We start from the raw sequence: 144,179 nt of genomic DNA on the forward strand, positions 1-144,179 counted from the left end.
ACTTTAATTCTTTCCTATACCATACCTTAGCCTTTAATCTATGTGCTCATGGCACCATATCTCATCAGGGGGATACTCCATGCAACATGTCAGAGAAACCAGTGCGCGTGGCCATGTTGAGGGAGATGAGTGGTAGCGATCTATTTGTGCATGCAGACTGCGATTGTGTATGGAATAATCAAGCTGCCTGAAGGAGAAAACACCATTGTGCTTGTGTAGTAACAAGGAAGAGGAGGGGAGCTGCACAGTTATGGTAGCGAACTACTTATCAAACTAGATGGGCTATGTGGCCTTTACGTAAAAACATGATTTTGCATGCTCAAATCATGGCATTTTCTGCTTCTACCCCCCCTATGCATAAAACATACACACAATCTTGCATGCTCAAAAGCATGTAAGCTAATTTTGTAGCAGCATTTGTGAGGCCATAGTTGAGTTTAGATTTCTTCTTAAGTTAATCTTTATGAGTAAGTTTCCTGTTCGGGCCTCTTGGAAATCTTTATTCTATTCTTGTGGCGTCTGCAAATTCTTGCCATTTTTTCCCCGTTCTTACTTGCTACGTCAAAGTGCTTTTACCCTTTCTTGGAGATATTATTCTGTGAATACTGTTTTGTTAGAAAACTCTTGAGCATCACAAATCTATCGTGTTGATTTAGAGCTATCATGCTGTGTCTCAATCAAGAATGCACATTTCTTTTAAAATGCAGGATCTTTGTGGTTAGACCAGCTAATATTTAAGAACGATAGGTTTAGAAAGTCGTGAATATTGGGACTTATCAGATTTGTTTAAAGTTTGCCACTCAGAAGAGAGTCATTAAATGCCATCATTGCTTCAGAAAATATTGCAGTGTTCACTATGTAGGTGTAAGTTTGAGTTGTGAAGGTGATTGGTTTGAGGGTATCATACTAGTATAAACTTTTTCACTAAGTAGCTTGTTTCTCGTCATCAAGTTTTTTCCTAAACTACTTATATTGTTATGTGCTAATATTTGAGCAATTGCTTCTCAGCGCGGCAATTCCAACTAGAGCATCAATACACTAAGAATTGTGCCTCCCCTCACAAATGTATTTGTGTATAAACTCATTTGGTAACCAGGTTAACATATTTTTGCTAACAAGCAATGTAATAGTATTGAAATGCCCATGCATCTTGGTACCTCAGTTCCTAACGATGTTAATTCCTTGGACTCTCACTTCTTTTTACAATCATTAGGTTTGGGTTGCTATGTCATAAGAGCAAGACCATGAGCAATGTCAACAAATATTGAGTGCCTTATTAAAAAGAAGTGTACCAGTACAAGGTTGCCAGGTACACAAGGTTGGCAAGTTCCACTAGTGAAAATAAGATGATTACTTTCAATACTCTCTACAACCTTTGACACTTTTGACAAAAAAAGGCCTCCCAATACATCAACCTTGCATAGTTGGCTCTTGAGCATTTCTAGGAACTACACAATAATGTAACCAATTCATGGGAGTGCTAAAAGGGCATGGATTTATGTGGTGCTGGTGCACCTTGGAGTAGTTGAGCATGTCCAATAGTAAGCTCATCAAGCTGATCAAGAGGCCACGTGTGAGTGAGCTACCAACCATTGCATGATTGAGGTTTGAGCACCCTATGGGTCAAGGTCCGTGGGCATTGTAAAATGGAATCAATAATCATTCAACTAGTGATTCTAAGTGAAAATGTATTTTTTCTGCAAGGAACATAGTTGAGTGGTAGAGGAATATAGCTACCCATGGCCTTGACGTAACTTATACCATTATCAAGCATGTATATGAAAAATGGCGCCAAGAAAGCATTGATCAACCACTTTTGGACATCATATATTTACCTTTATTGCCACACCCTTGGATGACAATTGTATTGATTTACCTATGGTTTGTTTTGCAATTCTTCACCTAAAAAGTCCTAACCACATCCTGAAATGAACATAGCAGAATTTATATGATTTATTTAGATAGATCATCGTTCTACTTTTGTAAAAAAGTTATCTTTTGTAAGAGATTTATTTGATTCCTATGGTAGGTCTTGCCCCTTGCTTGTTTTTTTCATACTGTTATAGAACCTATCAAGGCACCGTCTTGCCCTAGAGATTGAAAGTGTGATATAGGGATGTAAGCAAGCCAGATTTTTAGGTCCCACTATTTTCATTGTGCCTTGCTAAGGGAAGAAAATTATAATCAAATATCATAACTTAATACATGCCTCCATAAGGTCATAAAAAAATTCGATTAGCTTTTGTAGTTTGATCACAAGGTAGTTAATACATGTATATAAAGTTTAGAGGATGATCCTCCCAAGAGAAACATGGACATTGTACGTACCTATTCCAATATCTAGAGGATGCAAATCCCAAAAGCATGGGCATGGTTGGCATCATATCTATGTCCTATCAGTACTCTACAATTTCCCCCCCATAACTCAAGATTTCTTTAGTTGTCCCAACCTCCTCTTCTCCTAGTCAAGCATCAAAGTACCTAGTTTTGGTACAAGATGCATTAAATCGAGATGCCATGGGCCACTTCATTCCAATGAGTGACATGTTTGCATGAGATCTATGATGCCTCATTGGAAACCCACCCTAAATATTGGAATTTCAAATGATAAAAACATGCTTAATTGGGCATAAGGCTTCCATATAAACATGCGCATCACGAAAGCTATCCCATGAGCATCAAAATCTAGCTTAAGTTTTTTTGGATCTCCAAGCCATCAGCACATAATAGATTGGCCTCATGCTAGTCATGGTGTTGGGCTGAGATCAAAAGAGAAAGTGATACATTTATCCTCTCCAGCAATTGTAATCTCATTGTTTTCATCTATCTTTCAATCTTTTTCTCAAAATGTTGCAATTAGTTTCACATTTTGACTGTCTAATCCTAAATGATCCGTAACATCTTTGCAGCTTGGAGATTACTGATGCCTTATACACACTATAGGGTAGTTCACATGCAAAGTGTCGCTGACAAGAAAACAATCTAATATTCTAACGACTTCTTTATTCCTATCTATCCAGATAGAGTCTCCACCCTGGCTCTAATCTCATCTACTAACTCAAGTCCTATTGAAACATGATTCTCCTACTGAGAGACCATGCTCAACATCATGTGATTACATGTGCATAGCACTAACACATATAGAGTGCTATAAAGGAAAGGATTAGATTCCCTAACCTTGAGGATCCTTTTAAATCCATAGTTGGTGGAGTGGGTCTATCTGCATCCACAAGTCATGAAGTAGATGATATAAATCTGTACATAGAGCCAGAAGGACATGTTGTAGACCTAGACCTAGAGCAAGCCGAGAGTCAAATTCATCCTATTGGCATATCTTGATTGTGAAAACCCTTCATCTACCTATGATCCAAATGAGGCGACAACCAAGCCACACCTTGCATCCATCGATCCAGTAACTATTGAAGGTGAGGAATACCTCCCCCATAATGATGTGTTGGGAAGAGATTGGGCTTTGAGAGGATGAAGCAATATGCCATCTCTCAAACAATGCATGTGAGGATGTCATTGAATTTGGCACTCCCATCGATCCAACAATCAATGAGATTGCATGATTTGATGACTTGAGCCTCACCAATTTATAGGCCAGTGCTGTCACATAGAAGGCAATCAAGGATGATGAGCTAGAATACGAGATGTTTGAGGATGAATTCTAGGATTTGTAGAGGTCATTTTTTAGGGACAATGATGAAGTTGGCACCTATAGTTCTCATAAATCTCACAACACACCACCATAAAAGGTGGTCTAGTTCGACACTGCCACAGATATCTTCGTGATGAGGTAGAGTAGGTATGAGCTTGCTAGGGTTTAGGATTAATTATCATATTGCTTTCAGTGTTTGTTTCAATTTACAATCAGTATTAGCTACATTTATGTAAGTTCTTTTCTTGAATAGAAAATCCCGGTCTGTTTTTCAGGAGCCAGTGAGTCAAAATTAGGGTTTCATGATAGCAACCCTAAACTTAATAATTGCTCTTGATTTTTCACACACATGCCCCCATGGGCATCTATATGCCAAATATAAAATATCAGGTGCAAATAGGCCCTTGAAGCACCAAATCCTTTATGGTGCAGCTAGGGCTTACTTTTACCTATTTGCTTCCAGGGCCTATTTGCACTTGATATTTTATATTTGGCATATAGATGCTTGTGGGGGATGGTGGTTTCAATTAAAATGAAACATATTAAAACCATTAAGGTTTAGGGTTTTGAGAAAAATTTCATTGATGGTCGATTCCAGGATATTTTGTGGCTCGACAAATACACTATGCATAAGGATGGAAGTAGAGGATCTTTTAGGGGAGCTGTGGCTTCAATCGGTCACTACATCAGCAAAGTGACTCCACACATTTTGGTCTTCCATCTGTATTTTTCCCTGGATGGAAAGTTGAATATAATGAATCTTAGGGTACTTAGTTGGATGCTAAAGATGAAGGCCATCCATCACAATGTGGATCGTGTGGGTTCGGTTAAGCTCAACATTGCTTTATTTTGGTTCCCAGACACACAATTTGGACCCCTCCATAGTGTCATAACCACTATAGGGCTAGCTGGTGTTGTTGATTCCCAAGCCATTGAGAATAAATTGATGAATCCATCATCCGATGACAAGCTAAAGAGGGGGTAGAACCTAGCAAGAAAAAGCATAAGGGTTGAATGATGTAATCTCTCTTTGGACCAATAAAGACTTTATTTTTAAATTGATTTGATAAAATTTTCCCCCAAATTGCATGTAAGTGAATTGAAAAATTTTAAGACAAAGTCAGATACGACAAATGATGTGGGAAAAAAGCAAATTTTTTATAATGAAGGGAGCCAGATACAAGATTGAGATCACCAAAGGTGTAATAGATACATCAAGCCTAACTATTTCCCAAGGCATGGTGTAGAATAAAACCTAGGTATCTTTGCCTCGCCTAAGGCGTACAATGAACTCCATGTACTTTGTAGTCACAACGAACTTGGTCCTATGTATGGCAGCCCTTTGGATGTCATCCATGAGGTCTACCAACTAGGCCTCATCTATGTGCTATAGAGCAAGCAAGGCATTTGCTGATATAGACCAAAGGGAATGCTTTGTGACCAAGTTTTCTAATACCACCTAGACATGTGGCCAAGGTTGATGTTTTACATGACCTCACACACCACTTTTGCAAAGCTCACCTTTGGGATAAGAAGATCAATAGATTTCTGATACTTACGGATCTCCCAAAGTGCCATTGTCCTTGGTATGAATCTGTAATTCCTCACTAGTAGAGGACCATGAGTAGTAGGTCTTTGGCTTGGGCGTAATGGTGGCTGTTGTGCTTATGGTAGGTGTGGATGAGGTGCCTACTGCTATGGCCCCCCTCGTGTGGAGGATGGATAAACTTTTTGTAAATCAATTTCCAATGATATATAGCATGATAGGAAACTTTTCGTTGTTGACCATCTTTGAATCTAGTTCATACATCCAAAAAATGTGTTAATTAGCACTATCCTTTAGTTTGATTCTTGAAAAAAATACTAAAGGTACTAACACTCATCACAAGGCCCTTCCCAAGCCCTTCCCTATGTAGTTCAATGGTTCCATATCTATGTGTCTCATTAGGAGCGCTTTAGCTAAAGCATGCTTGTGTGTGAACAAAGAAAGAAGACTGTTGGGATTGCAAAGACTAAAGCATGCTTGCATGCACTACTACACATGGGCCTTATTCGGATGGTTAAGCGCTGATGTTTAGTGCATGCAAGGTGTTAATCATCAGTAAGCAAAGCGGATTTAAAAAAGTATCGCTATATAGTGACATTTTGTAAAGGTCACTGTATAGCAACTTTTATAAAACATCATTATATAGCGACATTTGCTAGACTTGTAAAAGGTCATTATATAGCGACTCTGAGACACTTTCCTATAGCAACATTTTACAAAGAGTGATTTTCCCCATACCGACCTTTAAAGATAGTTTTTCCCAATGACAAAAGAATTTTCTTTTCATACTTATTTGAACCTTTGAAAGAATAAAAGTACAAGAGCATTTATTTTCCAAGTTTGAGATGAAAAAAATCAATGAAGAGCATTTACATCAATGACTTCATCTTGAGCCAAGTCTAGCATGCCAAACAAGTCTATCTCCAACTCTATACCAGTTGATCTCCTATATCATCATCGTACTCTGGCATCGTACGTTCACCTAAGACTTGATCATCTTCTTCAATAAAGTTAGGTCATTATATAGCGACTCTGAGACACTTTCCTATAGCAACATTTTACAAAGAGTGATTTTCCCCATACCGACCTTTAAAGATAGTTTTTCCCAATGACAAAAGAATTTTCTTTTCATACTTATTTGAACCTTTGAAAGAATAAAAGTACAAGAGCATTTATTTTCCAAGTTTGAGATGAAAAAAATCAATGAAGAGCATTTACATCAATGACTTCATCTTGAGCCAAGTCTAGCATGCCAAACAAGTCTATCTCCAACTCTATACCAGTTGATCTCCTATATCATCATCGTACTCTGGCATCGTACGTTGGGAAAAATCTTTGGTGAGCTTTTTAATGTGAGCTTTTCTACCATTTCCTTTGTTTTTGCGAGCTTTTCTTAGAAATCCATACGTGTTTTTGTTATAAGAAAGATGGGGAGGTTAGAAAGACGGGGAGAGGATATAGGATATGTTCATTTTCATAGCATGTGGGAGGGGTGGAAGAGTGTATACTATGCACAAGGGGGGGCGAATATGAGTGGCAGTAGGAGGCAAAAAATTATGGAAGATATGTCCATATTCAAAGTAGAAGGGAGGAACTATGGGAGATATGTTCATTTTAAAAGTGTATAATTTGAAACTTTTGACCTCAGATTTGGATTACTCGTTGAATTCCGGTCATTTTGAGTACCAACATGACCATATTCCGATAAAAATTGAAAAAATGGTGTTTTTGTCATTTTGGCCTGTTTTGGGCCTATTTTGAGTCTGCGCTAGCGCAGACTCAAAGTAGGCCCAAAACAAGCCAAAACTGAATTCATGACAAAAACATCATTTTTTTAATTTTTACCGGAATATGGTCATGTTGGTACTCAAAATGACCGGAATTCGACGAGGAATCCAAATATGAGGTCAAACTTGTCAAATTATACACTTTTAAAATGAACATATCTCCCATAGTTCCTCCCTTCCCCTTTGCATTTAGTAGATGAACATAACTTTCACATTCCTCATTCTCTCTCTCCTTTTACACTCCTCTTTGCATACCTTATAAGTTCCCCCTCTACGTTCTCCACTATGATAACAAATATATGTTCCAACTCCCCTCCCCTCCCTTCTCCATGCCACCTTACCCATGTGCCCATCCCTCCCCCTTTCCTTTATCTCCCCTCCCCCCCTCTCTCGTCTTAACTGCAACCACAACCCGAATTTTCAACCCACCTTACTCCATGAACCCCCCCCCCCTCTCTCTCTCTCTCTCTCTCTCTCTCAAGTGAATGAAAAGCTCGCAATATTCATGAAAATTGAAAAAAAGCTCATGACAAAAAGCTCACCAAAAAATCACACCCTCGTACGTTCACCTAAGACTTGATCATCTTCTTCAATAAAGTTAGGTGATTCTTGATGATTGTCATCTTCTTCCTCAATATCATGATCTCCATCTTCCTCTCGTACGATGTCATTATGCACATCTTTCTCTTGGCTCATATTGTGATCTTCATCTTCTTTGCTAGATCCATCTGGATCAATTGGATTTGGCATTGGTAGTGGCATCTCCATATCCACATCTCTATCTTTAAAAATTTGCTTACTTCGTGGTGCAACTTGGATCACGTACCACCATCTTGGATCAGAACGATTCGGATGAAAAACCATCTATAAATGCCATCAATTATATGAAATTATGCTTGAGTACATGTACCAATTGATCTTTAAAAACAACAGCTTTGATTAATTAAATCATTAGTATGCACCTACTCACAATGTTCGGGAAGAACAAAAGTATCACTTTCATCGGTCAAAAGTTTGGTGGAGTCTATTGCAAAGAAACCACTACTGTCTTTCCTCATGCATGAGCACATGCATATGGCATGAGCACATGCTCATATGCTCATATGCTCATATGCTCATAAGCATACGCAAATGCATATGCTTATGAAAAGAGAGAAAAGAGGATGAAAGAGAGGGGAAAAGAAGAAAAAGAGAGAAAGCATATGCTTATGCTTATGCATGAGCATATGAGCATGTGCTCATGGCATATGCATGTGCTCATGCATGAGCATGAGCACATGCTCATATGCTCATGCATAAGCATAAGCATATGCTTTCTCTCTTTTTCTTCTTTCCTCCTCTCTCTTTTCCTTCTCTTTTCCCCGCTTCCTTCTCTTCTTTTTCCCTCTCTTTTCCCCTCTCTCACTTCCTCTTTTCTCTCTTTCCATATGCATATGCACTTGCGTATGCTCATGCATGAGCATATGCTCATATGCTCATTCATAAGCATGTGCATATGCTCTCTCTCTCTTTTTCCCCTCTTTTTTTTCCTCTCTTTTCTTCTTTTCCCTCTCTCTTCTCCTTCTCTTTTCCCCTCTTCCTTTTTTTCTTTTCCCCTCTCTTTTATCCTATTTTCTCTCTTTCATAAGCATATGCATTTGCGTATGCTTATGCTCATATGCTTATGCTTATGCATGAGCATATGCCCATATGCTTATGCTCATGCACGAGCATATGTTCATATGATCATGCATAAGCATAAGCATATGCTTTCTCTCTTTTTCTTCTTGTCCGCTCTCTTTTTTCCTCTCGTTTCTTCTTTTTCCCTCTCTCTTTTCCTTTTCTTTTTCGTTCTCTTTTCCCCTCTCTTACTTCCTCTTTTCTCTCTTTTCATATGCATATGCATTTGTGTATGCTTATGCTCATATGCTTATGCTTATGCATGAGAATATGCTCATATGCTTATGCTTATGCATGAGAATATGATCATATGCTTATGCTCATGCATGAACATATGCTCATATGCTCATGCATAAGCATAAGCATATGCTTTCTCTCTTTTTCCACTCTTTTCTCCTTGAAGTTCTTTTTTCCCCTCTCTTTTTCCCCCTATGTCATCATCTTTTCTCTCTTTTCATAAGCATATGCTAAAGTACATGCTTATGCTTATGCATGAGCATATGCTCATATGCTCATGCATAAGCATAAGCATACGCTTTCTCTCTTTTTCCCCTCTCTTTTTTCCTCTCTTTTCTTCATTTCCCCTCTTTTTTCTCCTCTTTTCTTATTTCCCCCTCTCTTTTGGCCTTCTCTTTTTCCCTCTTCCTTCTCTTCTTTTTCCCTCTCTTTCATCCTCTTTTCCCTCTTTTCATAAGTATATGCTAAGTAGATGCTTATGCTTATGCATGAGTATATGCAGGTTGGGGTTTTGGGAGGACAACTGTGGGTGAGGGCGTGGTTGTTCCATTTAGAATCTGTTTGAAAAAAAAAAGAACCAAATATTGCTAAGGAGCAAAAGAAAAAAGAACCAAATATGACTAAGGAGAGGGGAACAAGAGAGAAAGCATATGCTCATGCATAAGCATGAGCATATGCTTTCTCTCTTGTTCCCCTCTCCTTAGTCATATTTGGTTCTTTTTTCTTTTGCTCCTAGTCTTGTACTACAATGGCTTGAGTAGCTAACTCATCTGCCCTTTGATTTTCTTTTCTGTTTATATGAACAAACTTGCAAAAATCAAACTAACTACATAGTGCCATAGCCTTCTGATTAAGCTCCTTCAAATGAGGACTTCTTGTCTGGTAATGCCCTTGCATTTGCTTTATAATAAGCTGAGAATCTCCTCTTACTTCCAATTCTTTAACTTGACTTTGAAGACAACCCTCCAAACCAAGAATCAAAGCATTATACTCAGCTGCATTGTTAGTTGTGATACCTGGAAGCTCTTGTCCTCTTGCCCATACCTCTTGACCTTCAGGATTCATCAAGACTATCCCCCTGGCTCCTTGTTGGCATGAAGGACTAAAAGCCCCATCAAAATACAAAACAAAACCTGTTGGTGGTGTATCCCTTTCATCTTTAATGTTCTCCTTACATTTCTTTTCTTCTCCTAGATCCTCCCGCCCTGTGAGCAAATCTGCCATAGTGGACCTAGTGGTATTTTCAGTGACAAAAGAGAGAGAACTCTTGAAGCTCTGACAACCATTTTGCAAATCTCCCCCCAGGATTAGGCTTGCGAACTAAATATGCTAATACAGACTGAGAGGTAAGGAAGAAAAATGGTCGAGGTAATAAATAGGAGCGAAACTTTCTAACAGAAAACACCAAAGAGAGAGCTTGCTGCTCCATTTCTTCATACCTTGTTTCCACATCTGTAAGTTGTCGGCTGGCATAATAGATGGGTTGCATTCTACTTGCCTCTCCTTTTTGTAGCAATACAGCACCAACTGAATGCAAAGATACACTTGGATTTACATAAAAGTCTTGAGACCAATCAGGGGGCTTCAATATTGGGCCCTTACTCATGGCCTCCTTAAGTTGCTGGAAAGACTCTTGTTGCTCCACACCCCATTGGAAAGAAACTCCTTTTCTTGTCAACAAGTTCATGGGATGCACTATCTCTGTGAAATCATCACAAAAGCGTTGATAATACTTGCTCTTTCCTAGAATTCTACGAACACCAGTGACATTCTCAGGACTTGGCAATGCCATGATTGCTTGAACCTTGTCAGGATCCATTTGCAGGCCTTCTTGAGACACAATATGCCCCAACAAGACTACTTTTGTTTGAGCCAAATGACACTTGCTAGGATTTAGACACCCTTTTGCTTCATCAATCTTAGCTAAGGCCATCTTTTACTTCTCCATGTGATCCATGCGCCAAGAATAAATGCAAAAATCATCCAAAAACACCCTTATGAACTTTCCCAAGTAAGGCTCAAGAACTTGACTCATGAACCTTTGAAATGTAGCTGGTGCATTGGTCAACCCAAAAGGCATCACTCGGTAAGCAAAAACTCCCCAAGGTGTGACAAATGATGTTTTCTTTTGATCTTCCTCCCGAATACGAATTTGAAAGTACCCAGAATACCCATCACATACAGAATACATCTCATGCCCTGCCACTTGGTCTAGTATTTCATCTTGGAATGGCAAAGGAAAATGATCCCTCTTAGTGCATGCATTCAAAGGACGAAAGTCCACATAGACTCGCCACTTATTTCCTTTCTTTGGTGTGATAACTACAGGAGATATCCATTCTGAATCATCAACAGGAAAGATGAATACTGCCTCAAGTAGTTGTGTTACTTCTTTCTTTAGTGCCTCAGCTTGGATCACCCCCAATCGCCTTAAGCGTTGCATAACTGCCTTGCTTTCTGGCTTCAACTCAATCTTGTGCTCCACAAGAGAGACTGGTCGAACCTGTGAATAGCTTGTTGCAAAGAGACATGGAAAATCATCTAGCATATCGAAAAACTGGAGCTTCTCACTACCTGATAGAGAATCACCAAGAAGCTCTTCATTGCGTTGGCGTCATTTAGTGCGCTCCACATCCTCCACATGAAGTGTCTCTACAGGATCTTCTTGCACCACCACCTTGTTCCTTCCTGACTCATCCTGATCAGCACCAAGACAAAGACCAAAGGCCACTCCTTCCACCTCACCCTCTGAGTTGGACTCCTCGGAGCTACACCCTGTCTCTTCTTCTTCATCGGTTAAGTCAGAGCTTGAACTCTCTGATGTTGAAGACTCCTCCTTGACAACTTCCTTTTTGCGGCTTCTGATGTTGTAGTGCACCTTCTTATCATTTCCCTACAAAATCAATTCTCCAATATCCCACTTTTGAACAGCCTTCACCTTGCGTAACCAAGGCCTTCCCAAAATCAATGGATAGGCACGTGCATCTGGCTTGGTAGGGATCACCTGAAAAGTAGTCGGAACAGAAATTCCACATACATCCACTTCTAGATTCTTCACAACTCCCAAGGTCTTAACCCTAGTGTTGTCAGCCAATTTGATGCGATAAGGAGAGGTAGTACTAGAGTATTTTAAATCAGCATCTATCATGGTCTTCTCACTCAAGGGGAAATTTTATCAATGTATGCTTCTTTTGATTTTTGGATCTAGAATATTCTTGGAAGAGAACATGTAATGCTAATTTCCAATCCTATATTGATAAGGCAGAAACTACATGTTATATTTGTTTGTGATCACAAGCTAGAATAAAGACCAGTATAATGAAATGGTAAAGTTTATTTCTAAAGGAAATATTTTGGATGGAATGAATCAAGATCAGTGTGACGATCCCTAGTGCTATGCAATAAAGAACATCTTATCATTGAAATCTTGTTGTACATATGGGGCTTGACCAAGTTATTCATCCACGGAGCATTTCTCGAGGCAGCCCACTCTCAGGTTGTGGGGCCCGTTTGGAGCCCCACGTGATCTCCGATGGCTGTGGGCCGAACAGAGATCTTAGGTTAGTTGCTCTATTCTGCGCCACAGTTTAATCATGTGGTCGGTGGCCTATTTTGGGATCGACGGCCAGTTTGGGCGGACTTTGGGTCTAACTGACTACGACTGGTGGCTATATAAAAGCAAGCCCGTGAAGCCCATTATCATCACTAGCTACAGCAACCCTGATTCCTAGCATCAAGCCTCTGTCCTCTATTGTTTCCAACATGCCATCGAAGCTTCTCACATATAGGCACACGGTTGGGAGGTAGCGCCATCTATTGTATCAATTTTACAGTAATCAAATTTTTTATTCTCCATACTATCTACTTTTCTCTCTTGCATACAAGATCCTATTATTTGTTGAGCACAGAGGTTGTATTGTTTTCTTACATGGTATCAGAGCTTGGGCTCTAGCAAGAAGATTTGGTAGTGTGTTTTTGTTTGCGAACAGATTGTGAGAGATGGCCCAGCCTGCAAGACTGCGAATCCCACCGTTCAACGAAAGCGAAAAGTTGGACGGCACTAACTATCCACTCTGGAAGTTCAAGATGAAGACCATTCTAAGTGCATACATGATTTAGGATACTGGTAATGGGGTAGACGTGAAGCCAGCTACGAGACCGAATCTAGCCAATGCAGCACAACACATAGTACCAACTACAGATGAGATTCTCGCGTGGATAAGAAGAAATGCAGATGTGATGTATTCTATTGTCTGTAGTGTAAGTGATTATGTCATGGCATTAATTCAACATGTCACCACAGTGGAGGAGGCATGGACAATCTTGAAAAATCAGTACAAGACCATGAATCAGACACAGATTCAAAATCTAGAGACTCAACTCGCGAATGAGAAACTATCTGGGTCTGAAACAAGAGAAAAGTTCATCACCGGCATGAAGAATCTGTGCGATCAGATGACAAAGATTGGCATCACCATCACCAACAAGAATCTAGCACGAAGGTGCATATGGATTCTCCCACCAAAGTACAACAGTCTTGTTACAATGCTGAATACGCAGAACAGAAATCCACCCCTCAACTTTGAGGATTTTAGCGCGATGCTTCTGGAGGAGGAGATGCATCAAAAGATGAGGACTGGAGAAGATTCGGCTTTCTCGGCTGGATCAAAGAAAGGTAAGGGTAAGGACTCTGGTAACCCATCTTCTTTTGATGATAAAAAGAGAAAGAAGAAGATCAAGTGCTTCTATTGCAACAAGGCAGGGCACAAGCAGAATGAGTGCTGGAAGAAGATTGCAGATGAGAAGCACGGAATAAACAAAGAGTCCAGCAACAGCACACAGGCAGTACCAGTAGAGCTTTTCGTAGCAATTGAGGAGATTTGCATGGAGGCAGTTCATGTACCTGCAGATGAACCTTGGATTATTGATAGTGGTGCATCATGCCACATGACCAGTCGGAAGGATTGGTATACCTATCTACATCCGGTAGGGAATGACATCCTGGTAGCAGTTAGCAATGATGCAAAATGTCCAGCAAAAGGAAAAGGTACGATTGCTCTCAAGTCAGATGGAGTTGTAAAACAGTTGTCCGATGTTCTTTATGTGCCAAAAAATATCAAGAGAAACTTGTTGTCCGTTTCTACGATCATGGATCAGGATCTCAAATTTCACTTTCATAAGAATGGTGCATAGATTTTGGATCTTCAAGGGAAGGTCATTGGTAAAGGTACACGGTGCAACAACATCTACGAACTCTCAACTTTCAGTGCTCGAGCCGATGTGAAGAACACTAAGCTGTGGCATGAGAGATTTGGTCATCTAAACCTTAGTTCTTTAAAGGAGATGCATAAAAGTGGAATGATTGCAGACCTACCAGAAATTACAGATCTGCCCGATGTATGTGAAGCTTGCATGATGGGCAAGCAGCATCGGCAGCCCTTTCCTACGTTCACATGGACCTCTGCGGAAAGATGGAGACGGAAGCTTTGGGTGGTCCCTACTACGTCATGATGCTGATCGACGACTACAATAGAAGGATATGGATATACTTCTTGAAGACTAAAGATGAGGCTTTTAGTAAGTTCAAAGAATGGCATGTAATGGTGGAGAAAGAAACGGGAAGGAAGGTGAAGAAGTTGATATCAGACAGAGGTGGTGAGTTCACATCAAGTGAATTCGAAAGTTAATGCAAAAGTCATGGGATCAAGAGGCAGAAACCCCCACCACATACATTACAGCAAAATGGAGTAGCAGAGCACAAGATGCGCATCATCTACGAAATGGGCAGGAGTGTGATGAAAGGGAAAGATTTGCCAAAGACTTTCTGGGCTGAAGCATGTAACACGGCAGTTTACATTCTGAGTTGTAGCTACACGAAGGCTGTGAACGGGATGACTCCACTGCAGGCCTTTTCTGGTAAGAAACCTTCAGCTGCACATTTCAGAGTTTTTGGATGTGACTGTTTTGTGCATGTCCTTGATGCTAATAGGACCAAATGGGAACCGAAGAGCCGGAAGTGTATTTTCTTGGCACAGTGAAGAGGCGAAGGGTTACTGTCTCTATAATCCTATTACCAAGAAGGTAATAGTAAGTCACGATGTGGTCTTCTCAGAACAACCGCATCAATTGGAGGAGGATGCTTCCTTCCCAAACAACCAAGACCAGGATATCCATCCAGTACAACCACCAACAACAGACCGAACTCCCCCAATGGTGCTTGGGATGTACAGTTTGAATATCCAAAAGTTCTCCCACTTATGTATCTTTTGGGCCCAACAAACTTGACCACTTTAAAGTGGAAAAAGAGTACCACCTTACCCTATATATAACCTTCTACATAACCTTTTCCTATATTTATAACCTTCTACATTTCAAATGATAAGAAGCACAAAAATTTGTTCATATAACATTGCTTTATGTTACACCACGAATGATTGTAATTACTTGTAAAGAAACATTGAGTTTCCGGTTTGATGGCATAGCCTCCCAGTTCAAAGCATGTAGACCTTTGTAGTTCACTATTCATGTCCATGTCTATTAGTCTCACTAGCTTGTGCATGATTTGGAACTTTCTTAGACCTAGACATGGCAAGGGACAGCACGATAGTGCAAGGGCCATTGTAAATAGAATGCTGACTCATAAAAATATAAAGCAAGTTGGTGTAAAGCTATAACGTGCTAGTGATGTTGTGACATTCCTACAGGCTAGCATAAAATGTAGGCTCACACTTTATATCTCCTAAAAGACATATATTTTGAATGCTTTTTCTAGGAAGTTGAAGAACAAAATGTGAATAGAGATGTCTTATGGAGCTATGATTCCATTCCTAACACTCTTTCCCTTGATTTTGTTAATGGGTACTCTTTAACACTTAGCACCACTTAGATTATGCTACTATAATGCATGCTTTCAAGGTATGTGGAAGATGTGTTCTAACAAAGCACCCCTTTCATGTTGGGAACATATCACACTAGTTCCATCAAGTGATTGTCATGTTTATGATCCTTCAATCAAAGATGCAACATATCAAGTTCACCATGATGTGTTGAGTGATGCTCTTGAAACTTGTGATGTTGTTGTGATCCTTCAAGCGATTATAATGTTGGTGATCCTTCAAAGTTCAAGCAAAGATATAGCATATGAAGTTCACTATAATACATTGAGCGATGCTCTTGATATAGGCTCGACAAGTTTTTATGGTGAATGCTGAGGTTCAAAATATTGATGAGCATGCTAGTTCTTCTCCATCTAAAGTGCACTGCTATCATTAAAACCAAGGATTCAGCATCAAAACATTATGGAATTGGGATTGTTAACTATTTCTTGGAGACCACAGTAGACCTATTCCTAAAAGCCTTGCCTTGTGAGAATATTGAAACTTTCTTTGTATGATGTACACCATTGAGTGATGAGGGAGTGTTGATGGTTGGTCTTTCATGTGTATGAACCAGTGCTAGAAAAAACCTCCCTTTAGTGTATTTTGCACCGGTTAAAATTGAAAAAAACTGGTATAAGTTGTGCCAAGTAGGTTATTTATAAGGGCTAAATTTAATGGCAAAATGTATTTTAAAGGTATTTGAAATATTAACCTTTAAAATTTAAGCTACAATTAAAGTTTCCTATAGAATACGTTAAGATTGCCTAGGGACTTTGAAAATTAGTAATATATGATAAAATATAAAAGAGATATATGTAATATTTAAAATAACTTAACACTAAAAAGTAGATTAATTTATAGCCGTAGATCTAATCTCTTTGTAGTCATAGATTAAGCCACCTTATCTTCTCTTAGGGTTTAGAAACTTCTAAGGCCTTTCTTGATTCTTGAACATTTCGTTGTTCAAGACAAGGCTCCATGTTCAATCCACAGACCCACTTCGTCGTTCGTAGTTCGTACTCCATAGCCCACTTTGTAGTTTGTACTCCACTATCCACTTCGTAGTTAGTGCTCCACAGTGCACACAGCACAGTCTCCAATAGCTGACTTCTTCGAGTGCAAACTTCAAACGAAAGAAAGTTGAAGCTCAAAATAACGTTTCGATTCGCGAACTCCAGTGACCAGTCTAGACTCCAGGATTCTGAACTCCAGGTACTTTGAGGTTGTCGCTTGCTCGTCGCTTACTCAACGTTTAAAGTTTTGTAAAAGGCTGAGGGTGCGTGCGCTTTTCATGCATCTTCTGAAGTTTCGCAAAAGGCTGGTGTGGTTGATCATCTTCTGCACTACTTTGCGTTATGATCGTGGGTCGGGGGTCGTGGATGCTTGCGTTATGATCGTGGGTCGGTGGTCGTGGATGCTAGGGAGAGATAGGCAAGCGGCTGTAGAAGAGCAAGGGTGTCAGCTCCGCGGACTGAGATCTAGGCCAAAGAGCGAGCGAGCGATAGAGAGAGGGACACTTGGGAGAGAGACAGCGGCTACAGGGAGAGTTTTGCTCTTTTTGGGTTCGTTCATGTCTCAACAAAGAAGTCTCCACCACTTGAGCCAAGATGGAGAAGGAGGAAGCCTGGAGGCAGAGCAGAGCTCGAACAGAAACAGAGTGGAGCTGAGCGGAGCATTAATAATATGTCATCGTGTTTGGACGAATTGTTACGAAAATGATATTGAAGTTGCTGTTGACGGACTGGTCTCTTCATGGAGGGCACCAAACAGGTGTATTCAGGCTACAGCTTGAGTTTAGATTCGTTGGAATCGCAAAGGGCTTGCCGCCTCTCCTCCGATTACCCCTCCCTCCCTCTCCGCGTACGCTTGATTTGTGTTTCATGCTAGGCCGTAGAAAAGAAGCACCCTTTTCTCGTAGCGTTGGAGAGAAGAAGCGCCCTGTTCGTATGCTAAGGCCTCTGCTAGCCCTCAAGGCTTGCATCTCTTGCACTCTTCTCAATCCCCTCTGCTTACCTTCTTGCTCACTGAGCAGTTCATGGCAACATGAATTGGTGGAAGAGCAATTGCGAACTATTTAGTAGCGAAGGGCACCGAATGGCAAAGAGAATCCACGTTTCCGAGGGCTACAGCCTGAAAGACAATTCAATTACAAAAGCCTTGGACAGGTTTCGCTTTTCTATGCATAGACGAGAATAGGCTAGCTGCAATGAACGAAATGATCAAAATTTCGTCCGTTCAGCACACAGCCTAGCTGTGGAAATCCTTGCTTAACTTGCTGGCTGACCGATTTCCCCCTTCTTTGTAGCCTTTTACGTCCCTTTGCATTCTCTTGATTCGTTTTCTTCGATAGACCTGAGCGTTGAGCCAAGCATCCCGAGTTCTTGGGATGAATTGGGAGTATAGCTCAGTCTATTCTAGCCGGAGCTTCCATCACGGTAATTTTCGCTCACAGGTTCGTCCGCTTCCTTCACATGGCCGGCTCGGGTGCCTTCCTAGTGTGCACTGAAGCGAGGGACGATTTGAGTGGTCGACGAGGTTGGACCCATCTATCAATATAGAGAGGAGGTGCAGAATCGTGAGTGGAGATGGAAATGTGATGGTTCATGACAGCAGCGAAAGCAACAATGCATCTATTAATTCTATGGAAGGCGGTCAGGAACAGTGACATTAGATGGATGGACCTATGAAAGGCTTCAGCTCCTAGTGGAGACGAGGACCTATCAAAGGCTTCAGCTCCTAGTGTGAGGCGAGGAGGCGAGTCTCCAAAGCCAAACTCGCGACTCACTACGCTTGCTAAGGGAGAGCGATTGCTAGCATTGCACAGTCTGTTCTCTGAAAGACTGAATGTTGCATGTTGCACTTGCACCTTTGAGCCCTGCTCGTTTTCAAGGCTCAAAAACTTTAAGTCAAATATTACCTATTGTACATTATAATAAATGCTTTTTTTTCGGGATGAAAAAGAAATTTTAATAATAAAAGAAGAGTACAACTTTAGGAATGAGAATGCTAGTCTTAACATTTAGCTAGAAGTCGACTGGCACCTATTGAATGACAATCATTTGGGTGATGCTGCGTAACCAAATTTAGTGCAATCTTCCACAGTAAAGGTATACTAATTTGGGCAAATTTAGTCCCCTACTTCCCATAGTGCAATCTTTCACAGTAAAGGTATACCAATTTGGGCAAATGATGGATAGGAAAGGGCAGTATCTACGTGGAATCATAAGGAGACAGAAGGATGGAGATAGCCAAGGAAGACAACTTAGATGTATGGAAAGGAAACCGATAAGGTAGCTGAAAGGGGAAAACAAACAGGTCTACTTAACGTCCACACATGCTTGAAACACTTGCTTGGAATATTTTCTTGAAAGTGACATGATGAGACAAAATTTTAACTTTGGAGCTTCTATGAATTTGATATGCAAGACAGTAGGAAGGTCCTCCAGAAGCTTGGAGGGCCTCCTCCAAGCCCCTCCCTCTTTTCAAATGCAATGATGACTTAAGCTACCACCTCATCTTTTGGAAGATGAGGATGATTGTTGGAGCATATAGCATGCAACAAATAATTTCATGTTTATATATGCCTATGCTTCTATGCCATTTATGCTTTATTCTTTAATATTTCTATAGTCTTAGTATGTATTAAGCAATCAAGTCATGCAATGTATAGTATGTAAGCAATCTAGCCTCGGGAGCACTCCGGTCTGCAATTCCCCTGGCAGAATGCTTATAGAATCAAGTCGTGCAATGTATAGTGTGTAAGCAATCTAGCCTCGGGAGCACTCCGGTCTCTTGACACAGTCTGCAATTCCCCTGGAAGAATGTTTACAGAATCAAGTCGTGCAATGTATAGTATGTAAGCAATCTAGCCTCGAGAGCACTCCGGTCTCTTGACACGGTCTGCAATTCCCCTGGCAGAATGCTACAGAATCAAGTCTTGCAATGTATAGTATGTAAGTAATCTAGCCTCGGGAGCACTCCGGTCTCTTGACACGGTCTGTAATTCCCCTAGCAAAATGCTTACAGAATCAAGTCATGCAATGTATAGTATGTAAGCAATCTAGCCTCGGGAGCACTTCGGTCTCTTGACACGGTCTACAATTCCCCTGGCAGAATGCTTACAGAATCAAGTCATGCAATGTATAGTATGTAAGCAATCTAGCCTTGGGAGCACTCCGGTCTCTTGACACGGTCTGCAATTCCCCTGGCAAAATCCTTACAGAATCAAGTCGTGCAATGTATAGTATGTAGCAATCTAGCCTCGGGAGCACTCTTGACACGGTCTGCAATTCCCCTAGTAGAATGCTTATAGAATCAAGTCATACAATATATAGTATGTAAGCAATCTAGTTCGGGAGCACTCCGGTCTCTTGACACAGTCTGCAATTCCCCTGGCAGAATGCTTACAGAATCAAGTTATGCAATGTATATGTAAGCAATCTAGCCTCGGGAGCACTCCAGTCTCTTGACACGGTCTGCAATTCCCCTGGCAAAATGCTTACAGAATCAAGTCATGCAATGTATAGTGCGTAAGCAATCTAGCCTTGGGAGCACTCCGGTCTCTTGACACGGTCTGTAATTCCCCTGGTAGAATGCTTACAGAATCAAGTCGTGCAATGTATAGTATGTAAGCAATCTAGCCTCGGGAGCACTCCGATCTCTTGACACGGTCTACAATTCCCCTGGCAAAATGCTTATAGAATCAAGTCGTGCAATGTATAGTATGTAGCAATTTAGCCTCAAGAGCACTCCCTGGTCTCTTGACACAGTCTACAATTCCCCTAGTAGAATGCTTATAGAATCAAGTCATGCAATATATAGTATGTAAGCAATCTAGTCTCGGGAGCACTCCGGTCTCTTGACACAGTCTGCAATTCCCCTGGCAGAATGCTTAGAGAATCAAGTCATGCAATGTAAAGTATGTAAGCAATGTAGCCTTGGGAGTACTCCAGTCTCTTGACACAGTCTGCAGTTCCCTTGGAAGAATGCTTAGAAAATCAAGTCAATAATTGGAAATACATCTACATGCTCACAAGAATCAAACCGTTTAGTTGTGTGTGAGAGAGAGAGGAAGGGATAGAGAGAGAGAGAGAGAGGGAGAGAGAGAGAGAGAGAGAGAGAGAGAGAGAGAGGATAATCTTACAAAAGCAACTAATTTTGTTTTATGTGCAAAAGGTAACATGGACAAGATGAAGAGTCATAAAAAACGTGTGTTATATGAATATAGATTCAAGGAAGGAATACAAAAAATATTCTCGAAGTGTCTTTGCATGAGCTTGTTATCAAAAACGCAGGAAGATTTGTATTTTGACTTAGGGGAAAGAGGGATGGATAAGCTTTGTGTGGATCTTTCCTCTAATGTCATTACCATGATGAAGAATGAAGATCCACAATGGAATATGCAATATGAATTTCAAGATAATTTTTATGTGAGTATTCGCATAGAACTAGGGAGAGTTAAAAGTGTTTATGAAAAGCAGACAAGCACATTCAATCTCAAAGATACAAATAATAAAGAAGAGTTGATTGATTGGTTTTCCTTAAAGTGGAAGGTAGTTATGAGTTCAAAGAGGGAAGCATTCAATGCCAATTCTTCAAAAGAATGTGTCAATCCCACAGGATTGAAAATGCCATCTTTGTTTTTTCTTGAGAAGCAACAGATTCATGTACAAGAGAAAGATTATGTGCTCCCTTTGCCATTAAGAAACTTAAGGTATCTCAAAAGCCAAGTGAAAGGGAAGAGAGAAGGTCCATGCGAGAGTTAATGGCAAATATGGAAACAATGCAAGCCCAATTACCTCATAGAGGACTTGTTCGCACGATTGCTCGTGTGATAAATCCTCCAAGATTGGTATACCAGTATTGGAATGGGGAGACATTGGACAAATGGTCAAGGTTAAATGCTATGAACTCAGTCGATGTGGGAGAGGAGCTAGACCATTTATCTCGTGTCCGTACTCATGCTGTAAATCTAGCTGGTACTTTGATGGGGACGTTAAAATACATGCATGGAAAAGACCTTTTGCATAATGACTTGCATCCTTCGAACATTATGCTTCACTTTGATAGTGAGTCTAATAAGGTCTTCATAGGAATTATCGATTGGGGATTAAGCAAGAGTGATAAATATATCAATGATGGCAAGGATCGATGTGACCCTCAATTCAAAGAGCGATGCATGCAAAGAAAGTGGTTGGCTCCTGAGTTGATACTTTTCCATATGCAAAGTTTTCCAAGGAAACTGATATTTATGCTGCAGCCTTTTCATTGGAAAAGTTGTATCGGCTAGCTTACAAGTACTTTGTTCACATCCAAGATACAACTAAGTTAGATCACTTAAAGCATTGGTGGAAGAGAATAGAGGAAATGAGAAATCTTATTCCTAAAGCTAGACCTACTACAACAGATGTTACTCATACATTTGAAGTTATATTCAAAGTCACATGTGAAAGTGCATTATGACATGATGCATTGTAACCTTTTGTAGCACTATAGTTTCTAAATAATATTCCAAAGATTGATGGTTTTCTTTCTAGTACATGATCTATTTATGTATATAAAAAACATGTTAACTTTTTTAATTTATTCTTTCAAATGACTCGTTAATAATGTTTATGTAATATTTGTGTTGATACAAGCAAGAATTAGAAGGTTTATAGTTATTTGTTTTGATATAGCATTTGTGAAATACTTTATTTTTCTCTCCTCTTAAGCTAGAATATTGATCTTCAATAAATATCATTAGTGATTTAGACTATGGCATACCATTTAGAATTTAAAAGTTATGAGTTTATTTATATTTTTCTCTTATTTTGATTAGGTATACTATTGATCATATCATGGCTTCAAAGACTCACATAAAGGTGTTTGACTATGGATCATCTGAGAAGAAGCTTTTGGGATATGTTAGAGTGCATGGTGACTCTACCTATAGCATGATACGTAAGGAGATTATGCAAGATGGAATCATTAATGTTCCTTTTCACTTTGTTATCAAAGATGACAATGATGATGAAGGTTGCATACTAAATACAATACAAGAAGAACGTTGGAATGTTGAAGAGGATAGGTGTGTTGGTATAAAGAGGTCTCTAAGTACGATTGTCGATGAGATCACACCATCAAAACGTGTTTGCAGAACATCAGATAATATTCATAAAGAAGTTGATACTATAAATGTTGATGAAAGAGGTGAGCATGTTTCTTGTAGTCATGGTTTAAACATGCACAAAAGTAAACTTTTAGCAACGTCTATTCTTGAAGATTGGGATAGTCATTGTGAAAAAGTTCGCAAAAAATTGAGGCAGCGTAAGACACTTAGAGATGATAAATTTGAGCTCCTCACAGAGGATCTTAATGGAAAGCCTAAAGTTCGAATTTGGTGTGTTGAATGTGGAATGCCATATGCATCAGGGTCCATTGAAGGCAAGCAATCAGCTTACACTTGCTTGTCTAATTTTCTAAGAACCCATATTCTAGGAAGCCAGAAACATCAAAAAAGATATGCTGCCAATCGAGGATTTATCACTAAAGAAGCATCTCTTCAAAAAGATAGCATGAAGGACGCTCAGGACGATGTTGATGATGCAACAATAATTCTTGATGCTATTGAGGAAATGCACACTTTCAATAATTCTCATGAAGGTAATCTCCACTAGAAGCATTTAGAGATGATAAAAATCTTTCTTTCGTTAAAATTTTCATAAATGGGTCAAAAAAATATTCTTCTGAAATTTTTCATTATCGAGTATGTTGCAGGAGCAAAGTTTGAGATAGTTGAAGCAACTTTCAATGACTACAAGGATAAAAATGCTGTAAGAGTGGCATGTGGATATGATGGAAAATGGTTGTTTTTGTGCCCTCGAGGTTCAGATCTACAAACAATTTTATCAGAACATATCAAATGAAAAGCTCACATCACTTCTTCCAGCAAGAAATCAATGGAGCCATGTCCAGTATTATCAAGGGTTGTTGACCGACCTAGGAAGCATTTTGACAAAGATCCACGACAAACATCGTTGGGAAGGTTCCTTGTACAAACAAAGGAGTTTAAAGTGTTGCAACCAAAATGTGGTGAGACAGAATCTCTTTCTGATTCCTTGACTGAGTCATTCTTATCTTCATCATCAAATATAAATTTGTTATGTTGGGGATTATGGCAAGCTAATGTTCATGTCAATGGTTGTGAAATTAATATTAAGTCATTTTTGATGGATCAAAAGATGGGGCATGAATGGTTTTGTGAACCATATACAAAGGCCACTTTACATGATGGGAATATGGAATACAAGATAGATGGATGCTTCAGGCACATAAATTGTCTTCGTATATCAATCATTGGAGTTCCATTTCAAAGGTTCTCATGTGAACACTGTACGAAAATTTCAGGTTGTTCTGATTTTCGTATGAGATTATATAGGGAGAATCTTGCCGTTCAGAAGAGAGGAACCAAGAAAAGAGGCAAAGGAAGGCGGGTAGACTACCTGACAATTGAAGAGCTAAAAAATGCCACTTTTGAGTGTAGGAAAAGTTTGAATGAAGAAAAAAGAAGGCTGTGGTGGGCAACATCAAAAATTGTAATGCTGTCAGTCAGAGTCAAAACTTTGAAAGAATCAAGTTTTGAATGTATAAATAGGAAAGATATTCGACGCTTTTGTAACAACATAATTGAAGCTCATAGACAAGGAAAGTTTGGTGGAAAATCAGCCTTGTGGGAGTTTTTTCAAGAAGTGGCACAGAACATGTTACGGTCAAAGCAAGAACACAGGTTTAGTGACTCTACAAAAACCATATATGAAGTTATTAAGCTATGGGGTGGTCCAAGACTACATGAGTTCTTGAGTATAAACCTTGGAGGTCCATCTTTGTCTACCACCAGAAGGCAAGGAAGAAAAGAAATTGAATTTATTTGTGGTGAGCACGAATACATATTCGATGCTGTTGGGAAGATCTATATGGATGCAAAAAAAAGATATGGAGTCATTTCTATAGTTCCAGTTATCATAGTCGAATAAGGTAATTTTAGCTCTCTATGCATTCTACTTTTATCTATATCATCAAGATATTTATAATTGCTATGTTTGGAAATCTCTCAAAAAGATGAGGAAGTTATTAAACTCTATAATCGTGTTGTGTAGATGGAATGCAAAAGATGACACTCTTATTGGGTTTTGTGGAAAGAAAGGAGAATATCATCAATGCTCATCAAATGACTCCATTGTTGTTGGTGAAGGCTCACAAGGATACTCGAATATTATAGATGCCTTTCAAAATCATATCATAGGTCATTATGCTAGACTTTTGATTGTTAATCCTCTTCATGATCTTCTTCCACGGTTGGCTTTGATTGTGCATTGCACATGCAATCGTTTTGATAGTGATTTTGTAAGGAACCAATGGAATCTTTTGGAGACCATGTGGAATGCAAACTTGAAAGATAAAGTTGGACCCATAATTGGACATGCTTCAGATGGAGATAGTAGAAGACGAAAGTTGATGCTTGAAGACTATTTGGAGAAAAGCGAACAACCTTTTGCTATCAATTGGTGTGGATGGAATATGAGAGCAAAAATTGTAGGAGGAAATGTGTATGGCCTTCATGATCAAGACTTTGTACACTGTGGAAAGAAACTTACAAGCCCACTTGATAGTCCTACTCGACAACTAGCAATTGGATGTGTTTGGATCACACTAAATCATGTATCTATTGTTTACAATTCTTTTTCAATTGAGGAGCACAAGCTACGAGATGGAGATATTCAAAGGAATGATCGACAAAATTGGGGAGCAACTCAAAGGATTGCAAGTAGACAAGTACAGAAATGTTTGAGAAAACTTCAAAAAAAAGAAAGAAGTATGAAGGGGACTGAGGCCTATTTGATGATTGTTGCTGATTATATTGATATTTTCTTGTCACCATATTTGATCTTGAAGGAGCGTGTGGTGCTTGTAGCCAAGGTAGTCTTCTTTTTCAAAATTTGGTGACTATGGATTCATCACCATCCAACCTACACCTTGAAGAAAAATTTCATCAGTAAGGAGGCTTATACGGACTGCATACTTTCTTGTCATTTTGTTGTATTGCTCATAAAGATGTTTCGAGATTTTTATCCTAATCTGAAGTGTCCACTACATCTTACCGGTTTTGATGCTGCTGAAATCTATTTTAGTAAAGTTGGAGGCATGATTGGGCAAGAAAGAGCATTTGATCTTGGAGATCTTCTACATAGCATTGGTAGCTTGAATAAAATTGCCATGCATGAGTGTGCTCAAAATGGTCTGACTTTCTCTAGGGCTCATAAAAAGCAAGAGCATATATGGAAACATTTGAATAAACAAGAAGGGATGATTGAAGAAAATCTAGGTGACTATGAGAGTGTTTCTTCTGATGAAAAGATGATTGATTGATGCATTGAAGGAGGGCTTACAACAAGCTCATATACTATGCGAGTCTTTGGATTTGAAACCTAGCAAGGCTGAAGACTTGAAATGGTGGTTTCAACCTTGGCTGGATGCAGGGTCTACATGGTGTAAGCTAGATGCTGAAATGGGAGAAGCTGATGAGAATGATGACTTTGTGGAGCCATGTGGTGAAGAAGAATCTATGGATGAGAATAGCAATGAAAGTGAAGAGGTTATTGCACTTAGTGAGATTAGACATGAAATTGATGACATTTTGAAGGAAACAAGAAACATGCCCCCTAAGAAAAACATTAGCCCCATTGTAGAGGTGGACGGAAAGTTTATTTTCAAGTCAACATTGGTGAGCCAACTCAATGGATGTCCAACCTTGTCAAAAGATAGACTCACAAGGGTAAAGCAAGGTGTTTACTTCAACCATGAAGCAAAAGCACAATCATCAAATGGAAATTTATTTGGCATAGGTTGTGACTGTGCTGTATACTTTCATGATGACACAAAAGGACAAGGAAATCAACACATGAAAAGAAATGGCAAAGCTACAAACACGAGGAAGATGGATGCAACTCATGGTACATGGTACTTAGGAAGAGTTCAAAAGATGAGGAAGAAAGTCAGAGGGAGGTACGTGGATTATAAGTGTGGCTTTGATTTAGCAGATAGGCCCCAAGGTTTGGAAGTTCAGCTTGGATGGTATTGAAGGGCAAAAGGAGCACAAATGTTTACTTATGATTTGACAAACTTAAACATGGTGGACATCGAAACAATTATTGCATTAGCAAATTTGACATATATTGTAAGAACAGACAAGTACCAGCTAGATGAGAATGACTACAAAGTTTTTAATGACTTTTTGAAAAGTGCTAGGTAAGTTTACTTTGCATTTTTCATGCAAGGTAAAACTTTCCAAAATGTTTTATAATGAGCTACATCATCTAAGAATCATCCTTGGCTAATTTTGGTTTCAGATAATGATACGTCACATGTATTGCATAAGGAGTTGGGCTAGTTCTTGAGGCAAAATTCTACATTTTTTGTAAGTCAAATACCTTAAGATAAACTTGAATACAAACTTTTCTTGAGATATAATTCTATATTTTTTGTAAGTCAAGTAATTTAGATAAACTTGAGTGCAAACGTTTTCTAGCTTTATCTAACATTAATCATGCAAAATTCTTGATTCTTATTGGTGAATAAACAGGGCAATACTGGATGGAGGGTCAAATTTGGAAGCCAAATGGCCTGTTTTAGGGCCCTCCCTTGGCTATAATCTATAAACAAGACAATTCCACATCCTCCATGTTATCCAGCTGAGGTCATTCAAGGATCCATCGATGAGGAGGAGAAGTCTATGTAACAACCTTTAGTCTAGCTATCTCTAGCTGATTTTTTGCCACGTCTAAGTCTAAGGTTTTGATTAAACTCTTGATGACAAGTCTTGGTTGTAACTTGTATCTATTTTTAGATATCAATATGCTTGTACTTTGGATTCAACTCTACCTTTTCATTTGGTACTTTTGATGAAATTTGGCTATAGCTTACACTACATCAACATAATGCTACTACATGCATCATATTTAATATAAAAACTCCCATTAGATTAACACAAAATTAAAGTTTAAGGAGTTTTCTGATACTATGTAGCCAAGGTTTGATGTGATATAAGGGTCTGGCAAGACAGAGTGATGGTGGGAGGGTAGGTCAAATTCCTTCTAAGGGACACTTATACCATTGTTTAGATGGTATAAGAGAGGATCAATAAGAGAGCATAAAAAGAGTTACGCAAGGAACCGAAGGATCCAACAAGTTACACCAAAGATTGCCATGATATACTAGGATAGTACCAACAAGAATGAGAGCCAAGCGGTGAACCACAAGCTTACCAGCCGTGCAAGAGCTCATCAATAGAGCTTACAGGGTATAAGCTACCTACTGTGAAGTGACCAGAGGCAGATTCTAGGGCAGCGCGCTGAGGTGGCAAACTTCGAAGCTCACAAATGAGCTAATATAAAGGAAAAGGTGGCGACATCACGACCTCTGGCGACATAACGCTCAGGAGATAAAAAACTCATAAGGCTTACAGAGAGCAAAGACGTTCGATGAGAGGCAAAAAGCCAAGACTTAGAGGCGGAAGGGCCATGACGTAAAGATGAGTAAACAAGAAGACCAAAGTTGGCCTCTATGACAAACAGTACTGAAAGCTAAGACAAATAGAAACAAAAGTTGTAGATAACAAACATCACAAGCATACGGAAGGAAAACTAAAGAGGCACTAAGGTGGGTTATCGTGCATCAATAAGCTATCGAGTTAAGACGTCAAAGTGTCAGGTTTGCCACGAGCAACACAACAAAGAGAAGCCGCTAGTTAAAGAGAGCTTTTCCACTATGAGTTGACGATCGAATTTTCCCATAAGGGCGATCCGCACGGAAAGTGAATTATCAGCATAAATAACAAACTGTGAAATTCAAGAGATGGTAGTGTAAATTGACCTGTGAGAGTGGAGAGACCGTTCGGGACCTTGTATACGGAGCCTAGGAAAGCAGAAACCATGGCAAAACTCGACAAGATGAGACGAAGTTGTAGAAGGCAGCACAGTGGCAGTTGTGAGGACGTAAGGACATAAGGAGCAGCAGTTGTGAGGGATTACAGCAAGCTATCGTCCCAATAACTTATAGAGAGGATCAAGCCAAGAGTAAAGGAGGAGCGAAGTGGCTGCAAAAAGAGTTGAAGGTGGCTCTTTAAAGCAAGGAGGGAAGCACTTATGCGCAACTACGTAGTCTCTGGTTATAATAAGGGACTAGTATGCAACCTGTGCCTTGTCGCAGGAGAGAGAGAGAGAGAGAGCTTCCTTTTCGCACATGCCTTGAATGGTCTTAAATTGCTAATCAATTAACCTCTCATACTTGGATTGGCTTTTGAAATTTTGGCTGTCTTAACCCATGGCTTTATCTCCTTTAATTCCATCTCTTCTTTAATTAATTCCATTGACCTTCCATCTCCTCCTTTAATTAATTCCATTGACCTTCCATCTCCTCCTTCCTCCCAAAGGTGAACTTCCATCTCCTCCATTCCATTGACCTTCTATCTCCTCCTTCCTCCCAAAGTTGCCTCTTGTCTTTCCACCTCCTCCCCTCTCAAAGCCTGCCTCTTGTCTTCCCCTCTCCCAACCTCCATCCAAAAGATCCTTCTTTGTGACACGTGGCAAGTTCTTCTCTTCCAAGCTGCCACGTGTCCTTGCTTTTTTTTTTTCCTTTGTCCATAGTTAATAGGTTAAAGATAGTGGAGGAGAGTTGGGCGGTGGGTAATAGTAGTGACTAGTAAGATGGGGAAATAAGGTTAGATTATGGCCTACAATTAGTTGATATGCAGCTGCATCCTTGATGAGTTTGTGGGCTCTGTCTTTCTTGAGAGCTTGGCCCAGGGGTAGGCCCAGGGGTAGATAAGTTCTGGGAATAATTCTATGTGGGAGCAGTTTAGTGTAAAGCAATAAGAAGGGAAAGGGTAATAAGTGCGAGTGGGGTCTAATGATCTAGTATAGCAAGTGTAAAAAAGATTTTGGGGGGGGGGGGGGACGCCTACATTAGTTAAAGATAAAGCCCACAATTAAAGCAAAAGTATTTAAAGATTTTATTTTATTTTTAGTGGGGATTAAATAAAACATATAAAGAAGGGGATAATATTAAACATATATAGGTGGTTAAAGGCATTAATAAATTTTATTTAAGGGCAAGGTAACCATCCTATTATATTTCATATAAAGAGGGGTTAAAACAGAAATATCTCTATATTACAAAAGGAGAATCCTTAGGAGGTTCATATAGCCAAACGCACACACACAGACACACAACAGATTGGGTACAAGAGGGTAACAACGAGGGGTGGGAAAACAAAAATCATTCTACAAAATTAAAGCTTAACATATCAAGATTAAGCAATTTAATTGAGTATAATGAATAAAGCATTTAGGGTTGGGGAATTATATATGAACCACTAAGAGCCATCTTATGCAATAAAAGTAAGGGTGCATTTTATTATCATGGGCCATAAGTGAGCCAATCCACATGTGGGATGTATCAACAAAAAGGGATATCACTGTTTAAAAGACGACGTGCAAGTACGTGTGAGTGATTATGTAATTGGTGGGCTAATTTTGTGTGTGTGTATAGTTCAATGGTTGTGTGTGTGTGTGTGTGTGTGTGTGTGTGTGTGTGTGTGTGCGCGCGCGCGCACATACATTCATACATGTTAGAATATATCCAATCATACATATTCAGATTTTTTATCACCTGAAGTCCAAAAAACTGCAATGAAAATGAAAGAGAAAACAAAAGAGAGCTAACAAAACATCTTTTGAAAAACAAAAAGTAGACATACCTAGCGAGCAAAGCAATGCTTATATCATTCATCAGTGCCCAAGAATAAGTAGCTATACTATTTTCCAAAGGCTCGTGATGTCCCTTCGGCAAACTCAGTGCTTTCTAAAATATGTCAATTAAACAAAAGAGAAAGATAACAAGAAAGAAAGAAGAAAGAAAGAAGCTGACTAAACAAAAATAAACAAGAGGCACAGGGTGCCAAAAGCATTGCCCACGATTTTTGTTTTAGGAATAAGTTAAAATCATGATGCATAAGTGCCCAGAGCACTTCCTCTTTTGAGGGGACTCAAAGATGCTAGGAGGAAAGGCTGGTTGCATTCAAAAGTTTGACATAAAGTGCAAAGGTTTGTATTCCAATACAAGCGTTAGGGGACACAATCAATCATTTAAACAAAGGATGGGACTCAGTGAAAGTAGGCCAACAAAGGAGACCTTTCCAAAGAAATGTGTACTCTAACCTTTTAACAGAAAATACAGGAGGGGGAGCGGGCAAAATTTTACCAAGCTTCCCCGAACTTGAATCTGCCAACTACAACTGAGAGATAACACCACCGCCAACAAAATGACCACGTCACCAACAGAAAAGCAAAAAGGATTCGAATCCGTAGACCTGAAGTTTGCAACCTTACGTTGACAAGCCGAACACAACAAAGCTTAATCACACATAGCCTCAGATGATCACAAGCGGATAAAATTCAATGAAAACATCATTGTGTGCTGCAAGTGATCAAAAAAAGAACAAAGTGCTGATGAGAGAGGTTGAGCATATCTAGCCCCTTCTTGCAAGTGCTTGCAAGCCCAGTTTGATCAATTACAATCTCACACAATATAGCGCATGTTACGCATAGCAAGCATTGCAAGAAATTTTGAAACCCACGATGACGGTTGATTTGACAATCTCCTCACTGGCCTCGTTTTGCTACTCTTCTTGCTTTGTTATTAGCTTCTTGCTTGCTTGATGGAAATGCACTAGAATTTATGCTCCAGGAAAGAGAATCGATGAGCCAATTAAAGAAACAGAAAGCTAAGAATGAGGCGACTAGGAAAACACGTGGACAGTGGCACTTCTCAAGAAGAGACTACAGACCGTCACGAGGAAGAAAAAGACCCAAATCACGAAAACGAAGCAAAAGAACTCTGGATTTTGCAGATGCTCAAATAGGAAGATAAAAGACGAAAATAGTCTGACAGTGGCAAAAAAGGAAACCAACATGGACATCTTCACTTTAGACGCAAAGCCGTCTCATTGCTATAGCCTACCCCTAGCGGGGCAATGCTAACAAATCAAGAAACAAAAAAGACCAAAAAACAATAATAAAATCTCTCTCTCTCTCTCGTGATGTTCTTGGGGATTCCTATAATTTGTTAAAACAAAGAATCCCCTATTGTGATGTAAAGATAATCTAAAAGAAAATCTATCCATGAGCAAATACCTTTGTGTATCTCTTCTTTTTAGGATGAATGTCATGATGTTTATTATTTAGCCACAAAAAGTCAAAACACAGAGCGTACATGTATATACATGTACATGTATATGTTATACATATACATGCCGTTTTCTCAACTTTTAGCACTTTGCATCTATCTTTGTCAAATCTATTAAAAAGTCATGCTTCCTTTCCCCATTGGTTTCAATAGTCATTTGTGATGTTAGGCATTGTGTTCACCTTTCCTATAATTCCACCTTGGATGATTTTGAAGGCCCTAGAAGCTCAATACAAAATTGATTTCACAATTACGTTTTTTTATTAATTTTATTTTCATCTAGGAGAATGATTCTTATTCGAAGATACCTTTTTGCCTTGCGTGGACTTGACGATGTGCTATAATGGCTGTTGAGTACCTTACATATTTTTACTATTCACTTTTCTTTTGAAAAGAAAAACTCTTATTAAAAATTCATCATTCCTTTAACCTACAACTACGCTATTCAGTCTTCAACCAATGGATTTTAGAATGTGTTTGAGGTGGGAAATTTGTTTAGAACTTGACAGCGGATTTGTTCTTTGATTGGGCAGGTGCCTTGCCCAAGTGCAAAAGATACACGACGGCTTGGTTCATGTAATGCAAATCTAGCTTTCAGTTCTCTTAATTCAAACGGCCAACATTAATTACCATTTTGTCATTCACAAAATTACCTCCGTGATAGAGAGAAGCTCATTTCTAAACCCTCGAATTTTCTCCCGTTTGAACAGCATCGCAAGAAGAGAGAAAAAAAAGTTTCCCCGCATCTGTAACAGCTTAGATTACACTCTTCCACTATAGCCAGCCTAAAGGGTTGTTCGAGCTTACCATGAGTTGCTGTGAAAATTTAAATCATGTATGCATGCTGCTGCAGTATAGAATAAATTGTTGTATGATCAACAGACAGCTTCAGAAACCTACCAGGAAGAGTGCTGGGTAGATTAACTGACAACTGTACACAGAACATGTTTAAATAGTCAGCTTTGTTTAGATTCTTTGTATCCCCCGATCCTACAGATTGTTCAAGCTTCGCACAAAGAGGGTGAAAATTTCAAAGCCTGCATTCATACTGCTGTACTATACTGAAATTTATTGTTGTGAGCTTTTATCACAGCTTTAATAAAATAAAGTACGATTTATTGCCAAAACAACATAACAACCACAGAAACCAGACCCCTCTTTTGAGTCGAAGTTGTAGTAGCATTTCTCACGAGGAAATTGGCATATTGGCCAGCAGCTTCGTTCATGATCAATAGCATAAGGATGATCAAGGGGAAAACAAAAGGCATCTGGAGATCCTTTTTGACACCCTTGCCACCATCCAGCCCATATATCTCTTTGTGGGCCAGGAGACTTATTTATGGGAGGAAAAATGTCCATTGTTAAGGAACATAGCTTGCTACCATGCAAGCAAGCAAAAGACAACCTTGATCATGTAACTGAAATTACTTTTGAAGCTCATACCCCTGTTGTTAGCCTAGATTTTTGGTTCTGACTCGCTTGTTGATTGCTCAGTACTTTCTGTGCCCTTGCCTTTGGTGGCACTTGCCGATGCTTTCTGCTTCAAGTCATGTACTTTCCGTCCCTCCCTCTTCGCACTTGACATGAGTTTATCAAGATATTTTCGATTTGGAAAGTCCTTAGGGCATAGTTTTTGGAAACGCTTGAACTGCTGCTCAGCAGTATCAGTCTCCCCTAGAGCACTATATATAATACCCTGAAAATAAGCAACTCAGTCATTCAGTCCATAAAAAATACAGAAAAAAACTGAAAGTAAATGCAACGTATCTCAAATCTGAAAGTCACTGAAATAAAATATAAGAGGGTCAACTGCTCGAGCCTTTGCTGTATATGAATATGCAAGCAATTGTCAAATTTTGTTGCTTGAAGAGAGCTAATAGATACACAAAAGCTTACAGTGAGTACATCCTAACTGAGATAGCCACTAATATCATTAATGTCATCATCCATCCAGATTTAGAAATTTACAGAATGTGAACCAGTCGATTACAACCTCAGTCGATTCCTTTCCAAGCCCTCGAGACAAATCTGGTGTGGCAGCAGCCACAAAAACTATAGGGAGGGAACGCTCAGCAATAAGGATCTAATCGTGAAAATATCTTATTAAATACTACCAAACTGTGCCAAGAACATGCAGCAGCCATGCTTTAACTCACTATATCACTATCACAAGCTTTCAATAGCCACCTGTCAAAGATTTGATGCTTGCTGTCATGACTTTCTTCAAAAATAAATACCGGGGGTACACAACCCCAATTGAGCTAAAAACTACTTCCCATGCGACTCTAATTTTTCATTGAAAAATCACAACCTAACCTAAACTATGACACAGAAAGGGGAAACTTTCTCTAGCAATTAATGAGAGAGAGAGGCAATAACATAACTCTCAATATGAAGAAAGATCAAAACTATACATAAGAGAGAGACGACATCTCTCACACTCACCTCGTCCCACCTCCTGCACCCTTTTCACTAAGGGTGGGGGTTACGCACGAAGTGAAGAAGCTTCATAATGGCCGAGTAAAAGATCACGAGGGTTTATGCACTGAATTCATTGCATATGGAATTAATATCCTAGCCCCGATCCTAACAAAGCTCTTTGCCTTGACTTCCCACGCACTTAGACCCGAACACCATCTCACCTATCAACAAGGCAAGGAATCCCATGAACCCGGAGAACTACAGGACCATCATGATTGGGCATATTATGTCCAAGGTCTATGCATGAGTACTTGATAACGAGGTTAGCAGGTTTGCAGAGATGCAAGGGCTCAGAGCAGAGGGACAGGCCTGGTCCCGCGACATGACCACAGGACCATGGATCATCTACTCACACTCAAATGTATCATTGAGGAGGCCAGGGCACGGAAGCAAGGGTTAATTGCTGCTTTGTGGATTTCTGCAAAGCCTTCGACAACGATTGCAAGATTTGGGCTATGACCAGGAGATCATATGGGCTATCATGGAACTTTACGAGAGGGTCTCAGGCAAGGCCAGTACAGGGACTAGATGGACAAATGAGATTATGAGTACCATTGGGGTCAAACAAGGGCGTCCTCCTTCGCCACCCCTGTTTGGTCTTTAAATAGATGAGCTTGAGACCTGGGTTGGATACTCTCGCTGGAACTATGATTCAAATCTTGCTATATGTAGATGATGTGGTTCTTTTGTCCTCCTTGGCAGAGGGCCTTCAGAGACATTTAAACGCCTTACAGTCCTTTTGTGAGTCACATGATTTGAGGGTCAATCTTGGTAAAACCAAGGTTATGATCTTCAATACCTCCCGAGCAGCCATGCATGGAGAGCAGTTTACCTTTGATGGATCACCAGTTGAGAGATTCTCATCCTATACATACCTCGGGGTTCTCTTTTCTAGCCCTATTTTTACGATAAGACCGGCTATGCACGCTCGTCTCGACAGAGGGTATGCTTCCTTAGCCAGGTTGGAGAGGCATTGCTTCACTCGCACTTTCAGGATCCTTGGACCAAGGCCCTTCTATTCGACTCCTTGGTCCAACTAGCTAGGATGTATGGCAGCCCTTGTTGGGGGCCAGTCCTTTTGTGAGTCACATGATTTGAGGGTCAATCTTGGTAAAACCAAGGTTATGATCTTCAATACCTCCCGAGCAGCCATGCATGGAGAGCAGTTTACCTTTGATGGATCACCGGTTGAGATTGTCTCATCCTATACATACCTCGGGGTTCTCTTTTCTGGTCCTATTTTTACGACGATGAGACCGGCTATGCACACTCGTCTCCGACAGAGGGTATGCTTCCTTAGCCAGGTTGGCGAGGCATTGCTTCACTCGCACTTTCAGGATCCCTGGACGAAGGCCCTTCTATTCGACTCCTTGGTCCGACCAGCTGGGACGTATGGCAGCCCTTGTTGGGGGCCAGATCTCGAGTGGGCTGGAGAGAGCGTCTCCAGGTGCTCATCTTGTCACGGACCTGGAGCTCATCTTGTCACGGATGATTCGCAGTAAGCCATCTGTTCCCCATCAGATTGTCCATGCCGAGTTTGGATCACCCCGTCTACAGCTCGATGCAGCATTTCAAGTCATCATGTACCTATATTGTGTTAGGGGTACGGGATTGTATTTTAGGACGTTGCAGACTGCCATGGTAAGCATTGCCCTCCTCTATGGCCCTAGCAGCTGAGGGTGACCAAAGATGCTGGTACACACACACACAAACAGGTGGTTTGAGAGATTGGGGCTGCACATGGACAGACTTCCATCATTTCAGTACAGCATTGACGCGCCGTTTCTCCCACTTCGGTATCACAAGGTTAACCAGGTCATACGCAAGGATCTCTTGCAGCTACACACATTCTGGACCTGGTTGGAATCGAGTGAACTCTTAGTGAAGCTTGGCTTCTATAGAGACGACTACCTACGTATCTCTGACGAGGGTTTTATTGATCCCTGGATATACTCGGATTCACCTCCCCCATTCACTAAGGATCTCTATAGGGCAGTTCCGAGTTTCTTCGCGTCAACTTCGCATTGAGAGTGGACGAGCTGAAGAAGTACCCAAGGAGAGGTGTATCAAAGGGTAAATTTACTTAGTTAGCTTTTAGAATGGTGGGCCTTTTAATGGCCTGTAAATAAATAGTTCTTTTAGTAAGGGGAGCCATAAGTTGTCACGTGGCATCATAAGCTGGCCATCCCATAAGTAAACTTGTAATTGATGCCAGGCCCACACCTATAAAAGGGAGCTCTGCTGTACTATGTACTCAATTCATTTCTTGATGCAAACTTGTGGTCACTCATTACAGCTGAAGCTTGAATAGCTCCAAGCTGAACTAGGATATTTTCTCCTAGCCTAGCAACTCCTTTCCCAGCCCTGTTGCACTAGCTATGGATCTACACACATGCCAATGCTTAACCAGTGTCTCCAATCAAAGTGGTTCAGGTTGTAAAGATGCCTGCAAGAAGGCCTGAAAGTCAAAATAGGAAGTTGCAGATGGGAGATCTGGAATCTATTTCTGAGAATGATGCTGTAACAGAAACTATAGGGATGGGCATCAGCCCAAATGAAGGAGTACAGGATGATGGCATGGACCATAGTGACGCCCCTGGCAGTAGCAAGCAGGGAGCTACTGAGAGCACCTCATTTGTACCAGCTTCTCAAGGCCAGGAGCAAAATAATATTGGTTATATGGATCCTATATTACATGCCCTTAAGGAGATGACTGTGGAGATTAAAGCTAAGGGTAGAAGGATGCAGAATGCCTTTGCTACAATGAACAAAAAGCTGGACCAGCTCAGAAGGAGTCAGCGGGAAGAAGCCTATGGAGCAGGCCCTAGAGGGTGACTCAGATTCTGAAAAGGATGTCATGGTTGAGCTATCTGTAGACCCTCATGCATGCCATCAGCAAGGAAGACCTATCGTTCTAATGGGGAAACAGCTCACAAGAGCAGGGATCCACTAAGGAGTAATGTCCTCAAGAGTGCTTAAAGAATACAAGACCTTACCTGCTCATCTCAGGTCATTCATGCCATTTTATCAATATATTCAGTCTGTTAAAGTTGCTGAACCAGGGGATCTACTCAAGACAAGAATGTCAAGGATAAGATTGTTCTATCTAAGTTCAAGGGTGATACTTGTACCCCTAGTAAATTGGAGGAATGGCTCAGTAAAATGGATGACTATTTTCTGCTCTATCCTAGAAGTGATCAAAGTAAGATAAGATTTGATGTCCTACACTTGGAAGATTATAATTATTCCTGGTGGAGAAACTTTCAACATGAGGGAATCACTATTCACTCTTGGGAGGAACTTAAGGAGCAACCGTTTCAGACATTCGGATCTTCTATTGCTAGAGATAAACTTGTTTGTGAATGGTATGATCTATCTCAGCAAGGCTCTGCAAGGAACTATGTTAAAAAATTTTGGAAATTATCCTTGTTTTTCCATGGTATTGATGAAAGAAGCAGGGTTCTTAAATTTATCTACGGACTCCATCCCAGCATAGCAGCTAATGTGACAGCCCTCAATCCTAGCACTCTTAAAGAGGCAATGAGATTGGCAGAACTCTACGAGCCTAAGTATAGCTTGAAGGAGAAAGGATTGGGCATTGGGGACATAGCCAGTAGACCTACCAGCAAGGGTAACCTCCCATTGGTTCCAAAGCAAGTATTACCTACTATAGCAGCCACTCCCATTCCAAGATATCCCACTGTTTATGGTAGCAAATGTGGGTAATGTCAAACCTTTCAGGTCTAGAGATGCAAATGCCTCAACTTGGTCCAGCTCTAAGGAGATCTAATGGCGGACAAGAAGGATAGAGTGGTTAAGCAATTGTCTCAAGCTATTATTGAGGACAGGAAGAAGAAAAATTTATGCTACCTTTGTGGAGAGAATTGGACTCCAAAACATAGGAATGTGTGTAAGGCCAAGGCAGAAGATAAACTGAGTATGATTCTTGAGATTGATGATGATATATCGTCTGATATTCTAGCAACAAATTCTGAATTTCATGATTGTACTCATGATGTCCAGGATGATGATGATGACACTCATGATTCCAAAAAGGAGACTTCTTTCCCATTTGACCCAGGTGGTTCTACCTTGTGAAGTGTGCTTTTTTCCTTTGATAGCTACACGACCATGGGTGGATGTAAATTTTCAACCTAGAATATATGTTTCTTTTGCAGGGACTCTGAAGGAATGTGGTTGCAGAAGTCGATTCCAGGAAGTTGGCTGCACACAGAGAAGAGAGTCAATAGTAACAGAGAATTAGCTTTTTTTTTTAAGAAGATGTGCGTCCTCTGGGAACTGGATGCTCCCTAATCACTGACCGATGGATTATGATTGACTTCAGAAGACTGCACGTTGCTGTTCTTTCTGATAGACACACAAAGAGTGTCTGACTCGAAGGCTAGTGGGTACTGGCCTATGAGAGGGGAGAAGGTCGTCCTGAACATCGTGACGCATGCTAATTTCCTTGGGAGAAAGCAGATGTGATTTTGATCGTGGCCAATTCCTGGATAAACATGGAAGCTTTCCGCTTACGTTGATAGTTGTTGTGGGATTCGGAAGCCTTGTGTAGCCAGATGTTTTCTCTGAAGCTGTCGTGGGAGTATTCCAATCTGAAGAAGTTTTCCTCGATGGATGTTGTGAATCGTGGTTACGTTGTACAACGTCTGAGTGTTTGCTTCCTGTCAGTGGTTGTGGAAACTAGTCAGGAGTCTTTGTGTCGTGCATACTCTGCTCTAGGCTGGTGTACAAAGCTCTTTTCTTGGGCACCCACAGAGTTGTTTTCTGATCCTTCAGGAGTTCCAGCTACAAGTAGTTACCAAGAATAGTTACACGTGGTTCTCCCTGCTGAAGAGTATCTTATTTGAATAGAGGATTGTGTTTTCTTGGTGTCTGTAACTGTTTCTTCAGTATTCCATCTTCATGTCCTTTTTTCCCCCATCAACGTGAGTGCTTTGGGCCATTTGATGACACATGAGGAACAACAGATTTCACTACGGCTGACATGTCATAAGAAGCGGGCTTTCCTCACACACAAGATCGAGGAGACGATCCGTTCATCCCAAGGGCCCCGGGGACCCCACCATTGGATGGGGGCTTCTATCGGATGAGAAGCCGCCTATTCCCATCACAGATCCAAGGGTTTGGCACAGTTACATAAGCTCACTCTATGACATCCAGATGCGACCTGACATGTCCTCTATGCCCAGACCCACTACATGCCATTAGTTCGCTACACAAAATGTATAGGTGCACTCCGCCAGATCCATAACCGAAGAGCTCAAGACCATGAGGGACTACGGACAGAGCAGTTCGCACATAGGCAAGAGGTCCTAGCTCCAATCTTGGCGCAGATGATCAATGACGCAGTTCATATGGCTTTCCATCCTCTTGGAGCACTACCACCATTGTGCCCATAGACAAATCAGGGGACCCATGTGTTAGAAATGTCACTGCCCCACCTATGAGCCCCCGATTCGAGGGGACAAGGGGGCAGGAGACTATAGAGGGATGGGGCTGAGAGTACCTGACTTTCAGGAGGCAGTACCCTGCATGGAATTGCGCCAGCAGACACAGGAGAGGCTAGAGCAGCATGCAGTACAGTTGGGGGCCTGGCATCAGCAGCCCAAAAGGCCCACAGAGGGGGCCTATTTATAGGCCAGACCAACCTGGTCTGGTCGGCCCAGATTCAGCCCCAAAAGGGGCCCTGACCTGGTCGGTACAGTTGGCTGAAGCCGACTCGCCAGGTCGGCCAGTTTGAGGGTTCCAGGGCCTCCTATAAAAAGCCCCCCATTCCCCCTTCATTTCTCATCACCTGCACAGACCTGCCTTGCAGAAAGAGGAGTACACTCAGGATTTGGTCCAGCATCTCTTGGCTAGTTGTATTGAGCTTTTGTTTGCCCACATCAGTGGATGAATATATATCTGGTTTTTGTTATCTCTCTCTCCCCTTCTCTTTGAGTGTTGTTTGAGCTACGATCGGGAGTGTGACAGTGAGTGATTCTATCCTCTACTTTCCAACATGGTATCAAAGCAAGGTTTCCAGCTCTAGAACGGCGTTCCTCAGCAAGAAAGCGACTCCAATCAACACTTAGGTTTGCTGCATGGTCAAGTTCTCTACTGCAAATTCATTTTTCAGTTTGCTGTTCGTTATTACAGCAAGGATGGAGGACACGGATTCAACTATTGTCTCTTCAGCCCCTTCTCTTCCTTCCTCCTCCAGATTTCTCTCATTCACCATCTGGAACTTTGGAGAGTCAGGGAAACTAGATGGGTCCAACCACCCAATCTGGAAGGTGAAAATCCGGAGTCATTTAGTGGCTCGGAAGTTGTGGAAGTTGACAATAGGGGTGGAGGCAAAGCCGGAAGATATGTTGGACAAGAAGGGGAAGATTCTCATTCCAATACATGAAGAGGAGCTTGAAAATTGGGAAGACAGAGATGCCCACTCCCTAGCATTAATCATAGGGACCACGGGGCACTCTGTTCTTTCGCACATTCAGATGGTCGAGACGTCTATAGAGGCGTGGGATATTTTGAAGGATATGTATGAAACAGACAACACATCTCGTATCTTGCTTCTTCAACATCAATTGTACAATCTGGATATGAAAGAGGGGGAAAATGTTCATGACCATCTAACAAAAGTCAAGGTGGTAAGGAACCAGCTCACTACAGTTGGTCAGAAGGTAGATTCAAGTCATCTAGCATTACTGACGTTACACAAGCTACCTTGCAGTTTCAAGAGTTTCGTAACTACGGTCACTACAAGACAAAGGTCCAAGCCTCTCACCTTCGAAGAGCTTGGCCCTTTACTATTGCAGGAGGAGGCTCGAGAAAAGCTATTTACTCAATCAGACGAGAAGGGTCTCGTGGCAAGGGACAAATCCGGCAAGGGTAAGTTCAAAGACTCCAAGAACAACAACAAGACCGAGGATGCAGAGAAAAAGAGGCAGATGAAGTGCTTCTACTATGAGAAGCCTGGTCATTCTGCTAAAGAATGCCGCAAGAAGAAGGCAGACCTCAAGCGAAAGGAGTCCAAATCCAAGGAGGAGCCAAACACCGAATCGGCAAACATCACAACCGGCGTTCTCTTCATCATCACTGAGTACTGCTCCGCCTATGCAATCAGTGAAGGAAAGAAAGGCTGGTACGTGGACAGTGGAGAACACATGTCCAACAAGGAGTGGTTCAAATCCATGGAAGGTACGCATCCCGAATCCAAAGTCACTGTGGAGATAACCGGACATGCCCTGTGAGGGGTGTTGGTAGTATTCCATTCATCACGACTACAGGAAACGAGGAGCTGATTTTCAGTGTACTGTATGTACCGACCTTGTGCAAGAACCTCTTGTCTGTCAATCAGATGGACAAGTAGAATATGTCGGTCTTATTCGACAACGGCAAAGTCATTGTCACTCCACAGCAAATGGAAAGGTGGTGGATCAAGGAGTCAAGGAGCATGGGCTATATCGGCTCAATGCTCTGTTGGTGCACGACGACCATGGCAAATCCAAATTGTGGCATGAGCTGTTCGGTCACGTCAATTGTGGCACTCTCGCCGAGATGCAAAAGTCAAAGATGGTGGATGAACTTCCCCCGATTGCAAGCAACACAGGGACAAGTTTCCATAGGAGGCCTCGTCACGGGCCAAGAAGCCGCTCGAGTTGGTTCATTCCAACATCTACGGCCCAATGTCAACAAATTCAATTCATTCTCAGGTTCGCGGTATTCTCTTTTATTTGTGGATGATTTCAGTCACATGACATGGGTGTTCTGCCTGGCCAAGAAGTCTCAGGCTTATGAGAAATTCAAAGATTGGTAGACCCAGGTAGAGAAGGAGAATGGGGAGGTAATCAAAGCATTCCGCACAAACAAAGGAGGAGAGTTCACTTCTATCGAGTTCAATAAATTTTGCAAGAAGCACGGGATCAAGAGACAGCTCGCACATCTCAACAAAACGGAGTTACTAAGAGGAAGCACAGGACCGTCATAGAGATAGGTTTGACCATGTTGCGAGTGAGAAACCTCTTGAAAGCTTACTGGGGTGAAGCCATTAACACTGTCATTGACATCCTCAACAAAACCAAGAACCAAGGCTGTTGATGACAAGACTCCAAATGAAGCTTACTATGGTAAGAAGCCAACAATATCTCATTTATGGATTTTCGGTTCTAATGCATTTGTTCATGTGCATAAAGATGAGCGGACGAAGCTTAAATCCCATAGACAAAGATGTATCTTTTGTGGATGAATATATGTCTGAGTTTTGCTATCTTTCTCTCCCCTTCTCTTTGAGTGTTGTTTGAGCTGTGATCGAGAGTGTAAGGAGTGAGTAATTATATCCTCTACTTTCCAACACCATGGATACTGAGAACTGATGTACTCTTACTGGAGAGGGAGATCAGCAATCACACAAAGGCATAGGGGCAATGGGCTCTAGGGCAGGAAGGTTTCCAAGGACAGCACGCCACCATTTATCACATCTTCACTTTGAGAGCCATCATTGAGGAGGCAAGATCAAGGCACCATAAAGTCTACATTTACTTTGTAGACTTCCAAAAGGCCTTTGACACTGTCCCACGCTCCCATTTGATCATGAGGTTTCAGGAGATGCAAATCCCAAAGGTCTTGATCTGGGGGATGATGAAATTATAGGAGTCCGTCAGAGGGAGAGTTCATGCCCCGAGAGGTCTATTAGACTAGGCTGAGAGCACCATTGGTGTGAAGCACCAATGCCCTCTCTCTTGGGTTTACATTGATGAGATCACATCCTTTATTGCCGCTTGGGAAGTGAGAGATCACTACTGGCAGATTTGACGATACAAATTTTATGCAGATGACATAGTCCTTATATCATCCTCAACAGAGGGACTGCAAAGGCATTTGGGGGCCTTGGAGGTGTTTCACAGAGAGAGAGACATTGACAGTCAACCTTGGGAAGACTAAGGTCATGATCTTCAACACCTCTCGAGATGTGCTACACCTTCACCTACCAAGGAGAGGCAATGGAGATAGTGCAGTCCTACACATACTTGGGAGCTTTTTCTCAGGGCTAGTTCATGGAGCCAAGGCTGTTGGAGATATCATAGCCAAAGAGTGTGTTGATGTGATGTGTTAGTGTCTAGTACTAGTGATTGTGTGAATTATGTGTGAGTGCCACATGTCACTATGGGACTTATCCCATATGCACTTGGTGCAAGTGTGTGTGTGTGTAGCCTATAAGGCTTGTACTTCACTTGTCTCATTTAGTGATGATGATGAATGAATGAAAGCCTTCATGGATTCTACATTTGTCTACCATTTCTTCACTCCCTAGCCTATCTCTCTCTCTCTCACTCAAGCTGCCCACTCGTCATCGTCTCCCTAACCCTAATTCGTCCCTAGCTGCCTCCTTTCAACTGCTTCTACCCGATTAGGGTTTTTGCACAACTGCCTCAATTCTGCCTCACCTTCCCTCTGTTTCCAGCCTGTCTACTACCTCTATGGCCAGCCGTCTCTCATTCTTGCAGCTATTTACGTCAGTCTTACCTCTCCATAGCCTGACAACTACCATTGCAGCTCTTCAACCTCAACTATGGCAGATCTCAATTTCGTCAACTTCACAGCAGCACCACGATTCACCGTTTGCGTGGATGGCTACTCAAACAAGCTCTCCAGACTATGGCGCAACCTTGAGCTTCGTCTCAATTCTTACCCACACAGAAGGGAAACTCAGTGGGATGAGCCTGACGTGTCAAAGCAGGCCTGGCATAGGAGTGAAGAGAAGGCTCGTTCATTAAAGCTCGGGACAAAGGCTACGAGACATTCGGATGGAAGGTCAAGAGGCTATTATCGAGATGTTGCCACCACTTGCTTCCTCACCTCCACACCCATTCTCCTCAGCGACTACTGCAATCGCGGCTTCCTCTGTGGTAATCACGACTTTGACTTTGACTTTGCCTTTGCAGCTTTCCTTCATCTCTTCCCTCCTTTTCTCGTTCAATCCACCTGGGATGAGTTTATTCACAGCCAGCAACACGAATGTTGGTGGTCTCAACTCGGCCATCAAGACATGTACGTGAAGGGTCGCCGCTGGGCCTCCAACATCCAGGAGAAGTTCAATGTGAAGAAGGGCACGGAATACAAGGGCTCCACTTACGATGCTTCACCTCTTACGAGCTTCAACATGGAGATCCAAGTTTGAAAGATGTGGTGCCTCCAACCCATAGAATTCAATAAATATAGAGAGCTCTGCGTTGGAAAGCCAATTTAAGGCTCTTCGTGAGAGGGATGTGACTCTGCCAAGAGTTGAAACATCATTTGCGAGAAAGAACGCATGGGACACGCCTCCTATTGATACTATGGAGCCTTGTCCTCATAGTGAAGACTCATCAGCACGACTTTCAGCTAGGGATGAGCAGCATGACAAAGCATTGACGCTTATTGATGTGAGGTTCGTCAACAAACTTGCTTCATCAACTTGACCTCACTACTTTAGCCAAGGAGACTCCGGACAAGCTCAAGAATATTTGTGCTATATCTATTGGACTTGAGCAAGAAGCTTCATCTGCTATGTTGCATGATCTATTCCTCTCCGAGGTGGTCGATGATGATCAATGATATTGTGCGTTTGTGTTGAGTCAAAAAAGGTTCTCAACCTTGAGTTGTCTCTCTAAACTGAATGTATTTCGAGTCAATAAGAGGTACTCTGCCTTAGGTAGTCCCCCAAAAATGAATGTATTGTCTTTTACTTTGGTTTGATGATATTGACCACCCAATTTGTTGCTTCATTGATTTTAAGAAGGCATTCGATACGGTGCCTAGGGATGTGCTATGGGAGAGAATGGAATGCATAGAAGTGCCTCAGGAAATAAGGTTTGTTGTCTTTAGACTTTATGAGAAAGTAAAATGTCAATTAATATGTAAGGATGGGATGTCACAAGAATTTTATAGCAATATGGGGGTCAAACAAGGATGCCCACTCTCACCCACCCTGTTTGGTTTATGCATTGATAGACTTGAGGAACTGATACGCACAAAAGCAGGTAAAAGAGGGTTGTCCAGCCTCTACCTAGCAGATTTTGAGATTCACTTGCTTCTTTATGCGGATGATGTGGTTGTTTTCACTAATAGTGAGGGTAAGATGCAACAAATGATGGATATCCTCAGCATGTTCTGTTCGGAAAGTGGGCTGGCTATGAATGTTTCCAAAACTAAACTCATGATAGTCAAGACTATACAGCCAAGTAATCCCCCTTCAATCTCATATATGGGTCAACTTGTTGATACAGTGCACTCATTCAAATACTTAGGCATTGAAATTCCAGCCAATAACAAATGGAGCAGCTGTGTGCAACGGAGAATTGATGCAGGATGGGGAAAGTATTATCAATTTGAAAATGACTGCAGCAATACCAACACAAGAAGGTGGCAAGTACGAAACATGATTTTTGGGGCATATGTGGTACAAACAGTGCTCTATGGGGTAGAGGTGTGGGGGGGGAGTATACCATCATCGAAATGGAATGATGTAGAAAAAATGCAGAAATCTTTCATTAGAAGACACCTTGGCATCAAGGCTACCACACCCTACTCTCTCCTACTCCTAGAGACAGGATGCATACCCATAGAGTTGCATGCCTTGAAGAGAGTACTCAGATACATCACAAAGGTCAAGCGCATGAATAATGAAAGGCTGCCAAAGAGGGCATGGGTAGAAAGTCAAAAGTCCCAAAAGACGAATAAGGGTAAGATTTTGGCATCTGGATGGGCACTAGATTTAAAAAAATGGTTCCAAAAATGGGAGGTAGAGAGGTACTTGGACTACTCTCCAGAGGAGGTAGATGAGGATGCCTTTCATCATGACCTGCTGAATGCACTACACAGGAAATGGCAAACAGCTGAAAACAGAGATAAGTTTGAGTACTACCGTACATTTATCAACCCCAAATATTGGGCTACTTATACAGGAAGAGAAACAGCCACGCAGAAGTACATTTGCACACCTATGGCAATACATAAGCGAAGAGCTTTGGCCTCACTTCGCACCCGATCACACCAGCTGCAGATTGAAATAGGAGGATGGAAAGATATGCCAAAAGAGAGCAGAATATGCCAATTATGTGACTAGGGAATAGCAATCCACATGGTTTGCCAGTCACGGTGTCCAGATGGATCGGCTTCCCGGATACACCACCCGAGTCAATCCCTTGAGATGAGATTAACGTATCATACCATTACATACATCGGGGGGGAGGGGGGACCCAAGATCTCCCAATCAAGGCCCAGTTCTATCCCGACCACTTCTTGAGAGTATTGGAGGACCCCCAGTATCTTGAGGATAGAGAAGTCTCACATACATTGATGATTGCTATCGGACAGATGCAGGTCTCATCACATCAGCTAGGGATTGAGGGAGGTAGGGTGGCAAGTATACCCGAGAGCAACAAATCTGCAGGTTACGCGCATTGCGAGAGATTGAGACAGAGGAGCATTTCTTATGTGTCTCCAAGCCTACTACTAGATCCAAGGACAATACCACTGCCTCTTCCAAGAGGACATGGCTTTGGCCCACTCTCACGACTGATCCATTTCCAAGACCATGTCTGCATTGGACTCTATCTAATTGAGATGAGACGGCACCGAGATACCCTATTGCGATAGATCAGACAGCAACAGGCAGGCACAGCATCACAAGATGTGGAGGTAGACCGAGCACAACGACGTGTCACAAACTTCTATGCTTTTGGGTCGGCTCTAGGACACATTGAGGTGGAGGAGGAGTTGACTAACCTACGAGTGTTGTGCATCTGAGGAGAGAGTCGACATGATACCACCGAGCAAGGGGCGTAGAGTCCACACACCAGATGGAGAGTGACCAAGGCACGCACGATTGAGGTCCGACCTATCTCCACCCTCCTCAGAGGTGATTGCCTGAGACGAGGAGTCACTTGTGACATAGCCCATCAGACACAAAGGTCTTGGAGATCACGCCCTCCGCCACAGCGTGAGATAGCTCGACAAATGCAAATTCAACTGTTCTTTCCAGCCCACCGGAGAGCTACTATGGTGCCAGGTTTTTATTTTAATTTAGCGTAGGACTCTCATTTCCAATGTTGGTTGAGTTTTTTTTCGAGTTTCGGAGATCTATAGCTATATTTTAGTTTAGCATAGCACTCAAGAAGGGCCCTAGCGCGCCCTTTGCTTCAGCCTTCTAAGGCTTGTATTTGTTTCCATTCTATCTATTGTACTTAGTCCCATAAGCCACGAGGCCTCCCACGAACGTTAATCTCTCTCGAGGATAGAGGATAGAGGATAGAGGAGTCTCTCATGCACTGAGGATTGCAATTGGTCAAATGCGGGTTTCGCCCCATCAGCTGAGGATCGAGAAAGGGAGAGCAACGCGAATACCTACAAAGCAACGGGTCTCGCGCTATGTACGCTAGGGGCAGTTGAGACAGAGGAGCATTTTCTTTGTGTTTGCCCAGCCTACTATGAGATTCGAGGACGCTACCACTGTCTCTACCTAGAGGGGAGTGGCTTCAGCCCTTTGTCACGACTGATCCATTTCCATGACCAGGTCTGTATCGAGCTTTATCTGATGGAGATGCGGCGACACAAAGAGACGCTTCTACGACAGATTAGAGAGCAACAGGCGATGGTCAGACCACTACAGGACATAGAGGGTGACCGGGCACAGCGGCATGTCACAAACTTCTATACATTTGAGTCAGCCCCCGGACACAGTGGAGTGGAGAAAGAGGAGCTACCCGACATGAGAGTAGTCTGGATGAGCAGCCAGCACAGTACCACCGAGAGAGGGGCACAAAGGGCACATGTGTGACAGAGAGCCCCCAGAGTACACTCTATCGAGGTCGACCTATCACAGCTTTCCTCAAGGAAGACCGACAGAGTCGAGGGGTTGCTCTAGACATATCCCAGAGAGTCCAGAGAGCGAGGAGACTGCGTCCCCCACCGCAGCACGAGACAACTCGACAGACGCAGATATGAGACATCTTCGCAGCCCACCAGAGAAAGAAACAAAGAAAGAAAGTTTATTAAAGTCTTCGGAAGACCGATGGGTCTATGAGACTGTGAAAATCCTGATACAACGAGCTGTGGTAGTGGAGCTACTAAATGAGCGTCCATACCAATGCAAAATGCAAAATGCAAAAAATGCAAAAAATGCAAAATGGCAGTACTAAGTCCTAAGTACAACATAGTCATGTCGATGGTCGACTATATATCAATCTCAGCATCATCATCAATATCATCATCATCCCCAGCAACAGCAAGATATCGGGATGGATGAGGCAGTGGAGGCATGGAGTCGGCAATAGAGTGCTGTCGGCCACTCACAGGTGCGGTCCTGGCACGTCTCCTGGTCGTAGCTCTGCGTCTAACCAGGGCTACTGTGACCCCCGTCGGTCGGGCTCCAACTCTAAACAAGGAGGGGATGTCTCCAAGTGTGATCTGTGTGTCGACCCTCTGTCTGAGCTGTGGGGTCACGAGCTCCGGGTCACGGTCATGTCGAGGCCTCGTCTCGTTGGGGTCCATGTGATCTAGTTGAAAGAACTCCGTGATAGAGCTCTGACAGGGATCAACCGAGGAAGAAGTCTGCTCCTGTCTCCGTGCTCAGAGTATCCTTTCGCGTGTCTAAGTGCCTCATGAATGAAACCTGCCAAACACCGCTGGTCTGGGTAGGAGAGGAAATGGGCTAAAATCCCATAACTATCTCTGAAGAGGCAGTGGAAACGTCCTCGGATCTCATAGTACACAGGACACCTGAAGATGAAATGCTCCTCTGTCTCAACCTCCTGTATGTCACATAGTGTGCATGTGCGCAGCTCCCTAGGTAGTCGCTCTGCTCTCTCGCTCCCGATGCGAAGTCTGTGTGAAGAGACCCAGAACTGCCCAAGAGAGATCCTCGTTGAGTAAGGGGGTGACCCAAACTCAGCCTGAATGATCTGGTGAGGAACGGATGACTTACCACGAATCATCCGTGATAGCATGAGAACCTGTAGCCGCTCCACACGGGCCCACTCTGTATCTGACAAGTCTGGTCCCCAACAAGGACTGCCATACATCCCCGCTAGGCGAGCCAAGGAGTCAAAAAGCAACCCCTTGGTGCGTGGATCCTAAAAGTGTGAGCGGAAGCACTGCCTCTCTAGCCTGGCCAATGAGGCATACCCTCTACACAAGCGTGCCTGCATCGCGGGTCTCATAGTGAAGCTCGGTCCGGAGAGATAACCCCAAGATAAGTGTATGATGAAACTATCTCAACAGATGACCTCGCAAATGTGAACTGCTCCTGATGCATGATGGCTCAAGATGTATTGAAGATCATGACCTTGGTTTTACCCAGGTTGACCTTCAAATCATGAGACTCACAAAAGGACTGTAGTACGTCTAGGTGTCTCTGAAGCCCCTCTGCTGAGGAAGACAAAAGAGCCACGTCATCTGCATAGAGCAAAATCTGGATCAGCGTGCACGCAAGAGAGCCATCACTGTATCAGGCTTCAGTTTCGTCCCAGCGCCTGGATAGATTGATTGATATGGCCCACTCTGCAGCTGTAGTTGGACTGTAGTACGTCTAGGTGTCTCTGAAGCCCCTCTGCTGAGGAAGACAAAAGAGCCACGTCATCTGCATAGAGCAAAATCTGGATCGGCGTGCACGCAAGAGAGCCATCACTGTACCAGGCTTCAATTTCGTCCCAATGCCTGGATAGATTGATTGATATGGCCCACTCTGAGTAGAGGCATACCCTCTACTCAAGCGTGCCTGCATCGCGGGTCTCATAGTGAAGCTCGGTCCGGAGAGATAACCCCAAGATAAGTCTATGATGAAACTATCTCAACAGATGACCCCGCAAATGTGAACTGCTCCTGATGCATGATGGCTCAAGATGTATTGAAGATCATGACCTTGGTTTTACCCAGGTTGACCTTCAAATCATGAGACTCACAAAAGGACTGTTGTACTTTGCTTCAGCCCACTGAGGCTTGTATGAGTTCGCTTTTCTGTGCACTTTGTGCCATAGGCCCGTGAGGCCTCCCGTGGACATTAATATATCTTTCTTTCTTTCTCTCTCTCTCTCTCAAATCAAGAAAGGCAGACTCCAAATCAAGAAATTGCAGACGGAGGGACCTCAGCATCTAATTTACGCAATGCAGTTCTGAAAACAGACAAAGAAGGACAGGAAATAGCCACCAGCATAGCTGAAGATCACCGAGGACAATAAATGTGAGGAATCCATTTATTTCTGCACTTTTACACTTCTGCAAAACAGTGGCAAAAAATAGTGACCTTACAATGCCTACATGAGCATGTGTAGAGGATATTTGGGGGAAACAAGCACTTGGCAATGCCCTGACAGCCTACACAGCAGGGACAACTCCAAACACTACATCCAACATTCTGAACAGCCTATGTCTTGCATTGATAGAAAAAATTGACATTTTGGAATCTACAAATGTGGCCCTCCTTGCAGAGAAAGCACATGTAGACAAGACACTTGCTGAGCTGATAAAACATGGGGGTAAAATGCAAGAGGAATGGAGAAAAAGGAAAGGCAAAAAGGAGGAATGGGAGAAAGAAAAAGCTGAATGGATATGCGAAAAAAACAAGCTCCAGGACAGGATGCATGCTCTTGAAACCAAAGTGCAGCAAATAAAGGACATTAAAGTATTTCCAGAAGGGGACTGCAACGCAATCGAAGAGCTGAGAACAGAAAATGTCACTCTCAAGAAGGAGATTGCAGCCATGCAGGAAACAATGCAAGGCACACATGCTGAGCTTAAACAACAAATCAGCAACAGGGAAACTAAGATGATGGAATGGAAAAATGTGGTCAAAAAGGCACAACAGACCCAAAGAAAGAATTCATCTCAGAGGCACTTGAGCAGGAAAAGAGAAGGACCAGCAAAGCGCTAAATGTCTTAGTGAGGGGCCTACTAATGGGAGACGCCAAGATATTGTTCACCAAAATGGGGGTCAAACTCACTTGCGAGACAACCTGGTAAACCTAAGTCACTTAGTAATCCACTAGTGCTGAAGCTCTGGACAGCCATGGATAGGAAGACCCTCATGAGCGCGAGAGCAACTTTGAAGGGAACCAAGATCTACCTGGATGATGACCTCACACTTCTACAACAAGAGCACCGACGGGAAGGTATGGTGCGAGTAATGGCAGCAAGAGAAACAGGGAAATGCGATGTATATAGGGTGATCATCTGAGAAAGAGGAGGCAAGGAAGATAAGGAAGAGGATAAGGAGGGGCAATTATGACGGTGTCAAGCTCATGGGATGTGTGCACACACCAGAGTGAAAATAGCAGTATGGAATTGCAATGACACACTATAATTTGACCCGAGAGGTCTCTTAGAGCCATACGGCAATAGAGATATGATCTTCTACACTGAGACACATGAGAGCCCAGAGAGAGAGCTGCCCACAGTAACAGGTGATTGCCATTGGGCAGATGCGAGTTTCATCTCATCAGCTAAGGATTGAAACAAGGAGAGCAACATGTATACCCAAAGAGCAGCGGATCTGCATGCTATGCACGCTCAGAGTGATTGAGACAAAGGAGCACTTTCTCTGCGCCTATCTAGCCTACTACGAGATCCGAGGGCGATACCACTATCTCTATCAAGATGGGAATGGGTTTGGTCCACTGTCGCGACTGATCGACTTTCATGACCAGGTCTGCATTGGGCTTTATCTGCTTGAGATGCATCGACACAAGGAGACAGATCAGGGAGCAGCAGGAGGGGACCAGACCACAAGATACAGAGGCTGACCAGACACAGCAGCATGTCACAGATTTCTATGCATTCGAGTCAGCTCCAGGACACACTGGGGTGGAGGAGGAGCTAGCTGATATGCGAGCAATATGGATTGCCAAGAGAGGACTACAGAGGCTACACGTTACACAGAGAGCGACCAGAGCACACTCGATTGACGTCCGACCTATCACAGCTTTCCTCAAAGGAGACCACCTGAGACGAGGAGTCACTCTGAACATAGCTCAGCGGTTTCAGAGATCGAGGAAATCACATCTCCCTCTGTCACCACAATGTCGGGTTTCAGATTCTAAGTTCCCGTCCCAGTTCTGGCTCTCTTCCTACTTTCAGATAGTACATGATATGATATGACATGACATGTTATGATATGATACGACATGTTTTATATTTGTTTTCTCTTGAGCTATTGAGCTCTTTATTTCAGCATAGTCCTTAGCAACATCCTTAGCGCGCCCTTTGCTCCAGCCCTTTGTGGCTTGTATAAGTTTTTTTTCCTTTTGGCGTAGGCCCGTGAGGCCTTCCGTGGACGTTAATACCTCTCTCTCTCTCTCTCTCTCATGGGGTCAACTAGCTTTGGAGACAGCCATGGCAGCCGCTCACAAAGGCACTACAGAGGTACTCACATGCCTCAACAAAATCTGCCTCGTGCAGGAGTAGAAGACACATGGGGCAAACTAGCTTTGGAGACAGCCATTGCAGCCCTCTCTATAGGGATAGTTCGCAAAGGCACTACAGAGGTACAAACATGCCTCAACAAAATCTGCCTCGTGCTGATAGAAAATATAGACAGCTTGGAGGCCACCAATGTGGCCCTATTGGCTGAGAAAGCGCATGTGGACAAAACATTGGCTGAGATTCGGAAACAAGGTGGGAAGGTACAAGAAGAATGGAGGAAGGAGAAGGCCAAGAAAGAAGAATGGGAGAAGGAGAGAGCAGAATGGGAAAATGAGAAGACCAAGGTACAAGACCAAGTACACACATTGGGGACTTAGCTACAACAAATGAAGGGCAAGCAAATAACATCAGATGGAGGCAGCAAAGTTATGGATGAGCTCAAAGCAGAAAATGCAGCTCTTAAGAAAGAGATGGAGGCCATGCAGACTACCATGTATGGCAAACATGCCAAGTTTGCACAACAGCTCAACAAGGGGAAAGAAGAGATGCTTGAATGGACAGAAGTTGTTAGAAAGGGATCAGCAGCTCCCAAAAAAGAGCTCATTTCTGAGACACTAGAGGAAGAGAATAGACGGACCGGTAAAGCAATGAATGTCCTAGTTAGAGGTTTCACAGTGGGAGATACCCCCCTCTGATCCTACTCGTGCCTTGTTTGCTTTTGAACCAAACTAGCATCCCTCTAATCCTTCTTATTCCCTCTTTGCTCTTGAAAAAATTCATGTTCTAGCTCGCATGAATATGTCTTAAAGTATTGTGTAGGTCTTGACGGTGACTCACGTGCAGGGAGATGTTGAAGAGATGCCGATGGAGCCTCCACTCCAAGCTACTCCTTGTGAGAGCAATGCAACAGTAGTAGGACTCATTTGTGATGTGAGTTTCAAATTAGAATTGCATGGAGTTCCGATTAGAGAGTATTCTTAAACTTGATAGAGGTCAAGAATGTTGAGGATATACCTCTATTTATGAAGCCTTGATTTTCCACCTCGCAAACTACGTATCATGTGCATTCAAGGTGTATTCAAAAAGCCCTTCAGCTAAAATGTTTCCCCAATAAAATCGCAGATGCTCAAGCCCTATTTGCCAAGATGGGAGTCAACCTTACATGTGAGGCGCTTGGAGGGTAGGGAAGACGGAGATACCAACAAGACCATTAGTGCTGAAACTCCGGACTGCGATAGATAGGTCCAACCTCATGAGCATGCGAGCATCCTTGAAGGGGACAAAAATCTACTTGGATGATGACCTCACCCTTCTACAGCAGGCACATAGAAGGAAAGGCATGACACGCTAACAGAGGGGAGAAGGAAGAGGGGGAACTATGACAGTGTCAGAGCCAAGAGGGGAGTGCACAAAACAAGCAGAGCATGGCTATATGGTACTGTAATGGTACCCTTTGGTCCGACCCAAGTGGCTTCTCGGAGACATACATAGGCAAAGACATCATTTCTACACTGAGACACATAAGAGCCCAGAGAGAGGGCTGCCCACAGTGACAGGGTACATTTGGGAGTCAGCTCATAGGAGAGAACTGAGGAGAGAGAGTGGAGTACGAGGCTCTAGAGGTGTAGCTGTCCTTTTCAAAACACACTTCAGACTACTCATATCTGTGTTACGAAGAGAGGAACATGCACGTCATATGTGGATACGAGTACAGCTACTAGATGCCCGACCAATCTTCATTGCAGTATGCTACTTCCCTCCAAACATGTCATCATATGCCCATGATGTCACTACAGAGGGACACAGCCCTTATGAGACGATACATGATGATATCATAGAGTTCTCTAGACAAGGAGACACCCTCCTTTTGGGTATTTCAAAGCAAGGATGAGGGATAGGCAAGTGGGCTTACCTGACTTCACATATGAGAGAGACCCCCACATGATGTCAGAGTTAGATGTAGCAGAGATTGGGATTCGGAGACATTCTACAAATACCTCACACGTGACAACATACGGGCGACACCTACTTGTGCTGAAAGCTGATCACGACCTCATCATCTACAATGGCCGGGATTCACATGGAGGCGGAACTAGCACAGTGGACTGGGCCCATTGGCTTTTGTCTCACGGATACATGACCTCATTGTACCCACTCGGAGCCGACCACTCATATCTGGCCTTCAGTGTTCTTGCTACTATGCCAGTCACAGGGAGAGTTCCTATCGCAGCCCGTACCCAGATCCACTTTGACCGTGCCTGTCACTCTGCTTCAACATGTATCCACTTGCTTGGTAATTTTTCTTTTAGATTTAGATTTGATATGTTTTGCAAAGAATAAAAATGTTTTTCCTACTCTTGGGGAATCCATATCGCCGAATTCCGTTAGTAAGGTTACGCTCTTTGTTGTTTTCCTACTCCGTATCAAGCAACAAAGTCTCTTTTGCCGAGGATCCCTTTGTCGATGAGTCAACAGATGCATCGGGAAGCAAGACTGAGTCCATGAGCTTATTCTCTCGAGTTGGAACAAGCTGGTACATGGGGGCAAGGTCTAGCATTTGAAGGTGGACCCCCTTTGTTGGGGTTACAGGCATTAGTGTCCCACAAAGTTATGACCTCCTTTAGGAGGGACATTGGAAATCACACTCCACCAAAGTACCCGATATATGGGACCAATCAAATGCACAAATTGTATACCGACCTAGCAACAATTTAGGAGAATGTCTCCAAGCTTTGGGTGTGAGCCTAGAAGCATGCCAAAGAGACATGGAGAATCGAGATACAAGATAAGACGACAAACTAATGGGCTCAGTTATGACTCTTTTGTGACTTTAGAGTACGTCATTCGATAGTACAAGCTGTTCGGTACCCAATCATGAAATTCTGACCACTTTGTCTTTTTAGGGTATTTGGGTGACGTGGCATGCTGACATGGCAGCCTTGACGTGTGGCATAGCCACATGTCAGCACATGGTAGCCTGTGGGACAAGTGGAGAGCCATGCATGGACCATGGCACCACTTGTCACTGCAGCCCCATGCAGCCCACCAAAATCTGCTGCCAAGTGTCCCTCCTATCCTCCTTGGCTGAGCGGGGGGCTCAGCCTATAAAAGAGGGCCTTCCCCCTCCCATTCTTGCATAGAAAAACTCGTTTTTAGCCTCTCTCCCTTGATGCAGCAGCCCCTCCTCCACCCTTTGGGACCAGCCAACTCCTCTCCAAGCCTTTCTCTCTCTTGCTGCAGGCTTTCTCTCTCCTCTGCCAGTATTTCTCTCTCTACTGTGCAGAAATTCTCTCTCTACAGTTTAGGCTCTTTCCCTCTGCAGAAACTAGCCTCTACTCTGCACTTTTGAGACAGCAACAGCATCTCTTTCCCATCTGCTAGCCTGGAAGCAGCCATGACACTCTCTTTCTAAAAACATCACTCCTTTCAGATTTTCTCTCTCTAGCCTACAGGCTTCATTTCTGAGTTGTTCTCACTCCAGCCTCTTGTTCTCACTCTTCCCATCCAAGGGGGCTGCAAAAGCATCCAAGACTCCATCTCCAAAGGAATCAAGTCATGAGGGGAGTCTGTAATTTCAAGTTTGTCTCATTTGCAACACATTTTCATGTTGGTATTGCTCTCTTTCTAGATAACTAGTCGTGCAACTAATGTTGGATGAAAGTGGTGATTGTTGCAGGCTTCTTCCTTGAGGATTGAGATGTATAGGAGCTGAATCCGTTCTAGTCTTCTGTCTAGGTCATAGTCATCAACTGAGTTCAAAGTTTGGGAGGTGCATTGCACCTTGGTCTTGTATCTCTTTTTCAAGAAATAAAGTGAGCCTGGATAAGGGGGGGCGTCTTAGCCCCTCAACTAGTGTACTGTCATCAAAGTTTTGCAAATTTCAATTGTGTATATCTCTTTGTTGCTTTTCATATTCAGCAAATTCTCAAGCTTTGCAAGATCTCACATTCTCATGCAATCTCTTCCAGAATGCATCCATGAGTACCTCTGAATAAAAAGTTTGTAACTCCCTATCTCCAAGTTGTCAGAAAGCACTGAGTAGTTTACAGTGCCCTTGATCCAGTGTATGTGTGTCACTTAGAAAGAGAGCTTCCGGCCCTTCTAGAGGGCGGCCCTTCTGAAGGGTGATTTAGACCTCGCCGACGCTTCAGCCACCCTTGTCACAGTGATACAGGATGCTCCTACCAGATCTTTTCCTACAACCCGATCTTCACGGGTACGAGATGGGAAGATGCCTCAAAACCCCTGGTTTGATGATGAGTGCAGAGAGATGCGAGCCCACCTCACACGGGAGCGAGCCTTGGGTCAGTTGACGTCACATGAGGTGCATCGGATCTTTCAACGGCTGACACGCCGCAAGAGACGAGCCTTCCTCACACACAGGATAAATGAGATCATCAGATCATTTTGCGAGGGAGACCCAACCACTGGATGGGGACTGCTTTCGGAGGGGAAGCCACCTCGCCCCATCACTAATCCGAGAGCGTGGCACACTTATGCATGCTCCCTATATGATGTCCCGAGGCAAACACCGCCAGACATGTCCTCTATGCCCAAGCCCAATACCTGTCATCTATTCACTATGCAGAATGTGCGGGCTGCACTTCGCCGGCTCCACAACCGGAAAACGCAAGATCACGAGGGCCTCCAGATAGAGCACTTCGCACATGGACATGAGGTTCTAGGACCAATTCTTGCACATATGTTTAACCTTGCAGTTTGTTACGGCTTCCCACCAGCATGGAGCACCACCACTATACACAAAGCAGGAGACCTCATGGACACCGAAAACTATTGCACCCTCATGATTGGCCACACATTTGCCAAGATCTATGGATCGGTACTAGAGAGGGAGATCAGCAGTCATATAAAGGCATGGGGGCAGCGAGCACTAGGACAGGCAAGATTCAAGAGGCAACACTCTACTCTAGACCACATTTTTACTCTAAGGGCTGTCATTGAGGAGGCAAGGTTCGGACATCAAAAAGTCTACACATGTTTCGTAGGTGTGATGAGCCTATACGAGTCAATCAAAGTGACACGGGGGCATGAAATTCTAAGTACTTTAACGTACTACAAGACTATGAGAACTTTGGTTTTAAAAGTCCAAGCGTGGGCTTAATAATGTGTAATTAAACGCAACATGGTGCCTAGCACATAAGCGTAATTAATCCCTAGGCCCAAAGGCATTCCACGGAATTAAAAAGAGTGGTTGTTGGGAAATGATGACGTGGCATTTTTATTGGGCCCCCTAGAGGGCCATGTACCTTCAATGGCCCCCCTAGAGTTCCAAGTGGCTCTAGTGCCTTCTACATGCTCCTTTGCCATTCCTGGACCTTCCTGGGCCTTCTAAACTTCATATGTGCGGTTTTCTCTCATCTTCTCCCTTTGTTGAGATTTTTCAGCCTCCTTCAGCTGAATTCCATTTTTCTTCAGAACTCCTCACCCGTTTGGATTCCTCGACTTCCGTTTGGCCCGATGGCTTCCCCTCTGCCTCCCCTTCGCAGTGATATGCTTTTCCCTCCGTGCGTTTGGTAGAATGGGCACAGCTCAGCACTTCTTTTGCTGGTCGAATTTGCAAAAGTGGCTTTTTCTGGACCTTTTTGCTTCTACAACCTCCTAGGCCTCTCCTCTTGCAAAGCTACAGCTTTCTATTGAATTTCGAGTGGTCCCACATGCTGGTTGACTGGTTTTTCTTAGTTTTGGAGGACTTTCCGGTGATGAAACTTCTCCAAAACTTTCTCAATGCATTCTTCTCTGAAGCACACTTCTTTTGAGCCCAAGAACTCCCACTTCTTTGTCGCAACAGAAGTGCTTCTTTTCGCATTTTTCAATAGAATTCTTGCTGGTCAGCTCTTGTAAATGCTCTTTCTTCATGCCTTTGCACTCCTCTTTGGCTGAGAATGCAATTGGGCATTGGATACTATGTCCTCTTGGCGATTGAGGACTTGGTTCGAGTTTTCAAGGCTTGGTGAGTTGTGATTTTACTGCTGCAATTTCAAGGCTTGGTGAGTTGTGATTTTCCATAAGCTATTGGTTGGCCTCATGTGCCGCCTCTTTCTTGGTTCACAGGTGCCCAGGCAGTGCTACATGAGTCATTCTTCGGTTTGGGTACTTCTACTCCTCAAAATAATAATGTGCAATCCATAAATGTGGCTCAGCCACCTCAGCCATATTTGAGGCAACAACCTGAATATTTTGGTATAGATTCTATCCTTGATGCTATTTGATTTCACCGCCAACTGGGCATAGAAAACAAGCCCTATATGACAATGTGGGAATGCAGCCAGGCATGCAAGCCGCAGCACATGCTCCCATGCCTAATGTTCAGCCAAGCATGGCTCTCCCTAGTGAAGAGAATGCTGCAAAATACAGCCATTTTTGGGACAGCCAACATCAAATGTATATAAAGAATTTAAGGATGGTGGTTCTCATGTCAAGTTTGAGACATATATTGGAGTACAGGACAGGTACAAAGCCCTCACATTCCTTCAACAACTTGATGCTACATTTCTTGGGGGTTTGTTTCTAAAGAATCCAAGATGAGGAAGGTTGCCACATTTTTGAAAGGCAATGCACTTAAGTGGTACACCAACCTTATGCTTCATGGAGATGCACCTGCTACTTGGCTGGAATTTAAGCAAGTGTTCTCTTCTACTTGGCTTACTCCAACTTTTGAAGTTAAAGTACTTTCACACTCGCAATGCACTTAAGTGGTACACCAACCTTATGCTTCATGGAGATGCACCTGCTACTTGGCTGGAATTTAAGCAAGTGTTCTCTTCTACTTGGCTTACTCCAACTTTCGAAGATGAAGTACTTTCACACTGGCATGACTTGTCATACAAACTTTGCAAGAATTTTGATGATTACACCAAGAGGTTTTGGGATGTTTTGCTACCATTGAGCTCTTAGAGGCATGTTTCTTTGAAAGAGCAAATAGAGAGGTACTGTTGTGGATTGCCTAGTGAGCTACGTGATTATTGCATCAAAACCAAAGTGGGTTCTATGACTCAATTAATTGAGAATGCAAGGACAGCATATGCATGGATGAAAGAGAAGAATTTGGACCAGTTCAGGAAGGCTCTACTCTTTCTAGTTTAGATAGAGAAAGGGCTGCTTTTTCAAGATTGTTTCTCAGATGCGCTTCCTCAAGAATTACCTCCCAAGAGGCCCGAGGATCATCAAATTGATATAATTCCAAAAAGCTCACCGCCTAATATACCTCCCTATCGTGTCAGTAAGACACAATAGGAAGAGATAATGTCACAAGTGAAGGAACTCTTGTAAAAGGGATTAATACAGCCAAGTAATTCTCCTTACTGTTCCCCTATGTTGCTTGTGCAAAAGAAGGATGGCAGTTGGAGAATGTATATTGATTATAGGGCTTTGAATAAAGTCACAATTAAGAACCGTTTTTCAATTCCACGCATTGATGATATATTGGATCGGTTGGAAGGTTTCTCAATGTTCATTCGTATTGACCTTAAAAGTGGATACCATCAGATAAGGATATGGCCTGAAAATGTCTGCAAGACTGCCTTCCGCACTTCATTTGCTTATATGAGTTCCTTGTGATGCCTTTTGGTTTGACTAATGCACCTGCCACTTTCAATGGAATGATGGATAGAATTTTTAGAGCGCACATAAGTTTGTGGGCACTTTCTTTGATGACATCATTGTGTTCTCTAAAAATGAGCAGGAGCACAGGAAACACCTCACTATTGTGTTTCAAGAGTTGAAAAGACACAAGCTGTTAATAAACACCAAGAAAAGTGAATTCTTTATGCATGAGATTCATTTTCTCGGTCATATAGTGTCAAAGGATGGAGTCAAGATGGATCTTGCAAAAGTTAAGGCCATAAGGAGTTGGCCCATTCTGAAAAAATATGCATGAAGTCAGAAGCTTCCTTGGGTTCTGTTCGTTATTATCTTGCCAAATCTTGCAAAACCCTTTGCTGTAACTTGTGATGCATGTGGGAACAGCATAGGAGGCACTTTGATGCAGGATGGCAGAGTGGTTGCATATGAGAGTAGAGTTCTCAAAGATGCTGAATTATACTTGCAGATATACGAGAAGGAAATGTTAGCAGTGATACATGCTTTGACCACATGGAAACATTACCTTCTTGGAGCTGATTTTTATGTGCAGACAGATCATCAGTCACTTAGATATTTTCTCACGCAGAGAAAATTATCTGAAAAGCACATGAGATGGGCTAACTTCCTCTCAATGTTTCATTTTGAAATTGTAACAACGGGTAAGAAAAATGTCATGGCTGATGCAGTTTCCAAGAAACCACAGCCTGAAACAGTCTCCAAGAAACCAAGTGTTTCAGCAGTGAGCATTGCTTACAACAATGTGTTTGATATGATGAAAGATCAGTATGTTAATGATGCTGATTTTTCAACTATTTAAGATCAGCTTCTAATGGTCAAAGGCATGATCACTATATGTTCAAAGAGGGTTTCATTTTGATGCATGGACGACTCTGTTTCACTGATCAGATGCGACAGAAAGTCATAATGGAAAGTCATGCTCCTCCATATGCAGGACATAGGGGAATTACAATAACAATTACAACAGTGGAGCAATACTTTTATTGGCCATCTTTGAGGAAAAATGTGGAAGAATATGTGAGAACATGCATGGTTTGTCAGAAAGCAAAGTTTGACAGGCAGAAGGCACCTGAGTTGTTACACCCTTTGCCAATTCCAAATCGACCATGGCAAAGCATAGCTATGGATTTTGTGTTTGATCTTCCAGGTACTCCTACTGGACATGATGGATTGTGACCAATAATTTGCAGGTTTAGCAGCCCACTTTGTGCCAATAAGAAAGAAATTACAGCAGATCAAATGGCCAAATTGTTTCTGCAGCATGTCTTCAAGTATCATGGGATGCCTGAATCCATAATCAGTGATAGAGATCCGAGGATGACCAGCCTCTTTTGGAGAGGGCTGTTTGAAAATATGGGCACTACGCTGAATTTTTCGTCATCTTTTCACCCTCAATCTGATGGACAATCGGAATAGGAAAAGTCTACCATCCTAGATATGTTTAAATGCTATGTCTCAAACCACAAAAGCAAATGGGAGCATTATTTGCCTTTGCTGGAATATGCTTACAATAATACGGTGCACACATCCACAGGTAAAGCATCTTTTGAAATAGTGGAAGGTGCAGGAAGATACCTCCCATTTTGCATACAAAAGAGAGAATCTTCAAAGCTGATCGTTTTGTGAAAAGCCTTGAAGAGGCTTACAAGAAGATCAAACGTGCCTTGCAAAGAAGTCAGGACAAGTAGAAAAGAGCAGTAGATAAGCACTGCAGGGAATTGGTATTCACACAAGGTGATTGGGTTTTGCTGCGTTTTTAGAAGGCAAGGCTGAAAAATAAGAAAGGCAAGGAAAGGTTGTACACAAAGCTGAACATGCATTACTATGGTCCTTTCCAAGTTTCTAAAAGATAAACGAGGTAGCTTACAAGCTGAAGTTGCCTCCGCATTGGAAGATACATAATGCCTTTCATGTGAGCTTGTTAAAGCAATATCATGGAGATGTTCCCGAGGATTTACCTGATGAGGTACAACCTGAAGTGAAAGAACAGGATGAACTTCTAATCCCAGAGCAGATTCTGGCACACACAGATAGAAAGCTCAAGGGTAAAACTATCCGTCGCTACTTGGTAAAATTTCAAAATTACCCATCGCCCAATGCGAAATGGATGGAGGAAGGTGAACTCGCAGATTCACTTGGGATATTGCAGCTTTACCTTGATGCTTTCCAATTAGAGCCAACTGCAGTCCGAGCTCCTACAGGTAATTCAACAGAGTGAGCGTCTGGAGCATTACCTGGTGTTCGAGAGGGGGATAGCACCTCCACTCCCTCAGTACAGACGGGCTCACCGTGATTTCATGAGGTCGCTTGATGACACTGTATGTTTCATCCAAGATACTGAGCTGACAATATTTCTGCTGTGAGAGTTCATGATATTGATGCATCTTGACTATTGATAGCCAAGGATCACATAGATTTTGAGCAGTGTATATGGATGGATGCATGCCTCTCCTAGCCATATTTCACTATCTCTATATACTATAGCTACGGCTTTCTTGTATACTCTTTCATGGTATATTTCATGCTCGCTCATGTGTTTTGGGGCAGCAAACTGTGGTTTGCTGTTTCAAGAGAGGGGTATGTCACGACGGCGTTAAATTCTAAGTACTTTAATGTACTACAAGACTATGACAACTTTGGTTTTAAAACTTTGGTTTTAAAAGTCCAAGCGTGGGCTTAATATTGTGTAATTAAACGCGGCATGGTGCCTAGCACATAAGCGTAATTAATCCCTAGGCCCAAAGGCATTCCAAGGAATTAAAAGAGTGGTTGTTGGGAAATGATGACATGGCATTTTTAATGGGCTCCCTAGAGGGCCATGTACCTTCAGTAGCCCCCCTAGAGTTCCAAGTGACTCTAGTGCCTTCTACATGCTCCTTTGCCATTCTTGGACCTTCCTGGGCCTTCTAAACTTCACATGTGTGGTTTTCTCTCTCTTCTCCCTTTGTTGAGATTTTGGACTGGTTTTTCAGCCTCTTTCAGCTGAATTCCGTTTTTCTTCATAACTTCTCACCCGTTTGGATTCCTCGACTCCGTTTGGCCCGATGGCTTCCCCTCTGCCTCCCCTTCGCAGTGATATGTTTTTCCCTCCGTGTGTTTGGTAGAACGGGCAGAGCTGAGCACTTCTTTTGCTGGTTGAATTTGCAAAAGTGGCTTTTTCTGGACCTTTTTGCTTCTACAGCCTCCTGGGCCTCTCCTCTTGCAAAGCTACAGCTTTCTGTTGAATTTCGAGTGGTCCCACACGCTGGTTGACTGGTTTTTCTCAGTTTTGGAGGACTTTCACGATGAAACTTCTCCAAAACCTTCTCAATGCATTCCTCTTTGAAGCACGCTTCTTTTGAACCCAAGAACTCCCACTTCTTCGCGACAGAAGTGCTTCTTTTTGCATTTTTCAGTGGAATTCTTGCTGGTCGGCTCTTGTAAATGTTCTTTCTTCATGCCTTTGCACTCCTCTTTGGCTGAGAATGAAATTGGGCATTGGCTACTATGTCCTCTTGGCGATTGAGGACTTGGTTCGAGTTTTCAGGGCTTGGTGAGTTGTGATTTTTCTGCTGCAATTTCTTTTTGCCATAAGCTATTGGTTGGCCTTGTGTGCGGCCTCTTTCTTGGTTCACAAGTGCCCAAGCAGTGCTACATGAGTCATTCTTTGATTGAATACTTTGCTGATTTTATTTTGGAGCTTTGAAAAGCTTTGTGAATGCCATCTAGAAACCACTCAAAGAGAGTGCAACTGGGGTGCAATGTGATTGCATCTGGACAGCCAATGGAATTGCACTCGGAAAAGAGAATGCCTTTGGATTGAGCCTATGGGTTAAGTGCACTTATGTGATGGTGTTCTATGCTTGAAAGCCTTGCAAGGGCTCATTGAATTGGGACTGCGTGCTCAGTTGCAGGGAAGGTCTCCCAGATGCAACTTGTAATCATTTCATTGTGAAATATAAAGAAATACCGAAAGGAGTGCCACGGTGTTTGGGGCCAATCGGGTGCACTTGTCTATGTTTGTTGAGCAGGGGCATTCTAGCCTCCATCCCTTTTTCAATGGTTTTGTTTGTGAACAAACCAAATGGTCATCATGCAATGGTTAATGGTTGTGATATATGCTTTGTGAGCTGTAAATAAGTGCTGAAGTGATTAAAGGTTTAGTTCCACTGCCCTCTGAGTGATTAGAGGCCGGTTTCACATAGGGTCCGTGCTCCAGACTGTCTATCGGATTGGGTTGAGAGCACCACTGGGGTGAAGCAGGGCTGCCCTCTCTCACTGACTCTTTTTGGACTCTACATCGATGAGATCAAATCTTTCATAGATCGCCTAGGGGACGAGGGTTCGTTGCTTGGTGATCTCCTCATACAAATATTGTTATACGCTGATGATATAGTCCTTATATCCTCTTCGGCGGAGAGGTTGCAAAGAGATTTGGAGGCATTAGAGGTGTTCTGCAAAGAGAGAGACCTGACGGTCAACCTTGGGAAAACTAAGGTTATGATCTTCAACACCTCACGAGCAGTGATTCGCCAACTTGGTTTTACCTATCGTGGCAACCAGTGGAGATAGTGCAGTCGTGCACATATTTGGGGGCAGTCTTCACAGGACCCATCTTCACGATGACCCATGCAGCCCAAGCATGGCTCACATCTGGGGATGTGTTTGCCAAGCACAGTATCCAGATGGACAGGCTTCCCCCCTTCCAGTACAGCATGGATGCGCCTCGAGTCGATCCCGCAAGATGATATCAACCGTATCATACGGTTAGACCTCCTCCAAATTCATACATCCCAGACTTGGGGGGAGGACCAAGACCCAGTTTTACTGCGACGAGTTCTTGAGTATCAGAGGAGGGATTCATCATCAGACCCCAGTATCTCGAGGACAGAGGAGTCTCCCATGCACTGAGGATTGCCATTAGTCAGATGTGGGTTTCGTCCCATCAACTGAGGATCGAGGCAGGGAGAGCAGCAGGTATACCCACAAAGCAGCGGGTCTGCACGCTATGTACTCTGGGGGCGGTTGAGACAGAGGAGCATTTTCTTTGTGTTTGCCCAGCCTACTACGAGATCTGGGGGTGCTACCACTATCTCTACCTGGAGGGGAGTGGCTTCGGCCATTTATCACGAATGATCCATTTCCATGACCAGGTCTGTATCGGGCTTTATCTGATGGAGATGCGTCAGCACAGGGAGACAATACTGCGGCAGATCAAAGAGTAGTAGGGGATGGCCAAACGACCACAAGACATAGAGGATGACTGGGCATAGCGACGCGTCACAGACTTATATACATTTGAGTCAGCCCCAGGACACAGTGGAGTGGAGCAGCAGCAGCTAGCCGACATGAGAGCAGTCTAGATGACCAGTCAGCACGGTACCACCGAGAGGGACGCAGAGACCACATGCGCGACAGAAAGTCCCCAGAGTACACTCTATTGAGGTTCGACCTATCACAGCTTTGCTCAGGGGGGGCCGACAGAGACGAGGGGTCACTCTGGACATAGCTCAGAGAGCGAGGAGACCACGACTCCCACCGCAACGTGAGAAATCTCAACAGACACACATAAGCAACATCTTTGCAGCCCACCAGAGAGCCATCACTGGACCAGGCTTCCGTTTCTAATTCTGATTCGGTTTTTGAGTCCCAGCGCTGAGACTGACTTGTTTTTCAGTTTGTTCCTGATACTGGATAGATTGATCTGGTCCACTATGCAGTTGCAGTTGACTATTTCTATTCATGATTATGATTTTGTTAGCATAGATTAGTACTCAGCAAGGGTCCTAGCATGCCCTTTGCTTAAGCCCACAGAGGCTTGTATGAGTTCGCTTTTCTATGTACTTTGTCCCATAGGCCCGCGAGGCCTCCCATGGACGTTAATATATCTTTCTTTTCTTCTCTCTCTCTCTCATATGCCACTGCCACATCTTGTAGCCCATTATGTGCCTATAAACGTTTCATAGCAAGTGAAGTTGGGTATAGGCCAAGTCCCCGTGATCATGCCACCATGCGCCCTTAGAATTGAAGTTGCTTGGGCTGTTTCTACTACTCAAGGACTTGTAGTTATTGAACCACATTGTCCAGCCTGCACCTCAAGTCCCTTGATAAAACACAAACCCACACGATCAAACATACGCACACAATGTGCTTTGTGCTGGCCCATATCCTTACCCAAGGAGACACATGTCAGCATCTACAACCTTTAATTTATCCCAAAATAGAGAACCGACCATTGCACATGCATGGCAGCAAGCATGGATCCCACACATTGAAAGGCCAAGCATTGAAAAAAGCCAAAGCTCACCAAAAGTCTCAAAGTTTTATCAGTCGAGTAGTCGCCAATTTATCATAGTTTTGTCAACCAGCTTAAAAGATGAAAAGACAAAAAGAAAGAGGCATTGTGAAAATAAATATATGAAGATAATATTACTAAGGCCTGTGTTGAAACCCATGCCTACAAGTTCAATTCTGCACAATATTATACAAAGTCACTTTTTGCCAAATATGAGATGCCTCCAGCAATAACAACCATATACCAAGAAAAATACCTGGCAAAGATAAGCACGGAAGTCCTTTGGGTCTTCTTCTATCATTTCCTTATAAAGTCTTAATGCTTCATCCAAGTGTCCCTACACATTTATATTGCAATTTGAATATTTAAGATCCCCGTGTGAGACACTGTAGATTAGAAATTTCTAAGAACAAAACCAAGTCCTAAAACGAGGGAAGAGAATGATTATGCCATGTGCAAAGTATAATAGAAAGCTCAATTTAAACTCTTATTAACATTCGAGACACAAGTATATACTATATATGAGACAAATATACACCTACACCGGCATATACACATCTGCAACTATGTTTACAAATGCATATATATGTACACATAAAACAAAAAACACGTGTGTGTGTGTGTGCACGCGCGCGCGCGTGCGCGCAAGCATAGTGACTTATGCCTATCGAAAGTATCTATGCATAGACGTATATTTACATACATACGTGCGTATAGAGAATGATTATGCCATGTGTCACCACAATGTAAATATCCTAAGTCAAAGTACAGTTGACCATTTATTTGATCATAATTAAAGAGTTTTATATGTGTTAATTATGGTCAAAGAGTTATTTTAATGGTCAAAGGATTGACTACGGTCAAAGATACTTGACTCTAGTCAAGTAAACCTGACTGCGGTCAGAGAGTGTTGACTTCGGTCAACAAGACTTGGCATGCGCCAAGAGGGTTAACCCCGGTTAACCAAGATGTGCCAACTCCGGTTGGAGAGACTTGGCTATAATTAAGGCGCCTTGACCCTTAGTCAAAGCTCTTTAATTATAATCAAGAGTGTTGACTCCGGTCAACCAGAGAAAATATATATATATTTATTTGTATATATATTTGTTTAGATGTGCACATGTGTTCAGTGGGGACGCCCACCGTGACTAGGATTAGTCCACAGTGTGTTATTTGCATGCAAAGCGCTAACAATTAATGGGTACCATGGTGGTGCGCTTTAATTAATTGTTGCAGGTACTAGGAAGGATTATTTTTCCTAAGCGAAATGGGAGCCTAGGAGGCGGTTCGTGTGACCGAGAGCTTTGAAGACTCCAGAATGGCCCTTAGAGGCTTGTAATAGGTTTTAGTCTAGATTTTAGACAAGTGGCATGTTGCCAATTTGAATGGGGCTTGAAGCTCTTGTAAAAGGGGAATTCTTTTCATGTTTTAAAAGAGAGACTTACGAGACAGCTCTAAGCTGAAGCTGAATTTCTGTAATAGATTTTCTGAAATGAATAAAGACCTTCGGGGGGGTCCAGCCCGACAATTTGTCCTGGGCCCTAGTGTATGTTCAGAGAGAGGGAGTGAGGGAGAGCCTTTGGAGCATGTAATTCCGTCGTCGACGTGAAGTTATTGCTGTTTATCCACTCTCAGAGCTGTTTCGTCAAGTATTGGTTGTATTGGTATCAGAGCGTAGGCTCATAGCCTCTCAAGGCTGTGACGATTCTAGCAAAGGAGAGGAGCTAGCTGGGAGGCCTGGAGTCTGCAACGCGACAATGTAAGGATGCGCCTGACGGAGAGCATACATGGCGGGAAGGTCGTCATCGACGCTTAGTTAGGCAAAAGGCAAAGCGATGTCGTGTTCTTTCGGGAATATGAAAGACTTCATATGCAATTTGTATTGCCTTCCAAAGATGCTCATAGAGATCGCCGTACAAACACTTGTACGCTTACGGACGACCGACGGAATGCCTTTATTAAAAGCACTAATGAAAAAGGCAGCCGGACAGACGGGAGCGACCGGGTGAAGGTTTTGCATCGCCAATCGATGCTCAATGCAATACTTTAGAGGCGCCTGCGCTGAATTGGTGTTTCGTAATTTGTTGGTGTAAGTGATGGAACCTGAGTGCAAAGGCGTGAACTAAAGGCGTGAACTGACGGAGAAGATGACCTCATGGTTGGCCGGGCTGACGATGTTGAGTGCTAACGGAAGGATCTTCCCGTTGAAAATTTTTTTTTGTGAAGGCACATGAAGGTTTGGGGAGGCGCCCTGCTCAGGCGCTGACGTGGTGCTGACGTGGCAGCCAGCCTGGCAGACCAGTGGTTAAGTCAACCCGGGTACAGTTAAACCCTGGTTGGTTGACCCGTGGTTAGTGAAACCCTGGTTAAGTTAACCGCAGTCAATTAACTCTGGTTAGTTGAACCAGTATATAGTTAGTTCAACTTTGGTCCAGTTAATCTGGCCTAACCAGACCAGTTTGGTTGGTGTAACCAGTCCAGTTAGTCTAGTTGCAGACTAACTAGACCAGAACCAGACAGTCGGTTAGAGTAACCAGTAGTTACTCATCTGGTTACTGTTTTCAAAAAAAAAAAAAAAAAAAAGAGACAGTTGCAGAGACAGTTTTGGCTATCAATTTTCTCCTGCCTGTCAGACTTTTACTGTCAGAAAAGTAGCAGAAAACCAGAGAAAAGCAGAGAAAACAGAGCTTTGCAGAAAAAGGAGTATGCATGCCTTTGAGCAGTAAAAAGAGGGAAAAACAGATGCCTTTTGAAGCCATCTACAGCAGCCAGAAAAGGGCAATATAGTTGATAATGCATTGGCAACTGTGTGGGTATATGCCTTAAACTGACAGCCAGTACTGGCATAGATTGTGAATGCAAAACACCTCTTGTTGAGGTACCTTTTCTGTTGGAAAAGCAAAGGTAGTGTGCACTAGTTACTTGCACAGTGTGAGAAAATCTGCAGATCTCAGAATATGGATCAATCACCTATCCAGTGGGATTCTCAAGATAGGGATGTGCATCCAAGACAGAGGAATGTGCCACAAACTCAACAAGAATTTGAACAAATGGTACGCACTCGTATACAAGAGCTGGAAAATCTTAAAAGGGATCCCAGGGCTCAGCATTTGTTTCCAGCAGAAGCTATGCCTAATCCAGTATATGACGTGCCAATGCCAGAGGCACACTCTCGTGTACAGTCTGAGAGAGAGAGATCTCATAGATCTCATAGGAGACGGTCCCATAGTAAAAAGAGATCGAGGCGTCATCACCGATCTCCTAGTCCATCACCGTCTACCTCGAGTTCGACTTCTGTGTCTTCTTCTTCCTTATCAGGTAAACCATCCAGGAAAAGAAGGAAACACGAGAAGTCTGGGAAGAGAAAGTCTTCCAAAGCGACCAGGGAATTTAAAGAGGGAGGAAAATCTGTTAAGTTTATGACCTACAATGGACAGTATGGTCATACAGACAAAGCATTGCAGTTTATCAGACAGTTTGATGCTACATTCGGTACTGAGAAATTTTCAGAATCCTCCAAGTTAAGAATGGTCAGCCTACACTTGACAGCAACAGCTAGTGCATGGTGGAGTGCACTGACCACAGATGGGTCAGCCCCAAGAAAGTGGAAGGGCTTCAAGAAAGCCTTCTACCAGCAGTTCATGCCTAAACAGTTTAGAGACCATGTTCTTCAAGACTGGGACAGCTTGCACATGGATGCAGGAGATACAGTGGATGGGTACAACCAAAAGTTTTGGGATGCTTATTTGCAGGTTGCACCGTTCAAAAAGATCTCCAAAGGCACCCAGATGAGGAAGTACAGAGCAGGTCTCACTCCAAGAATTCAGGCAGTAGTGAATGCTTTGGGAGCAAAGAATATTCAAGATCTTATGCATTCAGCCTCAGTAGCGAGTCTTGTGCCGCTACAAGATCCATCTACAGTGCCATCCTTGCATGCAGGACGTGCTGATAAAAAGAAAACTGATTTTCAAAAATCAGAAAAGAAAGAGTCCCCTAAGGCTGAAAAGAAAGGGTTTCAGCCTCAGAAGCCGAGGGGTACTCAGTTCTCAAAGACCTATAAGGGCAAATCTCTATTTACCCCTGAACAGATAGCGGAATTCCGTAGAGATGGGAAATGCTTCAGGTGCGGTAAAGAGGGGCATGTGGCTGCCCAGTGCCCAGAAAAGCCTTCAACATCAAAGGGAAAAGAGGCAGAGAAGCCACGAGGACCGCAAAAGCCAATGGCGGGGGGAATTCCTGATATACTGGGTCATGCTTTGAACCCAGAAGAACGAGAATTGCTGCTATCATGGGGCAAAGTTAGAGACCAGCAAGCGCTAATTTTATTTGATCCAGGGGCTACTGATAATTTCATATCAGAGGATCTAGCCCTGAGGCTGGGAATTAAGACGGAAGAGTTAGGCAGGGCTTTGGATGCCGATCAAATGTTTTGTGGGAATCCTGTGCCAGTTACTCCCTTGATAGGGAAGCTCCGTCTTCATATTCAGAGTTACGTGGATCAGGAAGACTTCTTTATTTCTCCACTGAAACATTATGATGTAGTTTTGGGGATGCCTTGGTTTCACCGCAAGGCAGTGAAGTTGACTCTTCCTGAAAGAGTGCTGGAATTTGTGCATAGGGGGAAAAATCAGCGTGTAATTGCCAGGAATAAAGGGGACACTATCCCCATTGTATCTGATGTTTCATGCGGTAAAGCAATAAAGTCTGCAATTTCTGCGTACATGGTTTTTGTAAAAGAAAAAGAGAAGGATATGCATGCTGAAATGAATGATGCAGACAAAAGTAAGTTCCAGTTTCTTGTAAACTTTAAAGATTGCTTTTCTGATGTTTTGCCAGGGGAGTTACCCCCAGAGAGACCAGAAGATCATCATTCAGATTGTCCATACTCCAGGAATTCGGAACAGAGTGGCAGATGCCTTGTCCCGAAGACCCCAGGTCAATAATGTAACTATTGCTTATCATCAGGACCTGGAAGGCATGAGGGAACAATATGCTCATGATTCTGATTTTGGTGAAATTTTACAGCAGATGCAAGAAGGGCAATCCACCAGTCACTATTCCCTGAAAGATGGGTATTTAATGAAAGATGATTGCCTATGCATCACCCAGGAGATGAGGAAAAAGATTTTGGGGGAATGCCATGCACCTCCCTATGCTGGACATAGAGGAATTACAGCAACAACTCTAGCTCTAGAGAGGTATTTCTTTTGGCCAGGAATGCGGAAAGATATACATCAGTTTGTTACTGAATGCCTTACGTGTCAGAAAATAAAGTACGATAGACGGAAGGCACCTGGCCTACTTATGCCTCTTCCCGTGCCTCAGGCACCATGGGAAAGCATTACAATGGACTTTATTTTTTATTTGCCGAGATCAAAGTCAGGGAATGATGGGATTTGGACTCTCATAGATAGATTCAGCAAGCAAGCTCATTTCCTTCCGGTTCGCAAAACTATAAAGGCAGATCATATGGCTAAGCTGTTCATGGCACAGATCTTTAAACATCATGGTATGCCTAAGTCCATTGTTAGTGATCGAGATCCCAGAATGACCAGTCTATTCTGGAGAGCTTTATTTGATAACATGGGGACGAATCTGAATTTTTCTTCTTCTTTCCATCCCCAGACAGATGGTCAAAGTGAAGTAGCAAATTCTACCATTTTGGATATGCTGAAATGCTACGTGGGTGACCAGAGTTCAGACTGGGAAAAGTACCTACCCTTAGTAGAGTTTGCTTACAATAATACAGTACATAGCTCTACAGGGAAAGCCCCTTTTGAAGTCATATATGGGAAGGTGATTTTGCCACCTATATTGAGGACTAAAGATGAAATATTTGCAGCTGATCAGTTTGTAAGAGACCTCCAGACAGCTTACAGCCAAGTCCGGACAGCAATTGAAAGGTCTCAAGAGAAACATAAAAGGGCTGCAGATAAACATAGGAGACAGCTAGATCTCAAGGAAGGGGACTGGATACTTTTGAGGTTTGAAAAAGCTAGGCTCCGCAAGTTTAAAGGCAAACAGAAAGTGTATGCAAAGTTATCTCCCAGATATTATGGCCCTTTCAGGGTTACAGAGAGAATAAATGAGGTTGCATACAGATTAGCATTGCCAGAGCATTGGAGGATTCACAATGCATTCCATGTGAGTCTTCTAAAGAAATTTCAAGGACCAGAGCCTACAGAACCAGTATCAGAAGATCCACCAGAAGTGGATGAACTGGAGGAAGTCCTTCAGCCAGAGCAAATTGTGTACCATACTGTACGTAAAGGCCCTCAGGGTAAGGAACTTTGCAGGTATCTTGTAAAATTCAAGAATTATACGGCATTAGATGCCAAGTGGATGGACGAAGACATGTTATCCGATCATCCACAGCTTTTGGATGTTTACAAGGAAGCTATTCAGTTGAGGTCAACTGAATAGAAGCCGAGGGGATGTCACCACAATGTAAATATCCTAAGTCAAAGTACAGTTGACCATTTATTTGATCATAATTAAAGAGTTTTATATGTGTTAATTATGCTCAAAGAGTTATTTTAATGGTCAAAGGATTGACTGCGGTCAAAGATACTTGACTCTAGTCAAGTAAACCTGACTGCGGTCAGAGAGTGTTGACTTCGGTCAACAAGACTTGGCATGCGCCAAGAGGGTTAACCCCGGTTAACCAAGATGTGCCAACTCCGGTTGGAGAGACTTGGCTATAATTAAGGCGCCTTGACCCTTAGTCAAAGCTCTTTAATTATAATCAAGAGTGTTGACTCCGGTCAACCAGAGAAAATATATATATATTTATTTGTATATATATTTGTTTAGATGTGCACATGTGTTCAGTGGGGACGCCCACCGTGACTAGGATTAGTCCACAGTGTGTTATTTGCATGCAAAGCGCTAACAATTAATGGGTACCATGGTGGTGAGCTTTAATTAATTGTTGCAGGTACTAGGAAGGATTATTTTTCCTAAGCGAAATGGGAGCCTGACAAGCACCTAGGAGGCGGTTCGTGTGACCGAGAGCTTTGAAGACTCCAGAATGGCCCTTAGAGGCTTGTAATAGGTTTTAGTCTAGATTTTAGACAAGTGGCATGTTGCCAATTTGAATGGGGCTTGAAGCTCTTGTAAAAGGGGAATTCTTTTCATGTTTTAAAAGAGAGACTTACGAGACAGCTCTAAGCTGAAGCTGAATTTCTGTAATAGATTTTCTGAAATGAATAAAGACCTTCGGGGGGGTCCAGCCCGACAATTTGTCCTGGGCCCTAGTGTATGTTCAGAGAGAGGGAGTGAGGGAGAGCCTTTGGAGCATGTAATTCCGTCGTTGACGTGAAGTTATTGCTGTTTATCCACTCTCAGTGCTGTTTCGTCAAGTATTGGTTGTACCATGTGCAAAGTATAATAGAAGGCTCAATTTAAACTCTTATTAACATTCGAGACACAAGCATATACTATATATGAGACAAATATACACCTACACCGGCATATACACATCTGCAACTATGTTTACAAATGCATATATATGTACACATAAAACAAAAAACACGTGTGTATGTGTGTGCACGTGCACGCGAGTGTGCACGAGCATAGTGACTTATGCCTATCGAAAGTATCTATGCATAGAAGTATATTTACATACATACATGCGTACATAAATACATAGATACACATACTGTGTCTAGAGTGTGTATGCATGTGTGTTTATAATGTTAATATACATGTATGTTTTGTGTCCATGGTTCCAACAGACATTTGAAGTATGACATGTTTGCAAAAGTTTGGTATGTTACACTTTCCCCCATCACCCCTAGTGTCACTCCCTGCACTCTCTGTTAGAAATCAACCAACAAAGGGTACGCATAGCAGAAGACTGATAGAATAGCCCAGCAACTCACACTGTGTCTGTGGAAGTGGAATCACAAACTTCTTTACTTAATGTGCATCACATAGATGTGCAGACTCATCCATAAAGAATGATCCAGCCAGATATAGAAGCTACCAAAACAATATATATTTCCGTCCAAAGCTATGGAAACAATACAAAAGAAAGAGAGATCCAAAGTCCCGCCAGACCATGGTCCTTTGGTCTTACCATAAGGTACTCCTACTATCTGCCGGATATCTCTAGACTTGAACCCGTGTGCTCCACCTCGAGCGTATGTAGACTCTCCGTCCAGATCTCAGCTTCTTGCTGCCCTGATAGACAGCCTAAGGTTCAGCCCTGTGAACTCAGTCTGCAGCACACCTCTGGCTCACCTTTAGCTCCAATGTTGAGGCCCACGAGAGAGACTTGCTGGCTGCTCCTGTCTGTCCATTCCTGCTGAAGTGCTGGATGAATTGTGAGGCACAATGGCCCCTTTATATAGCCCCCAAGGGGCTGGAAATACCACCGACCAGCATCCTTCTTCCTGGCCGACTTTCTGCCCCCCCTGGCTGACTTTATGCAGGTAGCCATATATAAGGGCCCTTTGTTGGCCCTCTTGAACTGCTGCCAGGCCCCAAGGGCAGCCCCCATTGGGCCCCACCCTTGGGCACATCTATGGCCAGGTGGCTGGCCCACCATAGCCTCCACCTCTGCCCCTTTGCTGCGCCTATGTGCGGTGCTTGCTGCAGGTCTTCATCCTGCCCACAAGTTCCGTCTTCTCTCCTGGGATACCCCGCCATGTTTGCTGCTCCAGATCTGCCTCTTCCAGCCAGATCCATGCTGTGTGCATCTCTTTCTTCTCCTGGCTTTCAGCTCCATCTGTCACAGCCACCTCCCTTTTCTTTCTCTGATTTCTGCCCCCATGGCAGCCATAGTGCTGCCCATGTGGCCTTCTCTCAGACCCTAGGTTCACCCCCCCCCCCCCCCCCCCCGCTCTCCTCATATGGGGGCTTACAGATGGGAAGGTGACCTTTCCAACAGCCCCTCTTACAGACACATCTCAGCCCAATGCCAACACGTCAATGACGATGCTCCAGTAACTCCCTGGTCGTAGTCCTCTGGAATATTTTGATGTCGAAATCTTTTACAGGCTTTTCATCCAGTGGCTCTTGCTCCACCAAGTCCGGTTCCGGTTCCGCTTTTGCACATCATTCTAGTACACAGGTCCATCTCTGGTAGCACCTCCTGGCACCACCTTCAATCACGTTCCCGTCTTTGAACTCGAACAATCCAGACGCCACGATCTTCCAGATGTCCCCCTCATAACGAGGGAATAACCTGGACTCTTCCAAGCACCATGCTCTGAGGGTCTGTTTCAACCCGTCGTTCCTTTGGCTTAGGTCCCCAACAAAAGAACCATCTCGAGAAATGAATTCCCAAGAATATCTCCAGATAACCTGGACCACGAACTCTTACTGAGCTCTCAAGCAGGTACTCTTCTAGCTTCAGTACACCTTCCAGCAATCTGTGTCCATCACCTTCCAAAAATCTGTGTGCCCGGAGTTCATCCCAAGCTCTTCCATGAGCCAATGCACAACTCCTTGCTGGCTTCCCGCACAGTTTGTCAATTGGTTAGCTGCCTCAAGCATCCTTAATCCAAATGCCTCTGCATGCAACCCAAAGCCCCTACAAACAGCCCACATAAGCTCTGTAGTTGGCCAGCTCCATCCCCTACTCTCGCCTGTACATACTATATGGCAGATGTGAGCATACGGTTCAGCCTTGCCACTCGAGCCACGGGAGTGCCCTGAGTCCAAAAATGCCTGCAAAGCTCCCAAATTGCTCTTCCACTGCACTGAGGGTAGACAGAGCTTTTCCTAGGGCAGCCCACTGTCGGGTTGTGGGGCCCGTTTGGAGTCCCAGATGATCCCAGATGGCTCTGGCCGAACGGATACCGTAGGTTAGTTGCTCTATTTTGTGCACCGGTTCTATCGTGTGGTCGGTGGCCTATTTCAAGACCAACCCCCTGTCGACCATTTTGGGCGAACTGGGTCGGTCACCATATTGGGTCTAACCGACTACGACTGGTGGCTATATAAGAGCTAGCCCATGAAGCCCATTTCATCACTGGCTACAGCAACCCTGATTCCTTAGCATCTAGCTTCTGTCCTCTACTGTCTCCAGCTTGCCATTGAAGCTTGTTTCACAAGAGCGCACGGTTGGAAGGCAGCGCCATCTATTGTATCAGTTCTACAGTAATCAAATTTTTGATTCTCTGATTCGTACGGCTGTCCGTACCAACGACCCGTACAGTTCTGTATCAGCAGCCATGAGACAATTCCGTACCATGAGCATTAACTCCCTGCACCATCCGTACAGCCGTATTCAATGTCTGTGCAGCCCTTCCGTACATCCGTACGCTGTCAACCACCCACACGTGCGATCACCTTCACAAGGAAGCTAACTCTTGCACGTACATTTCTGTACGTGATTCCGTGCATAGCCTTGGATGAGCCGCAGCCCTTTGCGTGAGGTCTTTCTCCACGCTTGAGTGCTCGCGTACGACAAATCCCCCCGTCACCTTCCCATGCGCCATTTTCTTCCCTCAAACCTTCCAAGGTCTTCCCTTCTAAAAGGGCCTGCATGGGCTTGCCACGTGGCAGCCCATATCTATCGAGATTCCAGATTGAGATTGAGATTGAGATTGAGATCGAGATTGAGGTTTCAAGAGTAGCTTTTGAGTTTGAGTTTGAGATTGAGATTGAGATTGAGATTGAGATTGAAATTGAAATTTGTATTCAACCTCCAACTATTATGATTGTGATTGAGATACTGGAGGTGGAGTAAGGGGTGGTAGGGCGGTACCTCTCTCTCCTCTATGAAAGTGTTCCCTTTGTATATGATTGACTTTGGAATAAAGAAACTCAATTCTTTTCCAATTTTAAATTGCCATTTAATGTGAAATTTCAACTTTTGTAACTAGGTGCCTCACACCTCCCCATTCCAAGGAGGCTCATTATGGCAAGAAGGGCAATGTGCTCTATTGATTTCAAATATCTCATCAATAGATAAGATTGAGGAGGTCCTAGATCACTTGGCTCCTAGCTCTTGTTTTCATGACCCCACCCAACTTGGCTAACAACCATCCCCTTGTTTTCCCAGGGTCCTACCCACACGCAGGCCAACATGCATGCGCCAGAAATCACCCCCTCATGACAACTCATGTTGTCGCACAAGATCTCTGTCACCTCCTCCTGAAAATTCCCATGTCCTACAGTATTCATCTGAGCTAAATGAACTCGCATGCTGCTAGACAAGATGCCTTCTATTCTGCCTCCATGGAAGACACAGCAATTGTAGGTTGCTTCTTGCTTAGCCAAGATATGGCACCATGAAGCAATAGATTGAAGTTGAGCACCATGTATCCTAATATCCGGCCCAATCTGAATCACAAAATCCTCCATGCTCACTACCGGAGCGATACGTGATCCCATAGCTGGTTGTGCCTTTGAGGTACCTAGAACCCTGAATCCAGCCTTCATATGATCCTCCTTGGGTTCCGATGAGAATAGATAGAGCACTCTAACGGCAAACGCTATATCAGGCCTGGTATTAGTTAAATACAGCAAACTACCAACCATTCTTCGATAGACCACGACATCAGCCAACTGAGATGTGTTCTCATTGCTTAGTTTTGTCCCAACCCCATTGGAGTTGGTGCTTCATATATGAAATCTTTTCAACAACTTCTGATGGTACCTCTCTTGACAAATGCTACCATTCTTTTGCCAAACTTCCATGCTGAGAAAATAATGAAGAAGTCCTAAATCTATCACTTCGAACTGCTACATCAAGAGTCCTTCGACTTCCTAGATCTTCCTCCTGTGATCATTTGTGATGATTAAATCATCTACATAACAGATAATGATCATGGTATTACCACCTCCTGTTCAGAGGTAGAGGTTAGGATCAGATGGATATGAGATAATTCAATCTCATGGAAGTAGTCATCTATCCTCTAGTACCATGCTTGTTTCAGCCTGTAAATTGCCCTGCAAAGTCTACATACATTCTCTCCATCACCTGGATGTCAGAACCCATCCGGCTGCTCTACATACACTTCTTTTTGAAGCTCGGCAGACTTCACGTCCATCTGAAATTTGGCCCTTGAGAGTGGGCCATCCAGAGCTATGACCATGTGAATGGTAGTCATCCTGGCTGTAGGAGCAAATGTCTCTCCATAGTCAACTCCTTCTATCTGTGCATAGCCTTTCACCACAAGTCTTGCCTTGAACTTATCCAAGGTGCCATCAGATTTGTACTTGGCCACCGTAAACCCCATTGGTTCTGATAATCTTCCTCTTCTGGGATCTATAAACCAAGTCCCAATTGCGGTTCTTCGGAATGGCATCCATTTCTGCTTTCATAGCAGCCTGCCACACTGGGCCTCCCTCTTGGTTCCGCGACCTTTAGGATCTGAACCATCAAAGTATAGTTCATGGTAGGGGCTTTTCTTTGAGACCTCCTTATCTCCGAATTGCTCTGCAGAATATCTGAAACCCCTGGATCCTCCATGGTCTTCAAGTACCACTTTGGTAACGTTCTTTCCTTCACCAGGCTCTATCTTATTGGCATGGGTCCCTCTACTTTGACTCTGATTCTTCAGTTTCTCAATTATGTATCCTTTTCTTGCGTGATAGCAAGTCTCGATCCCTGGGAATAACTGGATCTTCTGGTGCACTTGCTTGTGGCTTGGACTCTGCCTCCTGGAACACTACATCGCTGCTCACCACCAGCTTCTTCGTCTCTAGTTCATATAATCCATATGCTTTAGATTCCTCATTGTACCCAATGTGAAAATACACCTCTTTCTCTTAATCCAACTCAGTCTTGTCTGCCTTGTTTGTCATGACATGAGTAACCAGTAGTACCCAAATTAGCATGCCTATCAATGGGATTAGTCAAGAGAAGAATGTTGGTTCAGATGGCTCTGAAATCGGAGTCATATTGCATGAGATAGGAAGGAAATAGGGTTATGTTAGGTTAAAGGCCATTGCCTAGGGGTCAAAAGGGGATTAGAATAATTACACTGTAGGGAGAGAGGTCAAGGAACCTTAGAAATTCTAGTACCTAAGATCTAAGGGTTAACCTAGTTCTTAGGGAGAATTTGAAGGGCAAATCTTATAGGCCCATTTCAATGATTGTCAGGTTCTTCCTTTCTGCTACCACATTCTACTAGGATATGTGTGCTACAGTTAGTTGTACTTTGATCCCTGCTCTCTTGCAATGGGTGTTGAGAGCCTCTGAGATAAACTCTCTCTCTCCATCAATTCTAAACATCTTGATCTTCTTTTCCAACACTTTTGTCGACCTGGACCTTCCACTCCTGGAACTCGGTAAAGGCTTTAGACGTCTTTGCAATACAGTAGATCCACATCGTCCTACTGAATTTATCAATACATGGATGTTGTTGGACATCTTTCCACATATGTCAGAGTGTACCAACTCAAGTGGGACCTTGGCTTGCTGAGTAGCCTCCTTTGAGAATGCCTCACGGTATTGCTTGCCCTCCATGCAAGCTTGGTAGACTTCAACATTGTCAGCAATATGTGGAAGCAGATCCATAAGTTCAACCCTTTGCATTTCTGAAAGAATTCCACGGCTCACATGACCGAACCTTTCATGCCTCAACTTTGAATTCATGCATCCACTTGAGCCATCAAAGCCCTGATCTTGTACAACCCATGCTCCTTTGTTCCTCTTGCCAGTACTTTTCCCATGTGCTTTGAACGGATCAGACCCTTACACACAGAGTTCTGTCGTTATAAAGTGTAGGCCTCTTTGGAAGAGCAATAGCTCTTGTGAAGGGTTGTGCCTCATGGTAAGTGACCGTCAAAAGGGACCATCCATAAGGTTTTAGGAATCGAATACATCATGGATCGTGACAGTTCTATTGATATATAGCTCTAAATGAATCCAGGAACATGCCCAAACTCATGCATTGAAAACACATAGTGCAGTTTCAATCTCATGACGGTCACAAGGTTGAAAACCATAAACTCCATCAAGCATAAGAGGAACTAGGTACTATGACATCCCCACCGACATCATCAGCACCCAACGGTGGGTGTAGTATAGATATATGCTCTCACACATACATATCCACACACCCACATGTACTTGAGCATCCATTTATACAAAGGTCTGCATACTGTGTTTCTGTCAGCACTCTGAAGACGAAGGGCTGATTCACTCATAGTCTCTCCGAAACAAGTATTTCTAAGCAAAAAATGCTTAGACAAGTAGTTCAATTGATTCCTAGTTAGGAATCCTTTTATATTTCTGAAATATTATAAGACAACAGTAAAAACCTCTGAAGACTGAAAGAAGCGGGCTTTGAAGCTTCTGCTTCAATGTTTCATTTTGCAATTGATCTTCCTACTTTATACAAAATGCCAAAATCTCAATGATCTGACAACTACAAAGCAGAATAGAGAGAAAGTGCTCATTGCTGAATCACAGCCCTTACAAAGACGTATGATAAATCAATTTGCCTGAATTGAGAGATGAACACATACTTGTACAAAGATGAGAGAAGTTACGAAACACACTCCCTTGAGATTTAGCCATTATGTGAGAAAAGAGAGAGACAACATGCATTCGTGGGGTGAGGTGGAGTGGTTTTTTCTTTTTTCTTTTTTTTTTGGGGTGGGGGCGGGGGAAGGGAAGGGGGAGGGGGGGTGGGGGGTGGGGGTGTGGAGTGGAGTGGAGTGGAGTGAAGGGGGAGAGGGGAGAAGTAGGGGGGGGGGGGGGAATAGAGAAAGAGGCTGTAGCCAATCATACAAAAGGTAATGTAACTTATAATAGCACCTTCAGTGTGTGATACTGGCCAATTAGCATCTTCAAATTTCGGGCTTCCGGAATTTTATTTTCCTGTATAGCCCGAGCCATAGCAGTTTCTAACAACTGGTAGGCAGCAGCTCGTTCACCTGCCTGGTCCATTACTATCACTAACCCCTGCAACATAAGAATAGCAAAACCAGGTTAATCGTAACTTATCACCCTTAGTGCGTCCAAAAGTATAGACCATTCTTCTCAGACGTGGACACCCAGCCACAGTTAGAAACAAATTGCAATGACAAGCCTTCCTGTTAGAGTCTTTGTTCGGGGGACCTCTTTTAGGATTTCAAGATGTGCTAACTCTCAAAGTTTGGCGTCACCTATAGATGAACCATGTTTTTTTCCCCAGAAACCCCATGCAAAAATATCTATACAAGGTCAGCTAGCCGCAAGGGTGCTGAAGAGAGGGAGAGACGCGATGTTTCAGCCTGTTTGCAATCAAAGTCAACCATAGAAACTAGACACTGGCTACAGAAGTGTACCAAAGTTTTACATCTCTAGCAAACATAATTGGATAACGAAAGACTTAGGTCAATATTATCAGTAAAGACTCAATTTTAAAACTTACGGGCCCCCTTATGGCAGAAAATTAAACTCCTAAAGATGCACATTACAGTTTTCGTACTGTGTTTCCCTCCACGATGGGTCTTGTAACATGTGAACGTATTCTTGTGGCCAAAGATTAGAATATCCAATTTCTGTTTGCTTTTGCTCTCTGACATCGAATGTCCATTACACAAGAGACTGGCAAATGCAACAGTAAATTTACCTGCAACGCTCTCGGAGAAAAAGGCTGTAGTTTTAAGAGTTCCTCGAAACCTTTCTTAGCAAGTTGAAGATCGCCCTTGCACGCGTAAGCCTGGGCTTTCATATATTTCCATTCCAATTCATCCGGTTGCAACTGCTCCAGCCTCTCGAACAATATCAAGGCATGCCCCATGTCATCCTTTTCTGCTAGTAGGTATGCTAGACAATCTAGCGCCTTAATATTGGTTGGGTGAGTCGCCAGGTAGTTTTTCAGGACCAGTTCAACGGAACCTTGCGGCGTTTCAACGCCGTTCCAGAACTCATCACGTAATGGTTCAAAACTCTCCGACGTTGCAGTGTCTGACACCCCAAACAAACCCTCGGATTCACTTTTGGATGATTCCTCCTGCTTTTCCACATTCGTATTCGCGACTTCTTCTCGCTTTACAGCTTCAGAAGCTACCGTTTTGGCGAACGCCGGTGCGCTGAAACTAAGTCCTATGCCCCCGATGAGCAGAGCTCTGTACAAAAGCAACAGTGCCCATCTTGCTAGGACGGAAAAGTTTTGGGTAGAAGCGGGTTTAGCAATGGCAACTCCTGGATAAATGGGAATATCCCCGAGGCGCGTCGTTTGATCAACCCATACGTCGTGCGAGAGCCAACTCTTCCAGCTCTCGCAGGAAGCCATGGAAGCACCCACAAAGTTTTCGCACCGGTGACAGGACGAAGGAGAGGCAACAAAGTGAGAGGTAATGTGGGCGAGAGGGATGAGCTTGAGGGAGTTGGAATTCGAAAGATGTCGAAAAGAGGTGAAGTTCGCAAAGAGGGGAGCTGCAGGAGCGGTAAGGGGTAGAAATCTGGGACGAAAAGCTCCTCGAGACGAAGGCCATGGAGAGGGAGGGGAGGATTGAGAGAGGCAGGAGTGGAAGAGGGCCATTTCCTTGGTAGAGCAACCAAGCAGATTTGCAGCAACTAGTGTAATTTTGTATATATCTCTTCTCTTCTTCTTTTCTTCTTCTTCTTCTTCTTCTTCTTCTAGAAAAAACTGCAGGAGCTCACAAGGACAACACACTTGCCATGCTCACCCGTATTTAAAGAGCCTTTCCTTTCAAAGGGACATGCTGGCGGTTGAGACTCACTAGTCAGTCCTTGGCTTTTTAAAATTGCTCATCCCTAGCACTAGTGTGAAACCCGTCCCTTGGCTTTGCCACAGGCGTAAGACAAAGCGCATCATCATCTGCACCTGCAAATCGTCGCTCTTCTTTCTTGAATTAAGATAATATTGGTGAGACTCTCTTCTTTCTTGAATTAAGATACTATTGGTGAGACGATTTCCTAAAATGAAGTCTTGAAATAGGGGGGCCTGTCGGTGAAAAATGGCATTACGCTATGGGGATGGGGGAAGGCATTTGTTTTGGGGGAGGGGGGAGAGTGGTTTGTGGGAGGGGGGCCATGCAAGTGACACGTGGCCATGCAGTGCAAACCATGCACGTGGCCACGTGTCACATGCATGGCAGCCTCACTCTGTAATATAGGGGCATGTGAGGAAATCCAAGGGAGTTTCACACGACGTCTAGATTGTTCATCAATGGAGCAGTAAATTGGAGCCATTATCAGTTGGAGCGTTGCGCCATCATTGTGGCGACCGCTCGCGATGGCTCGTAAGGTGATATATCTTAGTGTTTGGAGGTTTCATTGCACGAAGGTGAAGGTGCACAGTATGAAGCCGAAAAGGATGGCCAGAGCTAGCGGAGAGTTGTGTGCCATGGTGGATGAGAGTTGTGATAAGCAGGATGGCGGTGGATAGAGTGCGAAAAATATTGTTGCAACGGTCGTCTGTGGAATGCAGGAGTATGTACGAATCATTTTGTTTTTCTTCTGTATTGAGAAGGTTATGACCTCATTTGAGTTTTGCGGCCACATTACAAAAGCGTGTCGAAAGCAGTAACGCGCGGGGATATGCAAGCTGGAATCGAGCTGTACGTCTAGTATGGCACCGACAAAATGAAGAACCGAGTATGCCTCACAAGCACGAATGTCTTCGATCATGCCTTTTTGTTTTGGAAGTTTAAGATGAGGTGTAGATACGCAGCCACGTTGAGCAAATGCCTTCTGAAGATGTTGCAGTTAGGAAGCTATTATCCTTCTACCTCTTGGATTATTCCTTATCAAGGGAAAGGAATGGACAGTTGCAGAGCCAAGTGCCTATGGAAGGCTATGGTTTTGCCATCTTCAATCTCGCCTCATGATGTGAGCAGCATTTTCTTTTGTGGTGATGAAAAAGTAAGTCGGCCTAACGTTGACAAGCATATCAAAGGAGTAATCGATCGTGGGTCAAGGTATTTCACTATGGGCTTGATGAAAGATGCAAAGGCATGCGAGATGAAGATTTTCTTCTCTGTAGCGAGAGCCCAATAGACAAACTTGTTGATAGTTCACAGTCAAGTGAGATTCATTTGTCGGGCAGATAAAGAGAACATTGCTCCCGTTTTTGCTGTTGTGCCTATTGGTCCTCTTGCCAACACTCGTGCAGTAACATCAACCGGGGAAGGAGCTTGCTCCAAATGAAAGCGAATCTACAAGTTCTACCATGCCACGTCTCCCTGTGTATCTGCCTCTAGTAAAAGCATGCAGGAATGGCATACATATTAACTAAGGTTGCAGGGCATACATAATTTGGGAGTCCTTCGAGCAGAATACGTATTTGTGTCTGAACACTCTAGAGTTTTGTGAGCCCTTTGGGCCTAATGTTTGTTATGCAAGTACATATGCAACAACAAATGAAATCTTTTTTGGAATGAATTGTGAAAATTTCTCTCATTTTTGTAATTCAATCAGATTTTGAAGTGGAGAAAGGATTAAAACTCAAAATTACAATGTTGATGCAAAAAATTCCACGTGAATTAGAATCATTGTAGCAAAGATCTTAAATTTTAGAATTTAGGAGACCCATTAGAATTAGCTTAGCACGGGGAATATCTGCATATATATTACTTGGATCAGAGCCTTCATTTTGGTATCTCCAAGATGGTCCTCGCCGTTTTTACCTGGCAATGAAAGCAGAATGTCTACAAAGTCTTCAGGTCCTTGTTGACGTTGCCCATGCCTCTACTGCTCTCAGTGCTCTTTGAGAATGGCCAAGTGGAAGGCATCCATTCTCTTTTCCACATCCTTCATGAGCTATTCGTAACCTTGTAAATCAAACCATTTCAGAAAGGGCAAGAAATCTGCGAAATTGAACAGCCCGAGAAGCCAGAAAATCTTATGCGTGATGTTTAGAAATTCGGATGCCTCCTCAGGGCCAGCATTCCCACTACCAAAAAACCTTTTGCTTGGGAGCATGTGAGTCATGATATTCATAGAGAATCCTCCTAGATTGTTGTCTCCCAACATGATTAGCTTTCCTTTGATCTCCTAGATGCTTGAAGATTGCAAGACCTGGATGAGTGTAGATTGAGAAAATACAAAGTTAAGACATGAATTGCAATACAGCGATCACCTTCTAGTAAGAGCTGCAGCAACAATCTCTAATCACAAAAACTTGGAGCTCAAATCTACGACTTGTAGGGCTAGCAGTGAGAAGCAGAAAGAAAAGAGAAGACTTTGGGCTTCCACGAGACAAACCTCTTCTCAATGAACGATAGACGAAACGAGACGAATTCCGAATGGAATTGCATGTAACTACTTTGCATGCATGTAAACTTCCACATTTGAATTATAAAAAAACCAAAATCATTAAAGATTTTACACATTTATAATAAAAGAATCCAACGGTGGATATTTAGCAAATCTAATCCAATGGTGGATATTTCTCCAATTGTCCTCCCCCAAAGCTCTCCTTAAGAGAGCAAAAGATACATGACCTATACATGTCAAAGTAAGAGTGTTTTTGCCTACCATATACATACATGCATGCATGCATACATAAGTACTTAAGTGCTACATACACACGTGCATGTGTGTGTGTGTGTGTGTGTGTGTGTGTGTGTGTGTGTGTGTGTGTGAGAGAGAGAGAGAGAGAGAGAGAGATGATAAATATACTATCTTCAATGGGGACATGCTCAAAGGCATTAATTGGCATTGATCCAAGTGGCTCCCTTTCGTTCTCCTTTATTAATTTTGACAAGCAATAATTCTTGAACTCTATAATTCAAAGTTAATGGATTTAAACCTCCATTTTTGGTTTCAAAAGGTTTTTGAATTCCATTTTTCATGAATAGGGTTTTTCATGAACCCTAAGCTCGTTGAGCCTAGGAATCTCCAATCCATATTCATATGTCTTTCAACCTCTCAAACATACAAAGGCAACAGATTAAAAGGCTTCCCCTAACCACCTCTAGTGTCTTCTCTACAATATCAGCATCTTGCGCTTTAGTTGGAACTTTCGACTGAAAGCAATGGCTCAGATGCTAGGCTCTCCAAAATGGGAGATCTCATCACAAAAGTAACTCAAACTATTTATGATTAGCACAGATAATTTGATTTCTAGGCTTGATAGTGTTTGGTCATTGCACGATCATATGGTTAGTTGGAAAAGAAGGCTAGTAAGAGTTTAGTAGGGGACTAGTAGTGTGCCAAGGTCAACTTCATGTGTTGGTGTGTGATGTAGTGTGTGATGTAATGGAAGGATATTGATAGTAGATGCCCATTTTGCTATTTAGGAAGGGAAGATGTCTTACATCTATTTCGAAAATGTCCAAAAGTAGACTCATATGGATTCACGACTCCAACATCTTGGCCAAATTCTCCATTAGAAGAAATTCCTTGCTTGTTGCTGGTACTTGGTTGACATGGCAATAACTTGGCCTCACTACAAAAAATATCAAACCTGTCATCACTAGCTTAGCTTTTCTTCATCTTTTGTTAGCTTTGTATTTGGTTGCATTGGAGTTGCTACGATCTTGCAATCCTGAATATGCAACTTTTTTATTAGATTGTTAGCATAATTTTGTTGATTCATTATTTTCTGCATCCCTCTAAAATTCTAGTCCTAGATAGTAGTCCATGAGTCTAAGATATTTTCTATCAATTTTTTTGGAAATATATCTTTCTTGAACATTTGTGATGAACTTTGTTGCTATTTGTTCATTACAAGGTCATCGCTAAAGATAGCATTCATCTACTAGTATACCAAAGTGATTGGTTGCTTCCAATCGTAATTGTGATAAAGAAAATTGGATGGGACTGAGCAACAGGTTGATGAGCCTGGTAGAAGCCACCCATAACCTCTCATTTGGAAATGTGTGGTTCCAGCCTCGACAGGAATGAGAGTTATTCCACCTTCTTTCAATTTCGTTCAGTAGCATGGAGTCTGAGCACGATGTACTAATCTCAATGATCCCTATTACTCGGAATAGCTTGTCTTTTCCTGCCGCTCCTATATGATATTCGTATATGTGGGAGACCAATATGTTGTGAGAACGAACTAAGTATTGGTGTGGTCAACTATATTTATATGCTTATCTTGTTGGTTTCATAAACAAGGGTTTTCCTCTCTACCACAGCACATATTTGATATATGGCTTGGATAGATGACCTAGATCTTCCATCATTAGGTCATAGAGAGCCCATGGCTATGTGAAAGAACATGTCATAGACTTTACACGATGTATACGACATACTGGGAATTGTTGCCCTTGCACCAAGATATTGTGCTGAGTATTTTTCACGTAAAAACTAGAAAAAGACTGAACATGCAAACATGGAGACACAGGAAAGCAATCACATGATTTTATATTACACACCATAGCCTATCTCGTGATAGGCCTCATGTCACCAACTACTGATAGATGTCACAACGCTCCATAACATTGTTCAACATAAGCCATCATGAATAAAGAGCTTTTATAAAAATGCTATTGAGACCTAGGAAATCTAGACCAGAGACCAATAAAAGGAAAGAGAGATTTTTGAGATTTTTCTCCCAATGACGAATTTACATTTGACATGGATCTCACAGATAACACAAAGTTGTTAGCTATAACCTTTGTGGACAAGCATAGGAGCCTTCTCAACTGTTCGTTACTTTATTGAAGACAAGTACTTGCCAGCAACCTTGGGTACTCATTTGAATAGTGATAGGAAGTACATAACGGGCATGTTCAGTAGATTAATTGCTCATATAAATGCCTGTTGTAGCCCAATGATTTTGATTTGGGCTGGATTCCTAAGTACATTGGATATAAGCAGATGATAAAAGTTACCTTGGTAATGGAAGACAAAGTTTCTTATGAAATAGAGACCAGAATTTTGAGCTCAATATTGCATTATATAGAAAAAGCGATGGAAATTACTAAAGGGTCATTATTGCAGTTTCACGAACAAGATAAGTGCATAATGACATATTTAAAACAAAAGTATGATTACTTTGTTTTAAAAAAAGAACAAGCTCATATTGGTAAAAGAAAGCAAAATAATTTTTATGTATGTGGAGTTACTGTCAAAAATCAGATAGACACTAGTAGTTGTGAGTTAATGCACTGCATTTCTGATATACCAATAGTTTATAACAAAAAGGAGAAGACAAATCAATGATCATCAATAATGGAACTTTGGTGTTTTTAAAGGTTCCTCTCAAAGACCATACCTTATATTTGTTTCTGAACTTCAAAGGATTGTATATTCGTATGATTTGTATATGAATAGGAAGTTAACTTAGTGGACTTATGAGTATTACAAGCAGTAGAACCATGTGAAAGATTTTTGTAGATGTTAAGATGTTATTTGAACCTAGTAATTTTATTGAAAAAGAGTTCTATTTCCAAAAACTATTTTAAAGTATTTCTCAAAGTCTTAAAATAAGAATTTCAATGAAGGGAGACTTGTAAGTAGTCATTAATTCTCAAAAGAGGATTTAGATCCTTATGAAATTACCCACACTACAGAATTATTTCCTTTACGGAGGTTATTGTGATATTGACATTCTATCATTTTTTTGCATTGCCAATAGCAGAATATACCATTGCAGAATTAAATGCCAGAATGGTTTGATATTGCTAATCGGGATGAGTGACATGGATAACAACTGTGTGCCAACATTGAAGCTTGGCTTCCACAACAATCAGATTTGGTTCCAAATTTTATTTTTGTTTCTCAACTAGATTTGTAGATTGATATATTTGGCTATAAATTAATGGTGGAGATGTTACTATTGGCAATTCAAAGTGTTCTTTTTGTAGCTCATAGTATATGATGTCCCTTCAAGAATAGCTTTATGGTGTCACCCAAATTTTTGGAGGAGGTCCATTTTCCCATATGGAACTCTCACATATTTGTGTGGATTTTGAAGCAAGACTGAGAGATCCGTTTATGGTCATTTTGCCTCAGATTTGGATATATATGTGCTATTCTCAAGAAAACTGCAAATGGGGTTGAGATGTTATTATCACTTATGATTTTCTATGGGTTGTAGATGGACAGGCTTTGGAAAATTGGATGACATGTTTTATAGTGAAAGGGAAATGGTCTTATTCTCTACTTTGATGCATTTGATTATTGGGTACTAACTTTGAATAAAATGGTCAGCTTTTAAAGTTAGAAATGTAGTTAGCTAGGCATAACGCATGTGTGCTTGCACACGAACACACACACACACACACACACACACACCCCCTCCCCCCTCTTTTCTTATCACTCCTTGATTTTTGCTCATAATTCCCCCCTTTCTTTTATTCTCTTACATTCAGTTCCTTTAATAAAGGCCCTCCCTCCTTCCTTTTTAATTTTGCCCCCTTTCTCCTCATTAATCTAAACCCCTCCCCCCTTCTTTTTTAAACTCCCCCCCCCCCCCCCCCCCCACCCCAAAACCTGATGACCCCCTTCACTCCTTATTCTACATGTTATTTTTCCCTTCTAAACCTTCTATACTGATAAAACTAATTAGAACCCTAAACCCAACCCCTCTTTTTTCTCATCTCCCTCCCCCTTCTCTATATGCATTATCTCACCTTTTCTACTCTTTTTTATTTCCCCTTCTCGATTTATATTATTTTCCCTTTATAGCTACATTTTTTAACTCCTTGATTCATTTCTTTACTTTATTTCTATTCCCACTTTTTAGTTGACATTTTCCTAATTGTTACTTTACTATCTACCTCTCCCTATTCATCTTATCCCTAATTAGTACCTTATTCATTTTTTATTAAATGTTCTTTTCACCTAGGTTCTTTCTTTTTCTCCTTATTTTTTTACTTCTTCCTCTACTTATGATTTCCTTACTTACCCTACTGTATCCCTATTTAAATTTTAAAATTTACTCTCCTATTACTCTCGTACCTTCTATGTTCTTTTGTTTCATCATTTCCCACTTTCTATTACTCATATAAACCTCTCCCCCCCCCCCCCCTTTTTTTTTTTTCAAATAATCCCCTCACATTCTCACATCTAATTAATAATTCCCTATTTTCAAATCAAACCTACCCCCCCATATTTATTTCAAACTAGTTCACTAATCCACACTCTAAAAACCCATCTTTTATACTTACAATTTTACATCGAGCTATTAAAATTTGTGGCTAAGCTTCTATTTTATTGTGATCCGATAACAAGGAAGGGGTGTTTATGACACCTATCTTCCCAACTAAAGTTAAGCTAGTTCTTATCATGTTTTCTTGTTGGATGGTGGAAGGTTTGCATACTCTCCTCTTCAATAAAAGTTATGCTTGCCAAGACTTCTTCAAGCTCAAGTTTTTGCAAATACAATTTGACTTTTTTACCAAAAGAGTGTGAAGATAGTCGGAGAGAAGGAAGGAGTCTCACTTGTGGCTTTCTCACATACACAATGGGGGAATACACACAAAGGTGGAGGCTGAAAATAGTTTTCCTCTTCTTAGTTGTGAAAGCCAAAAGAACTCTAGTACAAAGAAATAGAAGAACCCTATATGTGGGTCTCAAACCAAACTCAGCTAACTAAGGTGGCATACTAACTAAGCCACAAACTAGAGTACATAAGGATAGCTGTCATCCAGCTATTATTCATGGGCGGTGTACCAACCGCATCTGTAGCTAACAAGTCACTGACATAAACGCACAACGATCACCCTGGCATATCACGAGTGGAGTTCAATATCTCAACACTCCCCCTCGAGCTCAATCCCAATTCCTGCACACCAAGCAGGTCTCTGAACTTGCGCAGCTTCTCTGCGCCCAATGCCTTCGTGAATATGTCAGCTACCTGATCCTCTGTGCTGACATAAACTAGATCAATAAGACCTAGTAAAACCTTCTCCCGCACATAGTGATAATGCACCTCAATGTGCTTTGTTCTTGTGGGAGAGGAGAGCACACACAAAGGGGTAAGGAGACACCAAAATGTGGTGGAGCAAAAGCTACTCCAGCTTATTCCTCTATCATATATGTATGAGTATACATGGGCACTGTACAAGTGGGTGGGCACACTGCCCTTTACCCCAACAACCTCCCACATAAAGGCAGTGTGCCTTTAAGGGAGTATAGTACACATATAATACAATCAGCCATAGGCTGAAAAACAAGATGACCACACCGTCATCCTATGCCCATCGGCACTTTACAATGTACAAAGTGCATAGAGGATAAGCTGCTAGCAGACATCAGGTTTGTAGGATAGAAAATGACAAGCTGTAGATGCCTATCAACCAAGATCTCATGCCAAATCTTACTGGGAGAGTGAACTCTCACCACCATGTGCTTCTGTGCTAAGTCCATAGCACCCGAACTATCATTGTGTAGAGAAAATGTCTCTGTACCACCTGTGACCATAAGCACATAACCTACAATAGACCTCTGTTGGTCTACCCAACCTGCATCACCTGCATGCTGCTCCTGGAAGCATAAGGACCTGATATCCACAACCGCTTCCCTACTGCCAAAATCTGCCATAATCATGCTACCAACTCCCACTGCAACGGAAGCAAGAACCGGAAGTGTAGCCCCAATGGCAAACATATGAGAACCAAGTCTCAACACAGTCATGGATGCATGAAGTACTATGGCTGCCATATCAACCATAACTTGCTGCTCAACTGATCTGTGATCGTCAAACCTGCTGTGTTTCAAGTATGGAGCCAATACAAGCAATGGAGTACTTAATAACTTCCCCCTCTCCATACTGAAACAACCAAGTATCTGACAAACATCATCAAGACCATGCAGATCCCACTGCAAAGCATCCCTGTCCATAAGGAACCATATGGCAAGTAACCTCAGAAGGATAGCAACCTCCTGAATACTGAGACCATAACCTGTCTCACTGCGCATCACATCCTGAGCTCTCATAACGGTATCAAACCTATGAAGCCAAGCTCGAGAGGATTGCTTCTGGCCATGGAGGCACTTACGAAGTAAACATATCAATGATTCTTGCCCATGCGCAATATGACCCGAGTCAATAATTGCAGAAACCACATCTGTCCTAGCATAACCAGCCAATGGATCATATCGAGATCATATCGGGCATCATTAGCCAAGGTATCCTCCTCACCATGCATAGCCTCATCCTCATCTGCAAGAGGCACTCTGCATCTTGGGAGTAAACAGTAACTGTCCATAGAAGATGCATCAACAATCTCCATAGGAGTATAAACCTGTGGAATACTCGAGACATCTGACCGTCTCTGACCAAAATCAGGAAGTAATCGTGGCTGTCCCAACTTTATAACCTATTCAGCGTGGGAAAAACCTCCCACTCCAAGGTATATGGGCTGCCCCTACAAAGAATTCAGAGGTATCAGTGCACTTACACCCTCCTGGAACACCACTCTTCTGCTATCCACAGTCCTGTCCAAACATAGCATCCTCTCTAAAATAGACATTATGGCTGCGTATCAACTCTCTAGTTGAAGAATCCCATAACCTGTAGTCCCTACTAGACTCACTGTATCCAAGGAAGATACACCTCCTCGATCGGGAACCATGAGCATAAGCCTCATAGCCAAACACACGTAAATGCTCATAACATGGTGCCCTGCCTGTCAAGAAGTCAAATGGCACTCTACCATTCAAAGATCTCCTGGGTGATCTATTAAGCAAGTATGCAGCTGTCTTACATGCCTCAGCCCAATAGCATTCGGTAAGACCTGCATACCGTAGCATGCTACCCATCCTGTCCAATAGAATCCGATTTATGCCTTCTGCTAAGGCATCGTGAGCAGAAAGATGAGGAGTGGTCAACACCCTCCTGATACCAAGTGTATCACATAGATGCTGAAATCTAGAAGAGGTAAACTCTACATCACCATCAGTCATCAAGCTCAATAGCTTCTTTCTTGACTGATTTTTAGCATTACCCAAGAAGCACTGAAATGTATCATACACGTCATGCTTCTGCCGAATCGGATAGACCCATATGTACTTTGTAGCAGCATCAATAAATGTCACAAAGTAAGAGGCGCCACCCAGTGAAACGGTAGGCATAGGCCCACAAACTGCACTATGAACCAACTGCAATGGCTCAAGATACCTCTCACTGACTATCTTTCTCACAAAGGAGGATCCTGACTACTGACCATCATCACAATCATGACATAAAATTTGAGAGACATCCATAACAAGAATGTATCTCAATGTTGTAAGGGCTTCTATACCTGCAGTAGACATATGTCCAAGTCTGGCATACCATAAACTAGCTGATGGCTGCTTACTAATCATAAGCATCTTATCCTGGACACCTGCTGATACATGCAATGCATAAGAGAATCCAACCCGTGATCCCCTAGCCATAACTAGATTGCCTCTAGCAATCTTCCATGCATGATCACCCAAAGAGACATGATAACCTGCCTCAACCAACTATCCAGTACTGATCTTGCTTGTAGCAAGTCCTGGTATATGTCTAACCCTCTGTAGAACAAGAATAGAGCCACTAGGCATAACAAGGTGGATATCCCCATAACCATTGACATCCATAGAATGATCAATGCCCATCAAACCACTCTCCACAATGCATTCCTGATATGCACTGAACCATGACCTATGAGGGGTCATATGACATGAAGCACATGGATCTAACATCCAATCACCAAGAATGGGTACATCAGTGGCCAAGAAGGAGGTGTCAGACATAGACAAAAGAATGCCTTCATCACTGCTACTATCAGTGGAAACCCTGGCATCCACGCCTTGAAGCTCAACATGCTTCTTCTCCTTCTTCCTGTCATTCTTAACCTTGCTCTTCTTCTTGTATTTTCTCAGCCATTTCCAGCAATACTTTTTCATGTGGCCATACTTTCCACAATAGAAACAACTAACACAAGTCCAAGAGCTAGACTTGCTCCTAGAATTCCCCCTTGAACATGACCTGTTTCTACCAATTGATCGACCTTTGGAGTGCATATCAAGTCTGTATTTCAGCCCATCAGGACATTTCAGCCCATCATGCTGTAACATAACACTATCATGGTCATACATCCGGCATATACGAGTATAAAATTCATATGCATGGTAGTCTACACCCTGTACACCATCCTGTACCTACAAGTAGACTGACTTCGAGAGTGATGACTGAATGATAGAGCATGCTTGCTCATCCATGTCATCCCAATCACTCTGTTTAATGCTATTAGGCTTGACACCTTTGCATTGAATGGGCTTATGCTGCCTCTTCTGCACTAACACATCATAAATCTGCTCTTTCCAATACTGAAAGTCTGATCCATCTAACCTCTCAATATCAAAGAGGGCACTACCAGCTGTAGATGCCATGTCTGTGGCACAATAGGTCACAACCAAAGAGCAGTATAGTGCAATAGGCAACCCAAATGACCAAAAAATATAGTGTTGTCCAGACCAATCAGGTCTCCAAATAAATTGGCTGATCCAATGCTCAAAAGCACTCAGCCATAAAGAGGCATAAACAAGAATATATGCAGCCCAGTAACCTGCCAATGCCTGGCAATCCAAGTAAGAAATGCACTGAACCAAATGAGCAATGCCTGCTCAACCAATGGCAATAGGAGCCCAGCTCAACTATCCATACACATCAGTGTAGCATCCACCAATGCAAATCCATAATGCATCGAAATTGCATTTACTGCAACACCAATGCATCACCTCAAGTGTGCAATCCTTTGGCAACAAAATCAAGCATTCACCACTTGCCAAATGTGCCAAAGTGACTTGCCAAAATGCTAATAATGCCCTTGGACTGAAGTGAGATCCCAATCACTTTCTGTAATTTACTGTGAGTTCCCAATTCACTGTTGTGCAAGAGAAATTCTTACAACAATACCTCACAGCCACTTTGGGCAAAATAACACACTATCCCTGTTTTTGAACAGCGATATCTTTTCACTGAAAGACTAGATGCCAAATCTATAAACAGCAAAGTTGTAGCTGGTAGAAAGATCTACAACTTATCAGTTGACCTTAAGAGCCAAATCCTTGTGGATTCTCAGATATTCTTACCTGAAAAACAGCTTCCTGCACATTGGTTACAAATAGACAGTAGACTGCAACTTTTTGTGGTTTTGCAGAGGCTGTAACTCCTACAGCTTATACTGGATCAACTTGCTTCCAAAAGCAAAGTTGTAGTATGTTCAGTGAACTACAACTTTCCAGTTCGGCACAAAGTGCAATTCCGCACCAGGAAAGAGGTATTCAGTCCTGAAAATGACTGTTCTGTCATTTAAAAAAAAAAAACAGCAGCAACTATTCAATGACCTGTCAGTCAAGAATATCAATCATTTTCTCATGGGCTTCAAAGCATAACCAGATATTGAACATCCAATTTCTGAGCAAAATACTTGCACATACTGTGGCATCCAATGCATAAACCGCTTTCTGGAAATTGCATACCAGAGAATAAAAAATGCCTTTCAAGAGTCCCCAAAATGCATTTACTGCATGTATATGGCCTCATTATATTGGCATTCAAGTAAACATCAAATTGTATGCATTTGCCACTCACTTATGCATCCAAAATGCATCACCAATGGCATATACCAAGTGACATTTACTGCATCATTTTGCCAAAATGCATCAACTTGCCAAAGTGTATCAACATGTATGCATTTGCCAATATACAGTCTGCAAAATGGCTGTCTGCACACTGATCACGAACTATCCCTATTTTGGACAGTAAATAACTCTGTACTGTAAACTCGGATGACCGAGCTGTCAACAGAGAAAACGTAGCCCTTCCAAAGTTCTCCGAATCCTTTGTTGGGCACTGAGCCTAAATCCTTATGGATTTGCAAATACTTGCTGTCGAAAATGGCATTCTGCTCACTTTTATTGTTTGAAATACTGTCAGATTTCCAGACTAAAAACAAAGAACTCACTCTTTTTCTCCAAAGTGGATGTTGTTGCTATCACTGGGCTGCTCTTCCTTTGCTCACGGGAAGGAGAAGGGTATGGAGAGAAAGAGACTCCTATCTACTCCATCTAAGAGCTCGCAGTGGCTCACGAGCCATCTGCAGCAGCTGCATCTACAAAGAGCTTCCCTACAGCCCTCTCCAAACAACGCTCTCCAATGAAGGCTCAGCCTCAAGAGTGCATCGCTCAAAGCTCCAGCCTTAGCAGTAGCAGCAAGCCTAAACGGTGCTTTTACGACCGAGCTCCAAGACACAAGCTGCCTCTAAGACTCATACGACAGCTTCCAACGATATCCACTCGTGAGTTGCGAAACACCAATGTCAACGATCTCCAGCAAGTATCTACAAAGCAATGCCTCCATCAACGAGGCAATGAAGCTCCCAAATGATGTCTTCTCCAACCACTTCTACTCACGGCTCTACAACAGTGTCCTGCAACACACGCTCATGGGTGCCTCAATAGCCTGGGCTCCCTCGATGGCTCCATTGAACTCTCCCCTCAGGCTCTTCTCCTCGAGCTCTCGGAGCTCAGATCAGCAGATAAGCATAGCTATGGCTGCCCCGTCTTCTCCACGAGAGACATCGATCCAAAGCTCCTTCAATGCTCGATTCGCACACACCAGATCCCCGTAGATCGAACACCACGACCTGCTCTGATACTAGTTGTGGGAGAGGAGAGCACACACAAAGGGGTAAGGAGACACCAAAATGTGGTGGAGCAAAAGCTACTCCAGCTTATTCCTCTATCATATATATATGAGTATACATGGGCACCGTACAAGTGGGTGGGCACACTACCCTTTACCCCAACAGTTCTAGCATGATAGACTAGGTTATTTACCAAGTGTATATGCTTATGTTGTCACAATAAATGACAACTGACCCATCTGTAGACTGATGCATATCATAAAGTAGCTTATGCAACTAAGCCACCTCACATGCATCCATTGCTGCACCCCTGTACTCAGCCTCTGTGCTCGACAAGGCAACTGTAGGCTGTTTCTTGCTGCTCCAAGTGACTGCAGCACTCCCAAAAGAGAACACATATCCACTGGTAGATCGTGAGGCAGTCGATAGAGTGAGCGAGGAAAAGCGAGCGGGCCCAAAAAAGCGAGCGAGCTTTTCCACAATTTCCTTATCGAGGTACTCAACATAGGTTTGTGGAAACCACTATTTGGGAAGATTCTCGAAAATAAAACGTATGTTACTATGTGTAACTATACCAATATTGCGAATTATAGTCTACCTTAACTTCCAATTGGAGCCATACTCACATTATGCAACAATAGTATGTGGGTTTGAAAGAAATCGAATTTCCACTCCAAAGCGGATTCCATTACTAATACAACAATTCTTTTGCATTTGAAATGGGTCTTATTATCAAAGTCCTTCAATAATCAAAACAAATGTGTTGCTTGATATGTTGAACTTAGTAACGTAAACATCACTTCACCCATATGCTCCCCATATGCGGGGAAAAAAAACTGTCTGTAGACTTCATAGCATGGGATTGCATCAGCACTTATGACATTCAAAATGGTTCTTCTTATTAAAAGTGTTATCAACCATGAAAGAAAATGTTTAAAAATAGTTCACCCGTATGTTGAAAAACCCGTGTCATTTATGACATTCAAAATTGTTCTTGCAACCATCCTGTAGTTCCTAGAGATTTTGCCCATACTTCCAACCCCTTCCCTTCAACCACTAAGAGGTATCTAATAGTTTTATAGAACACTTGAGATATCATCACCTCCTAATACAAAACCATTATTACTATTTGTAGAACACTTGAGATATCATCACCTCTTAATACAAGACCATTCTTACTATTTGTAGAACACTTGAGATATCATCACTCCCTTCCCTTCAGCCACTAAGAGGTACCTTATACTTTTGTAGAACACTTGAACCATTCTTACTATTTGTAGAACACTTGAGATATCATCACCTTTTAATACAAAACCATTCTTACAGTTTGTATAACACTTGAGATATCATCACCTCTTAATATAAGACCATTCTTAGTATTTGTAGATCACTTTAGATATCATCGCCTCTTAATACAAGACCATTCTTACTATTTGAGAGATTAATGGATTAAAGGTTTGAAGCTCATAGGAGACAAAGGAAGAGAAAGTCAGTTTCAACATGAGGACAATAAAACTAATTGGAATATTTTGACTTATGTATTATACCTTTTTGAAGACTATGAATTTTAATGAGGAGAGGCATGCATACTACTTAGTAAATACACTAGTACTACTACTAGCCTACGACTATTAAGCCTAGTAGCACCAGTGTGATTTTGAGCCTTGTATTAGCCTTTTGATAATTTTCTTTCATCGTTAGTGCAATAGAAATTATTCCTTCTATCGGAAGAATCTTGCCAAATTTATTCAAAGTGATGATTTTGTAGTCTACAGCTACTCTCCTTTGACTCTCAAAAATATATTAAATGTGAGCACCCATTTATCTTGTTTGATCAACCCTAGATTATGCTGCGATAGGACATTACTAGAACAAAAAAAATATGAATTGATATGGTGATGTTCGGTGTGAAATAACCAAATTAAGGATTTAATAAGAAAGAAAACAATCAAAATCAATGGGCTATTCAATGGCTCAAATCTACACAGAAATTATAATGTGCCTCCCAACTCTTATGCATTCCAGCTCCTCATGTTTGACAAGAATGCTAACAATAATGAAATCACATTATCTTTAGTTTCAAAGTAAGCAAAGCACCAAAAATAAATGCAAACGTATTGGATGAAGAATAAATAGGTATAGATATAGATAGACCTATATATATGTATTCATAGATATAATGATGATTAAAGTTGGACGGTCGTAATAATATTATGTGTACTATCATTGGGATTAGGACTACTATTGGTAATATTGTATGTAGTAGTAGAAGAACTATCATTAAGGAACACTAAAATAAAATTACTAATGGTGGTGATAAAACTACCATTAGTAGTTTGGTAATTACCCCTAACATCTACAACAAATATTTGATGGGTAGCTAGTATTAGGTCAAAAGGCCCCAATTGTGCTATAATAATGGACCAAAAAAGGGAGTGCTATAGCATCATCTAAGGTTCACTTTTTATCCATGAAAGAAACAAGTCGGTGCAACCTAGGTCATACAGATCTAGGTCATGTGGAGTGGTTCGTGTCTCTTTCCTTGACAAAAAAGTTACACTACCTTTGATAGTAACTACAAAGATTGCTGCCATAGTGCCGTAGAGTAGCCCCTAGGTTGCACCATCATCCTTTTTTGCTTTTGAGCCATTAAGTTTGATCCACTAATTTTATGTAGAATTATTCTACTATATGTTCACATGTCCTTAATAGGATCTTGATATAATCCCTTCCATTGTAAGTACTTTTACTTTAAGTTTCACATATCCTTAACAAACCACTAGGCTTCAACACAAATTCATTCTTATGTTTCAAGCCTCAAACTCAAACACCCTTGTAAAAGGGATAATGTAGTAAAGCTACATTCAATCCATCAAATCTTTTGAATAACAGTTCTATTGAAAATTCATGTATCATCAATAGGATTTCATCCATTATATGTTCATTTGTCTTTAATAGTATGTCTAAAAATTCATGTATCTTCAATATTATTTCTCTCATGTGTTCCAATATCTTCAAAAGGATACCTTTATTTATGTCCAAACTTGAGCATTGATTTGTATTTATCAAACACAATTTCACTCCACCTATTCTTTAGAATGAAATTTTTTCGCCAAAAGTGGGCCAAATGTAAGGTCTTTCCACATATTCTTAAGAATGAAAATTTTGGCCTTACGTTGGCAAGTCTATGGAATGAGGGTAAGGCCAAAGTCTCTAGTACGGTGCATTAGGTCTTGATTAATTCTTCTTTAGGCTTGAATATTTAATGCATTAACTTCACAACTATTATTTATGTTTGAACTTGTAATGTATTAATTTCATGACTTAGGATTTTATGAAGTTATATCTAACATGTCCCAAATTTAATGGAAATTAATATCCTACATAACACAACAAAGTATCATCATATCCCTTCCCAAAGTCAATGCTACCTAGAAACTCTCCTGGCATTTTCACTACCTTGCAGTTGAGTTAGCTATGATGAAGAATGTTGCCTGCCTTTGGAACCTCTTAGAGTTACTGTTAGCATGATCTAATTTCATGTACCCCAAAACTTGAGACTTGGAGATTCCCATATCACACCAGCAGTAGCTATCTTGTCCATTCTCGATGCTAGTAAGAGCTAGGCCCCATAGACCGGTAAAACAAGTCTTTTTGGAGATTCAAAATTTTCCCTTCATCTTTTATAGGCCCCATGATGAAATAGGATATATTCATCACCCTACATTTAATGCAAGAATTGAGACAAATTTTTTGGACCTGACTATGTAGTTTACATCCCAAAATTGGTGCAAAAATTGCAGACTGGGAGATTCCCATATCACACCAATGGTAGCTATCTTGTCCACTCTTAACACTAGTAAGAGCCGGTCCCCATACACCGGTAAAAGAAGTCTTTTTGGAGGTTCAATTTTTTGCCTCCGTCTTCTCCGGCCCCATGACGGAATAGGATATATTCACCACCCTACATTTAATGCAAGAATTGACAACACTAGTGTCCCTTGTTTTTCCATACTGATATTTTGGTATATAGCTCACAACATAACATTTCTATAATATCAATCTATTAGTAACTCTCAATATTACAAGAATGTTAGAACATATGAATGAGGTCATGCAAAATCATTCTCATAAGTTCAGTACATTCCATAGTACTCCGAATTCTCATCTTCTATGCAGTCTAGAAAATCATAAACAAAAAGACCCGAGCCTTGCACTCTCAAGTGCTCACGGGTCTCTCATATCCTCATGGGTCCAACAGCATCGAAGAAGGCAAAGTCCTAGTAGCTGCATAACCAAGACGTAATATTAGGGTCACATGAGCTATAACGGGGTTGAGAAGACGAGTTGGTTCATGCGCTAAGGAGGAGCTTCCATGTAGAGCAATTATCTTTCTCCTCCATCTCAAAAGTAGGGAGTCTCCATAGTAATCGAGGCAAACAGATCGATTCACTAATAATATGCTACTTGAGGTTGTCTCTGGCATTCCATCATTCATGCACTAGCCTTTGGGATTCCGTCACTCATGCACTAGTCGTGGGCCAGTCGTTGTTACGTTCGGGTGGATATGGAAGCTATAGACCAAGCTACTTGATCAACTGTATGATGGTGGATCTTATGAAGCTTCAAATGTGACCCTTAGCGAGTACCATGATATATCCGGCCCTCCCTTATAACTAGCACAGCTTATGGACCTCGAGGACCTTCAGGGACAGTGCCTATACTAACCAATGTAGTTGTTAGCTAAGAAGACAGTTCCGATAAGCCAAACTAAGTCATAACCTTCGACCATACATCAACGAGTCATGTAGTATTCCCTTCTGTCTGTTCGTGGCTATCCTAGGGTTTCTTTTGCACCCTCATCCTTCATGGATTACGTGCACGTACATATAAATCGTATCAGACATTAGCATATACAACACAGTTTGGTTTTCACATTCACATAATCTACTACTCGGGACAACGTTAGAGTTTGGGATGACCACAACCAGTTTGCCCATTCTTGGCTACCCGCATTTGTAAGACAACCTCTTCAACGACGGAAAGACATCACAGAGAGGACTCATGCAAGGAGGCCGCTTATCATTGCGTAGTAAGTGTGTAAGAAGAGGCCTCAAATCTTCACGTATGAAATCATTAATAGTGTAGACCCTAGACAACTTGGCCGACTCTCATTTTATCAATAAACTAGAAGCTGCGGTAGAAGAAAACAACCAGTACACCAGTTTGTGACTACTTGCCATTGCACGACGGCCTCATCTACAATGGAAAGACAACTAAATAGAGAGAGAGGCCACATGCAAGAAAGTGGGTCATCATTCTGGAGGTCTCATGCAAGAAGTTCGACAAATCCTACTAAAATAAACATTCCGCAACCATGGGAGACAGAGGCTTGACAGCTGCGCCAGCTCTTTGAAAGTGAGGGAGGCGTCCAAGTTCCCATATGGGAGAAGATGGTCCCCCTCTCTACAATCGACGCACCATATCATGCGATGGGTGGATCGATCAGTCGTTCTATCCCTCCGCTTCAAACTAAGGGGCTCACTGGCCTTAGGCCAGTACATCCATGCCCCTCCATCACGGCGTAGCGAATGATTACAGTGCAAGATCGCGAAAAAGCTTGCTGTAATGGTAGAAATAAACAAGCTGCTAATGCCTTTATCCACGAGTTTCATGGAGGGGAGTGAAACGTCTCTCCCTCGTCGAGCTCCCAACTTACTAAGTACCTCCATACGGTATGGCTACCTGAGGGAGGTCCATGTGCAGTCCCACGTGCTGGATGAAGTCTCTGCATGTCTCTTGGAGCACGTACCCCAAACAAAGGCTCTCTCAGTGTTCCCCACTCCTCTTTTCTTGTGACTTCTCATCTGCAGTATCTTTGGACGCTGTAGTATCCTTGGGAGTGGAGGAAACTCTCCTTCCAAGGAGGTCCTTACGTACTTTTCCACATTAAATCTTGGCTGTGGCCTACTATCCCATGGCCAGTGCGAATCTCTGACAAAGATATATAGAGTTACGCTAGAATAGCCGCACACAGCAATCAATCCATTGTCAAATGTTGATTTTTACAATAGTATAGCGTAAAACTGACTCTCAATGGTGCATTAATAGGATCTATCCCTTCGCTTTGCTATTGACCACAAGTCTCTCATGTGGTCCCTTGTCAAATATTGTTGGTCATGAATAATACGACATTTTCCCAATGCCATCGTGGTACACTTGTAGTAGGTATTTGGAGACCCTCTTGCATTATCCCTTGTATATTCAATTCTATCGCTTATAAGTGTATAATAGGCTATACGCCCATATCTATAATGAACTACATCTCTTAATGGATTCAATTACTTACTCCAATCAAATATTTACCTCGTAATGGGTTCATTTATTTACTTCAATCTCATATTATTCCCCCAATTATCCTCGTATACACCCCTCTCCGTGGGTATATTAAGTTGGAATAATCGTTGTAAATAAACCCCTAGTATAACTCTTGTTGAGAGTTCATGCTCAACATTATGTGATCATGTGTGCATAGCACCATCACGTGATCATATGTGCATAGCACTAACCTTATAGAGTGCTATAAAGGAAAGGGTTAGATCCCCTAACCCTAACCCTAAAAGGGTTTGTATATATTCCTTTTTTTCAACTAAATCTAGTGTACAGTTAGTCATTTGTGGTGTGCTCTCTAGCTGTGCCCTCTCTCCTCATCTCCACTCTTCTCCTCTCCCCTCTTCATATTTTGTCATGGTATCAGAGCATGGTTCTGTCTTCCGCTGAGGCACCATCCTTCTATGTGAGAGAGATTGTGAGATTGAGAGTTCTCTTGAGTGATTGTGAGATCCTTCCCTTCACTTCTGTTGAGAGAAAAATTCCGTCCATTCGAGAGAAAATTTTTGTCATTGCTTAAGAGATTTCCGTTCATTTCTTGGGTTCCATGTGAGGATTTCTTGGGTTCTATGTGAGGATTTCTCTTCATTCCATTGAGATCTTATAAGTGATTCCGAGAGATTGTGAGTAATGCTTTGAGAGAAATATAGGGAGTGTAATGCTTGAGAGGAATATAGGGAGAGAGAGAGAGAGCTACTCCTCTATGTTCTCTACATTAGTGGTCGATTGAAGGTTCTCTAGAGGACCTTCTACAACTCTAAGGCTCTCAACCATCTAGGCTTAGTGCCCGGTAGCTCAACTTACTGCCAGCGTCACAACAAGGATGGACAACTGCATCAACAGCCTCTTCTAAAGGCTCTCGCATAAGCCATCTATAGCAGCTCCTTAACCCGTGGTTCTACAACAAAGCATTCAGCAGCTTGACCTACGGCTCACGGTTAGCCAGCAGCTTTAAGGCTTAGACAGCCACCACAGTCCAAGGCCTCAAGGCAAGGCCTCGATCTGCATGGACTTACAGAAGACTTCTACGCAACCTCTCCAACAAGCAGCCAACAACATAGCGACTAGCTCTAGAATGATCCAGCGCATAGACAAGCAAACAATAAGCAGCAACGACTCAAGTAGCCCGACTACTACAACGGCTCCCACCTACAACCAACACAAGATACAAGTGACTGCCAGTGCAACGAGCAGTCGTCTCCATCAACGAGCCCTGGCCTCGCCCAATCGGCTTACAGCAACACGACTTCAATGTGCTCCGTAGGCACCAATCTCTGCAACTGTAGGCGACTCTGGCCATAGCTGTAAACAAAACTGATGCTCCATCTAGCTGTTACTCTCCATACATAGCCACGGACTCCTGACAAACTCTCGACGGCCTTCTTGAACAAGGCTCTACTACAGCGGTGCCCTTGTAGCAAGCTTCGCCACAGCAATGATCTGTATCTTCACAAAGCCACCTACGCCTCAGCGACTCCACAAGCTCGCGGCTTCAGCAAGCTCTACAGCTCACTTGCAGAAAAGCCACTAAGCACGCCGGCAGCTCCTCCAACGAGCTGCATCTTCAACAGATGAGACCATCACAGATGACAACCGAATCTCTGAGATTCCATCGGCATCTCAGAGATTTTGACAAGCCACTTCCGGTCGCCCTCCTAGCACCACGTGGCAACGAGGGAGGATATCTTATCCTCAACCTCACCACACCTTGAGGTGTGGTCACCCAAGTGACACGTGGCCCGTCTGCCACATCATCATCTTATCCTCACTTACCACATCATCCAACTGACATGTGGCAGCCGACTGCCACATCAGCAACTGCTACGTCAGAAGCATAGCTCAGCTGACATGTCATCAGTGCCACGTAAGTAGGCCACATCATCCTACCACGTCACCACTGCCACATCATCCTACCATGTCATCAGTGCCACATCATCAAGCTATGTCATCTAGCCACGTCATCAAGCCATCATTAGCCACATCACCCCTGCCAGCTCACCAGGCCACGTCAACTGACACATCACCACTACCACATCATCAGTGCCACCTCAGCAGTGCCACCTCAGCTGACCCTCTACAGGCACACACAGTGCTTCATAGTCACTTCATGTGACCACTCTTGCCACCTCAGCACAGAGCTTTACAGGCACACCTCTTGCTAAGCACAGTGCCACATCATCACTGCATGTGACTCACAGTGACACATCATCATTGAGCACCGTTTGCACTCCTTTTGCCCCTCCACCTAGATCAAGTCATATCTCTTGATCCAGGAAGAATTTGAGGGTGCTCCAAAAAGGAAAGTCGCTCGTTTTTTTTGTGCTCTACGTGCTTGTCACATCACGTGCACATTTCGGCGCAACTTACACTCACATTTGAGCCTTGCCGACAAAACCACTTGCAGACAATGCACGGAATCTAGTTCAAGGGATAGGTGTTATCCCTATGAAAAATTTCACTGGTACAAAAGGATTAGTCAAAGATGTGCTCTATGTTTCGAAGCTCAGCAAGAACCTTTTGTCGGTAGGTCAAATGATGGAACACAATTACAAAGTCATATTTGACGGTGATAAATGCACTATCAGAGACAAATCCAAAAGATGTCAGCTAGTAGCAAAAGGTGTCAAGGAAGGACGCTTATATAGAATGCTAGCTACAGTACCAAATAAGCATGCCATGTCAGCTCAAATGCAAAAGATGCCACTATCTGCAAAATGGCACAAGAGATATGGTCATGTCAACTTCAAGTACTTGTTAGATCTCAGGAATCAAAATATGGCAATTGGGATTCCGAAGCTACAGTTTCTTGGAAAGGTTTGTGAAGCATGATGCTTCGGCAAACAAAAGTGAACCAACTTTGTTAGAAGTACCTCTCGTGCATGAGTATTCTTGATTTGATACATATAGATGTATGGGGTTATGCCGAGACCCGCAGCATCAATGGTTCACTTTACTACTTGACCTTCATCGACGACTGCAGTAGATATTGTTGGGTCTATTTTCTAAAAGAGAAATCTGAAGTGTTTTCTAGATTTCAAGAATTCAAAGCCATGGTAGAAAACCAGACAGGCAGAAAGATCAAGGTCATGAGATCATATAGAGGAGGTGAATACATGTCTTCAACATTCATGAAATTTTGCAGAAATCATTGCATTTGAAGACAATTCACATGTGCAGATACTCCTCAGCAGAATGCAATAGCTGAAAGGAAAAATGGGACTTTAGCAGATAATGCTAGAGCAATGCTTAGTGAAAAGGATCTTGCGAAGTCATGCAAATGCATCATGGTTGGCTACAGTGAAGAAAGCAAAGCATACAAATTGTATGATCCCATCAACTGCAAAGTCATTATCTCCAGAGATGTAATCTTTGATGAGGAATCAAAATGGAAAACCTCACCTACACAGGAGATAGAAGCATCGACTTCACAGTCATCTACAGAATAGGTTGATGAAGAAGAGCAAGAATTGCCAGCAACACCCCAAGTAGAGCCACAACAGCTCAAACGGTCTGCTAGGGAAAGCAGACTGCCAGCCAGATTGACATATGCTCAGAAAGGCAAAGCAATTCAGGTGGAAACCACCAATTATGCTCTTATGACTACCATCATGGCTACAGAAGAGCCAGTGTACTTCGAAGACATAGTAGACAAGCCAGAATGGCAAATTGCTATGAATGAAGAAATGGATGCTTTGTATAAAAATAACACTTGGGAATTATGCGATCTTCCACCAGGAAAGAAGGCCATAGCAAACAAATGGGTATACAAAGTGAAGTACAATCCAAATGGCAGTATTCAAAGATACAAAGCTAGATTAGTTGCAAAAGGATTTGCACAACAATATGGTCAAGACTATGATGAGACTTATGCTCCAGTAGCAAAGATGGATTCCATACGGTTCTTGATATCACTAGCGACACTCAGTAAATGGAATGTGTATCATCTCGATGTAAAGAATGCATTTCTCAATGGTTATCTAGACGAGGAAGTCTACATGCAACAACCCGCAGGTTATGTTGAACCAGGAAAGGAGAAAAAGGTTTGCCATCTCAAGAAAAGTCTCTACAGCTTAAAGCAAGCACCCAAAAGTTGGTACAGTAGAATTGATAATTGTTTTGCTGATCTGGGATACATGAAATCCAATGCAGATCATACTCTGTACTATAAAGTTCAAGGGGAAGACATTAGTATTGCACTTTTGTAGTATGTAGATGATCTGATTGTGACAGGAAGTAAGGATAGCTTCATCAGAAAATTAAAACAAGACTTATCTGTAGAGTTTGACATGAAAGATCTTGGACTTATGCACTATTGTCTTGGAATTGAGTCCTGGAGAGATTCAGATAGCACATTCATGAGTCAGCTCAAGTATGTTGATAGTCTCTTGAAGAAGTTTCATATGGCAGATTGCAAGATTGCAGCCACTCCCATGGAACAGAGTTTGAAACTTACTAAAGATTCAAAAAAGCCTATAGTCAATGACAGATACTACAGGTAGCTCATCGGATCTCTTATATATCTGACAATCACACGGCCAGATATTTGTTATGCTGTAAGCTCACTAGCACAGTTTATGGCAAATCCAAAACAGTCTCACTGGAATGTAGCCAAAAGAGTCTTGAGATACATTAGAGGTACAAGACACTTTGGGATAGAATACAGAGGAAATCATCCACGGTTGCATGGATACTATGACAGTGGCTATGTCGGAGATCATGAGATCGGGAGATCGACACAGGGATATGCATTTTTCCTTGGTCAAGGTGCTATATCATGGTTGTCAAACAAACAGCCAACTGTTTCTTTGTCTTCGACTGAAGCAGAATATAGAGCACTCACTATAGGTGCATGTGAGGCTATATGGCTTAGAAGACTATTGTCAGAAACAGATTACTTTGAGGAGTCAAAGCCAACAACAATATACTGTGATAATCAATCGGCTCAAACATTGGCCAAAAATCTAGTATATCACTCCAGGACAAAGCACATTGATGTCAGAGAGCACTTCATCAAAGAAAGAGTGTTACTTGGTGACATCACACTGTAGCATTGTGATAGCAAAGAAAATGTTGTAGACATCTTTACCAAACCACTCGGTAAAGAGCTATTCGAGAAACATCGACTAGCTCTTGGTTTGATGGAGAGAAAGGACATTCCCATTAAAGGGGTGTGATGGAATGTAATGCTCAGTCCTTCTTCGATTCCCCAGAATCATCATCTTGAGGGAAGGCCTACTTCATGATGTTGATCTTGAGGGAAGGTGTTGAGAGTTCACGCTCAACATCATGTGATCATGTGTGCATAGCACCATCACGTGATCATATGTGCATAGCACTAACCTTATAGAGTGCTATAAAGAAAAGGGTTAGATCCCCTAATGCTAACCCTAAAAGGGTTTATATATATTCTATTTTTTCAACTAAATCTAGTGTACAGTTAGTCATTTGTGGTGTGCTCTCTAGCTATGCCCTCTCTCCTCATCTCCACGCTTCTCCTCTCCCCTCTTCATATTTTGTCAACTCTTGCTTACATTATGCAATATATCTAGACCATTGGTGAAAATTCATAAGGTAGAAGTGTTATACGGCACTCAATCCACTTGATACATATGTATCAGTTAATGCCGAATACCAATACCTTATACATGGTTGTATCAGCCCCTCTTTCAGGGCAAGTGTGTGTGTGTGTGACCCACCTACTGCATTCTCGTAGGTCCGATACACAATCCAAGTGAGGGCAGTAGACTGCCCATCACTATGGATTGGGCCGTACTACTGCCCATAAAAGAATTTTTAAATTATAAGTTCATAGGGATTGTTGGTTGTGGAAGTGTACCTACCCAACCATTTCCTCAACTTTCGAAGGTCCAAGTGGCTTTTGGGGAACTCTTGTTGTAGGAATCTTTTGATTAGTTTTCTACATTTACCTCTCTTGAACCCATTCTTCTCAAAGATCCCGATCAATTTCTTAATTTGTCTAAAGGCATGGAAATCCTCTTTTTTAGTGCATAGTATGGGCATTACTTGGGAAAGGATCACTTTTTCAAAAAATGATAAAGGTCTGTTACTACATGCCCATATGAACTTACACACTGGGTAGTCAAGGTACTCAGTTTTATCATACTTGTTCATCACTGGCTACTCCATTGTTCTTGATAGTAATAGTAATTGACATACTCAAGAAGTTGGCTCTCACCCCTATAGCCTTACCATCATCTCCAATTTGCACATCCACTGCACATCCACTGTAGCGTCTTTGATTTCCAAGAATTGGAGGGGGTAGATCCAAAGTGGGTTGATCTCATCGTTCTCCTATATTTTGAAGAACTCTTTTAGGGAATCCATATTGATTAATAATATATCATCCATATATCTAAAGGGGTGTTCAAATTTAGACAATCTCCCCCAATCTTTTTCCTTCCATAATTTTCTAATAAAGTTAAACTCAAACCAATGTAAATATAGATGACACCACAGGGGTGAGCATGAAAATCCCATGGGTATACTTGAGACTTGTTTATATATTTGGTCTGCCAATCTCAAGTGCATATTTTCTAGTAGCCACATGTTGACCATGATACACTCTTGCTCAGACCATGATATAAGGGTCTTACTTCGTCTATTGCTCCATGAAGCTTTTTTTCGGTTCCATTTTAGTTTAAGATACTTCTTTCGCTTCCCTCCATAAGCCATGCTAATGATTTCTAATATAATCTTCTTCAACCCATCTAAAGGGATGTTTTCATAGCACTTTCCAATATCTGCAATGAAAATTGAGTAAATATTTTTTGGTAAATTTAGTTTTACCTCATAAATGGAACTAACTATCCAAAATGCATTCATGGTAATATTGGCTTCCAATTTAATTTGCTCTTGCATATCCTTGGATGACTCCATGATGGGATCTAAGAATTCTTTGTAATGTGAAAGTGATTAATGAAGCCAATTCTGAAAATATACAAAGGTGTGCATTAGTAATCCATCTGAAAGTGTTTTTGTGATCTTTGAAGGTAGCCATGAGATATGGTAATGATTGAGAGTCCAAAGTAATATTTAAGTTAAAGTTTTGAATATCTTCGACCAGTCGGTCTAAGATCCAGTCGGTCTAAGATGTATTGGTAATCCACTTTTGGCAAAGTCCCGACTGGATACCCTTAGTACTTCTTGATCGTAGATGAACTTCTTACAAATATAAGTGAGAGTTGAAGCTGACTTATCAGTGGAAGTGATGAAAAGGGATTTTGTTAATCTCCTAACCTCCTTCATTATGAATGGGGTTTTCATGGGATCCACTTTTTCAACAATTTCATTATCAATAGTACACACATGTCCCCATTCCTTTTTAATGAATTTCCTAAAAGTACTTGTTTCACATTGACATGCAATCTCTGATCCATCCTTGAATATCATCCTCGGTTTACGAAGTATAGATGCTAAATTACCTAAAAATTTCCAAGCAATGATGTCAGTCATATTATACATGTTATGGTGGGATAGAAAGTCTTTTTAAAAAAATTTAATTGAAAACATTTCAAGTAGAGGGTTATCAAATAGTTCATGAACGAAGAGGTTAGACTTCTTCTCTTTAGTGAACAAAAGTTTTCGGTTATGTGGTAACATCATGATACATCTCAAGCACACATCACATACCTATCAGTAATAATTAGTCCTTGTCATCATAAAGCAAATGTCACGCAGGAAGGTTCTTGCTCTTTGTATCAGTATACAACATAGTCTTACCACCTCTTAAAATCTTTGATGGTCATACTTGAGATTCTGGACTATCCAGATGCATCGAACTCTCTGAAGGGGGTTGCCATTCAATCATCTTACTAGAATAGTGATCCCTTAGTGAATAATAGGATGTGCGCCCCTGGCCCCTTGTATACCTGATGCATCCTGCTGATCTCCTTTCGCTCGAGATCGAAATGCTCTAGAAGGTAGCATCTCAAGGGACCATAGCATGAGTTCCCCATAAGACATCACTCCTGGCGATGGTTCGGGTAATAATGAAGCAAGGGGGTTCTTCTCCAAATTCTTGATGGCTAATAAAACCAGCTCCCTCATGTAGTGGAATGTGAGAGAAGCCTTGCAGAATATAACCATATCACTAGCCTTCATAAATCAAAAGGTCATAAATATTAGTAACATCAATCTCAAAAAATAAGTCAAATGCATCAATGGATGAAATTACATCATACATGCCTTCATGAATAAAAGAAATGAATTAAAGGCAACTTTCAATGGTCTGTTCAAAAAGAACGATGGTAGATTGTACAACATATTCCAAATTCCATGGTCAAATCGTAATGGTTGTGCTCTGCACTCAATCTTTTCCTCCAAGCATCTGCATTTTATATAAGGTCTGCCAACATTGAAGATATCATTCAGGTACTTAGGAGTTCTCCTTTCTGTTTCTAATATTTGGCTCTTACACCTCCCAAAAACACCCACGGGGAAAGGGCATCTACCTGCAGCCAAAGCTGACATGGGTTAGAAGTTGGAAAGAGGGTAATTATGTGTGATGCTAATGTTGAAGCCTTGTGCTTGCCTTTTTGCTTCTACTTTTAGTGTTTTTGATGAATCAACAAGATCAACCAGAAATAGCCACATGTTTGGTGCAAACGGTGCCAATAAATTCATATCATGAAGTTCCCAAACCTTGTTATCATATGCCAACAATTCAACTTCCCAACACCCGTGGAGGAAAAAAGGATTAGTGTATGTATGTGTAGAGCTCTTTTATAGAGTGACTACTATAGACATAAGTTGATCTGAAAATATTGTTTCTTGGACATCTTCTAAAAGTCCTTCAAGGTCACAAAAACTATGATGTGTCATGTTGGAGGAGGACCCTTCTAGTAAAGAAAAACATTTCAACCCCAAACTTTCAAGGGATAACAACCTTGCTGGAGGAGGGAGATTAGAATAAATGAAGAGGTTCCTCATAGTATTGGGGGACTTCTCTGCAAATTCCACCAAAGCCACATTGTCCTCCTGCATTAATTGATCCAAAGATAGAGATAATTGATTCATAACCTCCATAATTTTATCTATATTTCCCTTTTCGATTACCAAGACTCTGCACCAATCGTTGATGGAAAGTTGCATAACCATTAATTTATTTGACTCAAGGTGTTCTTTCATTTCTTGCATGTCTAAGGCAATGATTCTGTCATGGACTCTTTTACTCAACATAGTCATTATGGCTTGGCATCCAAGTGATGGGGCGGGCAAAGGATCTCCATACCCGAGAACCATCAAATCCTTGTGCCATAAAGAGGCCAGCTAATCAAAGCCAAGCATAACCATTAGTCATGAGATTTTTCTTACCTCACAATGGTTAGGCTAGTGTGTGTTTTTCCTATATTTCTACGATCCTTTTCCATAATTCAATCAAATACCAGTTATATTTTTAGAATCATATTATTTCATTACTTCTAAGAACCCTTACCCATTGTTACTTCAGAACTATTTAATAACCCCAAATCAACCATTCATAGCTCCAATAATCATCTCTCATATATGAAACTTTTCGAATTCTTTTTCTTCCAAGTCTTCTCATTTTCCATTCAAAGGGATCAAAATACAATATAAATATGTAGATTAACATTGCAGAATACAAAGTCTTTATGGTACAAGCATCCACATATAATTAGGAAAGGGGTTATAAGCTGTCCCAAAACTGCATTAACATTTCTTTTTCTCTAAATCCCTCATATAGTAAATAGGGGGCGAGTGCAAAAGGATACATATCTGGTCTTCCAAAAAACTATTTCATTTATAACTATGGATCACTGAGTCATCACAAAACACCCATGTATATGGTACATCCATACATAGGAAGATCACCTCCCAAAATTCTCATTGTTATCCAAAGGTTGTATGCAAAAGCAAAACTAGTACTATAGGATAATTGGCTATATCTATCCATCCCGCCAGTGGTAGATAGTGTGCCAGTATAATCATCAAAAACCTTCAGTTGTTGTAAATCTGGTTGAGAAGTGTGCCAACTCACCCACATAAGGAACAAGTTAGAACAAGGATCTTTAAACGTGGGACTGCAGGCTTCCATGCTGGCACACAGTGTCACTCCTCCCGATTTGCAATCGCTCACATTTTGGCACTTGAAACTTAAAAAATAATCAATAAATGGTAATAAAAAAGTGGTAGAATGTCATTCCATGATAATTATTAGCATGCTAACAAGTCCCCTTCCCTTGATACTTTCCAAAAGATGTATATGGAGTATTCTAAACTTCCTCTAGGGGACTACACTTATTCAGTTATATTCCAAAAGTACAATCTCAATTTCTAGCATTCCTACATGTACACAGTTCTACTATCTGTGCAATAACCCTCATTCTGTTATATAACACACAATAAACTAGCATTGTCCCTACTCAAGTATAGATCTTGTATATACACCATTCTATGGGAAAATCAAACTTGATTCCTTAGCTACTTCCCTTCATTGTTAAAATACTACTATTCATAAGATCTAATGTATATTGTTTTATAACTCTACTCAGCTATATAGTTATGAATATCAAAATATAAAGGGACTGGTCTTATTGCTGTCACACAGTATTCAGTTTTTCTAATATAAATGCAGAAAGATTCAAGGTTGCAAACTAGAATAACTCCTGTATATTCCTTTGTATACCATTCTTATGTTAAATGAGTGTTAAAGGGAGACCATCACTAGTGTCCCTTGTTTTTCCATACTGATATTCTGGTATATAGCTCACAACGTAACATTTCTATAATATCAATCTATTAGTAACTCTCAATATTAAGAGAATGTTAGAACCTACGAATGAAGTCATGCGAAATCATTCTCATAAGTTCAGTACATTCCATAGTACTCTGAATTCTCATCTTCTATGAAGTCTGGAAAATCATAAACAAAAAGACCCGAGAAAAGCCCATCCTTGCACTCTCAAGTGCTCATGGGTCTCTCATATCCTCATGGGTCCAACAGCATCGAACAAGGCAAAGTCCTAGTAGCTGCGTAACCAAGACGTTATAACGGGGTTGAGAAGACGAGTGGGTTCATGCGCTGAGGAGGAGCTTCCATGTAGAGCAATTATCTTTCTCCGCCATCTCAAAAGTAGGGAGTCTCCATAGTAATCGAGGCAAAACAGATCAATTTACTAATAATACACTACTTGAGCTTGTCTCTGGCATTCCATCATTCATGCACCGGCCTTTGGTATTCTTTCACTCATGCGCTAGTCATGGGCCAATCGTTGTTACGTTCGGGTGGATATGGAAGCTATAGACCAAGCTACTTGATCAACCGTATGATGATGGAGCTGATGAAGTTTCAAATGTGACCCGTAGCAAGTACCATGATATATTCGGCCCTCTCTTGTAATTATCACAGCTTATGGACCTCGAGGACCCTCAGCGACAGTGCCTGTACCGACCAACATAGTTGTTAGCTAAGAAGACAGTTTCGATAAGCCAAACGAAGTCGTAACCTTCGACCATACATCAACGAGTCATGTAGTATTCCCTTCTGTCTGCTCTCGGCTATCCTGGGGTTTCTTTCGCACCCTCAACCTTCATGGATTATGGGCACGTACGTATAAATCGTGTCAGACATTAGCGTAGACAACACAGTTTGGTTTTCACATTCACATAATCTACTACCCGGGACAGCGTTAGAGTCTGGGATGACCACAACCAATTTCCCATTCCTGGCTACCCGCATTTGTAAGACAACTTCTTCAACGACAAAAAGACGTCATAGAGAGGACTCCTGCAAGGAGGCCGCTTATCATTGCGTAGTAACTACGTAAGAAGAGGCCTCAAATAATATTGTAGAGCCTAGACAACTTGGCCAGCTCTCATTTTATCAATAGACTCGATGCTGTGGTAGAAGAAAACAACCAGTACATCAGTTCCTGAGTACCTGCCCTTGCACGATGGCCTCATCTACAACGGAAAGACAACTAAACAGAGAGAGAGGGCACATGCAAGGAAGTGGGTTGTCATTCCGGAGATCTCATGCAAGAATTTCAACAAATCCTACTAAAATAAACATTTTGCAACCATGGGAGGCAGAGGCTTGACGGCTGCACGGTGTGGGTTCACTGCCGCAAGTCGGTCATGGTAGCGATTCAGCTCTCCGCCAGTGAGGGAGGCGTCCAAGTTCCCATATGGGAGAAGATGGTCCCCCTCTCTACAATCGACGCGCCATATCATGCGAGGGGTGGACCGAATGCCTCCGCTTTAGACTAAGGGGCTCACTGGCCTTGGGCCAGTATATCCTTGGCCCTCCACCATGGCGTAGCGAACGATTGCAATGCAAGATCGCGGAAAAGCTTGCTATAATGGTCAAAATAAACAAGCTGCTAACGCCTTTATCCACGAGTTTCATGGAGGGGAGTGAAACATCTCTCCCTCCTCGAGCTGCTCCCAACTTACTAAGTACCTCCATACGGTATGGCTACCTGAGGGAGGTCCATGTGCAGTCCCGCATGCTGGATGAAGTCTCTGCACGTCCCTTGGAGCACGTACCCCGAACAAAGGCTATCTCCCACTCCTCTTTCCTTGACTCTTCTCGTCCGCACTATCTTTGGATGCTGTAGTATCCTTGGGAGTGGAGGATACTCTCCTTCCAAGGAGGTCCGTACGTACTTTTCCACATTGCGGCTCACTATCCCGTGGCCAGTGCGAATCTCTGGCAAAGATATATAGAGTTACGCTAGAATAGCAACACACAGCAATCAATCCATTGTCAAATGTTGATTTTTACAGTTGTATAGCATAAAACTAACTCTCAATGGTGTATTAATAGGATCTATCCCTTTGCTTTGCTATTTGTATAGCATAAAACTAACTCTCAATGGTGTATTAATAGGATCTATCCCTTTGCTTTGCTATTGACCACGAGTCTCTCAGTGTGGTTCCTTGTCAAATACTGTTGGTCATGAATAATACGACGTTTTCCCAATGCCATTGTGGTACGCTCGTAGGTATTTGGAGACCCTCTAGCATTATCCCTTGTATATTCAATTGTATCGCTTATAAGTGTATAATACGCTATACCCCCATATCTATAATGAACTACATCTCTTAATGGATTCAATTACTTACTCCAATCAAATATTTATCTCATAATGGGTTTATTTATTTACTTTAGTCACATATTTTTCCCCCAATTATCCTCGTATAAACCCCTCTCCATGGGTATATTAAGTTGGAATAATTGTTGTTGTAAATAACCCCCTAGTATAACTCTTGCTTACATTTTGCAAAATATCTAGACCATTAGTGAAATGTCACAAGGTAAAAGTGTTATACCACACTCAATCCACTTGATACATATGTATTAGTTAATGCCCAATACCAATACTTTATACATGGTTGTACATATCGACCCCTCTTTCAGGGCAAGGGTGTGTGTGTGTGTGCGTGTGGGGGGGGGCAGGTGGGGTGGTGTGTGTGGGTGTGTGTGTGTGTGTGTAGGTGTGTGTGTGTGTAGGTGTGTGTGTGTGTGTGTGTGTGTGTGTGTGTGGGTGTGTGTGAAATGCCAAGCCCACTGACATGTCTACATGATCCAACATAGGTTAGAATCAAGTGTTGTGAGATGGCCAAAAACACCCCAACTTGTAGGACCATCCCCAATGCTATTGCTAACCAACACACCCAATGGGTTGGGTAAACCATCAATAGGATCAGAAGGGATAAACACATCTGAGAGAGTAGGAAGCTTGGGAATGGTTGTAGATTCACAATGCCTCTCATGTGAGTCTTCTAAAGAAATATCACCAATAGGACGATGAGTGCATTTGAGAGAGTAGGTGGCTTGGGAATGTCTGTAGATTCATAATACCTTTCATGTGAGTCTTCTAAAGAAACATCAAGGACCAGAGCCTACTGAGCTAGTAATAGGAGATCTTCCAGAAGTGGATGAGCTAGAGCAGGTCCTTCAACCAGAGCAGATTGTGTACTATACTGTATGCAAAGGCCCCCCCAAGGCAAGGAATTTTATAGGTACCTTGTAAAATTCAAGAACTATTTGGCATTTAACACCAAGTGGATGGATGAAGACATGTTCTTTTATCATCCACAACTTTTGGATATTTACAAGGAAGCTTTTTGGTTGAGGTCAGTAGAATAGAAGCTGAGGGGATGTCACAAAGATGTAAATATTCCAAGTCCAAGTTCAAGCTGATCATTTTTTTTGTCATAATTAAAGAGTTCTTCATTTATTTGATTATGTCCAAAGAATTATTTTTCATTAGCCAAAGGGTCAAGTCTGATAACAAAGGATTAATATGTAACCATACTGGAGTCTCTACCTAGGCTCCCACCCCCTATTCTACTAGGTTTTCTCTAAAAAACTTGGTCTAGGCAAAATCTTACTCCTATTCTCGCATCCTCAAAGTCACCCCCTTCCACTCGACATATTTTGTGATATTATTTGTCCTATGTGGGCTATTTTTCTTGATCGTGGGTTCCATGTCCTGGCTAATCAATCTCCTCCCACTCCACTAGCTTCTTAGGATACCATCCCCACTATACCCGAGCCCCTTTAGCCCCTCACATGCAAACCTTCCCAACTCGCTCAAAAGTGGGAATGAAGGCACAACAAGTGGATCCAAAAAAGTTGAGGAGTACTAACATTATTGGTGATGAGAAGGAGGGCCTAGAGCTAAACAACAAAGATGATCAACATGAGACTAACAAGGAGATACAGGAGGATAGGTAACTCCTGAGCCAAGTACAACAAGAGAAGAGATTCAGGACAAAGATAGCACTAAAGGAGAAGGAGAAGTTACAGAGACAACCCAAAACTTGGAACAAATAGTTGTAGACACAAAGTAGAAAAAGCTCATTTATAGAAGTCAAGATAGGAAAGGAGATCCTCAAACAGATCTCAAGGACACTTCCACCAGCATCTCTAAGGAACTGGTAGCAGAAATCAAAAGGATTATAGATGAAGAAATTGCCTAGGCATTGGCCTTGTGCTTTTATAGGGAATTGAAACCATTGTGGCTCGCTTGAATCATACAAGATAACATGGTCCTAGTTGGGGAAATGTTTGGTAGGATGTGAATGCCCCAATTGTGCCACCAGTCTCTCTCCCATGGCAAAAGGGAAAAAGGGACATACAAACAAGTCAACAACATGGAAATTATATGGGGATGATCAACAATGACCACATAGACATTTTTGTTTCCCATCCCCAAAAATTGCTCGACAAATGCCCTATCTACCTCCTCCATATTACATACTTCTAGGAGAGGGTGTCAACCCTCTATTCTATTCAAAAAACTTAGCCAACTATGATTGCTGCAAAATGGTAGCACTTTAGGGAGTCAGCATTAGAAGTAGCTCAAACAACTCAACACCTTGCCACTTCATGGACTCCACCTCAGGCATTGATTTACTAGTGCCAAGTGGCCACAAGGTCTATAAATTAGCTGAGGGCCTAATGATGTAGTCAAGATTTTGGAGGATAGGGAGAAGGAAAGGGATGAGAAGCTCACTAGTCTATGGGTATCTCACGACTAGTCGGCCATGACTCCATACTCCATGAGTATAACAAAGCAATGGGATTACTCAAAGACTACTCAAGAGACCATAGCTTCTCAATTTGAATCATTATGGTCATTAAGAAGAGAGGTTGAGAGCCCTTAGTGTTATGCATATCGAGCTACAATAGAGCTAGAAAGGGAATGAGGTATATCTCCAATGAGTTGCCAAACTCAAGTAGATCTAAGCATTGCTACACGACTTGGACCAACCCCTAGAACACCCTAGCATACCCCAAAGTAGTAAGGGCCATGATGATGATGAACATGTAGCCAGTCAAGGTGGCTAAAACTTGTGGAATAGGGTGGATCAAGGACCTCTGGTATGATCTGTGATTTATATTCCACCTGGATTAGGGGAATAATATAATCAACATCTTCAATTTGTGCTGCATTAACTTCGGGGTCAACTTCACAAATATCCTCATCCTCCTCTTTTGCCTTATCCATTAGGCATACACCATCGTTCGACAAATTCATCAACAACTTTACTTTGAATTAGGGTAATAGATTAAGAAGCTAGTCTAATGTGATATTGATTTGAGCATTCATCAAACTGTGAAACAATTCCCCATGGCTCAATGCATCTCCCAAGTTTGGGTTTGTTGTGGGTGTCACTCACCAGAGAACTCCCTTGAGAATGAATCTGTTCCTTCAGATCGTCAAGCTGTGGGTCTTTATGATGCTTCTTGATCTCACCAACAACTTTGGAAATCCTTCATGACGATCACTTTCTTTGACTGGTGCCTCCTTACTCATGACTAGCTTCATACGTGGGGATAGAGTCTTATCCTCCAACATCTTTATTGCTATATCAATCTGTCTTTTGAATGGTTGAGAATGTGAGGTATCTTTGACTCCCCATACAACCTCCTTTCCTGCATTCACTTTATCAAGAAATTTAAGAGCATCTTGACGAACTCGATTTTGCTCATTCCAATAAATCAGATGTTTACCTTTGACTACCTTAGGCAATTTCTTTTCACTTGGTACAGGACCCTTAGATCATGTGATGGCGCTTCTAGATAACTTTGTTTCTCTAGCATCTCCCCTTCTGGTTTGAAATCCATATCATCACAGGACATTGCCAACATTGACTCCAAGTCTTTCTCTCCATGCCTAACTGGTTGTTCCCTCTCCTTGGGTGGATCACTCGAACAAATCTATGCCAACTAAATAAGCACATCATCGTCTTGAGCTGGTGGTTGACGAGGTGGATGTTGTGTTTGTGATCGAGTTTGGTACTGCACAATGGGGATCCCCCTCTCATTGCAGTCTTTGCACCATAACTCACAACCTGGGCCTTGCCAATGTCTAGCATGACCACAATACATGCAATTCTGAGAATCATTATTTTGATTTGATTGTTGAGGATTATTTCCCCAATTTTGATATGCATGTCTTCGTCCTTGGTTAGCAGGATCATTCACTTTGACTTGATTGACTATTGTAGATGGTTGTGACACTGCCCCGGTGTTTTGAAGATGAGGAGTCAATCTCCCCTCGTAATTTGGATTATACCAACAATTAGTGCTCTTGTGATTCCTTTTACCATAGAACTCAAATTTAGGCCTCTCATAGGAAGATTCTTCTGACAATACCATGCTTTTCAAATGCTGTTTGATTTTTTTTGCCAACTTCTCATCTTTGGAAGAGGATTTGACTTTCTTCTTAGACTTTGGGCTCTCCTTAGATTTCCCTTTCTTTGATTGCTTCTTTCTTTTACATTTGGCCTTCTTTTCTTCATTATCCGAATCATCATCATTGGACTCAGAATCAGTATCTTCATTCTCACTGTCTGTGTCAGAGTCTCCATCCGAATCTATGTGTGGGGGTTAAAGGTCACTGTGCCTTTACCCCGGTTATGTACAATACTCAAACACATATATAAATGAATGAAAAAGAAGATTAGGGTGTTTTGCACCCACCAAAACTTGTGTGGCTCTCTGTTTCTCTCTCTCCCTCTTTCGTTCTTGCTTCCATTGAGAGCACTCTCAACTGGTATCAGAGCTCAGGTGATCTAGCTAAGCGTACGTGAATGCTTGAAGCTCAACAACTCTGTGGGAGGAAGGAGAAGCTCTGTAGGAAGCTTTGTGGGCGACTTTACTTGCATCGGAGTGTGTAGAGACCTTGGAGGAACCTTTGGAAAAGTCACTTTGGTTTTGCAAAGTGGTTTTGAGAGCCTGTTAAGTGTTTTCAAAGAAAAAGTCGTTTTTTGAGCTTTTCCATGTTCCCTTTGATGATAGAGACTCCGTATTGACTTGTAGAGGCAACTATTACTTGTTTTTGGTGTCCACTTCACTTCAGGCACTTGGAAACACCTTCATTCTTGAATCTGGGATCATTTCATTGGATTTCTGACTCACTCTGTCAATTTTTGCGTTTTTCTGCCCAGGTGTTGGAACTCAAGTTTGGAGCAACCATTTGCAGATCTGTCAGTTCTGGTGGACTGAGGAGGTCCTAAAACTTCTATGTTGCTCATCATTCGCACTCCGGTGGAGTTTACAAACAGCTCTATTTCCAAAAACGTTTTTTAGTCCGTGTGTTGGACCCAATGATTGAGACCACGGTTTCTAAAACCGTCTGTCCCATTGCATTCCGGACACCCAAAAACCCTTAGCTGTCAGTTCTTACATGATTCGGTGGAGGATTTTCAGAGTTATAGATCTCTGTGTATTCGATTTCGCCTCTCTGTTATGCATTTTTCATTCTAAGGTTTTGAAACCTTAGATTTATGCCACATGGCAGTGGATAAGTGTTGACTCCCATTTCTCACTCATTGGTTGGGATTTTGGAGTTCCAGTAGGAGAGAGATATTTGCAAATTTTCTTGCTGAGTCTAATTATGCAATGGCACCCATGATTTGAGGCATCTCAGGTTCTATTTTCAGTAGTAGTCATTACCGTGGGACTACGATTTCTTGAGCATACCTTATGCAGATCACTCTGGTTGCAGTTTGAGCAGTGTGCGCTCATTCGTGGTGTGCATTGGGTTGTAGTGGATGATTTATAGGCCATTTGGATGCATTGTGATCCTTATTGGATGCGCTGATAGGCCCAAATTGCCTTGTGGGATGCTATTTTTATGGACGCTTTGCACATGGATGCTATTTTATGCTGAGGGACAGCTTTGACACATTGCAGGTGATGCACTGATAGTGCTATGCTCTCTTGGATAAGATATTATTAATGCATATGCTAATGGACAGTGTTTATGCTTGAGTCATTTGGCACTTATTGGCATTTTGGATTGCCGTTGCAGTTGGCACTTTCTTTTGGGCCAGATTTGCTCATATGGATGCATAGTATATGCACATGAGTCAGATGCTTTGAGACATGAGTTTTGGTGATATTTCACTCTATTATGGCATACACATTTGGGTGCACCTGGTATTTGGTGTGATTCTCTCTTGTAGGCACTAGCATTTGGGAATTTTGCTTCATTTGCATCATGGCATCCTCTTCCATGTCTGAAAAGGAGTTTTTTAGCATTAAAAAGTTTGATGGGACAAACTTTTCTTTGTGCAAAGAACAAATAAGAGATGTGCTTATTCAAAAGAAGCAGATTAAACCCTTGGCAAGGATTGAAGCTAAGCCTGCAAATATGTCTGAGGATGATTGGAATGAGTTGGATGCATTAGCAAAATCTACTATTAGACTTCATCTTGCAGAGTCAGTTTATTTCACTGTAGTAAATGACTAGACTATGGAAGATTTGTAGAAGAAACTGTGTGCCACTTATGGAAAGGAAACTACCTCTAATAAAGTTTACCTCATGAAGAGGTTGTTTGAGCTGCAGATGAAGGAAGGGTCTCCATTGCTTCTCACTTGAATGAATTCAATAATATTTTCAGCCAGCTTCAGGCTCAAAAGATGAATTTTGATGCGGAGACTAAGGCAATATTTCTCTTATGTTCATTGCCATCCTCATGGGATACCTTCCGTATAGCTGTCAGTAACTCTGCACCTAGTGGAGTACTGAAATTTGATGATGTTGTGGGTAGCTTGTTGGCCGAGGAGATTAGACGGAAGTCTATGGATGGCAACAAGCAGGATGCAGCCTTAAATGTGCAAAGGGGCAGATCATAGTTCAGGGGGAAGTCCCAAGAAAGAGGGAAGTCTCGTAGCAAATCCAAGGCACGGAACATTGAGTGTTACCACTGTGGCAAGAAGGGCCATATGAAAAAGGATTGCTACAAGCTGAAAAGAGAGCAAAAGGATAAGAAAAAGAATGCAAATTGGGGTGCAAATCAAAAGGAAGAGAGTCCAAGGGAGGACAAAGGAAAAGTGAAGATCGAGGAGATCAATGCAGTCACACATGATAGTGACAATGACGTTCTCTTCATGTCTAGTTTATTTGCAGAGTTGCTTACCACTTCAGATGATGCATATACCCAGGATTGGATTTTGGATTCTGGTGCTTCATTCCATGTTACTCCCCATAGGGAATGGTTCTCCACTTATGACAGTGGAAAGACAGGTTGTGTGCATCTTGGAAATGACTATGCATGTGACATAGTGGGAGTAGGTGATATAAAGTTTTCTTTTGCAAATGGGTATGCATTTATTTTGAAACATGTGAGACATGTGCCTAAGTTGACCAAGAGTCTTATTTTAGTGGGTCAGCTAGATGATGCTAGTTTTCACACCACTTTTGGCTTTCAGAGTTGGAAAATTCAGAAGGGCTCTATGCTTTTGGCCAGGGGTGCCAAGTGTGGGACTTTGTATCCCTTACATGTATCAGGGGTATTTGATCATGTTGTTGCAATAACCGAGCAGCCAAGCACTTCTTTGTGGCATTGCAGGTTGGGGTACATGAGCCAGAATGGAATGAAACTCTTATGCCATTTGGGTTATGTACCGCGTTTGAGTTTCTCTGATTTGAATTTTGTGAGCACTATCTCTATGGGAAGCAGACTAAATCAGCCCATAAAAGAAGGGGAAAGAAAGAGTTTGAAAAGCTTGATTTGGTGTATTTAGATGTATGTGGTCCCATGCCTACACGGTCATTAGGTGGGGCTGAATACTATGTGACATTCATTGATGATGCAACTAGGAAATTGTGGGCTTATGCTATAGCTCGGAAGAGTGATGTGTTCCAGGTATTTCAAAAATGGCTGGGCTTGGTTGAGAATCAATTAGGTAGAACGTTTAAATGCCTATGGACTGACAATGGTGGAGAGTATCTCTCTCATGACTGTCAGCATTTCTATGATACACATGGGATTAAGAGGGAGCTTACATCCCCTCGTACTCCAGAGCAAAATCCAGTTGCAGAAAAGATGAACCGTACCATTCAAGAAAAGTTGCAATGCATGCTTTCCAATGCAAGTCTTTCTGGTGGTTTTTGGGCTGAGGCAATGAAGACTGTAGTGCATGTGATCAATAGATCACCTAGTAAGAGTTTGGATGGTGGTATTCCTGAAGAGGCATGGTGGCAAGAAGCCCTCTTACTCTCATTTGCATATATTTGAGTGTGAGGCATATGCACATGTGCCAAAAGAGCTTCGAAAGAAGCTAGATCCTAAGTCTAGGAAATGCATCTTTCTGGGTTATGGTGAAAGTGGAGAGATGGGCTATTGTCTCTGGGATCCAAAAGCAAAGAAGATCATACGCAACCATGATGTAGTCTTCAATGAGAAGATGTATAAGGCACCCATGAGGGATGTGGAAACGGGGAGAATCACTTGCCAGGATGTGAATCCGCTTGCATATGTTGATAGATAGCAAGCTGTCCATGCACCAAATGTGCAAGAAATGGTACCACAAAGTACTCCCACAGGTATACAATCAAGGGTAGATGATGGATCATCTATTGGTGGAAATGATGAGCCAAATGTGGCTGATATGCAGGTGGGACAGCAAGCTGACATGCCCTTGAGAAGATCATCTAGAATGTCTAGACCGCCTGATAGGTTTGTTCCAGGGGTAGACTATGTGATGCTTACTGATTGCGGGGAGCCTTCTTGCTACAGAGAGGCTATGATGCGCAAGGATCAACGCAAGTGGGAGTATGCTATGCAATTAGAGATGAGTTCACTTATGAAGAATAAGACTTGGGACTTGGTTTCTTTGCCACATGGAAAGAAAGCATTGCCATGTAAATGGGTCTACAAAATGGAGGTCACAGGTGATGATGTGCCTAGGTACAAGGCCCGTTTGATCACTAAAGTGTTCAAGCAAGAGAAAGGTGTGGACTTTGATGAGATATTCTCTCCAGTTGTGAAGATGACCACACTTAGATGCATGCTTGGGCTATTGGCATCAGAGGATATGGAGCTTATGCACATGGAGGCAAGACAACTTTCTTGCATGGGGATTTGCATGAGGAAATTTACATGGTGCAGCCGGAAGGCTTTGAAGAAAAGGGCAAAGAGCATTTAGTTTGCAAGCTAAAGAAGAGTCTCTATGGTCTTAAGCAAGCACCTAGAGAATGGTATCAAAAGTTTGATGCTTTCATTTGGTCCCATGGTTTTAGAAGGAGTGAAATTTTCACTGCCTCTACACTAAAAGGGCTAAGGATCATAGCCTGATAATCTTGGCACTATATGTGGATGATATGCTATTGGCTAGCAAGAATATTTATGAGCTAGATGCATTAAAGGCCAAGTTGCATGAGGCCTTTGATATGAAGGATTTGGGACTTGCAGGTCATATTCTTGGTATGCGCATCACGTGTGATTGGAGTAGGAAACTCCTTTCACTTTCACAAAAAGAGTATGTTACAAAAGTATTGCAGTGTTTCAATATGGAGGGGGGGAAGGTAGTGAGTACTCCATTGCCTCCATTTGTGAAACTGAGTCATACAAATAGTCCCAAATCAGATGAGGAAAGGGCCATGATGGCCAAGGTTGCTTATGCATCAGCAGTTGGGAGTCTTATGTATGCTATGATAGCTATTAGACCAGACATTGCATTTGCAATGGGAGTTGTTAGCCAGTATATGGCTAATCCAGGAAAGAGGCATTGGGAGGCAGTTAAGTGCATCATGAGGTACATGAAGGGTACCAAGGAGATGTGCATCTACTTTGGTAGAGGAGACATGCATGTACTTGGGTACACAGATTCAGACTATGCAGGGCATGTGGATAGTAGGAGATCCACTTTTGGTTATGTGTTCACCTTTGCAGGTGGTGCAGTGTCGTGGATGTCTCGTGCATAGAAGTGCATTGCTTTGTCTACCACAGAGGCTGAGTATGTTGCAGCCACAGACGGTTGCAAGGAGGCTATATGGCTTGATCGGCTAGTGGGAGATTTGGGGATTCATACAGGTGTACCGACATCGCATAGTGATTCCATGAGTGCTATTCAGCTAGCACAGAATCTAGACTTTCATGCAAAGACCAAACACATTGAGGTCAGGTACCATTTCATTAGGGAGGTACTTGAGGACAAGCGCATAAAGCTTGTCAAGGTTCATATAGATGATAACCCTGCAGATATGCTGATGAAGAGTCTACCTAGTCAGCAGTTTGAGTATTGTCCTGTATTGATGGGCATTGGATAGTATGCTCACTAGTTGTTCTCCCTTAAAGGCACATTGTCCTTTAAGTGGGAGGTTGTGGGGATTAAAGGTCACTGTGCCTTTGCCTTTACCCCGGTTATGTACAATACGCAAACACATATATAAATGAATGAAAAAGAAGATTAGGGTGTTCTGCACCCACCAAAACTTGTGTGGCTCTCTGTTTCTCTCTCTCCCTCTTTCGTTCTTGCTTCCGTTGAGAGCACTCTCAGTGTGTCCAAATCAAAATTCTCTATTTCCTTCCTCCTACTCTTATTGGATTTTCTTTTGGTCATTCCCACTCTTTGTTCAGCTTGTTGTGTGGCTTCTACCATATTATTAAAATCATTAGCTCCTAGCAGGGTGTCCCTCCTAGCCACAACACTCCTTAATTCGGTATTAAATCTCTTAAAAAAACAATCTCCCAATTGATCTTGAGTCATAGTCTCTGAGGAGCGACTAGCCTCTAATTTAGATTGCGGAACTTCTGGGCATAGTCTTCTACCAACAGATCCTTCTGTTTCAAGTGCCAAAGCTTTTTGAGAATTGCTTTTAGTGTTTTCTCTTGCTGAAACTGTGCAAGAAATACCTGCTTTAAAGTCTCATAGTCAGCAAAATGTCCCATGCCATATTGAATGAACCAACTCATTGCCTTACCCACCAAAGTGGCTGCCAACTGTTCCTGCTTCACATGGTGTCATCAAGCTGTTGTCCTTCTAAACCACTCGCTACCCATCAAGTCTCAAATTTCCCAATGTGGCTATCAGGGTCTTCTTTTGATTTGCCATTGAATTTAGATGAGCGGACTCTGGGGTTCTGCATGTTGACTGCACGGAAGTTTGGAACAACGAGTGGTATTATCCTTGGACGGGATCGAGGTGGGAGTGGATCATACAACTGCCTTCGAGCTCCTACATATAGTCAGAACGCTGCATGATAAACCATATATTGCACGAATGAAAGCTTCTAAAGGAGACCAAGAATTCTAAAGAAATCTGGGATTATATGCATTGTAGTACTCAGAATTACCACCCGAATTGTGGATGGTTCTTCCCCTAATGTTGTGTAGCTAGGGACCCATTCATCATCCTCCAAACTATCGGTGATTTTGTTTCTACCTAGTTGGCATTCGGATGCTTCTCCGACCTCCTCTCAATGTTGTGCCTGCTCCCCAGAACCGCTTCAGAAACACTTCTTTGACATGTAGCCCGAGCTCTGGTGAAGTATGGATGGCCAATTCATCGAGGAGATGTATCGAGCTCTTCTACATCATACATCCACTACCAATGCCTCCATGAACATGCTATAAGAATTCACTGCTCTTGTAATGTGCCATCTTCTGCCACACATTCGGTGCAACCCAATCCCAGTTGACACCTTCGACAATTGCTCAGATAATCTACTTCAAATTATGAATCCATTGGCACAAATTTGTGATAGTAAACTGAATTCTACCACAGGAACTCTTGGTATCGGACGTTTGTTACACGAATTGGAGCACTTGAACATCACTGCACAATACTTGGATTTTCTGCTGTAAACATTGGACTCTCTCCCTCTTTGAAATCGACGGGGCCTTGCTTTTTGTCACAGAATATGCATTGTTGCCGTAGTGCTTGCATAGAGAAGCCATACTCATTCTTCCTGCATTTCTCACAATCCATGTGCCCAATTGATTTGCAGGATCACCAATGTAATAGGTAGCGACATATCCGAAAAAACTACCTATTTAGAATAAACAAAGGGTCATTGAAAACATAGTAAGAACTTTTGACAACAAACAATTCAATTCGAAATTCAAAATGAGTAATACTACTTGATTTCCATTTCATTACTATTGTGAATCCAATACATCAGATAGGAAACATGATCAAAACTAGATAGACTGATAATCTGTAACACAAAGAAGGTTTCCTCATTTGAAACATCTGAATTTCTGAATCAAGATGCATAAGCAAAACTACTCCTTCATCCATATATCAGTTGTAACTTCTAGCATACATGCTCTAGGAATAGTTGCCTTTTGACTACCCCTACTAAGGTTTTGTATAGTCCTATTATTACTTAGCAAAATAGATATATCACGAATACCCAAGTGGCACTTCCACACATAGGTAGACAACCAAACCATTTAGACAAGCATCACTTGTAGACTCTAGCTTGACTAAGCTTCAAAGACAATCATGAGCACAAGCCACAAAGTTTTTGGGCATTGATCATGCTATTTCTGCTACTACTTGCATTTGCATGATATCTTTACACTATGAACAACAGAGGTGATGACTGAATAGTAGAAGCATTAAGTTGTCGCAATAGTAACTTCACATATTTTTATAGTGTATGCACATTGTCGTATTGTTAGAGTATATGTATTACTACAGTAGAGTAGACAGTAGAGTAGACATGTAGGAGGTTGAGAGATAGAAGCCACAATAAGTAGCCAAGAGAAAGGACATGGTAGAAAGTGTATGCCCAATAGAAATATTAGGGGAAAGTGGGAGTATACAACAACTGGTTTGTGCAATGTAGCTATGGAGACTCAAAGGAAATGAGCATGGCTAAGAGTGAGAGAGGAAATTGACACAAAATGAGGATTCTTTATTGATGTGGCCTGCCTCTTAAATAGGCTAGAGGAGAAATGTCAACACATTATTCATGGGATGTCAAGATCCACATTCTTCTAGTCAATTATCTCAATCTACACAACCATAGAATCTAGCCAACGTCCCTCAATTCACTCATACCTAGTACCTACTATCAACATCCATTACATCAATGCTTCCATTGTCTAGATACATGTGACCCTTAGTTACATGGATATACTAGGGACTTCCGACAGTGAATAATTCCCCACACTTTTAATATAAGTTATAAAGTGGCCTTTGGTTTTATTTTAAGCATTGTATTTCTTTAATTAATTTTTGGAAGATAGATGACAAGAGGTTAGTTTGATTGTCCATTTTCTTGTCTGGGGCTATGAATTTAATTTATTTGAATAGTTTATAGATTTTGAAATGATTTTTAAATATAAGGTCTAAGGTAACTGTTGATTTTAGTTTAAGCATAGTATCTTTTATTAATTTTTGGAAGATAGATAACAAGATATTAAATTTTAAGTTTTTTGCATATTTCTTTATTTAAAATTTGGAAGATAGACAATAAAGATTTGCATTTTTTAACCCATGTGTATCATCCTTTATTCTTGATTTTTGAATGCAAATTTGTATAGATATAGAAGAGATTTGTTGAGGAAACCAACTGTTTTCAAATTTTTATCTTTGTCAAGAACCATATATACAAACTATTTACACGAAACTTTGAAAAAAATAGTTAATGTCAAATTTTTTAATTTTGTTCTTTGTCTTATAAGTCAATCTTTAATTTATGATTTCTTATTTTCTTATTTTAGTTCTCATAGATTATTTGAAGAAACAAAAGTTTTTCTAAGGTAAATTACTTATTTTTTAAAACTTTTTTAGGCATTTATTTTTTAATTAGTTGTAAAGTTCTAGCAAGAATTATTAGATATTATATCTAAGGTTTCATCATTTATTGTGTTTATTTTTTCAAGTAAATAGGTAAGATGTGATTGAACAATGACCGATATCAAAACAAATTACAATTTGTCATCTTGAACAATATACAAAATGGCAATGACAAATGTATCCCCAGAATATACAAAAAGTATTCATGGGTCACAATTAAACCCACTAATCTAGGATCCTACAAAAAGGATTTAGAGAACTTCTCAAAACAATGGAAGAGGATAATTCTAGGCTTTGAGATGAATTTTAGGGGGAAAATAGTAAAAGGTGCATGTTTAGCACATCTTCACACACAAGGATTTGTGTGTGGAAGACAAGACAAAACCCCTTTGCATAGTGAAATGACAAAAGAGTGAGGATAATGGAAAAGAAAGAGAACCTTATGGAATTAAGGAAGAGTTTGAACAAGTAGGTTAACACTGATTCTTAGGGAATAGAAGTTCAGCTTCTCTTCTCAAGTTCAGCTTCTCTTCTCCCTTCTCTTCTTCATCCGTGCTCCCACTCCTAGCTGGGTTGAACTCCATGGCCCAGACTAGGGGGTTAGATTCTAGATTGGAGTGGCCATCAAGCTGATCTTACTCAAGAAGAACTTTAGGAGCTCCCCCCTAGCTGTTTCTGACCTTCAGGCAAAGTTTTGTCAAGCTGCTGCTCCAGACTGGTTTTTTCACAAACAAAGAATCCAGCATAAATTTTTGAGGTTTGCTTGGATTACTTCAAAGTAAAAAACAATTTTGTTCCTTAGAAGCTAAGCTACAATTTTTCCTTCTGCGTGAAAGTCAAATTCTGTTTCGTTTGTGCGATATTGATGTTGCAAATAGGGGGGGTCTTGGCAGTCTGTCATTTTTTCAATGAGAGATAGAAAAGTAGCCTTCCTATGCTACAACAGTAGCATCATCTTTGCCCAAAACTAGGCAAAATGAAGTCATCCTCCTCCTTCAACAATAGGTTCTCCTTCTCAAGAAGGAGAATAGTGAGCTAAAAGACAAGTTCCAAAAGCTAGAAGAGAGAGTGAAAACTGTTGAGCTCAAACTCAACAACCCTATCCCTAATGTAGTTTTAGATGAGGAGCTAGTCTCTACTCAAATGGAAGAGTTGCGACGCTTACGGGAGAGATTCAAGAGAATTTCAAAGGAGAGATAAAGAGCTCTTTAGGTACACATGTCCAGAAGGAAGTAAAGGAGAAAGTTGAAAGGCAACTCAACTCAAAGAAAATAAGGATTGGAGGACTACCAGACAACTAGAATGTAGCAGAAGACAGTGGGAGTGAGACCTTCAAAAAACTCAGCAAATCTCTACCAGGAATCAAATGGGGAGATGTAGAATTTGACATTGGATAAGAAGGAGCTCACACAATACTCACTTTTGGAAAAAGAGAGGAAAGAATATAGATCGTTAGACAATCTAACAAGTTGAAAGGACTTCCGGTGTGGATTGGAGAGGAACTTACAAAAACTCAGCTAAAGAGCAAAGCGTCAGAGCTTGCAAAGGTGAAGGCGGCTAGAAAGGAAGGCAAATGGGCTGTGTACCGAGATGGCAAGGCATTGATCAAAGACTTCAAAGCAAACCAATAAACCCTCAGTCTATAACTAATGTATGATCTTCATTTGCTCTCCCTTTTTGTATTTTGGTTTCTCAGAAGTACTAGTGGAACCAGTTGTAATTGGAACTTTATGTGATTATCAGTCTCTTGAGACAATATAAAAAAGAACTTTTTTTTGCCCAAAAAAAAGTAGGTAAACACGTAGTAAAATTTATAAAAAGTACTCTTTATTGCGATATCGAGCTCCACTCGTGATATGCTAGGGTGACCATTGTGCATTTATGTCACTGACTTGTTAGCTGCAGATAACACCTATTTCATTAATTTTGGACTCTTGCACTGTCCAAATTCATTTTGTGAGATAATTCTGGATAAAACATTTCAAAAAAAGAGGCTCTTATAAAACAAAACATTGAGTCAAAAATGAAGATTTAAAAAAATCAAATTAGAAAAAATGACGTGAGATGTTAAAAATAGAGTACATCACATTGTTAAAAGAGACAAAAAAGTAAGATTTTAAAAAATCAAATTAGAAAAAATGGCATGACATGTTATGAAAACTAGAGTACATTTCAAAAAAGAGCACATCACATTTGTAAAGAAGTAGATCATATTACTCAAAGCCATATGGTGTCAAAAAACACCTTAATACAGTCTCTCTTAACATCATCTTAACATCACATTTGTACAAGAAGTAGATCATATTACTCAAAGCCATATGGTGTCAAAAAACACCTTAATACAAAGCCATATGGTGTCAAAAAACACCTTAATACACCTTAATACAAAGCCATATGGTGTCAAAAAACACCTTAATACAGTCTCTCTTATCTAAGTCTAGAAGATCTCATCATTGGTCTCTCTTATCTTCTCAACAACCCAATCCTTCACTGCCTCCACAGCTGTATCCTCAACATAATTACATGTGAAGAAGAAGTTTAAGCAATCACAAATTGTTTCTTTATAATTTCTCTGAGAGGCTCTTATTGTTCTCTCAGCATCCACATCAAATCGCCCATGACGAGAGCTGCGATAACGCAGGTTACTTAAGAAGTCTAATAGATCTTGTCGTGCTTTTATCATATGTCTTAGAAGTCTTTCACTGTCTGCTATCTTGAGAGTCTCCTCCCTCTCTGCGTGCCTTTGTGCAGCAAATTCCTCTCTCTCCATGTGTGTCAAAGGAGAACCTTGTCGAATTCTGGCCTCTCTCTGTGCTCCTTGGTCAGCAATCCATTCTTTGAGATTGTTAATTCCGAACTCCACGTCTTCGACAATGCCAAGGACATCCATGGGTGGGGAGATGATAAATAAAGGGAGATGGACTACGATGCAAGAAAGAAGAGTGTGTCTGTGGAAGAACTAGGATAGAAGAATACTTGGTTATCAAGATGGATGAAAGAAGACTTTGAGAGTGTTTGCGGAAGGACTAGGATAGAAGAATACAAGAAGAATACAAGTTAATGAGAAGCACTAGGATGCAAGAAAGAAGAGAGTGTCTGCGGAAGAACTAGGATAGAAGAATACTTGGTTATCAGGATGGATGAAAGAAGACTCTGAGAGTGTTTGCGGAAGGACTAGGATAGAAGCATACATAGAAGCATACAAGAAGAATACAAGTTAATGAGAAGCACTAGGATGGATGAAAGAAGAGAGTGTTTGTGGAAGAACTAGGATAGAAGAATACTTGGTTATCAGGATGGATGAAAGAAGACTCTGAGAGTGTTTGCGGAAGGACTAGGATAGAAGAATACAAGTTACTCAGAAGGACTAGGATGTAAGAAATAAGAGAGTGTTTGTGGAAGGACTAGGATGGAAGAATACAAGTGCACTAAGGCACGATGTGTTCACTACGATAAGGATAAGGGTTGGAATAAAGTGAGTGGCACGATGTGTTCACTATGATAAGGGTTGGAATAAAGCGAGTGGAGATTGAATGCTCTACTTTAAGTGAGTGGAGATGATAAGGATAAGGGTTGGAATAAAGTGAGAGAAGCATTGCGAATGCTCTACTTTAAGTGAGTGGAGACTGTCCAACTGAATAAAATTCTCATCACACAAGGATTTATTTCCAAATAATCACATCATCACACATTCATATCATAAAATTGTGTGCATGAAGAAATATATTACAAATATTACATCATCACATATTCATATCAAAATTCTCATCACACAAGGATTTATTTTGAAATAATCACATCATCACACATTCATATCATAAAATTGTGTGCATGAAATAAATATATTACAAATATTACATCATCACATATTCATATCAGAATTCTCATCACACAAGGATTTATTTCCAAATAATCACATCATCACACATTCATATCATGAAATTGTGTGCATAAAGAAATTATATAAATATCATGATTATGCCACTTAAGTAATAAGTCACAAATTGGTGTATAATCAACAAAAACTACAAACACAACATCATACATGCATCACAACTCTTGTGATGCTTCTAGTGGAGACTCTGGCAACTCTTCGGATGCTTCCAATGGAGGCTGTGGTGCTGTAGATGTACACTCGGTCTCTACTTCTTTTGTAGTATGTAGTGCTTTCGGAGTAGACTCACTATCCTCTTCCTTAAATGCAAGCGGAGGCGGTGGCAACTCTTCTGATGCTTCCAGTGGAGGCTGTGGTGCTGTAGGTGTACATTGGGTCTCTACTTCTTCTGTAGTATGCAGTGCTTTCATAGTAGACTCAGTCTCCTCTTCCTTAAAGGGAAGCTCTGGTATTGCTTCAGTTGCACGTTGTATTCTAATGGCAGCAATTAGGTCTCGAATGATTTCAGCCCTAAACAATTATATATCCTCCTCTGAATATTTGAGCTCCAAAGAGTCTTCTGATGAGATCTGTGGCTTAAGTGAGAAAATTTCTTTGAAAATCAACATGCAGTTGTAGGCAACTCTCCACCCACAACTATGCCCATCTTCCTGCTCTACTACTAAACGCTTTTGGAAGTCTACCGAGTCTTTGTACTGTCCTGTTTCTCTGATAGCAGATACCAACTTCTCAATCGACCTGCTCATCGTGACATATTAAAAAAACTTAGTGTATCTATCACATAAGGTACATAATATAGAAGTAACAACAGATTAATATAATACTTACGTTTGCACTGAGCCATGAAAGCCTGCAATCGAGTTAACAAACCAACAATAGTTGTCTTCAAGGTTCCAAACCACCAGACTCCAATGTTCCCTACACGAATAATTAAGAACCATTATTATTTAACACAATGTTGCCAGTATAAGATGAAAATAAAGGTTGCCATGATACTTACATCTCATGATATGCCATAAATAGGACTCGCACGCCATGTAAATGTAAAGGCTGTAATAATTTACAAACATCGGCTATTGTCTTTCTGCTATCGCTAAGTATAGGAGAAAGGAGGGAATCCAACATATACGCACGATTTTGTACGACTCTACCAAATCGTGAGATAACTATACTGCACCAACAAATAAATGAATATTAGCTTATTAGATTTAATCAAAATAAATGAATATTAGCTTATTAGCTTATTAGATTAAATCAAAATATTGAATTATCAAGTAGAGAAAAAGTTTGTATCAAACCTGAGAATGGCCATCATAACGTTGTTATTGACCTCATTTGAAGCTCTAGAGAGAATTGAAATCTCTTCTCCCCCAAATTCAAGATACTGAGGTCTATGTTGAATCATAACCCTAACATTAAAAGAGCTTCCCAATTCTTTTAATGAAGCCATGTTTGTAGAGTTGAGGTCATCTATCCTCTTTGACTCTTTGATGGCATTCATTTCGCAATCAATGATTGCTCGAATGGTACATGTTATAAATGCATAGAGATGCAAATCCGTATATGTTGATAGTGTGGTGTCATTTTGCATCTCAAAAATTTGACCAAGTACCAAAAAGCAATTATAGCCCACCCTCCATTCACAATTATAGATGTGGCTATTATCTTGATGTGATACCTGACATGTTATATACTCTATTTGTTGTGCCACGGGGTGGTAGCAAGCTAAGGGTGTCCACTTTTTGTTCACTCCCCAATCCTAAGGAGGTGGAAAAACAAGCTTTTTAGCACACAAAAATGCAAATCTCACCTACTTCCCTATGGATCTAGTCTTTGAAGTCTTCTCACACAACATCACACTTCTATTGTGCACACAATCGTATAGTCTGATCGAAAATTCGATGCACACACAAAAAATTTCTTTGTGTCACACGGCATGGTTCCAGGGTGGTCACACGTTTGTCACGAACAAAGAGTGTCATATAAAATTCTAAATTTCTCACTCATTTTAGATTAAATGTTATTGAAACTTTGTAAGTGGTCTCTTTGCATTATGTAGAGCTTAACTTGATTTATTGGTAATTTTTTGAATGATTTATCTAATTATAAATAATTATTTATAATAAATAAAGTCATAAAATACATGCATTTTAGTAGCACACCACATTTTTTTAGTATTTTGAATAATTAAGCAAATCCAATTCGGTGGAAGGTTAGTAGGCACATAAGGGTGTGTGGTTGAATCATCAAATCCCAAATCCAACGGTTAGATTTAGGAAGATTGAAGTTTAATTTTTACTTTTACTCCTCAGAGGATCAATAAAGAATATTAAAAATAAATCTAGTAATTCTCAAACATAACCAAACATTTCAAAAATGTCAATATTTTTAGTCCTCTGCATGATGAATAAGAGGAAAAAATTTTGGTTAAATTTGAGCAAGGGAAACGTACGATATGGCCTCCAAGAGTGAAATCTCCCTTTTGTGGGTGAAAAAGGGCCACCCAAGCCTAATACCAAGACAAGGTAGGCTTGGTATTAGGCTTGGTGAGGTAGGCTAGGAGCATCACCGGTCCTAGTGGCAAGCCTTTGGAGTCTGCATGCTGCCCATGTGGAAGGCTGAGTCATCAAAACCATGCCACGTTGTTAGACCACGTGGTGCCATCTCATCAAGTAGATGTGACATCACTCCTTGCCATGTCACCTTACATTGCCACACGTGCTACCACACGTGCTGCCACATGTGCCACCTCATCATTCCACATCATCAGCCATGTGATCACATAATACCACCTTGGCATACCTCCTCTCCTGGCCACGTCACCAATCCCTCCACCTCAATTTGCCATGTCATCTACCACCTCATGAATGCCAACTCGTCATGCCCAGTACCACATCATGACCATGCAGGAAGAGACTATATTACCACATCATGACCATGCATGGTGCCACATCAGCCAGATGTATACACATGACGATGTGCGATGCATACAATACCTCAATCGAGGTACATATGATGGGTGAGGCATACATTACCTCGTTCGAGGTATGTGACCGAGGAGACATACAGATACCTCGATCGAGGTTCATACATACATGCATGCGCAATGCACTAAATACCTCGATCGAGGTATAAGCTCTGATCACGGCTCTGGGCATAGCAGACCTCTCCACCAAAACTAAGCCAATTAGTATCAATCTTAGCACCTCTCCACCGATAATAATGAAGAGCAATCTAAGAGCAATCTAGTGGATGAGTTGAGGCTCTCTATAAGACACCACGTTTTGGTTCATTTCACCCATTCTTAGCCATTCTTGCCTCCTCATCACTTTGTCACACCTTCCATCCTACTTTCATTGAGAATGGGTTCTCAAAGCCGTAGAGCTAGTAGACGTGAAAGATGTAGGAACCCCCCCCCAAATCTCATTGATGAGGAGCGCAAGCGGAAGGCTCGTGAGCGCAAGAGAGCCTCTAGAGCTCGAGCTCGCGTTGCCACCACTGATCCACCTCCAGCTCTACCTCTACATCCCACCTCCACCCCCACCCCCACCTCCATTGTCCCCCCTTGCTCATCCACTCCCCTACCTCTAGCCTCCGCCCTTCCCCTAGCCACCTACATTTTTGCCTCCACCTCTACCTCTTCCCCCTCCACCCTCCCCCCTCCCCCTCCCCCTCCCCCTCCCCCCACTCTGCTTGGCGCCTCCCTTCCCCCGTCCACCCTACCATCTCCCATTGATCCCGTTGCCCCACCTTGCAACAGCAGTGTTGCTTCACGACATGACTTGCCGAAGTCCACTATCCGTCGTCGTGCTAGCAAGATTGTGCAGTCTTTTTTTTGTGACCTCACGCCAGCTTCGCAGTCTTCTCTTCTTACATCCCTGATTGATCACCCTAACTTGGTAGAGTGTAGGAGGCTTGCTGGTCTTGGTGCACGTAGAGATAGGGTTGTATCTAGCGAGGTCCTTAGCAGTGTTCGACATTCCTATGCTTCTATTAAGCATAGGAACTCCAGTGATGCCTTGGCAGCACGTCGTGCTATTGTGGCTGCCATTAGTAGACCTCATATGATAGGCCATGTGCGTACCGCTTCACGTCTTCTTCAGATTGCACTGCGCACATTGCGAGCAGGCATCATTAGGAGGCAGAGTCTAGAGGATAGTGAGACTGATGCTCTTTGGGCTTCGAGTGGTCGTGCACCTCGCAGCGATCGATTGTTGGATGATTCCACTAGGTCCTTCATACAACAGTTTTGGGAGGAGCATTGCAGAGCATCCCCGGTGTTCAAGAAGGCATTGCGGAAGAGGGTGTCACGCGGTGTGTACATTGAGCATGGTGCATGTTTTTTGGAGTGTACCCAGACTGAGTTGTACACTCAGTTTGTAGAGGCGCACCCGGAGTTCAAGATTGGGCAGAGGTCATTTGAGCGATGCAGGCCATGGTTTGTGCGATGCTCTCAGGAGCGTGACACATGCTGTTGTCGCTACCATGTGGATTTTGGATTGATGTATGACGTATTCCGTTCCCTTGATGGTCATAGGGGAGTGGTTCCTACTAGCCCTCGCGACTTCATTCATTCCATATTGTGTACACGAGATGGTGATGCTTTATTCCACTCCCTTGATTGTGTGGAAGGCACGTGTACTTTGTGTGGTGACTTTGCCAGAGTGCCACGAGTTGCACTAGATACTTGTGATGTGCAGATGGTTCGTTGGCAGCAGTATAAGTACTGTACCTTGACATTAGATGGTGGTGCATAGTCGAGGAGGTTGCAGCTTGTGGGGAAGGAGACACCACGTGTTGTATTCATTGACTGTTTTCGAGGGAAGCTGTACCGCTACATACGCCACTCGCACACTGCGAAATGGGAGGATCGTCAGTTTCGTGCATGTTTGAGGACATTTCCTACAGGGGTGGTTGTCTCAGTGGTGGACTTTGCGGAGAATTACACCTTTGCACCACAGCATGAGATCCAATCGGAGTATTATTTCTCCGAACAGGTGACGTGTGATTGAGTATTGATTTTTTCCCCGCCTCATTATATTGAATTATTTCAATATTCATATTTTTTTTTCAATGCCATATTGTAGGTTGCTATATTTGTGCACATTAGCTATCGTCATGCACAGGCTCATGTGGATGGCATTGATAGCACCATGGACTCACGCATCATTGTGCGAGAGTATCACTTCTACATTAGTGATGATCGATCGCATGATGCCCATTTTGTGTAGCATTGCTTCACTTTGCATGATAGTTTCTTGAGGGATCATGGTGTCACATGGCAGCGGCGCTGGATCTGGTCAGACGGTTGCGGCGGTCAGTTCAAATCCGCTAGACAGTTTTATTGGTTCTGCAGATGGCACCGTGAGACAGGCATTCCGATCACATGGAGCTACTTCGAGACAGGGCACGGTAAGGGAGAGCACGATGGTGCAGATGCTTGCGTGAAGCGTGCTTTGCGTCGATACCAGTTGCGTCACAGTGCCGATCGCTTCAAGGATGCACATGATGTGGTGCGGTGGTGCAGCCAGCACTTATCCACTAGTGCTACGTCCTCGTTTCAGTCGCGTGACGATAGGGTGGTGAGCCGGTATTTTTGGTGCGTGGACATTGGGAGTCTTGATCGGTCGAGGCCTTTTGATTGTCATTCTGTGCCTGGCACTCTTGATTTCCATTCCATCAGGAGCGTAGGTGAGTCTCACCCCGCGATCTTTTCTCGACGGTTTGCATGTTTTTGCTCTGCATGCATTGATGATGATTGGGGAGGGTGCTCCATGATACCATGGGCCGATCCATGGGTACGGCGAGTGCTTTCTCCCTTCCAGCCTTGGGAGGAGATACATGATGATCAGGATGCGGGATTCAGTTCCTCTAGAGATTATGACCAGCTTACAGATATTTTGCGTATTGGTGATATCTTCGCGGTTATTGCTTCGGAGGGCAATGAGGAGGGTGTGGATTATTACTTGTTGCGATGCTCTATGCTAAAGAGTGTGCTGAATGAGGATACAGTGGATGGGCATGGGATGCACTTCAATGCTCATAGCATGATCGTCGGTGGCCACTATTTTCAGCAGATACAGAGGCGTGGTCGCTATATTGAGTTCCAGGAGTACATGGCGGATCGGGAGGCATACATGTATTCTCATCTTGTTGTTGGGATCAAGATTACTTTGAGTCGTGTTCGCACTCGCAAGGCGACGTCCACTCCACGATGGCGCCTTGCAGTGGCAGATCACGAGAGCATCCTTGCAACTATTGGCATGAGAGCTGATCCTGAGGAGTAGCACATTACATATCCTATTTTTTGGGATCATCAATTGATCAGATTGATTTTTATTGGGTATCACTAGTTGATTACACTTTTTTGTATTCGATATGTATAGGCTCACTGTGTGACCGTACCATTGTAATTTTCATGGACTCATATTTTGTATTTCACTATGATGGCTGTGTACACGTTCATACACATCATTGTATTAGATTCTATTTTTAACATGATGTCCGATGTCTTCTCAATGGGATTTGTTGTGCTTGTAATACAAAAAATTGTTTATTAGTAGTAATGTTGTAATTTGTTTTGTGCATTAGGATATTTTAAAAACGTGACTAAGAAAATTCGCGCACGTACTAACGAAATACACATGTGGACTTGCTTGTTGGGGATGAAACTTCGCACGACTCTTAGGCCACCCTAGACATACATCCACGCGAGATTTGGTCTGAATTGATTTGGTGTGCGCCACGTGGAAGGTACAATGCATACATTTTTACAATCCCTACTAGCACTCGTGACTACGTATGAGCTATGGTGCATGTACTAACGAAATGCGCGTGTGGACTTATCTGTTGGGAATGAAACTTCGCACGACTCTTAGGCCACCCTAGACATACATCCACGCAAGATTTGTTCTCCAACTTATTTGGTATGCGCCACGTGGAAGGTATAATGCGTACATTTTTACAATCCCTACTAGCATGACTACGTGTGAGAAATGGCGCACGTACTAACCAAATATGCATGGACTTATTTGTTGGAGATTAAACTTTGCACGGCTCTTAGGTTACCGTAGACGTACATCCATGCAAGATTTGGTGCCCAACTGATTTGGTATGCGCCACGTGGAAGGTACAATGCGTACATTTTTGCAATCCCTACTAGCACGACTACGTATGAGCTATGGCGCATGTACTAACGAAATACGCGTGTGGACTTATCTGTTGGAAATGAAACTTCGCACGACTCTTAGGCTACCGTAGACGTACATCCACGCAAGATTTGGTGCCCAACTGATTTGGTATGCGCCACATGGAAGGACAGTTGCGTACATTTTTATAATCCCTACTAGCACTCGTGACTACGTATGAAAAATGGCGCACGTACTAATGAAATACGCACGTGGACTTATCTGTTGGGGACGAAACTTCACATGCCTCTTAAGCTACCCTAGACATACATCCATGCAAGATTTGGTCTCCAACTGATTTGGTATGCGCCACGTGGAAGGACAAATGCATACATTTTTACAATTTCTACTAGCACGACTAAACCCTAAACCCTAAACCCTGGACCCTAAATCCTAAACCCTGTTGGGCACGAAACTTCACACGCCTTTTAGGCTACCCTAGACGTACATCCACGCAAGATTTGGTCTCCAACTGATTTTGTTTGCGCCATGTAGAAGCAATCCCTACTAGCACGGCTAAACCCTAAACCCTAAACCCTAAACCCTGGACCCTAAATCCTAAACCCTGTTGGGCACGAAACTTCACACGCCTTTTAGGCTACCCTAGACATACATCCACGCAAGATTTGGTCTCCAACTGATTTTGTTTGCGCCATGTAGAAGCAATCCCTACTAGCACGGCTAAACCCTAAACCCTAAACCCTAAACCCTGGACCCTAAATCCTAAACCCTGTTGGGGACGAAACTTCACACGCCTCTTAGGCTACCCTAGACGTACATCGATGCAAGATTTGGTCTCCAACTGATTTGGTTTGCGCCACGTAGAAGCAATCCCTACTAGCACGGCTAAACCCTAAACCCTAAACCCTAAACCCTGGACCCTAAATCCTAAACCCTATTGCGGACGAAACTTCACACGCCTCTTAGGCTACCCTAGACGTACATCCACGCAAGATTTGGTCTCCAACTGATTTGGTTTGCGCCACGTAGAAGCAATCCCTACTAGCACGGCTAAACCCTAAACCCTAAACCCTAAACCCTGGACCCTAAATCCTAAACCCTGTTGGGGACGAAACTTCACACGCCTCTTAGGCTACCCTAGACATACATCCACGCAAGATTTAGTCTCCAACTGATTTGGTTTGCGCCACGTAGAAGCAATCCCTACTAGCACGGCTAAACCCTAAACCCTAAACCCTAAACCCTGGACCCTAAATCCTAAACCCTGTTGGGGACGAAACTTCACACGCCTCTTAGGCTACCCTAGACGTACATCCACGCAAGATTTGGTCTCCAACTGATTTGGTTTGTGCCACGTAGAAGCAATCCCTACTAGCACGGCTAAACCCCAAACCCTGAACCCGAAACCCTGGACCCTAAATCCTAAACCCTGTTGGGGACGAAACTTCACACGCCTCTCAGGCTACCCTAGACGTACATCCACGCAAGATTTGGTCTCCAACTGATTTGGTTTGCACGACATAGAAGCAATCCCTACTAGCACGACTACACGTTAGCGTACCACCAAAGTCAAAAGAAAATAGTAAAATTAAATTGTGGCCTAACATGTCACACCTTCCTTGTACTCCCATACATAAGTGGAGTTTAAAAGGGAGAAGTGGGATTGTTAATATGTGTATATTTTTTTGGTGCATAGCCTGTGCAACAACCCTTTCTTTTTACATAAACCAAATACCAACACTTTTCCTTATACCAACCGCCAATCCTTTCTCTTGTACATAAACCACTGTCCTTGTGCATTGGCAAATGTCATATTAAGGAAATTGAAATAGTCCTTAGAAACTTGGAAGGCATATGCGATTGTGATTTGGAAGGCACATGCGATTGTGGTTCGAATATGACAAATAATTAGGTCTTGTTTTCTTTGATCACCAATTAGCACAAGTATTGTTAACAATAAGAGACAAATTAAACACTGAGTCGTAATAAATAACAGCAAAATCATGCAAAGGACAAGTCTAACTCCATTTTTGAAAAAAATCCCCAAAAATTTTATATTTTTTAAAAATTGTAGGGACAAAATATACGCTTCATGTCAATAATATTAAAAAACTAGAATTGTGAAAAAAGAATGCATAAAATATTACTTATATTTTATTGCAGAACCTAAAAATGTCTAGTATTACCATTTGCAAAAAGTATTCTCTCCTTTAATTTAAAAAACATGACAAATTGCAAAGGAGAAGAAACTGCTTCATTCAACTAAGAGAGTTGCTAGAGCTTTTTCTTTGAAATACCAATCGTTTTCTATGCAAGTGCCCATATCAAATCCATATAAAAGAATTTCTACACCCTACAAACTAAGCATGTCCACACATTGGTGATTTCTAGAATTTTTTCCTTTTGTCATGTTGTTTAAGTATCTCTAGATCACACATTCCCTCAAGTTCATTGGTGTTGAAAGAAATTTTTATCAATTGATTTACACATAGGTAACAACATTGCCCTCGGAGTCATGGATAAGTTTTGTACCAATATACATTTCTAGAATACTTTTTGTAGTAAGCATAAATTGAAAGTTGGTAAAATTGATGTTACTTTAATATCTAATTTCATTTGATGAAACAATTTTACATTGGGCTATGGCATTGTCTAAAAAAAGTAATTTTCTTTTTATACAAATTAGTTTATCAAATGGTTGAATTTCAACATATTTTGATATTAAGATCGGAAGGCTAGATTTGGAAGCATGAATATGACAATAGTTGTCTTTTTGAAAAATTGATGAAAATTTGGATTTTGAAACACACTTTATTGACAAACATGAATAGAATAAAATTTTTGTTTAAAAAATGAAAAACTTTTATCAGCAAAATAAAATTTTCATCCAAAATAAGATGAATTTTGATATGTTTAATGTTTAATGTTTGCAATTAATGTTTAATG

At 42.0% G+C, this 144,179-nt stretch overlaps 1 protein-coding gene across 1 annotated transcript; it reads right to left on the minus strand.

Moving 5' to 3' along the window:
• Positions 1-33,422: 33,422 nt before the first annotated feature.
• On the minus strand, positions 33,423-83,344 carry LOC147901376 (uncharacterized). The gene is made up of 4 exons (XM_087375632.1): positions 82,348-83,344; positions 81,549-81,695; positions 67,083-67,163; positions 33,423-33,745 (listed from the first exon to the last, which is right to left on the minus strand). Exons 1-4 carry the CDS (start codon positions 83,260-83,262, stop codon positions 33,506-33,508), a joined length of 1,383 nt encoding a protein of 460 aa, XP_087231758.1. The 5' UTR covers positions 83,263-83,344; the 3' UTR covers positions 33,423-33,505.
• Positions 83,345-144,179: the final 60,835 nt, after the last annotated feature.

Source organism: Dipteris shenzhenensis, chromosome 6 (assembly GCF_047967505.1).
Source record: "Dipteris shenzhenensis isolate YYH24624 ecotype China chromosome 6, Dip_SZ_1.0, whole genome shotgun sequence".
In the NCBI taxonomy this organism is placed as follows: Eukaryota; Viridiplantae; Streptophyta; class Polypodiopsida; order Gleicheniales; family Dipteridaceae; genus Dipteris; species Dipteris shenzhenensis.

Coding starts and splice junctions, on each gene's coding strand:
- LOC147901376 (XM_087375632.1), bottom strand. CDS start 83,262: ATGGCCCTCTTCCACTCCTGCCTCTCTCAATCCTCCCCTCCCTCTCCA. Junction 81,696..82,347: donor TTTCTCCGAGAGCGTTGCAG/GTAAATTTACTG, acceptor CTTATGTTGCAG/GGGTTAGTGATAGTAATGGA. Junction 67,164..81,548: donor GCCAGTATCACACACTGAAG/GTGCTATTATAA, acceptor ATAAATGTGTAG/GGACACTTGGATGAAGCATT.